The following is a 144,179-nucleotide window of genomic DNA, read 5'->3' as shown; positions in this document are numbered from 1 at the left end:
TGCTCACCTAACTTAGAAGTTATCCTTCTCACACTGTTATATGTTATTAGAATTGTATACTATTAGTATTCAGCATAAGTTATTTAACTTTTCTGAAATGGACTCCTTATCTGTAAAATAAGGATAAATGAAATAACAGCATGATTCTAGACTTCCTAGAATCTGTGTTATAGATGAAGGGAAGAAGTTTTAATGTAAGGAAACAAATGATAATCACACTTGGATCATTATACAACAATTGTTCTTACTGAACATATAAAGAAATCAGCACCACTCCCGGAAAACTACAAACACCATATACATGTGTACGTGTGTGTGTGTATCAGATCAGATCAGTCGCTCAGTTGTGTCCGATTCTTTGCGACCCCATGAATCGCGGCACACCAGGCCTCCCTGTCCATCACCAACTCCCAGAGTTCACTGAGACTCACGTCCATCGAGTCAGTGATGCCACCCAGCCATCTCATTCTCTGTCATCCCCTTCTCCTCCTGCCCCCAATCCCTCCCAGCATCTGACTCTTTTCCAATGAGTCAACTCTTCGCATGAGGTGTCCAAAGTACTGGAGTTTCAGCTTTAGCATCATTCCTTCCAAAGAAATCCCTACACGCATATATACATGTATAAAAGCCATTGTCTCTATTATCATAATTAATATTTTATTATCTTATTATTTTCCCAAGACTATCAACACTAAAAGCTCGACTATACCCATGACAATAATAGCAATTTTAGGTGCCTCTTATTGATACTCTTATATTACTTTACAGTTACCAAGAAAACGAAAATGTCATTGCTATTTAATACACCATTTGCACTCTGACCATTCTCATCTTCAAAAGCTGCAAGGCAGACAACATTCATTGCTATCCATGTACAACCACCTCAACTCAGTTATTAGGTGAGTGTGTAACAGCTATGTATTTCTCCTCATATGTATTCATGCAGCCCTTACTGGGTACATATAAGAGCTTAAAAGGAAACCACATTCCAGGCCCATAGGCCCAGACAGGCCTAGAGTAATCAAGTCTCACAAACAAGCAATCATGGCAGACACAATTTCCAGTTTTCCTCTCTCAAACTATTTGAGGCATCAGTGGTGTGATAGATGGGCTTATTGATATCAAATAAATTATATATGTATATTATGGTGAATTCTTAGTTATATAAATGATATAACCTCTAGGAAAAAGTTCAGAACTTCCATTTCCCCTTCTTTGACACATCACTTAATACTGAAAAAGAAGCTAATTGCTTCTCCACTGCTCAACAACTGCTGTGATGAAGGACACTGAGAAACAATGTATTTAGTTATTTCAGTAAGTGTTACATTTTAAAAAAAGATCCAATGGGCATCATAGAATTCTCAGCTTTAATCATGGGACTGGTTTTTTCCAGGACCTTTCCCAAGAACCTAAGAAAATTAAAACTGAGCTGATGAACAACAACTTCTCTAGCAACAGTGTTTTCAATTTTTTTAAACCACAAGCTCATAACCAGAAAAATCATAAACAGATTTTATCATAGCCAGAAAAATATCATCCTCAAATGGCTTCATTCATACTCTGAATTCATTAACAACAAACCATATCAAATGTCTAATTTTGCTTCATTTATTAAATGAATAGAGGTGGTGATTTTTGAAAGACAATTTTAGTTAGTATTAAAATGAACTATATACCTAATACAGACAATACTCACTAAGGGTACACTCTATAATGATTTAATTTTTAATTTTATCATTTTTCTTTTTATCATAAAATTTTAAAGCTATATAAAGTGAAATATTCAATATGATAAGGAATTAGAATCCTCTCTCATATTTTACCCTTCCTGTTTTTGAAATACTCAAAAATACCTATATTTACTATAGCTTTGTTTCCCTAGATTTAGAAAATATTTTACAGGAAGGAGAGAAAAACTACCATTTTCTTTACACTTAATATTTATCTAAGAACATCCATGTTTACTCATATTCTTTCATTTCATCCTTGCAATTACACTTTCATAGAAGTACATGAGAAGTAAAGTAATTCACCTCCCTAATGAAATACTATACCAAGATTCAAATGATCAAAATCAACTATTCCCAAGACTTCAGAGAAAAGACCAGGGCAAGATGCAAATATGTAGCCAAGAGAGAGAGCTGTCAAGTCTGAACTGTCTATTAATCTCCCTCAAAGCTCTGAATCAAGGTCTGTTCACCAGCACTAGAGCTTCTGAGAAAGCAGCTGTCCATTCTAGGAAAGGACAGGACGCAGCAGATGGGGTCCTCTGATGAGCAGCTACTCCACAGTGACAGTTTGCAGCCATCATCCTAGACAGCTCAGATTACTCAGTCTGTCCACACGCTGGGTCATTGTCAAGTGAAAGAAGACTACAAGGAAGGAAGTATTCAGACATGCTTACCCAAAGAAGGCAGCTCTCCTGTGAAAGTTGGAGCTCAGGCCCCATGAAGACAGGCTCTGATTAGCAGGAGAGAGCCCCAATTTCCTTCCTGAAGAAGGGGTGTTACTCAGATACCATTTTGTTATTTATATTCTCCAGTTTCTTGAGTCTACAAAACCATTTTGATGTGGCTTTTTGCCACATTTATAGCACAGAGCAGGTTGGCTGTCCTCTGTTTCCTCTTTGATGTCCTTTCCTATGTGGCAGTTCCATTTCCTCCTGACTCAAATGTGCTTCCTCTCTCGGGGTAGGAAGGCACAGGATGCCACTGACTCAACCCCAGAAGAATGTGTGCTTTGGGTTGTTTTGCCAGCAGTGGGCAAAGGCCGAGTGAAAGAAGGGAGGAAAGGAAGAGGTAGGGCACTCATTGCTGGCTCAGCTTCTCTACTTCTCTCAGAAGCTACATGACCCTGGGCAAATCATGCTGGTATCTCCAACTCTGCTTTTGTACAAAATGAGAGGGGAGGACATGGTAAGGTTATACCTCCAAAGCAGAGGTGGCTCACATAATGGAATTCCAGAAGTCTCTTACAAACTAAAGTCTAAAACTGTTTCCTGTGTTCCAAGATCCTTGTTGATCATCTTATGTATAGTATCTCTATTCCTCACAAAACCCTACACAATAGGTCTCACTAGCCATGTTGCACAGAGAAAAACTCTCAGAAGAAGTTTGCATAAATTGCGATCATGGAGCTGAAGATTTTAGTCCTTGGTCTACATAAATCCCAACCTTGTGTTCTTTCCTTTGAGCTCTGCTGCTATCAGGTCTATGATTTATACTATGTGTGATCAACACTCCCCCTAATCCTTGCAGGCTGAAAGCAGTCGACCATGTTTCATGAGCAATAGTCTTTGATGGTTGAGTATGCACAAGAGGAATTTTGTGTGCAATTAAAATTACAACAAAGTTAATCAGACACATATTTAATGATATGTATAGCAGCTATTGTGCTACACATCATTAGGCATAAATGGTAAGCTGTTCATATGAACGAAAATAATTAGTTTTACACTGCTGAAGCAAGCATGACTATACTCAGACAGGAATTAAGATGGGATGGAAAATGTTGGAATAAAAATAATTGTTTCCACTTATTAATTTATTACTAATATCCAAGCCCTGTGCTAGGTGTCTTATATGCATTATCCCATTTAATCCTCTTATTAACAATATGAGAAAGATACTGTTAGTAATAAATACAGATGGGAAGACTGAGGCCTAGAGAGGTTAACAAATTGTGCCAGTAGTGACTGGGATGACAGATTACCAGGAGGTAACCTAAAGGTCCTCCTTTATACATGGGTGTCCCACAGCCACTTCAAAATGGAATAACCAATCCTTCCTCTTGCTCATTTTGCTAAATTTGCTCTAACTGTGAAGCACTGTTTTGTTTTCAACTAATTTGGCCTTAGAATAACAGTTAATTATGCCTAAATTACTAACTGTAATATATAAGCAACTCTTCAATGTCCTAGTTCAAAAGACAAAAGTCCATGGACTTTTCATCAGGAGGGAAAACACTGGGAAATGTTATCAGTTAGGACAGGCTAGTTTGTCCTGAGGTTTTGGTAACAAGCCAAACCAAAATTTCAGTGGCTTGAGAATCATGGATTATATTGCCAGTCCATCACCAGATAGAGGCTGAGAGCAGTCTCTAAATAGACCAGTACTGACCATATCAGTAGAAGAAAGAACGGACTGCAAAACCTCTGCTCTTTCCTTCTCTACATTTCACAAATGAAGTGCAGGGTCACCCAAAAGCCATTTTTCCATCAGAGCTCCAGGACTTTAGCAGAAAAAGAAGAGGTTTCTTTAGTGACTAAAATAGAGAACCATAAAGGGAAAGTGCAAAGAAACCTTCACTAGCCTTAAAGATTTACTTGAAATTCACTTTCTCTAACATGAAAGGTAAATTCAGGTATCACAGATCTCTGGTCCATTCCCTCTCCTGTCTCTACCATGTCTTCCCCTCCGCTGCCTAGAACCTTGAGACTAAGCAAACAGAGAATGCTGATATATCCTGCTGATCTATATTTTAGTGCCTTGGGTGGCCTCTAGCATAATAATAGAATCTACAGAAAGCCCCCTACATAAGAAACTTCAAGTTGCAAACTTTCAAAGGCATAAACATACTTTCACCTGCCCAATCATGTAAGTTCATTCATGTGTCTGGTGCACATGGTCACAGGCTTGTGTGCATCACATGCCAGTGGCCGTGGCTTTGTGTACGTTCCTGTGCAGCACTGTAAGAGTTCAGTAGTACAGTATCTCTAGCTCAAGCTCAGGATGTCCCAAGCAAGCGTAAAAGCAGCAGTGATGTAGCTCGTACTGAGAAGCACCAGCTGTTGTGTTGTACTATCGTACTTTTCAAGATACTGTAAGAGTAAAAATGTTTTACTTTTTTAGTTTATTTTAAGTGTTATTTGTGTAGAAAGTATCATAAACCTATTACAGTATAGTGTTATTAAATACATAGCCAATTGTGTTAGTTGGGTATCTAGGCTAACTTTTTTTGTGTACTATGTGCTCAGTCGCTCCAGTCATGTCCAACTCTTTGCAATTCTATGGACTGTAGCCCGCCAGGCTCCTTTGTCCATGGGGATGCTCCAGGCAAGAATGCTGGAGTGGGTTGCCATGCCCTCCTCCAGGGGATCTTCCCAACCCAGGGATCGAACCCATGCCTCTTATGTCTCCTGCACTGGCAGGCGGGTTCTTTACCACTAGTGCCAAATTTTACGTTTATAAACATGCTCTTGGAATGGAACTCATTCATATGTAGGGGACTTAATTTAGTGGTGGAAAATTATCTACAGGTTTGTGAAAACCATGTGTGCCCTGTGATATTTCCAATCACAATGTTTGGCTTAAACCAATGTGGAAAGACAGAGAACTAGACGGTCCATGATAGGTATAAACTCTGACCTGATTAATGTGGTGCATGTGTGTGTGTGCCCAGTTGCTCAGTCATGTCTGACTCTTTTCAACCCCATGGGCTGTATCCCACCAGGCCCCTCTGTCCTCCATGGGATTTTCTAGGCAAGAATATTGGAGTAGGTAGCCATTTCCTCCTCCAGGGGATCTTGCAAACCCAGGGATCGAACCCGTATCTCTTATGTCTCCAGCATCAGCAGGTGGTTCTTTACCACTGCACCCCTTGGGAAGCTCCAGTTGAGTGCATGCATAGATACAAATACCTAAGTACCAAGGGGCCATGAATTTATATGGCAATGTTATTGGACTAATAAAATACTTATTAAGCTTAATACCAAGAAGAATAAGTATCAGGAACCAATTTCCTTTCTGGTCAATCAGCAGTATTTAGAATATGTGTACTGAACACTGCACAACACAGAGGGAGTGGTTCTTAATCCGAAATTTGAGAACTTAAGGTTTCTATCCCCATTAGGTGATATGACATTTCTGAACCTCAGTTTCTTAATAAAACAGTAAGAATAAATGAAGATATCTGAAATCCTTAGTAACCAGAAGCCAGTGTTGTTTCCTCCTCAGGCTTAAGTTACATTGCAAAACCGTCCCTTAATTTTGGTATGTGAAAGCATCCAGGAAGAGGATGAGGAATGGTGGGAGCAGAGAGAAATACTGATGCTCTCATGCTGATACAGAATTTCAGAATTAAATGAGAATATAATGAAGATGGTTTTGTATCACAAAGATCCAACTGACAGAATTCATGTATGCAGAACTGAGTTAAGATGCTTTAAATGTCCCTATAAAAGTTGGGTCAGATGGATGGGTTTGGCTTCAATTTCCTACAAACTGCTTTTCTTTGACCAGGGAGGATGGTTTCAGACTGTAGTTAGAGACAGAGTCGCTGAGACTACTAGGAGCAGGCTCTCCTGACACTGTGGAAGTCTGCCTTCTCTGGTACTGATATATGGGGCCTTTTCTGCTTGAGCCAAGGTCCTTGATATCACGTGGTCTCTCTTTTACCTTCTTCTCCTTGCTTTACTCCAAATTCATGTATTTTCTTTTACCCTCCTGTCCAAATTTCTAGCACAAAGCTCTTTCTGGCCAATTCTGTTTCCATTCCTGTGTACCATCATCCTGACCACTGGCAGTGAAGTGTGACCATACAGATTTCCTTATGGCCAGCTCAAAATATCAATTCTGCTGAGTCAGATTTCCCAGCCCTAAAACGTTCCAAGCTTAGGAGACCTGAAACCATGGTGGCAAGTGAGACTGGGAACAGTTGGACAAGCTGTTCAAGCACTAATCATGTTTATGCATGGAGGAAAACAGATGGAAGGAGAAAGAGTCCTGAAGAGAGTAGTTGGTGGGGCAAGGACCAAGTCTACTGAAATGAGTTGTAGATATGTAGATGGGAAGCTTGGTTCCATGGTCTACTGTGGAATAACTTGCCGAGCTTATGCAAGATGTTTGAGATCAGAATTTCAATTTAATAATCAGAAAAATTAAGATTTAAAAAACTTACTTCTCAGGGTTAAGATTAAAAGATACAATCAATTTGAAATTATCTATCTTTATTGCTACTATAATTACTATTCTCACTGAGCATATATCTCATTGTCTAACTCTTTAAAATGAAAAGAGTAGAATACTTTCAGTCATAGGTAACTTTCAACGTCTGACATTGACAAGAAAAAAGCAAAAAACTTTCCCAAGGAAAAAATGCTCATATTACAAGGCACAGCACACAATTTCAGGAGCACACAGCCCTTTTAAGGCCAATTGTGGATTTCCAGAATGAAATAAAAACAAACAAACAAAAAATACCCAAAGATATAAAAAGTTTAAGTAGGAAACTCCTGGGAAATTCTCTTTAATCACTATGTCTTTATTGCATGATTTATTCCATAGAACATCTACTTATTGCTCATTTCTAACTATTAAAATTTGGAAATCTTCCACAAAATAAATAACAGATAATTAAGTAAGAGTATGGTTGAAGGAAGAATAAGATTTATCTTGATTATTTATTTCTATGGAAATTGTTTGGAAAGCCACATGGCAGAAGCATAGTATTTTTGAAGATACTCCCATCAAGTAAAAATTTATGTGTATGTATGTGTATGTGTGTGTTTGTGTGTGTGTGCATGTAGAAAAAAGATCATTAAGATTATATATAATATATACATATATAAATATATGTATATATGTGTGTGTATTTAGAGAGAGGGATATGAAATGTCTAATATGAAAGTACCTTACTTAGGCTGAACCTAGAGTTCATAAGGAAACTTGGAATTACCATCTTTATATTTATTCCCTCCAGGTATTAAGGAAGCATCATTCGATAGCCAGAAATACTTTTATTTTCACTGTCTAGAGATAATGAATTCTTTCATAAGTTTTCTGCTCTACTGTCAGAATTATGATACTGGAAATATTTATTTAATTCATTAGATATTTGTCAATCATACACTATGCTAGAAACAGATTAATAGAGACAGAGTAAAACATGAGACAAACATGCGAAGGAATGAACTGCATTTGAAAGGTAGAATATAAGAGTAGTACATACCTTTGCTGTACAGAAGTGGGGGTACCTGACACTGCCTGAAAGGGATCAAAGCATTGCTGCCTAAGAAGGTGACCTGGAACACAGACATTTGTTATCCTATAAAGACAGAGCAAAAGGGAAGGAAGTTAAAGTCTTTCACAGGGGGAGATTATGTAATAAACAACAGAATTTGGGAAGTACTAGGAGAAGGCAATGGCAACACACTCCAGTACTCTTGCCTGGAAAATCCCATGGATGGAAGAGCCTGGTAGGCTGCAGTCCATGGGGTCGCTAGGAGTCAGACACGACTGAGTGACTTCACTTTCACTTTTCACTTTCATACATTGGAGAAGGACATGGCAACCCACTCCAGTGTTCTTGTCTGGAGAATCCCAGGGACAGGGGAGCCTGGTGGGCTGCCGTCTATGGGGTCGCACAGAGTCGGACACGACTGAAGCGACTTAGCAGCAGAAGCAGCAGGTGAAATAGGCAGTGCAATGAAGCTTAAAGTTCTTTCACTTCAAAAAGAGAATTGAATGACTAGCTTTTTACCTTTCTTATTGTATAGCTGCAGAAAGAGCACTTGCTTCTTTAGTTCCTCACCTTGTCTCTAATCCTGTTCTAAATGAAATAGAACCTCTTTTCTTATGTATCTCTTTGGGTTTATCTGTTTGCTTCTATAATGAACCTTATTGTTAAGACTGGTAATAAATATCTAGTGATAGTCTCCCAATTAATTCATTTAATGAATATTCATTGAACATCTATTTCATGGTGGTTTCTATCTATAATGGTACTCTTTTCCAAGACCCTTTTATTTTTTCTTCAATGACTACATTTCTTTGTGATTCCAGTTCCTCCATATTCTAGGAAATAATTCTCCGAATACTTCTCTATTACTCTAATATCAATGCCACTATCCTTCCAGCTAAAATCGGTGACACATTGTCTCCTGGTTTCTCCATCTCTACATCAGTACTCCTGTTAAGAACTTACTTCCCTCATCACACTGACATATGCCAAGCTTTGCCTTCATTAAGTCTCACTTTCTTTTCTAACAAGGATGCTCTCCAGAACAACTCAACCAAAAATAACTTTCCCTTTCAAACATACCACCTTGAATCTTAATTACTACTCAAATATTTTCTCATCTTTCCAGCTAGATCTTAGTCATCTTAGGAATTAGAACCCATCTTACAATTCTTTTTGGTAGTCAATGTAGTCAATGGAGAAGGAAATGGCAACCCACTCCAGTGTTCTTGCCTGGAGAATCCCAGGGACAGGGGAGCCTTGTGGGCTGCCGTCTACGGGGTAACACACAGTCAGAGACCACTGAGGCAACTTAGCAGTAGCAGTAGTCAATGTAGTCATGGTAGTCATGACAGCCTCATGGTAGTCAATGTAGTACTTGCACGCTCTACTTCACTTTTAATAAATAAATGGTTTAAATTGTAGACTGAATCTACACATTCATTTCTAGCAGAGTTGCTTTAATGGCATGAATAAATATTGAAATACTTTTCAGATCAGGTCAGATCAGATCAGTCACTCGGTCGTGTCAAACTCTTTGCGACCCCATGAATCGCAGCACGCCAGGCCTCCCAGTCCATCACCAACTCCCGGAGTTCACTCAGACTCATGTCCATCCAGTCAGTGCTGCCATCCAGCCATCTCATCCTCTGTCGTCCCGTTCTCCTCCTGCCCCCAATCCCTCCCAGCATCAGAGTCTTTTCCAATGAGTCAACTCTTTGCATTAGGTGGCCAAAGTACTGGAGTTTCAGCTTTAGCACCATTCCTTCCAAAGAAATCCCAGGGCTGATCTTCTTCAGAATGGACTGGTTGGATGTCCTTGCAGTCCAAGAGACTCTCAAGAGTCTTCTCCAACACCACAGTTCAAAAGTATCAATTCTTCGGTGCTCAGCCTTCTTCACAGTCCAACTCTCACATCCAGACATGACCACAGGAAAAACCACAGCCTTGACTAGATGAACTTTGTTGGCAAAGTAATGTCTCTGCTTTTGAATATGCTATCTAGGTTGGTCATAACTTTCCTTCCAAGGAGTAAACGTCTTTTAATTTCATGGCTGCAGTCACCATCTGCAGTGATTTTGGAGCCCCCCAAAATAAAGTCTGACACTGTTTCCACTGTTTCCCCATCTATTTCTCATGAAGCGATGGGACCAGATGCCATGATCTTCGTTTTCTGAACGTTGAGCTTTAAGCCAACTTTTTCACTCTCCACTTTCACTTTCATCAAGAGGCTTCTTAGTTCCTCTTCACTTTCTGCCATAAGGGTGGTGTCATCTGCACATCTGAGGTTATTGAGATTTCTCCCAGCAATCTTGATTCCAGTTTGTGTTTCTTCCAGTCCAGCGTTTCTCATGATGTACTCTGCATATAAGTTAAATAAACAGGGTGACAATATACAGCCTTGATGAACTCCTTTTCCTATTTGGAACCAGTCTGTTGTTCCATGTCCAGTTCTGACTGTTGCCTCCTGGCCTGCATACAGATTTCTCAAGAGGCAGATCAGGTGGTCTGATATTCCCATCTCTTTCAGAATTTTCCACAGTTTATTGTGATCCACACAGTCAAAGGCTTTGGCATAGTCAGTAAAGCAGAAATAGATGTTTTTCTGGAACTCTCTTGCTTTTTCTATGATCCAACAGATGTTGGCAATTTGATCTCTGGTTCCTCTGCCTTTTCTAAAACCAGCTTGAACATCTGGAAGTTCACAGTTCACGTATTGCTGAAGCCTGGCTTGGAGAATTTTAAGCATTACTTTACTAGCGTGTGAGATGAGTGCAATTGTACGGTAGTTTGAGCATTCGTTGGCATTGTGTTTCTTTGGGATTGGAATGAAAACTGACCTTTCCAGTCCTGTGGCCACTGCTGAGTTTTCCAAATGTGCTGGCATATTGAGTGCAGCACTTTCACAGCATCATCTTTCAGGATTTGAAATAGCTCAACTGGAATTGCATCACTTCCACTAGCTTTGTTCGTAGCAATGCTTTCTAAGGCCCACTTGACTTCACATTCTAGGATGCCTGGCTCTAGGTCAGTGATCACACCATCATGATTATCTGGGTCATGAAGATTTTTTTTATACAGTTCTTCTGTATATTCTTGCCATCTCTTCTTAATATCTTATGCTTCTGTTAGGTCCATACCATTTCTGTCCTTTATCGAGCCCATCTTTGCATGAAATGTTCCTTTGGTATCCCTGATTTTCTTGAAGAGATCTCTAGTCTTTCCCATTCTGTTGTTTTCCTCTATTTCTTTGCATTGATCGCTGAAGAAGGTTTTCTTATCTCTTCTTGCTATTCTTTGGAACTCTGCATTCAGATGTTTATATCTTTCCTTTTCTCCTTTGCTTTTCGCTTCTCTTCTTATCACAGCTATTTGTAAGGCCTCCCCAGACAGCCATTTTGCTTTTTTGCATTTCTTTTCCATGGGGATGGCCTTGATCCCTGTCTCCTGTACAATGTCACAAACCTCATTCCATAGCTCATCAGGCACTCTATCTATCAGATCTAGGCCCTTTAATCTATTTCTCACTTCCACTGTATAATCATAAGGGATTTGATTTAGGTCATACCTGAATGGTCTAGTGGTTTTCCCTACTTTCTTCAATTTCAGTCTGAATTTGGCAATAAGGAGTTCATGGTCTGAGCCACAGTCAGCTCCTGGTCTTGTTTTTGCTGACTGTATAGAGCTTCTCCATCTTTGGCTGCAAAGAATATAATCAATCAGATTTTGGTGTTGACCATCTGGTGATGTCCATGTATAGAGTTTTCTCTTGTGTTGTTGGAAGAGGGTGTTTGTTATGACCAGTGCATTTTCTTGGCAAAACTCTATTAGTCTTTTCCCTGCTTCATTCCGTATTCCAAGGCCAAATTTGCCTGTTACTCCAGGTGTTTCTTGACTTCCTACTTTGCATTCCAGTTCCCTATAATGAAAAGGACATCTTTTTTGGGTGTTAGTTCTAAAAGGTCTTGGAGGTCTTCATAGAACCATTCAACTTCAGCTCCTTCAGCGTTACTGGTTGGGGCATAGACTTGGATTACTGTGATATTGAATGGTTTGCTTTGGAAACGAACAGAGATCATTCTGTCGTTTTTGAGGTTGCATCCAAGTACTGCATTTTGGACTCTTTTGTTGACCATGATGGCCACTCCATTTCTTCTGAGGGATTCCTGTCCACAGTAGTAGATGTAATGGTCATCTGAGTTAAATTCACCCATTCCAGTCCATTTCAGTTCACTGATTCCTAGAATGTCGACATTCACTCTTGCCATCTCTTGTTTGACCACTTCTAATTTGCTTTGATTCATGGACCTGACATTCCAGGTTCCTATGCAGTATTGCTCTTTACAGCATCGGACCTTGCTTCTATCACCAGTCATATCCACAGCTTTAGATTAGACTAAAAAGATATGGAAGGTCAATGCTTAGACCCAGAATGGCTTGATCATTCTTTTACCACTTTTTTCTGAATTATAAGTTTCAAAATGATGTTCAAGATTTCAAGCATGAACCTATCTGAATTTTATTTCTTCTGCATAATTATAGCTTTGCCAGAACCCTTATATTTCCCATTTCTAGACTTCAGCACATTATTACTAATATAAAGAAATTTTCATCTCCAGAGTACACTGCTCCCCTCTGCCCTTGAGAGTGTCTGTTTGCGCTATATAAAAATCAGCAAAGAAGTTCTTACTGTTATGTTTTTCTATCTGCTACAGGAAGAATTGGCACCTAAGGCTATGTCTACATTATTTATACCACTTTGATAGATTAAATCTTAACTGTACCGTAGAGCTTTTAAAGACATGTCTGTAAATGTTTTAGGATTCCACAGGTGTTCATCCTGACTACAAACAAAGACTCCTTTTTGTGGTTGAAAAACAAAATTAAAATGTAACAGTGTCCTGCAAGCCAGGGTTTCTGCTTAAAACAAGTCCTTGACTGGACATGTCAGATAGATTTGTTACTCTTGACACATTTTTGGAGTTCAACAAAGTAACCTACATCAATGGAAACATTTCTGTGATCCTATACTTCTAAAATTAATCTCTCTGATAGTGACATTTCATAAAGGAACTTATAATGTTGGTATTCTACCAATATGACAATATCCTAAAGGACTTTTATCCTGAAATGTCCCCAAGCAATAAAATATTCTTAAAACTGTTCCTTTCTTTTCTCTGTACTGTTACCAACTTTATAGTACAATTCTGACATGTTATTAAAGACAAGAGCTTTAGTTTTAGAAATTATTGTTCACAGGGCCTCTGAGGATTTTTTTCTTCTGTTTATAACTCAAGGGTCTGATTCTATTCTCTGAAATTCAGGACTTGTTAGAGTTTCCTTTCAAAGTAGGTGGTAATTTCATGACTTTTCCCTGAAAATAATTATAATCACCTTTGATTCAGTGAAAGGTAAACATTCTCAGCTAGCTAAGGTCCACATCAGTGCAGAGCACTGATTTACTCAAAATTACAGAAGCTGCGAGATAAGTCACTGAAATACTTAACAAAGGATAAGGAAAAGCATAATGATAATTATAAGGTATAAAGATTGTAATCATGTTTTCCTCAATAAGATAACTGAACTCTAATTGAATTTTAATTTTTCAGGTGCCACATTTTCTAAGTACAAGTTCAGTTATATCCTGAATTCAACCTTTTTCTTTGATCTTCCTTTGTTTTTCAACTTTTCCATCTCTTTTCCTAGGATATTACTATGGAAATCTCCCACCCCAGCGAAGAGAGAAACAAGATGAATGTTTAGGAATGCTTATGAATGCTGAATTTGAAAAATAGGGAGAAAAGACATATCTAAATAAAGACAAGTTTTAAAAATGTTTATCAGTGTTCCTTTTGGATTCATACTAGACCTTCTTCACATTCCTCCATTTTTTCTAAGTGCCATACTTAAGCTTTCTAAATCAGATAATCAGAGCTGTCAAACACAATAGATATTATTTCACTGTATCATCAGAGATCAAAAAATCATCGACTCCATAGTCAGGAGAACAGCCAAGCTAATTTGGGATCAAACAATTTCCATTCTGACTCCAAATCTAACACTCCTATATGGGCTTCAGAGGGTGCTATGCATTCTGCCCCAGATCAGGAGATTTTGAAATATCAGCAGTATCTCATTTTTCAACTATTAATTTCTTTTTAACTATGCTAATGTAGAAATTAGGTTGTTTGATGACCTATTTATGCTGTCTAATAGAGAAAATAGTAGCTACATGTGACTATTTACATTTGATTAATTAAATTTTAGAATAAAAAATTCAGTTTCTCAATTGCACCAGCCAAGTATCAAGTGTTCAAAAGCCACAAATGACTGACAACTACTGGACTAGACATCTCAGATGTGGAACATTAACATCAGAGACTGAAAATTAAAGCTGGAAATTAATAAACTTTAACTGCTATTTATTTAAGAATAATATTGATAATTAGAAAATATTTTTAAATATGTTTAATATGAATGTTAAACATCACAAATAATGAATCAAAATTGTAAATACTCTTAAACAAAGGGAAACATATAGTATTAAGTGAGAGTATCAGAAAGTAATTAAATGAAGAGAATCCAGAAAATTATAAGCATATTAAAAAAAAGAAAAATAGTGTAAAATCAGAAATTCACAAGTAGAAAATAAATCCACAATATAATCAAAGCCAAAAATTGACTCTTTGAAAATATTAATAAAATTGATAACCAGCTAGCATGAGATTAAACAAGAAGAAAGGATAACAAAACAAATGACAATGTCAGGAATAAAAGAGGACATCAGCAGAGATCCTATAGGTATTTTTAAAGGAGATATAATCAAATTTATGCCAAAAAATAACAATTTCAGCTTATAATTTACCAAAAATTGATGGAGACATTATACATCTGAACATTCTACATCTAACAAAGAAACTGAGGTATTTAAAATTTTCTCACAAACAAAAGCCGTGGCCTAAATAGCTTCAACAGCAAACTCTACCAAATTTTAAAAATATCTCTAATGTTTGTCTGAAACAAAAGGAGAGAGAATTTCTCCAACTTTCTATGAGGCTAGCATAATTTTGATACCAAAACCTGACAAAGATATTATAGGGAAGAAAAATTAGAGAACAATTTCTCTCATGGAGACAAAAATACTTTATAAAATATTAACATATGTAATCCAGATGTACATTAAAAGGATAATTTCCAAATTACTACAATCTTATAGATCTAGGTTGGCTTAACATTTGAAAATCAATCTATATGTTTTATCACATAAATAGAAATTAAACTCAAAGTCACAGATCATCTCAATTGATAAAAATTTGTTTGATTAAATTCAACTCTTATTAATGATAAAATTATATTCAACATTTCTTGGAGTTTCTAGCAAGTGTGATACAGAAAAAAAAAATTGGAAAGGAAGAAATAAAAGTGATACTCAGATCAACTGGAACTCTCATTTACTTCTGATCAGAGTAAAAGTTAGTGCAAACCCTTTGAAAAACTCTTTGGAAAAAAGAGAAGTTACAACTGATACCACAGAAATACAAAGGATCATAAGAGACTACTACAAGCAACTATATGCCAACAAAATGGATGATCTGAATAAATGGAAAAATTCTTAGAAAGTTTATAATCTCCTAAGACTGAACCAAGAAGAAACAGAAAATATGAACAGACCAATTACAACTATTGAAATTGAACTGAATTTAAAAATTCCCAACAAACCAAACTCCAATATAAAAGAGATTCACAAGGGAATTCTATCAAACCTCTAGAGAAGAGTTAATACCTATTTGTCTGAAACTATTTCAAAAAATTCCAAAGGCAAGAACACTTCTGTACTCCTTCTATGAGGCCACCACCACCCTGATACCAAACCAGACAGATATCACAAAAAGGAGAATTACAGCCTTGTATCACTGATAAACACAGATACAAAAATCCTCTACAAAAGAATAGCAAAGCAAATCCAAGAAGTTGAATTTATCCCAGGGATGCACGGATTTTTCCACATCCACAAATCAGTGTGATATACATCAACAAAATGAAGAATCCTAAAGAAAATCCTTAAGACACTGCCAGAAAACTACTAGAGCTCAATGAATTTGGTAAAGTTGCTGGATATAAAGTTAATACAGAGAAATCTGTTGCATTTCTATCAATCAGTGGAATAGTATCAAAAGTCCAGAAATACACTCACACACCTATGACAAAGGAGGCAAGAATATACAACGGAGAAAAGATAGTCTCTTCAGTAAGTGGTGCAGGGAAAACTGAACAACTACATGTGAAAGGAATAAAATTAAAATGTTCTCTAATACTCAAAATGGATTAAAGGTCTAACTGTAAGACCAAATACTATAAAACTCTCAAAGGAAAACATAGGCAGAACACTCTTTGACATCAATTGCAGGAGTATTTTTTTTGGATAAATTTCCTAGAGCAATGGAAATAAAAACAAAAATAATCAAATAGAACCTAATTAAACTTAAAGCTTTTGCACAGCAAAGGAAACCATAAACCAAAAGGCAATCTACAGAATGGAAGAAAATATTTGCAAATGATGCAACCAACAAGGTGTTAACTTCCAAAATATATGAACAGCTCATACACTCAATATCTAAAAAAAAATAAATAATCAAAAATGGGCAGAAGATCTCAATAGACACTCTTCAAAGAAGACATACAGATGGCCAAAGGCACACAAAAAGATATTCAATATAGCTCATTATTAGAGAAATGCAAATCAAAACTACAATGAGGTATCATTTCACCATGGACAGAATGACCATCATCAAAACATCTACAAATAATAAATGCTGGAGAAGAGTATGGAGAAAAAGTCACCCACTTACGCTTTGGTGAGAATATAAACTGGTATGGCTACTATGGAGAATAGTATGGAGTTTTCCTTAAAAAACTAAAAATAGAGTGACCATATGATCCACCAAGCCCGCTTCTGGGCATCTATGGAAAGAAAACTAATTCAAAATATACATGCACTCCAGTGTTCATTGCAGCACTATTTACAATAGCCAAGACATGGAAGCAACTTAAATGTCCACTGACAGATGAATTGGTAAAGATGCCGTACATACACATACACACACACACACATATCCACAAAATGTAATACTGCTGCAGCTGCTGCTAAGTCGCTTCAGTCGTGTCTGACTCTGTGCAGCCCCATAGACGGCAGCCCACCAGGCTCCCCCGTCCCTGGGATTCTCCAGGCAACAACACTGGAGTGGGTTGCCATGTCCTTCTCCAATGCATGAAACTGAAAAGTGAAAGTGAAGTCGCTCAGTCGTGTCCGACTCTTAGCAACCCCATGGACTACTCAGCCATAAATAAGAATGCAATCATGCCATTTTCAGCAGAATAGACGGGCCTAGAGATTAACATACTAAGTGACTCAAGCCAGAGACAAATATCATATGATATTGTTTATATGAGGAATTTTTAAAAGATATAAATGAACTTACTTACAAAACAGAAATACACCCATAGACATACAAAACAAACTTAGAGTTATTTGCTATGAGAAAAGCAGGGGAGAGATAAATTAGGGCTTTAGGATTAATATATATACACTACTTTACATAAAATAGATAACCAACAAGGACCTACTGCATACCTCAGAAAACTATACTCAATATTCTGTAATAACCTATAAGGGAAAAGAATCTGAAAAAGCACATACACACATCTATTTCTACCGATATGCCTGAATCAGTTTGATGTACACCAGAAACTAATATATTTTCAATCAACTATAGCTTAATAAAAAATTAATGTAAAAAAATTGAAAATCAATCCATGTTTTAATACATAAATAGAAAACAAGGTGAAAAATCATATCTCCAGTAGATGAAGAAAATTTGTCTGATAAAATTCAACTCTGATTCATGATAAAAAGTTATATTTGACACTTCTCAGTTGTGCTAGAACTCTAGCAAGTGCTATAAAACATGAAAAAAAAATGGAAAGGAAGAAATAAAGGTGATATTATTTCAGATCAACTGGAACTCTCATTTACTTCTGGTCACAATATAAGTTGTTACCATAGAACTCTTTTAAAACTCTTTGGAAATACCCACCAAAACTAAATAACTGGAGACCATGCAACTGAACAATTCTATCCCTTCTAGTTATACTCCCAATAGATTCTCCAAATGACATTTATAAGAATGTTTATAGAATACATGTTTAATAGTAATACCTGGACAATTGCTCAATTGTTCATGAATTGATAAATAAATTGTGGTATAGTCACATAATGGAATACTATATCATAACGAGAACAAACAAATGGCAATGGCATAGCAAGACAGATGGCTCTCAAAACAATGGAAAATGAAAGAATATATACACGAAGGGTACTTACTATATAATTCTAGACACATACGGCTTAAAAACCTGCAAAATTAACCTATTAGAAAACAATATGTTACCATCAGGGTGAAGGTGAATGGACAATTACAAAGGTTAAAGCAAACTTACAAGAGAAACCTCTTAGATGGCACCTTAACTAAATGATCAAAGTTTACCAAATAATAACATTATGTTGCCTCTTGATATGACTTATTAAAAATGAATATATCACTTCTGTATTCTTTCACCAAAAATGCAAAGCCTAAAACTAATGTTAAGGAAACATTAAGTAAACTGTAAGGGATATTCTACAAAATGCTGTAAAAAAAAAAAGTGAATTAGAAAAAAAAAAGGCTGGGTGAGGAAATATTAGATACAGCAAAATGAGAAGAAAGACGACTACTAAATATTATGTACTGAACACTGGATCAGGGGATGATAGAATGGGCTGTAAAGGACATTTTGGGAACAATTAATAATTTATACGTGACTATGGATTAGATAATAATGTATCAAATTAAAATGCTAATTTTTATAATATATTTTTATCTGAGAGAAGGTCCATTTTCCTAAGACATACATACTGAAATATTTAGGGGAAAGTAAATATGTTTCTAACACATATTAGAAAAAATATTCCTGTATGCACATATATTTGCACAAATTTGTACTCGTAGCTCAGTTGGTAAAGAATCTGCCTGCAATGCAGGAGACCCAGGTTCAAAACCTGGGTCAGGAAGATCTCCTGGAGAAGGGAATGGCAACCCACTCCAGTATTCTTGCCTGGAGTACCCCATGGACAGAGGAGCCTGGCAGGCTGCAGTCCATGGGGTTGCAAGAGTTGGACATGATTTAGCAACTAAACCACCACCATACAGAGAAAATGATGAAGAAAATGAGGAAAATATAAATGATTTTTAAATCTGGGTAAAACAATATAGCAGGAGTTTCTTGGATTATTTTCAACTCTCCTGTCAATTTGATACATCAAATAAAAAAGATTGAGGGGTGTAGAGCTTTATTAATCTTCTGCAGGTTCCTGTGGATGGGGAAATCAGGTTTCAGAGAATTTTTAAAGGGCCAGAAAAGTGACCATTCAGGATACAATTATGATAATGTTAAAGAAGGCCAACTCATGTTAACCAAGCTCCTAAGACACTGATACATCAACTAGAATGCCAGTTTATTAACAACAGCAACAACAAATGATACTGCTAAATGGGATGTAAGACTTGCATGAGCATAGCTGTTACATTTTTCTTCTTGGCAGATACAGATGGAAAATCAATTATCAGAGGACTGCTTTGTGAGCACGGTTCAGAGCACGCAGAGTGGATGAGCACATCAGGTGCTTAATATTCAGGTACTGAAAAGTCTGATGCATCTGTTTCTACAAACATTCTTTTTAACAAGGAGACATTTTACTTCTAAACTGCTTTTCTTTTTGCCTAGAGTTAACTACACATTACACTTGATGATACAATTAAACTCAGTGTCAGGACAGTTACTTAAATCTAGCCTACAGAATATATATATATATGGCTCTTGTCCAGTCTGGAAAATCAGGACTTATTTTCATGGTTGCTAAGAATGCCCCCATATTTTTTTTTATTAACACAAGTAGAAGAAACAAAGTCAAATGTGAAAGCTTGAACTGATGAGTTTTTTGGCAGGACATTTTCACTAAATATAGAATTCTGGGCTGACATTTTCTTCCCATACTTTAATGTTGGGGGCCAGAGTGAGGTACTCCGCCCATGACAAAGGTCATGAGGAAGGAGGCTCGACATACGCAAAGGCGGGATCGAGCCTCAGGAGTCCCCCTGGAACTCTTCGAGCATCTACCCCCATAACCAGAGCCTGCCTACTTTACTACTTTGTGCTCACCTACACCTCTGACTTTACGGGGGACTGTCCCCCACCACCTCTTTCGGAGAAGGAGTTGACTTAGAGCTCCAGTTAATAAAAACTCCTGGGTGTGACAAGAGTGTTTTAACCTACAAACTCCTCTGAAGGTTCTCTGGCCTGCCTGACAGGCTTGTCCGGCCACATGTGATCACTCACAGCCTCCCAACCGTGAGAGGCACGAGATGCTTTAAACCTTCTAAAAACAGGTTCCTTAGAAAAGTTAGAAAACTATTAGTATAAGTATAATGGGCTGATTAGAAATTGTATTGGTGAAGGGTTTTTCATTTGTTGAGCCAATGTTTGTTGCTAAGTCTCCATATCCCCTGCCCTTACACACATTAATGAATATATAGAAGAAATAAGTATTAACCTTTGATATTAATCACGTTAGACCTTAGGCTAAGTAAATTCTTTCCTTAACTAAAACCCACTACACCCTCACCCTATAGGAATGTAACTTTATTTGGGTGGTGTCTGTTTTAAGAATAATCACCCCTGGAGAAATAGGTGTCCTGGTTGACTGACCGTTGTCACAAGGAGAGGGTCATAAATTGTCAGCAGGCCCCCCTGGCCAGAAGATGATGTAACACCCCTAAGACCTCTGTATACATTTGTATGAAGCACCTGACTTTGATAAAAGTCAGGACTGCTGACCCCGCATGACTTTTGCATAACATCTCAGTGTATAAAAGTAGACCATGGAAAATAAAGAATTGGGATCAGTTTCTCGAAATACTGGTCTCCCCATGTCGCTCTCTCTCTCACTCTGGTTGAGTCTCCATCTGGAGCACGGAACCCGCCATGCTTACTAATTATGCCTGGGCTTCTAAGATCCGACCGGGGAGGCCTCAGTGTCTCCTCTCCTTCAGGAGAACGGAAGGACACCTGCGGCCTATGTAAGTGGTGCAAACTTCTTGTCTTGAAGTTTTATTGGTCTCCCGCGTAAACCAAGCTACTCAGCCTCTTTTCTCCACTGAATTTTCCTACTGAGCTATCCTTATTCTATTACTCTTTATATCTTTAATTAATATCTAATTGAAGCTATTGTATCCTGATCCTCGCCGACGCCGTCCCCGCTTCGAATACTCTGGATCAGCCGGGGCAGGACCCTGGCACTTTAAAACTTTAGTTTGTCTTCTGATATTCATTGTTTCTGAAGATTTGTCAGCCATCTTTACCATTGGTTTTGCTCTGTATATAAAGTATTGTTCTATGCTCCTTTCAAGATAATCTTTTTATTTAAATCACATCTAGTAATACATTAAGTAAATTGTTCTTGCAACTTACAGTAAATACACTAAGTCAAGAATCTCTCTAAAAATTCCATTAATATGACTCCCATATTTGTATTAGATACAAGTAATTCTAAAAATATTTTAGGTCACCTATATACCAAAGTCACAGAACATTTAAGACATATTCTATATTTAAATAGCCAATATGGTAACAGTATTCCTTTTGTGAGAATGCACAACTGAACTGTTGGTTGTACAAACCTTAGATATGTACCCGATAGACACTGATGCTCATCAGCAGCATACAATCAAATTACAGACTCAGATATCTAGCTGGAATTGTGGAAAATTCAAATATGTAAGTGATATAGGAGACACTACAAATTGCTAACACAATGTTTAGCCTACATGTTACAAACATCAGTACGCATGTGAAGTTGCCAGACAGACAGATACTTATGGTATTGTATTAAAAATCCTGCTGCTTAGTAATATCTGAGTTTCTGCCTATATTTTGAACTGCAAGTAGGATGTAACTGTTCCTAACCAAAAGGGTTTTTTTCTTTCTATTCTATTCCTATTCTATTGATTTACACCAATACCATAATTACTCATTGATGAAATTTGATAGTAACTCTTGAAACTAACCAGTGTAAACTCAAGTTTCTGGCTTTCCTATCTGTAAACAAGGTATACCACTACATTCACTTAGATTTTATTCCATTTCTGTCAGCATGGTCTATTTTTTTTTTTTTCATTGTACAGGTCTTTTAAATATGCCAACACAGAATTCTACATTTAGTGAAAATATTTTGCAAAAAAAAAAAAGAAAACTTATTTCAAACTTTCACCTTTGACTTTGTTAAATAATGTGTTCTCAGGTCTTTCATGTTTTTCTACCAAAAATGGTATGTCATTTCTTGGCTTTTAAGGTTTCTTTGAACTTGTTTAATTTTTACTCAAGTGTAATTTGAACCTTTTAATATCCTACAGAAGCCCTTAATTGACCAAATCTCTTGATTCTATATGATGGAAACTCCCCACTTTGTGTGGCTCTGGAAATTATTTGACTTACAATTCCTCTATATTTGTTGTCTCACAAGGTTTCACACACATCCATCACCATTCAGCAAGAGATTGAAGGCAAGTCTATGAATATTTCAAGAACCTTTTCTTTTCATGGTTTCTAACTCTTTGGACTGCAAGGAGATCCAATCAATCCATCCTAAAGGAAATCAGGAAGGACTGATGTTGAAGCTGACACTCCAATATTTTGGCACCTGATACAAAGAGCTGACTCATTTGAAAAGACCCTGATGCTGGGAAAGATTGAAAGCAGGAGGAGAAGGGGACAACAGAGGATGAGATGGTTGGATGGCATCACTAACTCAATGGACTTGAGTTTGAGTAAACTCCAGGAGTTGGTGATGGACAAGGAGGCCTGGCGTGCTCCAGTCCATGGGGTCACAGAGTAGGACAGGACTGAGTGAATGAACTGAACTTTTTGATACTGTTATGCAAATTCAAGCTGATTCAACCTCTTCAAATTCCTGTCTCTCTACCTCCTGAACTGGCCCCCTTGCTTTGATTCTGAAAGTAATTCCATCTAGAAAGCCAGAAATATCTCACTTTTCCTTCTCTTAGAGCTCACAGTTCTGTATAGTCTGTTGTCCAGCATCAAAAATCAGTTCTTGTGAGTTTTGTCTAATTTTCTAGTTGTTTCTAGTGGTGAGGCAGGACTAATGCTACTTAGCTCATCAGAGCAGAAATAGAATTCTAAAAAATGTTAATATATGTAAAAATGTTAATTCTATATAACCTAGGATCTTTCAAGCTCCAGAGAGATTATAAACTTTTCTCAATTACTCAGCCCCATGGAAAGAAATAATAAATTATATGATTGAATCTTCAACATTTAAGACTTTTTACTTCACTACCAACAGCTGATATTTTTTCCTCACTACCACTTACTTGATTTTCCTGGCCTATTCTTTCTTGATGGTGTCTTTCAAACCTATTAAATTCCTTTTCCACCCTCACTTTAAACATAGTCATCTTGGGCAACTGCCATGATCTCCTAACTGTTGTTCTTAACTCACATTCTGCTTTCACCATATAAAAAGTAATTTCAAAATTGTAATTTTTTTGGTATTCTTCAAATACCACTTTCATCTTAGCATTAGCACATTCAATCTAATCAACAAGCTAGACTGGCTTTGTGGGCTACTATTGGGTTGGCAGAGTACATCATGTAAAATGCTGGTCTGGATGAAGCACAAGCTGGAATCAAGATTCCAGGAGAAATATCAACAACCTTAGATATGCAGATGATACCATATTAATGGCAGAAAGTGAAGAGGAACTAAAGAGCCTCTTGATGAAAGTGAAAGAGGAGAGTGAGAAAGCTGGCTTAAAACTCAACATTCAAAAAACTAAGATCATAGCATCCAGTCCCATCACTTCATGGCAAATAGATGGGGAAACAATGGAAACTGAGAGACTTTATTTTCTTGGGCTCCAAAATCACTGCAGATGGTGAATACAGCCATGAAATTAAAAGACAATTGCTCCTTAGAAGAAAAGCTATGACCAACCTAGACAGCATATTAAAAAGCAGAGACATTACTTTGCCAACAAAGGTCCATCTAGTCAAAGCTATGGTTTTTCCTGTAGTCATGTGTGGATGTGAGAGTTGGACCATAAAGAAAAGTGTTGGAGAAGACTCTTGAGAGTCCCTTGGACTGCAAAGAGATCAAACCAGTCAATCCTAAAGGAAATCAGTCCTGAATATTCATTGGAAGGACTGATGCTGAAGCTGAAACTCCAATACTTTGGCCACTTGATGAGAAGAACTGACTCATTGCAAAAGACCCTGCTGCTGGAAAAGACTGAAGGCAGGAGGAGAAGGGGATGACAGAGGATGACATGGTTGGATGGCATCACTAACCCAATGGACATGAGTTTGAGCAAGCTCCAGGAGTTGGTGATGGACAGGGAAGCCTGGCCTGCTGTAGTCCAAGGGGTTGCAAAGAGTCGGACATGACTGAGCAAGTGAACTGAACTGAACTGACTGGGTTGGCCAAAAGGTTTGTTTGGGTTTTTCTGTAACATCTTATGGAAAACCTCAAGTGAACTTTTTGGCCAACCCAATATTTCAAACATCATCTGCCTATCCCATCACAGAATGTGGATATGTAGAGCATAATTTAGCAAACAGGACTAGCAATCATTTACTCCAGTTATTCATTCAGTGTTCCCAATATACCAAGTACTTTGTTATACACTGGAGATCCAAAACTAAGAATTTGGCAGGGGACCCAAATAAATCAATATTTTATTTGTAGTGATAGTATAAAGATAAAAATATTCAAAGTTTTACCACCCTATATGTAATCTTCTGTGAAAGCTTCCTAGCATTAATGGCTATGCTCAATCTTAAAATATGATTAGTAGTGGAAAGGGCATCACAGGCAGTGAAAATAGCAAGAGAACAGGGACACAGAAGGGAGATAGAGCATGACGTAAGTGGCAACTGCAGACAGTTTATGTATATCATGAGAGTTAAGTCAAAGGCATGGGGCAAAGATATAGCCAGAGTATAGCCAGGAGAATGTTAACAGAACCAATTATTTACTATATTTCAAAGCTTGGATTTTTAACAACCTGCTAAAGGAAGTTTAATCAAGGGAGGGATGTATTCAGAGTTCTGTTTTAGAAAAAGAGATTCTGGATATTTTATTGAAGATTAATTTCATGGAACAAGGGGGGAAGCAGGTCAGTTTTTAAGTGTGAGTCTAAGCAAGTGATGCAAAGTCTGAACTCTACTAGTTGCAATGACGATAAAGAGGAAAGAATGATGGAACACAACACTGTGTAATGATTTGTAGGACATGAGGGGTGAAGGTATAACTGAAGTATCTAGGGTGCCTTCCTTTCTAGATTTAGTAGCAACTGACTGGATAATTGTATCATCTACATCAGATGACACAATTAACACAAAAAGAAGAGCATACTGAAGGGTGGTTTAAAAATTGATTAGTTCAAGTTTGTTTATCTGGACTGCTGAGGCACCTATGAGATACCCAGGTGAAAACGTCTCCAGGGTGATTAGATACAAACCCAAAGTATATTTATAAAAACTTAAAAAAACTATCATCCACAGAGTAGGTGGCTGAAACCATGAGAGAGTAAAATGCCCAAGAGACAATGTGTGAAATGAAAGAGAAAAGCATCAGCATTCAGACATCAGGCAAAGGCGTGGCAGCACAATGTTTCAGTTGAGGTGAAAATATCTTAGCTGTAAAACCTCATTCATTTATCACTGTGCATTCTCCTGAGCTAAGGGATATAAAATATGTACTTAAGGTGGCCCTATATTGGCTTTATCCCACCATGTCACAGGTAGCTGATCCACTGATGCCCTTGAAAACTTGGGGACTTGAGGTGTACTTCTAATTATTTCAATTTTACACTCATTATTCATCCCTAAAACTGCAAAATTCTTGTCTCAGATTCTTACTGCTACTGCTAAGTCGCTTCAGTCGTGTCTGACTCTGTGTGACCCCATAGACGGCAGCCCACCAGGCTCCCCCGTCACTGGGATTCTCCAGGCAAGAACACTGGAGTGGGTTGCCATTTCCTTCTCCAATGCATGAAAGTGAAAAGTGAAAGGGAAGTCGCTCAGTCGTGTCCGACTCTTCACGACACCATGGACTGCAGCCTTCCAGGCTCCTGTGTCCATGGGATTTTCCAGGCAAGAGTACTGGAGTGGGGTGCCATCGCCTTCTCCGCTCAGATTCTTAGTGGTCTGTTTAAATGCCCCCTCTCATGATTTGATGTGGAGTGGGAACACTCCACAGTCTTTCCTCTTGGGAAAAGATGTGACTCAAAACATGGTGAGGACTTGGAGATGTTCAATTGATTCTTGTCCTCCTTTGAAATTGATTCTTACCTCCTTTATCATGTAGTATATAATTTTTCTTAGTACCTGTTGTAACAGCTGCTATAACATCAAAGTACACATCTGTCTTTCCCAGAGAAGCATGAGTTCCTAAATGAGAAGAGTGAATTGTTTTGTTTTGTTTTGTACCCCCAGTTTTTAGCACAAGGTAAGAAAACTGAGAAAACAGTAGTGATAAAATGAGCAACTGATAAATTGAGCATCTAGGAGTGAAGCAATGGCATATGAATAGAGTATGACATCCGGTATCCTGTTTGGTAGATTCAAAACCCCCCATTGGTGAAAAAGCATTTTTATTATTGAGGGCAGAGAGACTGTATCTCTCAAATTCAGAGTTTAAATTGTGTTAATAGATATGTATCTTTTAATTCAATGTTTGAAGCTGAAATGGACGGATCCCTAAGGAAAACCTCAAAATGTAACCAAGCAGGACCCTATGTGGCCTTCCCCCATATCTTCTACTTTAGCTTTTGGGCTTCCCAGGTGGCTTAGTGGTTAAGAATACAGCTGCCAATGCAAGAGACTCGGATTCAATTCCTGGGTCGGGAAGATCCCCTGGAGAGGGAAATGGCAACCTGCTCCAGTATTCTTGTCTGGGAAATCCCATGGACAGAGGAACCTGGTGGGTTACAGTCCATGGGGTTGCAAAGAGTGGGCCATGAATGAGTGACTCGGCACAGAAGTACCCAGACAATAGTATTTGATGCAAATTTCCTGAATTGTTTTGCAGATGTGAAACTCCCTCCCCCATACACACACCAAATGGAAGATATTAACTACTTGATGATCAAGAACATCTAGCCTCAGGCCTCCTGCAAGCCTAAGAACTGATATAATTAACCCCTGTGACATTGTCCTGTTCCCTCATTAGCCAATCAGAGAACTGAGCAGGATCTGATCCTGTACCCTGTGACTCTCCCCCCGCCTCACCTTTTAAAACGCTTTGCCAAAACCCTTCAGTTTGTTTGGCCTCACTGTGAGTCTGGCACACAAACTTGCATTAACAAAAGCTCAGATTTATGAATGGACATTACAAAAAGGGATATGAGCTCAGAGTTGAAAAGGGTGATGGTAGTAATTATACTAGATGAAAAAAATTCATTTGCTTTTCAAGGCATAATTCCAAGAGTCACTCTTGAATATAGGTTTTTGTTTTCCTATAAAAGGAGATCTTTACAGATTCTTGAGTAAAATTTTTTCAAACAAATCCTTATCTAGGTATCTAGAATCTATCTTTAAATAAATGCTTTGAAATACTGGACCATGTCGAGGGAAAAATATTAGGCAGTACAAGCCTTATTTAGTGAACAAGTAAACAAATGTTATTCCTAAATTCAATTCCCTTCTAAACTTCTAGACTACCACAGACAAGAATGCAGTCTGCTTTTTCACAACTAAACCCTGAAATAATGATATCTTATTCAAGAGACCAACATAGTTCATTTTTCATTCTGATGGGTATCTCATTTATTAAGCACAGAATTCGCAGTGCTCCAGTGCCAAGAATTACTAAGCAACAGAACATATGTAGGCGGATGTGGTGTTTGCATATTCACACAATATGACATTTACACCAAGATCAGAAGTATATTATTGCTGAAAGAGGGTAATAGTAACCGAACAAGAGGTAGTAATATTCTTTTATTTTATAAGATACCATTCACAGAAGTTAACTCCATGATCTTAACAAATAACCCTCTCCTAGAGAACACAAGTGAATCCAGAGGCACATTCACATCTCCCCACATTTAGTTTCTCCTAAATGCTAGAAAGGAAAACATACTGTTTGAAGCAATTTTTGTGCCTTCTATAGTATAACACCTAGTACGGTGTGAATATGGGAACTGCCTATCAGCCTGAGCAGAATACTAACTGTTTTACAGCATCAACATTAGGAAATAATTCTGTTCTACTCAAGACATTTCCCTAGGGACCCAAAACTTGGCAACTTTCTCTGATAGGCAGCTAATTCTGTTCCCATGCTGTCTCTCTGCCGAATACAGGAACCAAAGATGAAGAGAAGGTTCAATGTCTGGGTAAAAGTGACTGTTTCCTCACGGGGGGTGGGGGGAAATAAATGCCCAATGCCAGACAATATGTGCATCAGCCCAGTTCAAACTGATGAGTGGTGTAAGGCAGTGACCTCAAAGCCGTGTCCCTTTGAGGCAACCACCCACATGCCCATTTCAGTTTCACAACTTTTAACACAATTAAAATACAGACTAAGTGAATGAGGGAAAGTTTCTAAGGAAAATCCCCAGAGCAGTCAACAAAATGGGTCACTCTGTAAGTATTATCAATAATTGTTAGTGAAACATAATATACAGGTTAAAATTCTAAGTTTAACAATAGGTATGTGTGTGTGCTAATTGGCTTCAGTCATATCCGATTTTTGCAACCCCATGGACTGTAGCCCGCCAGGCTCCTCTATCCATGAATTCTCCAGGCAAGAATACTGGAGTGGGTTGCCATGCCCTCCTCCAGGGAATCTTCCTGAACCTAGGGGTCGAACCCACATTCCTTATGTCTCCAGCATTGGCAGGTAGGTTCTTTACTACTAGCACACACTTGGGAAGCCCAACAATAGGTATACATTTCCTTAAAACATCGAATGTTCCTTCATCTTCTTTTTTAATGTCCTCAGTTGATACTTTTCATGGTTTCTTGATGGACATCATTAGATTTCTAGAGAGAACAGTTTCCCCTTTTTGTGGCAGTATTTTGCTACAATGATTCATCCACTAAACTTGCTTTTAAAAGGTTGTTGGGACTTCCCGGGTTGTCCAGTAGTTAAGAATCCACCCGCCAATCCAGGGACAAGGGTTGGATCCATGGACCAGGAAGATCCCACAGGCCACAGGGCAACTAAACTCACACACCACAACTACTGTGCCCTACCGTTGGTGCTCCACAAGAGAGGACACTGTAATGAGAAGCCCTCACACCACAATGAAGAATAGGCCCCACTCACTGCAACTAGAGAAAGCCCGCACGGAGCAACAAAGACCCACTGAAGCCAAAAAAAAAAAATTTTTAATTAAAAAAAAAAAAGTTAAATGTTCTTGGAAGAAATACAACCCTCCTCCCTACCTACCCAGTGAACAGATTTTTATCATGACTTTATAATTTGCTTAAAGATTTAAATATGCCAGCTACATCTCTTGAGGGATCATTCCCTGTTCATAACCCTCAGAGAAACTGCAGGTAACTATTGAGGGCAGCTAGGAAAGCAAGCTTTTTTTTCCTGTGCAAGGAAGATTTGATGTTCATTATAAGCATGTTACTATCCTGTTAGTACACTAGGCCCTAAACTGCAGTTTACAAAATGAATAAGAAAATAAAAACCTAGCAACAATCTCTGACAATTTTTTTTTCAAAGCTCTGTATGTTTTCAAAGCACAATAGTCTGTTGACAACACCCCTATCTGTAGAGATTTCCATCAGTATGGCAGGAATATGGTAGCTATCATCACATGGAAAGCTGAATAGTTACTGGAATTTGTTAGAATGAAGCTCCTTGTAAATACTTTCACCACGTGCTCCTTGTTATTTGAATTGATTTCTACAGTTGGGAATAGTGGACCTATAGAAGGATCTCTCATCTCTCCAGAATTGAGATGGACTTTACAAAATTTTATCGCTTCCCAGGTGGCACAGTGGTAAAGAATCCTCCTGCCAATGTAGAGCAAGCAGAAGATGTGGGTTCCATACCTGGGTTGGGAAGATCCCCTGGAGTGGAAAATGGCAACCCACTCAAATATTCTTGCCTGGAAAATCCCATGGACAGAAGGAGCCTGGCGGGTTGCAATCCATGGGGTCGCAAAGAGTCAGACACAACTGAGCACATACCACAGTTCTTATCATATAAAAATGTTCACTATATATGAATTTGCTTTTCAGATTATTTTTAAGTAGTAAACGGAACAAATTTCAAATAAAGACCCCCCCCACCCCCAGCTAGAAAGGGAAGAGAGCCAAAGTATAATTAAACTACTCTTAGAAAAATGTTTCTATTTTCCAGTTAAATCTCCAGAAATGTTCAATAAAATGATGATATATAATAATACAGGCCCTCAGTTCCCCTAAATAAAGAGTACAAATAAATAAGTAAAAAGGGCCATTTGCGACAAACTTACCTGGACCGCTTATTTCTGGGAAAGCTTCAGCAGAGATTTCCTTAGTAGAAGTTGCAAAGATGAGGCCTAAGTGTCTGCATTTTTAACAAGCATCATACCAACATCTTGACAACAACAAGCTACCATTTTGGTTCACCTTAAATTTTGGAAAACACTTGCTAAAAACTTGGAAACCAGAAATTAATCTTATCACTTAAATTATTCTAATACTAATCACTTGAATTTAGATTCACTAGCCCTTCTGTATCTTTACCCGATGCAGTAGGGGAGAGAACTTCCTTGTTACTCAGGTCTCCTACTTGGGGAAGAGAAGCCTGATTTTTTTTCCTTCTCCAACCAGCGAAAACCTCATTCAGGAAACTCTCCCCAGGAGCCACCTTTCCTTGAAGCTCTGGCATTGCCAGCTCACTTGCAACTTGTTAGAAATGCAAATTACTGAGCCCCTCTGCTGACCTCCAGAATCAGAAACTGTGGAGCTGGGCCTAACAACCTTTGGTTAAAGGAGTCTTCCAGCTGTTACCAAGTGGGCCGATTTTTGAGAAGCACTGCTACATAAGTACTTAGTAGGAGACAATGTATCTATCTATATTAATTCCCGTGTCATCTCTCACAGACTACCTTTGCATTTTTACAAAGGCCTTCCAAGCTGAAGTAAGCAGTAAACAATTAGAGAGGAGTTCAGGAACCACAGAAACTAAAAGGGAGCTACTCTGGATCTCAGCTTTTAAATGAATTTGTGCTTGAAAGCACCGCCAAGAGAAATAGGCTTCAACCCTTATTTACATTGAAATCACATTGGTGTTCTGACTTTGTTTCTGATTTTACCTTAAAATAATGTAATTTCTGGGGCAGGGAATGCCCCAGGTGAATCTAATAAGGGTCTCCTAAATCCATCCTCTCACACTTTAGCCCACATGAGAATCACATGGAAGGATTGTTACACTGTGAGGACAGCCTCCCTCACCCCACCCCCAGGTTCGGAGTCAATAGGTCTAGGGTAGGGCAGAGAATCTGCATTTCTAAACACTGTTTTGGGGCTGGTTCTAGGAGCAAAATCTGAGAACTGCTGTAGTGACCCCAGCCATCAGTTCTATTTGCATGAAGCAGAACAATAGGTAGTGAGTCTAGGCCAGAATATTTTGAAATGTAGTCAGGGTAATATTTAACTTCACAAATTTGCAAGTTGTCTCATTCACTCCTGCACTCCTGCAACAAATGCGGCTACAGTTTCTCATGGCCTCCACTATCTCTTTTTTTTTACTCTTCAGCCAGATTTTCTATAAGCACAATAAATATTGAGGTCAAAACAAAATTCAATTTAATAGTGTAACATCTCACTTTTTCCAAGGCAACTTTACCTAATACCTTCACCTTAAAAGTAAAAGAGTTCCCTGGAAAGCAAAATAGATCAATAGGGAAAAGGTGTCCAAAATGGCGGTGGCCCCCGAAAATAGAACAAAGGAAGGTCTGAGGACCAGAGTGAAGACCTCAGGTAGAACAAACAGCACTCCTGGCTAAGTCCAATTTGCATAGGGTAGGCCCATGGGGAGGAAAAAACATATAAAAGAAGGAGCCAAAGCGCGCTCGCTAGCTCGCTATAACACTGATTTGTCTAAGAGCTATAACAGGGTTTGTCCAAGACCCGAGAGCTGTGTTGTGCCAAGGGCTTTACCGTCAGTTGCTCCAAATCTTTGTTGTGACAAGACAGAACCGAAGAGAATACTCTCACCTGACACTACGAAGTACAGAATCCATGCAATCAAGAGAATTTGCTTTGCACACAGCCAGAGCACTCAGATTCTTACTCTGAGTCAGAGTACTCATTTCAAATTATAGTTGGATTGATAATCCACTTTATTGGCTTGTAGCAGATTGAAATCAGAAAGTTGCAGGCTGAGCAATTAATACCAGAAGCAAGACATGAAAGCTAATAGTTTAAAATTAGAAACAAAAAAATGATAAAAAGCAAACAGAAGAATTTAAGATGTGAAGAACTTGAGGACACTTCGATTTAAATGATCCTTTAAAGTAGCACTGAATTTGTTATGGGCTTCCCAGGTGGCACGGTGGTAAAGAATCTGCCTGCTAATGCAGGAGACACAAAGAGAAGAGACGTGGGTTTGATCCCTGGTTTGGGAAGATCCCCTGGAATAGGAAATGGCTACCCGCTCCAGTATTCTTGCCTGAAAAATTCCAAGGACAGAGCAGCCAGGCAGGGTACCTGTCCATGGGTTCGTAAAGAGTCAGACACCACTGAGTGACTGAGAGCGCTCACACACACACACACACACACACACACAGTGTAATTGTAGCCCCTGAAGAGGCATGAAACAAGATGAGTATTTAAAACTTCTTTCCACAAACCCTCATTTATTGCTGGTAGGAATGCTTCATTGTGGCTATAATCAAGAAGTTTTTATTAAAACCACAGTGAAAGACATTCCTACCAGAGTGGCTAAAATTAAAAAGACTGACAATACCAGATGAAGGCAAGGTTGTGAAGCTATTGGCATTCTCATATCTGGTGGACATATCATTTGCTATACTCATTTGGAAAACTGGTTAGCCTTCTGTGCTAAGATTTAACATATTTATACTCTGTAATATTATGTGGCTAAAATGTCATTGAGAGAAAATATTCCATGGTTATATGGTGTTGATGGTTGCACAATTCTATGATTATACCAAAAATCACTGAATTATACACTTTAAAAGAGTGAATTTTATGGCATGTGAATTTTATGGTATCTCAAGCTGTTATTAAGAACAAAGAAATAAAGTAATACTGAATTCCTAACAAAAACAGGTGAATTTCATGCAAATATAAGCAGCTGGATGGAAATGTATCAGGAGAGAAGCTGCTTGAGGGCAAGAAGAACACTCTCAATTCATGGGATACATTAACTACTGGTTAGGCACAGTTCTGGTGCTTTTCTGTGAAGTAAAATAATCTAATGTTTATATCACTCCTGTGGAGGAGTCACAATTATCTTTATGCTCACTTCATAGATAATAAGCCATGGAGAGATGAAGTAATGTACTCCGGATCACATGGCTGAAAGTGCAGAGAGGATACATGAACCTCTCTGAGAGGGCCATGCCCCAGAGTCCAGGTACCTGACTGCACACTCCCTACCTCCATCCTATCATAGCAGTTTGCTATTAACTACTCATCATCCTGAATAAGGCAGTAACCATGGACTGTGTTTGGAAAGGGGGTGGGGTGGAGGGGGGTACAGGAGACTGGTTAATTATTTTCTATTTTAAAAAAGTATTATACATTAAAGAAGACAATGACTGATTCAAAGAGGAGCCTTAAACACAACTGGAAGAATACGTGGCCTATCTTACATTCTTTAGCTATTGACCAAATCAGTCTTTACCTTATGATTTTAGCAGTTCTACACACACAAAATGTATCCCAGGAAAAAATCATTTCCAAAAACTTTGTTAATAGTTTTTGAATCTATCTTTTCAGAAACATTGCAAAACAAATTAAAAGATTGCTTTTAAAATTTTCGTTAGAGACATCTAGAGCCAAATAAATACATAGCCATTGTGATTGTCAGCCAACAGCATGCAGACTCCATGGGAAATAAAATAACCATCCAAAGAACACAGGCTTCTGTTTGTTGAATTAAAAGAACAGTTCTATTAGCTCTGTGGCAGAGAAAATTAATAAACATTTGGTCCTGCTCTAACATCCAGCCAGTGGAAAGTCACTTTACAAAGCCTGCAGCATTTCTAACAATATATTTTTAAACTTTTGTTTGGCAAATTAAATGTGAACATTCCAATCGTCAGGACAAATTTCAGTTAGCTTCAAAAAATAAAGTTACAATTAATTAAAAGTTAATTCTGCTGACAATTCTTTAAATTCTTTAAATTTCTAAGAGTGGATGATTTTCAATGAGTATGGGAGGAAAAAAGTCATCTGTGGGGAAACTACTCTTATTTGGAGAAAATGAGATTCCTAATGGACTATCAAGAGAAATGAGAGTTAGATGGCTTAGTTTAACCTATGATTCAGATTTCTCTGAAAGTCCTCATATCTATCCAGTTCATCTTACTGTCCCAAGTGAATGAGACTAATCTTTTGATTATTGCTTAGTGTCATTTATGTAAAAATAAACCCTTGATTTTTCTAGTGAGGCACTTCTTGGAAAATTATTCTGGTCAAAGTTTTCTCTGCCATTCTCCATGCTTAAAGCATTTTTTAAAGTGCTATAGAAAAATCTAAAGACGCTTTCCTGAGGAAAGTTTGTACTATCCCTTTAGTTTACTCTTACTTAAGAATGATTTCCTTCTAGGTGAGAATACTGCTTCGGCTTCTCCTTAACATAATGACAATTCTACCTAATAATTGGTCTTCTAGTCTTCAAAGTGTATGGAACTATAATAAGCCAGTATCACAAGATAATAGAACGTAAGACGTTACAATGATTTTGACTGATAACACGTAAGTTTTAAGCTTTCTAGGGAGAAGATTTCTTATCTTTTAACATATATTATTCATAAGAAGCCTACATATGTGAAGTTCATTGGCTTAATTTCTCATAAAAATTCACCTTCCATAAATTATACCCTTAAATGCTCTTGTATTCATTTAATCCCCTTACTTAAAAAAGTCACAGGACAATCACTTCTATATTTATTTTAAAATGACTACAGAGAGAAGTATTCATTGCATTACTCTGTACCTCCGACATAAAATCCAAAATGATAAGTTTTTTCCTTAAAACCAGTTCTTTATTAAGGAATTTGAATCTTCCCATATTTCTCTTTTTGCCACAGTCATTAGGAAACTAAGAGGCAAAACTAATGTGCAGTAATAGCAAATACATGAGACAAGATGGTTGGAAGGCATCACTGACTCAATGGACATGAGTTTGAGCAACCTCTGGGAGATGGTGAAAGACAGAGAAGCCTGGCCTAGAGTCCAGGGAGTGACAAAGAGTCAGACACGACTGAGCGACTGAACAGAAAATGATCAGAACACTAATTCGTGTCCTTGATATTGACTTAGTTATTGTTACTTACTTTTGGCATTTATGTCTTTAGGTCTTCTCAAAAGGGTTTTAGAAAGTTAGAATCAGTAATTTTTTTTTATCATTTAGGTAAAGTTACATGTACAATGTTTCTAATGTTTTACATGTCAAGTTACTTTAGCTATTATGATGGACCTTGAAAAATGCATTTTTCTTTGTCACATTTCTTTTCATTTTTCCCCCTAAGAGTATAATCAATAAACAAGCCCTCACTATCAATCTGAAAAATATATAGTTATATTTCATCTTCAAAGCTAAACACCTCCTATGATGAATTACAGTCATTAGCAAGATCCTTGTACAGAAACTTCAAACCCCTCGGAAATGACTGAGCAGCTGACAGGAAAGGTGGGCGGGGGCAGAAGAGTTTCTGTTGCCATTACTTTCTGCTTCTCAAATATATATATTTCTGAACCTATGCAGTTCTGCTTGACACCCATCAATGTAAGCTTTTTAAAAGTTTCCAACATTTTTGTGGCTGCTGTTTGATTTCCAAATGAGGCAAGAGGTCAAGACTTCTCTTTCCACCTCCTGCTTTTCCCCAGTACCCAAGGCAGGATACTTCTCCAACACAACCTTATCATCCATGAGTGGAAACTTCTCATCCATGAGAAGTTAACACCATAAGGATGTGTTTTATATTCACATACATATTTTATTTTATGAGAAACTATCTCATCCAAATTTAGGTTTTAATGAAATCAATGGCCAGGGTTTAGAAGGGAAGCAAGATGAAATGCTGGTCTACCACCACACCACAATGGCCATAAGATAAGAAACTCCATATTGGTTCCAATTTTCCACATTGGTTTCAACCAGAGACCTCAAAATTTCTAGCAATAGAAATAGGGTTGGGCAATATACAGAAGCATTAAACTCTGGTTTCCTGATCATCGAATTATCCAAAACTTTTAAGTGCTCTCCTGCTTGGAAAAAAAATCATTCTAATTTCAATCCTTTCTCCATGAAAGAATTTTCCTCTAGCTAACTTATCACCTTTCCCAATCTTTATTTCTAACTCTCTTTCTTTTCATTCAGTCATTTTAAAACATGATGAACATAAGAGTCACAACTGAGGGTTTAGTAAACAGTTTGTTGGGCCCATTCCCAGAACTTTTGATTCAGTAGATCCAATGTGATACCTGAGAATTTCTGATACCACACTTTGAGAATTATTGCTAAGGACTAGAATGACTGGTCATAGCAAACACTCTCTTCCAACACAAGAGACAGCTCTGCACATGGAAATCATCAGATGCTCAATACCGAAATAAGATTGATTATGTTCTTTGCAGCCAAAGATGGAGAAGCTCTATAAAGTCAGCAAAAACAAGACTAGGAGCTGACTGTGGCTCAGATCATGAACTCCTTATTGCCAAATTCAGACTGAAATTGAAGACAGTAGATAAAACCACTAGGCCATTCAGGTATGACATAAATCAAATTTCTTATGATTATACAGTGGAAGTGACACATGGATTAGATCTGATAGACAGAGTGCCTGTAGAAATATGGACAGAGGCTCGTGACATTGTACAGGATGTGGTAACCAAAACCATCCCCAAGAAAAGGAAATGCAAAAAGGCAAAATGGTTGACTGAGGAGGCCTTAAAATAGCTGAGAAAAGAGAAGCAAAAGGCAAAGGAGGAAAGGAAAGATATAGCCATCTGAATGCAGAGTTCCAAAGAATAGCAAGGAGAGATAAGAAAACCTTCCTCAGCGATCAAGGCAAAGAAACAGAGGAAAACAATAGAATGGGAAAGACTAGAGATCTCTTCAAGAAAATTAGAGATACCAAGGGAACATTTCATGCAAAGATGGGTACAATAAAGAACAAAAAGAGTATGGACCTAACAGAAGCAGAAGATATTAAGATGAGGTGGCAAGAATACACTGAAGAATTATACAAAAAATTCTTCATCACCCATATAACCATGAAAGTGTTATCACTCAATTAGAGCCAGATATCCAGGAGTATGACGTCAAGCGGGCCTTAGGAAGCATCACTATCAACAAAGCTAATGGAGGTGATGGCCCTCCAGCTGAGCTATTTCATATCCTAAAAGATGATGCTATGAAGGTATTCCATTCAGTATGCCAGAAATCTGGAAAACTCAGCAGTGGCCACAGGACTGGAAAAGGTCAGTTTTCATCCCAATCCTAAAGGAAGGCCATGCCAAAGAATGTTCAAACTACTGCACAACTGCACTCATCTCACATGCTACAAAGGAATGCTCAAAATTTTCCAAGCTAGGCTTCAACAGTATGTGAACTGAGAACTTCCGGATGTTCAAGATGGATTTAGAAAAGGCAGAGGAACCAGAGATCAAATAGCCAACATCTGGATCATAGAGAAAGCAAGAGAATTTCAGAAAAACATCTACTTCTGCCTCATTGACTACACTAAAGCCTTTGTGTGGATCACAACAGACTGTGGAAAATTCTTAAAGAGAAGAGAATACCAGACCATCTCACCTGCCTCCTGAGAAACCTGTGTACAGTTCAAGAAGCAACATTTAGAACCAGATATGGAAAACATATTGGTTCCAATTTGGGAAAGGATTATGGCAAGGCTGTATATTGTCACCCTGCTTATTTAACTTAAACACAGAGAACATTATGTGAAATACTGGGCTCCATGAAGCACAAGCTGGAATCAAGACTGCTGGGAGAAATATCAATAACTTCAGATATGCAGATGACACCACCCTTATGGCAGAAAGTGAAGAGGAACTAAAGAACCTGTTGATGAGGATGAAAGAGGAGAGTGAAAAAGCTGGCTTAAACTTAATATTCAAAAAACTAAGATCATGGCATCTGGTCCCATCACTTCATGGCAAATAGATGGGGAAACAATGGAAACAGTGACAGATTTTATTTTCTTGGACTCCAAAATCACTGTAGATGATGACTGAACCATGAAACTAAAAGACACTTGCTTCTTGGAAGAAAAGCAATGACAAACCTAGACAGCATATTGAAAAGCACAAACATCACTCTGCCAACAAAGGTCCATATAGTCAAAGCTATGATTTTTCCAGTAGTCAAGTATGGATGTGAGAGTTGGACCATAAAGAAGGCTAAGCACTGAAGAATTATGTGTTTTAACTGTAGTGTTGGAGAAGACTCTTGAGAGTCCCTTGGACTGCAAGGAGATCCAACCAGTCAATCCAAAAGGAAATCAATTCTGAATATTCATTGGAAGAACTGATGCTGAAGCTGAAACTCGAATACTTTGACCACCTGATGCAAAGAACTGACTCACTGGAAAAGACCCTGATGCTGGGAAAGATTGAGGGCAGGAGGAGAAGGGGACGACAGAGGATAACATGGTTGGCTGGCATCACCTCCTTGATGGACATGAGTTTGAGCAAGCTCCAGGAGATGGTGAAGGACAGGGAAGTCTATGCTGCTGCCGTCCATGGAGTCACAAAGAGTCAGACACAGCTGAGCGACTGAACAACAACAGTAACAAAAACAACCCAAATCCATCACAGAGAAGACAAATTCCCACCTGACTTTTAGAGAATCAATTCAGATGACTTTACCTGCAGCAAGAGCTGACAATTCACTGTTTTTCACCCAATTTTGACCAATTTGATCATTTTCAATATATGGCACAGGTTTGCCAGATGGGCAGATCATATCCAAAGACTCTACCAAGTTTTTAGGTCTTGCTATTCTCCTGCCATGTTCAGGCTTCCTTTCCAGCGTTAGTTTCTCCGGTAATTCTTTAGATAAAATTCTTTAACAGGATCTCTCTCTCTCATCTGTCACTAACCAGTATCTTAGTCTCTCTTTCCATAGCTATCTCCCTTGACTCCTTTACCAAACTAAAGGAGGTAACAATATTATTCAATGTCAGAAGAATTTATTTCAAACAAAATGATTCTGCATGAGCTGGTGTCATGTAAGCATATAAAATAGTGAAAGATGGAGCTTCCCTAGTGGTCTAGTGGCTAAGACTCTCTGCTCCCAATGAGGTGGGCCTGGGCTTGATCCCTGATCAGGGAACTAGATCCCACATGCTGCAACTAAAGATCTTGTATGCCACAACTAAAAGATCCTGCATGACACAACTAAGGCTCTATGCACCCAAATAAATTGAAAAAATAATTTTAGTAAAATATTGAAAGGCAAGTGCCACATTTTCCGATATGGGACTGGAAAAGACAAAGGTAAACTTTGTTTATCAATACATCTCTTTTTCCTTATTGGTAAATAAATTTTTGCACTTTTCCTTTTATTCTTTTGAATATTTTATTCACAATTTCAACACTGAGCCCAAATTCAAATCTAGAAGAGTCAAACACAGGTAGAATCTTCTGAAACACATATCTACGGAAGACACATGGTGTATGTTCATGGTATGAAGTATGTTATTGAGTCTGGGGTGAGAGGAAAAGGGGAGCATTTATGGATAGATGTATTATGCAAAAGCAATGATACATGGCGAGGTAAGATAACTGTCATAGAAAGATTAAAAACAAGTGTGCTATGGAAGGCCCAAGAAGAGAAAAATCACTTCTGACTTGAAATGTATTAGGGAGAATATAGTAGTTAGTGCTTGAGATGGTTCTTCCATAGGAGACAGAACAATTCTAAATCTGTAAGGAAGAAACAGAGTCAGAGGGAATGTACTCTCAAACCATCGTTTCAGTGATTCAGTCGCCATTCCTAACATTGTGGACATAGTGTTTTTCAAAGACAGGATTTTGGATCAGACGATTTGAGTCCAAGTCCGTAGAATAATATCAGATCAGATCAGTTGCTCAGTCGTGTCTGACTCCTTGCAACCCCATGAATCGCAGCACGCCAGGCCTCCCTGTCCATCACCAACTCCCGGAGTTCACTCAGACTCACGTCCATCGAGTCAGTGATGCCATCCAGCCATCTCATCCTCTGTCGTCCCCTTCTCCTCCTGCCCCTAATCCCTCCCAGCATCAGAGTCTTTTCCAATGAGTCAACTCTTCGCATGAGGTGGCCAAAGTACTGGAGTTTCAGCTTTAGCGTTATTCCTTCCAAAGAAATCCCAGGGCTGATCTCCTTCAAAATGGACTGGTTGGATCTCCTTGCAGTCCAAGGGACTCTCAAGAGTCTTCTCCAACACCACAGTTCAAAAGCATCAATTCTTCAGTGCTCAGCCTTCTTCACAGTCCAACTCTCACATCCATACATGACCGTGGGAAAAACCATAGCCTTGACTAGCCGGACCTTTGTTGGCAAAGTAATGTCTCTGCTTTTGAATATGCTATCTAGGTTGGTCATAACTTTCCTTCCAAGGAGTAAGCATCTTTTAATTTCATGGCTGCAGTCACCATCTGTAGTGATTTTGGAGCCCAGAAAAATAAAGTCTGACACCGTTTCCACTGTTTCCCCATCTATTTCCCATGAAGTGATGGGACCAGATGCCATGATCTTCGTTTTCTGAATGTTGAGCTTTAATATAGTGTCATTAATAATAAAAATAAGGGACTTTCTTGGTGGTCTGGTGGTTAAGGCTCCACACTTCCACTGCAGGGGACACAGGTTTGATCTGTGTGACTGACCAACAAATGCATAAATGATAAAATACCAGGAACTGACAGTAATAAAAAGTAGACTTAAAAAATAATAATAATTAACTTTCATAGGTGTAATACATATATATGAATGGAGTTTTGCAATCTACAAAGCTCTATACAAAAGTCTTTAAAAGTTGCAGTACATTATTTGGGCTGTCCAGTTTTGACGTGCACTTTCAGAATAGACCACTCATCGTGGTCCTGCAATTAGAATCTATAGGCTCAGTTGTCTTTCAGCTCAAGAATTCATGTGATGAGGATCACACTACACTAAGAACAGACTCTTATCCTCCGGCCATAGCACACAGCAGTTGGCTCTGAGCAATTCATACCTAAGAGGCAACATAAAAGAGGAAATAAAACAAACCACTTCATATTTTTAGGTCTTCTGCTTCTGGCAGCTACCCTAACTTATTCTTTGATCCTCCAAAGTCTTTCTGAACTTTCAACCCTCATGGAATTCATGGGTTGGATTTATTGCTTGCTTGAACAGTCACAGCCACCATTTTCTTTACAGAACTCCCTAACTATCCAGACTGAGTCTAACTTAGCCAGCTATGGCCAACTTCCTTCCACAGGCTTAGATTTCTAGATTTCACTCTTAGTCAACTCTGCTGCATGATAACTTCCTTTATTTCCCATCTTCAAACTGGCAGTTTACGATCATTCTCTTGGGGAAAAAAAAAAATTGATACTTTGTTCTACAAGCTCTAGGTGCAATTACATACATATTTTTACAAGAGAAGGATTATGCAAGCACACTCTCCAAATCTATTATCAGTATACAATTTAAAGTAAAAGGCATCAAGGCAACTCAGATCACAAATGTTAGGTCACTTAAGTGAGGTGAATATTAAGTTATCAAAAAAACAACTGCTCGTTTGGCAATGCCAAATTAACAGGAAATTCAGTCCAAGGCTTCAAAAGCAAGAGCTGTTTAGCAAGTTGGAATAAAATCAACTAAAAACTGGATGGAACGGCTTGAAATTAGAAAAACCAGCTGATACCAAAGACCTGAAAAGGAAGTAGGATCAAGATGATTATGAAAACAGATGATTTTTTGGTGTGGCTCATCTGCTATTAATGAGCTGTTTAAACTCATCTGTCATGTCTCCACTGGATCAATTCAACAGCAGCCCTCCTTGCCTATGATTTTAGCTTTTCTGAACCCTGTAGCCAGAGACATCTTTGTAAATGCAAATCTGATCATGCATTTCCTGGATTAAATCCCTTTAGAGGTACTTTATCACTTTCAGGACTGAAGCCAAGATTCTTAGTTTGGTCCACAAAACTCTTCATGATATGATACCTGCTTCTCTCTTACACCTCATGAGTGTATGTGTCCAATGTGATGATAATCAGCCAGAGATGTTTTGATAATAATTATCTTATTATTATAAGATAATAACAGGTCTAATATCAAATGTTTAATAGATGCCAGTTATTGTTATGCTTTCTAGCCTACAGTCACACAAGATCTGTAATTGTTGAGCCATCCATACACTAACAACATGCACACATCTAAGACCTGTTCTCTGCCTTACTAATACATTTTGACACTTATTCTAGAATTTGTCTTCTTCAGGATGTCTCTTAAGGGAAAGAAGCTGCCCACTCTTGTTCCCACAAGCTCACTCTGTAGAGAACATTCAAAATATTATCTCTGTGGAGGACAATCAAAAGCTGATTTGCATGTATGTTCCTTCATTGAGTCTAGAGCTATTTAAGGTCAGTACCCTTTCCTGCCTCTGCAAAGCCTCAGTGTCTACCAACTGCTGAGTTCTTGGTAAAAGTAATAAATTGAAAATTGGATGAATATGTGGTCAGAGAACTGATAGATGCCAACAGCAATCTAACCTTAAAATAGGAAGGAAATATGAATCCAAATGTCTTTCTCCTCACCCTCTCAGACTTTATTAGTATTTCCATGAGAAATCCCCAAATGTCTTTTTTTTCACAGTTTGAAAGGCATATCAGGTTTATAGTCTATATATGTTGGCAGAAGCCATGACTACTCAAGTTTAAACTGGTCTAGATAGTAGAAATTATAGGTAGACTTTGGGGGACAGGACTCTCAATAATGCAAGGGGAGATAAGTCACATAATGACAATCTCATGGGACCACCTCCTATAAGTCAAGGTATAACTAACATGACACATGAAATGTCTAAGTTTCATACTATTTTTTGCCTTTCCTTATCAGCAAATTAAAATATGAATTTAGTAGCTGCAACAATGACTTAACTGTACTGCATTCATTTTTACAGGCTTACAGTCAAAACCTTTTGACACCAATACTCAAATTTATGGAAATTTAAATCCCCAGAGTACTTTTTTGATCTGCTCTGAGCACCAGCTAGAATTCCAAATTTTGTTGGTATGTCTGAGAAGTACCTAATCTCCTTAGGGGAGGGACTAAGGTTAAACTACGAGGACTGGGAAAATTTGCAAATCATACATTGGCAAGCATTTCCCTATTATTTCTTAGAGGGAAAAAAACACAGAGGAGGACAAAAAAGAGTATAGGTAACACATTTCACATCTGTGTGATGTGATTAGGGGACACTTGCAGAAAAGAGGCCAGTAGCAGCAGCATCACCATTGGCCCAGGAAACAACATGATGGGAACTAACAGAAATCAGCAGCTGGTGAACAGAATGTGTCTGCACGTGGCATGGGACAGGAGATGTCTGACGGACATCATAAAAACAGCATCTGAAAACTCGTTTCTCAATCTTTCTCATTCCAACCAATGAACCAAATTAACAAGACCAGGATGATCAGGCCTGCCACTGCATTAATAGTTGGGAGAAAAAAAAAAATCCATTTGGGTTAAATGATTGGACTGGAACAGCTCTCCGCTTCACTACCAAAAAGCCAATAATATTTCATATGGGAGACTCATACGTTCATTTATCTTAGAAACATTTATTGAGCACTTATTATTTACCAGGCACTATACATGGCAAAAAGCCTCTTGATGAAGGTGAAAGAGGAGAGTGAAAAAGTTGGCTTAAAACTCAACATTCAGAAAACGAAGATCATGGCATCTGGTCCCATCACTTCATGGGAAATAGATGGGGAAACAGTGTCAGACTTTATTTTTTGGGCTCCAAAATCACTGCAGATGGTGACTACAGCCATGAAATGAAAAGACGCTTACTCCTTGGAAGGAAAGTTATGACCAACCTAGACAGCATATTCAAAAGCAGAGACAGTACTTTGCCAACAAAGGTCCGGCTAGTCAAGGCTATGGTTTTTCCCGTGGTCATGTATGGATGTGAGAGTTGGACTGTGAAGAAAGCTGAGCGCCAAAGGATTGATGCTTTTGAACTGTGGTGTTGGAGAAGACTCTTGAGAGTCCCTTGGACTGCAAGGAGATCCGAGCAGTCCATTCTACAGGAGATCAGCCCTGGGATTTCTTTGGAAGGAATGATGCTAAAGCTGAAACTCCAGTTCTTTGGCCACCTCATGCGAAGAGTTGACTCATGGAAAAGACTCTGATGCTGGGAGGGATTGGGGGCAGGAGGAGAAGGGGACGACAGAGGATGAGATGCCTGGATGGCATCACCGACTCGATGGACATGAGTTTGGGTGGACTCCAGGAGTTGGTGATGGACAGGGAGGCCTGGCGTGCTGAGATTCATGGGGTTGAAAAGAGTTGGACACAACTGAGCGACTAAACTGAACTGAACTGATACATAGCAGTAGCTGCAGTCCATGTGGGGCATATTCCCTGGTTGCTCAGATGGTAAAGAGTCCACCTGCAATATGGAAGACCTGAGTTCAATCCCTGGGTTGGGAAGATCCCCCAGAGGAGGGCATGGCCACCCACTCCAGTATTCTTGCCTGGAGAATCTCCATTGACAGAGGAGCCTGGTGGGCTACAGTTCACCAGGGGTCACAAAGAGTTGGACACAGCTGAGACACTAAGCACATATATGGCAGTAAAAACAAAGATGAATAAGATATAATCTTATCTTCTAGTAAGTTAGGCTTGGAGAGGATACTAATATGAAAACACATAAGTGAAATATAGTCTCCCATAAATGATATTATAGAAAGACAAGTGAGTATGGAGCAAAGAAGAAAATGATTATTATAATTGGCTACTGTTGTTGTTGTTTAGTTGCTCAGTCAGGTATGTCTCTTTGAGGCCCCATGGGCTACAGCATGCCATGCTTCCCTGTCCTGATATTGATAGTATTTACATAGACTTTCTTTCTTTTTTTTTTAATTTATTTATTTTAATTGGAGGCTAATTACTTTACAATATTGTAGTGGTTTTTGCCATACATTGACATGAATCAGCCATGGGTGTACATGTGTTCCCCATCCTGAACCCTCCTCCCACCTGCCTCCCCATCCCATCCCTCTGGGTCATCCCAGTGCACCAGCCCTGAGCACCCTGTCTCATGCATCAAACCTGGACTGGCAATGTCTTTCACATATTCAATGCTATTCTCTCAAATCATCCCAGCCTCACCTTCTCCCACAAAGTCCAAAAATCTGTTCTTTGGATCTGTGTCTCTTTTGCTATCTTGCATATAGGGTCATTGTTACCATCTTTCTAAATTCCATATATATGCATTAATATACTGTATTGATGTTTTTCTTTCTGACTTACTTCACTCTGTATAATAGGCTCCAGTTTCATCCACCTCATTAGAACTAATTTAAATGCATTCTTTTTAATAGCTGAGTAATATTCCATTGTGTATATGCACCATGGCTTTCTTATCCATTCATCTGCTGATGGACACCTAGGTTGCTTCCACGTCCTAGCTATTGTAAACAGTGCTGTGATGAACATTGGGGTACACGTGTCTCTTTCAATTCTGGTTTCCTTGGTGTATATGCCCAGAAGTAAGATTGCTGGGTCATATGGCAGTTCTATTTCCAGTTTTTAAGGAATCTCCACACTGTTCTCCATAGTGGCTGTACTAGTTTGCATTCCCACCAACAGTGTAAGAGCGTCCCGTTTTCTCCACACCCTCTCCAGCATTTATTATTTATAGACTTTTTGATAGCAGCCATTCTGACCAGCATGAGATGGTACCTCATTATGGTTTTGATTTGCATTTCTCTGATAATGAGTGATGTTGAGCATCTTTTCATGTGTTTGTTAGCCATCTTTACATAGATTTTCTACAGGAGGCGAGCCTATGAGTCTTGGTAGGTGAGTGACAATCTTTAAATGATATAGAATAAGCCATGAAAGCAAATATCGGGAGATATTAAAAACAAACAAGAAACTGAGTTCAAAACAGCTTCCATTTATCCCACATCTAATTTCCAGTGATTTCTCAAGTTCTCAGACTATTATTAAATCAGTCTCTTTTTCCCACCTAAATTCTGAGGCACAAAAGTCACAACCTTGGCATGAAATATATAAAATAAGCTTTAAAACATTCCAAATAAATCTAATGCTTTTTTGAATTAACACATGTAATGTTTTATATAAGCTTAGATTTCAGTCTCTCTTAGATATTTTATGCTTATTTATGAGGTTGGGCTATTACTTTCTAGCTATTCATGTGATACTATTCTGACCCTTCCAATACCACAGTAAGCCTAGAATATATGAGCCACAGTTTCAGTCACTTTCTAACCCTTCCAAAAGCTTGTTCAGTTCTATGTACACTGTAGAAACTCATTAATGAATGAATGGAGTTTAATGAATGAAAGAACTATGCATAGAATGAATTAATGAACCAAGAAATGTGTAGGGGGAAAATCAAGGTCCAAATAAAGGGAAAGAGGCCCAGGACAGCTTCTTTCTAAACAGTTGGCAGAATGATTAATAAAAAGAACTGTAAATACCTTCAATTTGTCCCCCATGAAAACCAGTCTTGAAAAATTGTCTTCCTGCACATTATAATCTCTATCTTAAAGATCTGCCTTCAGACAAGCAAAGCAGTCGTAATATCTCCCCCATATGCATTTTTAAGAATATATCCACCCCCTGCCTTTAACCATTTTAGGTGTTGTCTGCTTTCTACATGATCACTAGAATGAAAACCTTGATTTCTACATATCCAAATTAAACTGTAACCCAAACTGGCCTGGAGAGAGAGAAAAGAAAACAGGCCAGTCACAACAGAATACTATCCACAAATGATATTCTGGGAAAGATATTCAACTATCTCACATCACAAAGGGTTAGTTTCCTAATACATAAAGAGCTCCCAAGACTCAATACAAAATAAGACTAACATCCTAATAGGAAAATAAACAGGGAAGTCTTGTTCTTCCTTCCTTTTTTCCTATATTTCCTAGCTTTGTCTATTGAGAGGACCTAAAAGCAGTGATCCTGAGTAATAAAGAGGTCAAGTGTCTTCCAGATCTTGGTTTCTAAATGCCATTTTATACTAAAAGAACCAAAGCTCTTTGAAGAAAGGATTCATTCTGGGATTATGACAGGAAAAATGTAAGATGATCCTGCAACATCTTTTTGAATCTAATAGTAATTAAATACCCAAAGAATGTTGGGAAAATGTCAAAAAAAATACAACAGTCAGCATGAAAGGCTTCCACTGGCCAAGTATGGAATGATTTGAGCATCTAAATAAATAACTGTAGTAGTAATCCCTTAATTAAAATGAAAACTCAGGAATTCAAACTGCTATAAACACTATAGTAGACTTGTCTTATATCAACTTGACTAATCTGTGACTACATGTCCCAGAATTCCCTTTCTTCAGAGTTCTGAGTTGTCATGACCTGGAAGTGATATTGTCCTAGATTTGAAAGATGGAAGTAAACGAGCTGCAGTATTCCTTTATGACTAGAAAGTCAGTCGGAGGAACAAGATGCTGTTGCAGCCCACTCTACATTGTTACTTATCTTGTCTTCTTAGGTGGGAGCACCCACTAGATCTTTGGCCTCAGTCCCACTGATGCCTAGCCAGATGCATGTGTAGCTCCATAGTGAAGGACACTGGCCTCTCCTGCAGGACACTCCATAATCCAACTTGGAGGTGATGACTGACAGACTCAAGTGAACTCCATTCTATCTTCACTAGTTCCAGCCCTTGCTTCCCTCACTTCATATCCACTGGCCCTCCATGACTGCCTGCCCAGTGCAAGTCCAAGTGCAACTCTAGACACAGAAACAAAACTCACAAAACTGTGTAATCAGCTCTCATTTCTGCATCTAATGATATCCCTATAATAAGTTCTTTGTTCTTCCTGCTCAAATCCGGATTGATAAAAATACGTGCATGAATGAATGAGAAAAAAGAGCTCTGTGGCTTAGTGAAAATCTCAAATTATCTCCCCACAAGATACTTAATTGTTTATTAATTAATGATCATAAATACTTATCAAATGACTTTACAGTGAACAAGCCTGGATAAAATGTGCTACCCAAGTACAGAAATTGAATATCATCAGTAATGAACCAAATTGACATTGAATATCTTCTGATATGATAAAAGATAAATACAGTAACATCTTGAGGTAATCCTGCTGAAAATGAGAAAATATCAGCAAATTCAAATTAAGGGACATTTTTGCAAGTAGCTAGCCTATAACTTTCAAAAAAGTCAGGTCATGAAAGACAGGGAGACAGAGAAACTGTCCAGCTTGAAATTGATTAAAGAGACATGACAATCAAATACAATTCAGGACACTGTGTGGATATCAGGAATAATTTGAATAGAGTCTGAAGATTAAATGATTATTATGAAATTAAGTTAATTTCTTGATTTTATATTATGACTCAGTAGGAAAATGCCTATTCTCAAATAATTCAACAACATAGTGATATATTGTTGCTGTTGTTTTTTAGATGCAAAGTCATGTCTGACTCTTTTGAGATCCCACGAACTGTAGCCTGCCAGGCTTCTCTGTCCACAGCATTTCCCAGGTAAGGATACTGGGGCGGGTTTCCTTTTCCTTTTCCAGGGAATTTTCCTGACCCAAGGCTTGAACTCAAATCTCCTGGTTGTTAGGTGGGTTCTTTACCAGTGAACCACCAGGGAAGCCCATAGTGATATATATATGTGTGTATATATATATATGTTTGTTTATATTCACACATATCTTATATTTATCAATTAATGTTTACACACACATGGAGAAAGGATGAAGGAGGAAAGGAATGAAAACCTACTATGCTAAAATATTAACCATTTGAAAATATGAGTAAAAAAATACAGGAGCTCTAGTTTTCATACTGTTTTTGCAAATTTTCTATAAATTTAAAATCATTTCAAAATAAAATAGCAATATATATATATATATATATCATAGGAGAAGGTTAGAAATAGATACAGAGGAGCTGGGGCGGCTGCCCTGAGTGGTCTTGGCTTCGGGTCCCGCGGCTCTGCTGCCGGCCACGTCCCCACGCCGGACCGCGGGCGCTTTCCCCCGCCGGAGGGCTGCCGGGCCGCCGCAAGGCCTGCCGCGCCCGGATGCATCTTTTACCAGAGTGGAGCATCTGCCTGGATCCCACCTGCACCATAGAGCATGCCATGGCCTGGGAGTGCCCTGCAAAGCTGCCCTCGCCTCCCGCTTTAAAAAAAAAAAAAAAGAAATAGATACAGAAATAGAAATAAAATTATTCACTTCAAAATATTCATAACCCCACTCATATTTAGAAAAATGCATTAAAATATCTCACCACTCAGATACAATAGGATAAAAAAAGGACTGTCGATCAATTTTTTGGTAAAGATATGGGATAGTAAAATGAGCTAGATATCTCCTGTTTATGATTCTCTACCCTGCTGTATCGGAGAAGGCAATGGCACCCCACTCCAGTACTCTTGCCTGGAAAATCCCATGGACGGAGGAGCCTGGTAGGCTGCAGTCCGTGGGGTCGCTAAGAGTCGGATCCGACTGAGTCACTTCACTTTCACTTTTCACTTTCATGCATTGGAGAAGGAAATGGCAACCCAATCCGGTGTTCTTGCCTGGAGAATCCCAGGGACAGCGGAGCCTGGTGGGCTGCCGTCTATGGGGTCACACAGAGTCGGACACGACTGAAGCGACTTAGCAGCAGCAGCAGCAGCAACCCTGCTCTATCGGAGAAGGAAATGGCAGCCCAGTCCAATACTCTTGCCTGGAAAATCCTATGGATGGAGGAGCCTGGTAGGCTGCAGTCCACGGGGTTGCAAAGAGTCAGACATGACTGAGCGACTTCACTTCACTCACTGCATACTTTATCACTGGAGAAGAAAATGGCAAACCACTCCAGTATTCTTGCCTAGAGAATCCCATGGAGAGGAGCCTGGAGGGCCGTGGTCCATGGGGTCGCAGAGAGTTGGACACGACTGAAGCAACTAGCATGAGCACCCTGCTCTATACCTCAAGAAAATGAGAGAGGGTCTCATTTTCCCTCTGGCCATCTGTCAAGTTTAGACAATGAATATCAACAGCAAGACATGAGAAAGAGGGATGAGAGTGAGGTCTGAATATTCATCCTCCAGACTTCCTCTCCCAGGGTTTGCTTCTGGCTGGCTACTTCCTGAACCAAAGATCACAGGACACTTAAGGAGGTCCTTCTCACATGTCCTCTTCTCTGTCTTTGGTACCAGTAAGTGGGCTCAACTCTTGCCCTTTCAGGTATACCGGCAATAATCCCACTCCTTTATTAGCTCTGAGATATTACAGCATGCCTTGGGAGTTCTCTATATCCTGCTCATATTTTGTAAACAACTTATCTACCCAATTGATCTGTCTATTTCCTGCTGGGATCCTAAGAATACACTGACATCCTCAAGAGTTCTATTTGCACTGATAAGGTACAACTTCGGCTAAGGGAAACTATGTAATACCTATCAAAATTATAAATACACAGATCCATTGGCCCAGCACTTTCACATATACATACTCATTTTATATATATAGCACCACATTATGATATGACAAATACTCATTGTAGCTTGGTTTGTAACATAAGATATTGGAAACTCTCTCTAAATATCCATCATTAGGAGACAGTCCAAATGGAATGTTGTGTAGTCACTTAAAGAATGAGATAACTCTTCATATGTGACAAGGAATGATCTTCAAGAAAAAAAAAAGTTTAGAATTGTATATTAGTATTGCTTACATTTGTGTAAAATATGTGTATAAATGTGTGTGTGATTTATATATGTGCAAGCACAATAGACACAATCACCATATGTACATGTGCTTGCATGTACTACATATGCAGGCATTATCAGGAAGGATGGTAAAGTGACTATCAACAGTGGCTATGACTAGGAAAAACTGAACGGCAGGGGGTGGCATGAGAAGTGCCAAAGGTGAAAAACTATTCAACTTTCTTTGAATCTTTGAGTTTTATATTATGTACACATGTTATCTATTAACAAAACAACTACAATTGAATTTTTCCTGCAGAGTGCCAGGGTGGACTTCTTTTAATTTCCCATTGGCTCAGCAAGTAAAGAACTTGCCTGCAATGCAGGAGTCATAGGAGCTGTAGGTTCAATATCTGGGTCAGGAAGATTCCCTGGAGTAGGAAATGGCAACCCACTCCAGAATTCTTGCCTGAAAAATCCCATGGACAGAGAAGCCAGGTGAGCTAGAGTCCAAAGGGTCACAAAGAGTCAAGACACAAAAGTACAGCGTAGGACAGTGAAAGAAGAAATCACACAATCAGGTGAAGTCACCGTGTGTGCTAAGTCACTTCAGTCATGTCTGGCGCTTTTGCAACTCTGTGGCTGCTGCTGCTACTGCTGCTAAGTTGCTTCAGTCCTGTCTGACTCTGTGTGACCCCATAGACGGCAGCCCACCAGGCTCCCCCGTCCCTGGGATTTTCCAGAAAAGAACACTGGAGTGGGTTGCCATTTCCTTCTCCAATGCATGAAAGTGAAAAGTGAAAGTGAAGTCACTCAGTTGTGTCCGACTCTTCGTGACCCCACGGACTGCAGCCTACCAGGCTCCTCCGTCCATGGGATTTTCCAGGCAAGAGTACTGGAGTGGGGTGCCATTGCCTTCTCTGCAACTCTGTGGACCGTAGCCCAATAGACTCCTCTGTCTGTGGGATTCTCCAAGCAAGAATACTGGAGTGGGTTGCCATGTCCTTCTCCAGGGGATCTTCCTGACCCAGGGATTGAACCTGAGTCTTCTATTTTGCAGGCAGTTTCTTTACCATCTGAGCCACCAGGGAAGCTCCCAACTTCAGTCAGATTGTGAAGTCTTTGACCAACTTCAACTCAGATTGTTTAAAGAAGAGAAATGCTGAGGTCTCAAAAATATGAATCTCTGGATAAGGGGTTGAAGTTGACTACTTGTGATGGGGCTGTGGAAATGAATCAGTCATGAGGCAGGTACCTCTTAGTACAGATTGGTAATACAATGCTGACTTTTTAACATGTGCATTGCATAATTCAAGTATAGCTCAGTATATCTTTGTTTTTGTGGAAGTCACAAGTGAGGTAGGAAAGGAGGGACAAAAAATCTAATATATGGAACACTGAACTAAGAGATATTTAAAGTCTAGAAGATGGTAGTCATAGCGTGGTCTAGGTAAAACCATCCATTCAAGACAGGACACAAACTGATAGCAGGGATTGAGGAAGTAGGAAAGGTATGAGTGGGGAATAGTTAGAAATAAGAGGAAGGTCAGTGTTCTCAGTGGGAGAGGCTGGCATGAGCAAGGCAACGTGGCAGTCCCAGAATTGAGCAGAATGATATTCCAGCAAGGCTTTAACATAGCAGGCAACGGGAGCAGGGGCAGTAGGTAGTGCCTCATAGACACCCAAGTCTAACAAGGAATGCCCTCTAATGGTAGTGTGACCACATTGCAGGCCCCTACTGTCCTCTGTATGTATTGCTTGGTTGAGCAAAAAACAATAACACAAACAAGAAAAATTGGGGCAGGCCTGGGTCCAGTTCTCGCAAAGATGGGCACAATAAAAGACAGAAGTGGTATGGACCTAACAGAAGCAGAAGATATTAAGAAGAGGTGGCAAGAACACAGAAGAACTGTACAAAAAAAGATCTTCATGACCCAGATAATCACAATGGTGTGATTCCCTCACCTAGAGCCAGACATCCTGAAATATGAAGTAAAGTGGGCCTTAGGAAGCATCACGATGAACAAAGTTATTGGAGGTAATGGAATTCCAGTTGAGCTATTTCAAATCCTAAAAGATGATGCTGTTAAAGTGCTACACTCAATATGCAAGAAATCTGGTGAGCTGCAGTCCATGGGGTCACAAAGAGTCTGACATGACTGAGTGACTGAACTGAACTGGGTCCAGAGATTGGTTGCATTGGTAATTCCAGAAAAGGGACTATAAACAAAAACCTATGAAATGTATCTGCAGATGATAACTGGATGGGATGTAAACTGCATCTGGCAGTATGGGTAGAATATTGACAAGGAAGACATGCAGGATATTTTCCAGAACCAACAAGTAGAATGTTTATCATTGCTAACTGCTCTGAAAATGTTCATTCTATGTAGTAAAGAGTTTATATTCTTATTTTTTTTGAAGTTTCTCCTTTCTCTTCCCTGAATTTCTTTTAAACACTTGTTTTTCTACCTTTTGGATACCATCAAAGATCTAACCGATCAGAAAGACATTACTGTAAAACTTTATTATTCTTGTGTCAGAAAACAAAATGATTGTTGCAGTTATGATCAAAACTAGGCATAGTTATGGAAGGATATGGACTTCCCTGGTGGCTCAGATGGTGAAGCGTCTGCCTGCAATACGGGAGACCCAGGTTCGATCCCTGTGTTGGGAAGATCTCCTGGAGAAGGAAATGGCAACCCACTCCAGTATTCCTGATTGGAGAATCCCAAGGACGGAGGAGCCTGGTAGGCTACAGTCCATGGGGTCGCAAAGAGTTGGACACGACTGAGCGACTTCACTTCACTTTATGCAACAAATAGGGACTCTCTAAAAAGAAGCATTTTCCCCTCTGAGTTCTTTCTGTAAATAATTACAAAGTTCATTTAAAGATTGCTTTTATGTTACTTTCTCTAAGTCTTGAGAAGATAAACATAAATATACCTGAAGAAGTACAATATTTAAGTCCACTGATATTTTATGAGTGGCCAAGAAATTAAATGATTTTTTCAGATAAAAGAGAAAACCTACAAAGTAAATTAAAATTACAACTTAATGCCCTGGAAGGTATATTACTTATGTAAAGCCATGTGCATGCATGCATGTGGGCTAAGTCACTCAGTCACGTCTGACTCTTTGCAACCCTGTGAACTGTAGCCCACCAGGCTCCTCTGTCCATGGGATTTTCTCGGCAAGAATACTGGAGTGGGTTGCCATGCCCTCAACAGGGGGATTTTTCCCACTCAGGGATTGAACCCAGGTCTCCTGTAGCTCCTGCATTGCAAGCAGATTCTTTCCCACTGAGCCACCAGGGAAGGCCATGCAAAGCCAGGAGGGAGCCAAATCTACCTGACCACCACAGCCTGCAGATGTCCTTACTACATTTTCTTGTTCCAGACCCTAAAATATGAAACAAATTTAATATTCAGTTTGAACACTTTAAATAAAGAGATAGGGACCTTGTCATCCACACACACACACACACGCCTCTTTTTTTTTTTTCACATATGCACTTTTTTTTTTCACATGCTTTTCCACTCTATTTCCTGATTTCCAAATGGTGCCTTTGTTGGAAATATTGTTATGATTACCTGGAATTCTGGAACCTGCCAGTAGAGTAAAAGCAAACGCTAGGTCTCAGAGGAACTGTACTCAAAGCAGAGGTGTTAAAAATAACCTTGGTGTCTTATCTTAGCTTTCTCCCTTTCATTTATAGCTATATCCTGAAAACCTGCTGCCTAAAAGGATGTAACAGTTCAAAACCTACCAAAGCTTCAGCAAAAACTGCATTTTGATCTGTGAGTGCCACCCTCTTTAAAAAAAAAAAAATTTTTATAGGCTTATTTTCCTCGTGACAGTTTCATTGCATTTGTTGGGTTGTAAACCATGTAAAATTCAGCAATAAAATGACTGCAATCTGTACAAGTAATAGCAAGCATGTCTCATAAACAAGATAAGTTGTGCCTTGCCAATATTGCTACACTTCATAAATATGAACTCAAGTCTGTTTTGTGTTTTCTAGATCAGTAGCATAGTTTTATTTTAATTAAACACAACATATAAAATATTCATTTATGAAACAAACATCATTGTTTTTAAAAGATTATATTAAATTAAATTATACTGCTCTTGCCATAAAGCCATGCACAAAAGAACCATTCTGAATTTTAAGTGGATTGATACAGTTCAAGTGTCCATCAATAAAAACTATATTAGGAACACAGTAATGCTACCATGAATAAATGAGCTATTTATATTTCCTGATAATGTAAGTGCTTATGTGAACTCATTCCAATTTCTAAACACTAGGCATTTCAGCTATGGAGGTAATTAAGAAACTATAATATCTACAAAGGAAAGGTAAATGCTGCCAGTGTCATTTCATACAGCAGATTTTAGCATTTCACTTTATCAATGACATAATTTTCTATTATATTTTATTAGATTAGATCCAGATAACTTTAATAAACCAAATGAAGAGCTCTTGAAGGTGATTCCTATACAAGATCTTGCTGTGTAAGGAAAGAGCATAGACTTAGAAATGAAGAGATTTGAGTTTTGTTCTTACACTGATACTGAATAGCTATGAATTGGCTGTCTCTTTGAAATCAAAGGCAATCATGCATACTAATTTTCTAACTTGCAGATTCCATCATTATCTCCCAAACAGGAATGGAAGCGGGTTTTGTGGGGTCTGATTTATATGAACTAGAAGACCTTTTAAAAGAAAGAGTATATAATTACAAATACAAAAATAGGCATGAAGTTATATGTTTACTTTGAATGAAACAAGAAGTCACAGTAAATAAGAAATCACAGTAAAGATCTCTTTTGAGATACTTCTACATAAGTTAGCAGAAATGCTTATATAGATATGCTTCTTACCCCTACCCCCACGAATTTACTGCAAATTCCTGCGCTTGAAGGGCCAAGGCTTCAGCCTCATTAAACTAACAGTAAACCTGCCATTGCTCCCAAATGATCAGAAAACCTTATCACACATTGTGAGTTACTCAGAAAGAATGTTCCAAATTCTACTTTTAGGATTGTCCTATCTGCTCCATGAAGGTTAACACAACCCATTATTTTCACAGTTCCTTCTCAAAACCCACAGTACTTACAATCTACATCATATAACATATAATCTACAAATGTGTTTTAGAATGTCCACCAGTGTTTCAGACATTATCTTCCCAATGCAAAGTAAATGAGGCTGTAAATTTTCCTGTTATGACCCACTGTAAATAAGAAGGGTAGTTTTTACAACCAAGTACACTGACTTAAAAACTAGTTGATGAATTTTTCAGCTAAAAGAAAATCTGTTATGTATTGATGGTATAGAATATTTTTAACTTAAATCTCATCTTCTCAACTCATACCTTTCAGGTATATTTCAACTTTTCATTTCTATGAAGACAAAAATTGCAAAATGTTATCCTGCATTGAAGTCATAGAAAACTGAAACTGTGGAAATAATGTTTTGCCTTATTATGCTATAATGAATTGAGATGCTTTTAGGTGCTAAGTAAATATTTCCTTTAGAGTACACCACTTTGAGAATAGCTGTTTCAGGCATTCCGTTATGTGTCTCATTTACACAAAAAACAATTAACTCACACTTCATGTGAAAATGTGAAACTTCAGGCTTCCTTGGTGGCTCAGTGGTAAAGAATCCACCTGCCAATGCAGGAGACATGGGTTTGATCCCTGGTCCAGGAAGATCCCACATGCCATAGAGCAATTAAACCCATGTACTACAACTATTGAGCCTGTGCTCTAGAGTCCAGGAATTGCAACTACTGAGCCCATTTGCCACAGCTACTGAAATCTGCACACCCTTGAGACCGTGCTCTGCAACAAGAGAAGCCACTGCAATGAGAAGTCTGCACACAACTAGAGAAGGCCTATAGAACAACAAAGCCCCAGCACAGCCAAATAAATGAATAAACAAAAAAAAATTTTTTTTTAAATGTGAAACTTTGCAGAATCCCTGTTTTGGACCAACAGAAACCTTAGACAAAATAACTGGTTGGTATACATCACTAAATTCTGAGATAATGTTTTACAGAACCATAATATTTCCATTTGGACACTATCACATTTCATCCTTTCTGGTCAGTCTCTTCCTCATCTTCAGAGATACTAGAAATGGAGTTGAATAGAACTGCAAATTGGTACACTGGGAGACATTAGAGAGTTAACATTGCATCTTGAGATGTAAAATATTAATAATGTTAACAAAGTAAGACCTGTAAGCTGTGCAAGCAGTACAAGAGGGGTGGATAGGTGGGAAGGAAGATACAATTTTATCTGTTGATTCAAATAACAAATATTCAACTAAGACAAGGGAAGCAAAAAATAGATTTAATTATCTTTGTTTATCTGGTTCCTCTATGAGGATTAGCTTTCCAGGTAAATGGGAAGAATCCAAAGGAACACATCAATTGGGTTAGCCTAATCATGTTAAAGTATGTGTGTATCCACCTGCATGCACACAAATACACATATACACACACACACAGAGAGAGAGAAGAAAACCTATCAACCTAATGTGCTTGTAAAATACATGAGAAAAAACTGGGAAATTGTTTATAAAAATATGGAAAGGTTAATAATTTTTCTATATAAAGAACATTACATACTAATGAAAAAACCTAGGGAAAAATAACTAAAGGATGTGAATGCATCAGTTCAGTTCAGTTCAGTCGCTTAGTCATGTCTGACTCTTAGCGACCCCATGAATCGCGGCACACCAGGCCTCCCTGTCCATCACCAACTCCCGGAGTTCACTCAAACTCACATTCATTGAGTCGGTGATGCCATCCAGCCATCTCATCCTCTGTTGTCCCCTTCTCCTCCTGCCCCCAATCCCTCCCAGCATCAGTCTTTTCCAATGAGTCAACTCTTTGCATGAGGTGGCCAAAGTACTGGAGTTTCAGCTATAGCATCAGTCCTTCCAATGAACACCCAGGACTGATCTCCTTTAGGATGGACTGGTTGGATCTCCTTGCAGTCCAAGGGACTCTCAGAGTCTTCTCCAACACCACAGTTCAAAAGCATCAATTCTTCGGCACTCAGCTTTCTTCACAGTCCAACTCTCACATCCATACATGACCACTGGAAAAACCATAGCCTTGATTAGATGGACCTGTGTTGGCAAAGTAATGTCTCTGCTTTGGAATATGTTATCTACGTTGATTATAACTTTCCTTCCATGGAGTAAGCGTCTTTTAATTTCATGGCTGCAATAACCATCTGCAGTGATTTTGGAGCCCAAAAAAATAAAGTCTGACACTGTTTTCACTGTTTCCCCATCTATTTCCCATGAAGTGATGGGACCAGATGTCATGATCTTAGTTTTCTGAATGTTGAGCTTTAAGCCAAATTTTTCACTCTCCTCTTTCATTTTCATCAAGAGGCTTTTTAGTTCCTCTTCACTTTCTGCCGTAAGGGTGGTGTCATCTGCATATCTGAGGTTACTGAGATTTCTCCTCGCAATCTTCATTCCAGCTTGTGCTTCTTCCAGCCCAGCGTTTCTCAGGATGTACTCTGCATATATGTTAAATAAGCAGGATGACAATATAGCCTTGATGTATTCCTTTTCCTATTTGGAACCAGTGTGTTGTTCCATGTCCAGTTCTAACTGTTGCTTCCTGACCTGCATATAGCTTTCTCAAGAGGCAGATCAGGTGGTCTGGTATTCCCATCTGTTTCAGAATTTTCCACAGTTTCTTGTGATCCACACAGTCAAAGGCTTTGGCATAGTCAATAAAGCAGAAATAGATGTTTTTCTGGAACTCTCTTGCTTTTTCCATGATCCAGCGGATGTTGGCAATTTGATCTCTGGTTCCTCGGCCTTTTCTAAAACCAGCTTGAACATCTGGAAGTTCACAGTTCATGTATTGCTGAAGCCTGGCTTGGAGAATTTTGAGCATTACTTTACTTTGGCCACCTCATGCAAAGAGTTGACTCATTGGAAAAGACTCTGATGCTGGGAGGGGTTGGAGGCAGGAGGAGAAGGGGACAGCAGAGGATGAGATGGCTGGATGGCATCCCTGACTCGATGGACGTGAGTCTGAGTGAACTCCGGGAGTTGGTGATGGACAGGGAGGCCTGGCGTGCTGGGATTCATGGGGTCGCAAAGAGTCGGACACGACTGAGCAACTGATCTGATCTGATATGATCTGATTACTAGCATGTGAAATGAGTTCAATTGTGTGGTTGTTTGAGCATTCTTTCACATTTCCTTTCTTTGGGATTGGAATGAAAACTTTCCTTTTTCAGTCCTGTGGCCACTGCTGAGTTTTCCAAATTTGCTGGCATATTGAGTGCAGCACTTTCACAGCATCATCTTTCATTCCAAATAGCAAGAACACATATGCACACAAATACACACATATAATTCACCCTCACTAATGAAGGCAAATCAAAATAAAGAGAAGAAAAAAGTAATGCAGTGATGGGGCAGCTCTCTCCTATAATAATGGCAGGAGCAAAAAGGGCTAAATATTTCTAGAAAACCAAGTAATTTGAAAATATTCCTTGAATATGCCTATAACTTTGGGCAAGTGATAACACTTTCAGGAATCAAGATGAAGGTGAAGGAAAAAAGCATTCATTGAAGAATTTATAAGTGTATCCATACTATGTAGAAAGCTGGCAGGGCCAAGGACCTTCCTGCTGGTTTTCCAGGGGCCGTCCTGATGCTCAGGCCACAGCATCAGAGGAGCTGTTCATGTGAGCTGACTGCAAGCAAGGTAGGATGACTAGACTTAGAAATGTGAACACTGGAAGAACAGATATCTTTAAGCCCAACAATTAAATAATGAAGGGATAAAATTCCCCCAATAAATCTTTCTCTTCTCTCCTCTGGGTCCAAAGATTTTGAATATTTTAATGATAATATGAATTTATACCAAAAAGTCCTCCAGTTCAACATCTAAAGAAAGATTTTTTTTCCTTAAGTATCACCCAGGGGGTGAGTGGGAAGATCCAAGGAGACTGCACCCACTCAGATTTGGAAGAATATTGCACTTGAATAAATCTCTTGTCTTTCAAGCACAAGTAAACAGGAAAACATGAACCATAGCAATAGGGACCTCTAAAGCACCAACAAACTGGAGGGAATAGAAAAGCTTTTTTTTTCTTATAAAATAAACTTTTGTATGATAAAATTATAAATTCAGTAAAAAATACTTAGAATATAGATAAATGTAAAAGAAAGTAAACTTCATCATCTGTACCACACCAGAAAATTATCTGTTACCACTTTTAGGAATATCAGAAGCCTTGAACAGATTAACTTTTTAAAAACATATATATACATTGTGGTCTCAAATTCTTTTTAAAAAAGAAAGATTATATAAAAAGTAAACATAATATAAAATATTTATAAATGAAGAGGTAATCAAATATCAGGAGATATAAAAAGTAAAGCTTAAAATAAATTAAAAACCCAAGTAAAAGAAAAGAGAAACTAGTATTTGAAATGGAATTTCAAGCACTAAAATCAGGCTCAAGCATGCATAAACTTTTCTTACAAATATATAGTATTAAATTAAAAACCTTTACATAATACAATGACAAAAAACAAATAAACAAAAAGAATTAATAGACATGACAGAAATAGCTGGCCAAGACGGAGCAAATGGGACCAGATTTACCTTTTCACATGAAGCAACAATAATAAGAAAAAAGCCAAACAACATATATGGCAAGACTCTTTACAATGGAAATGAAAGTGGTGTGATGTCTGGGAAATGGCACTCTCTCAGAGATGAATATCACAATTGCTGTTTGCTGTCCTGACAAAATTTTCAGACTGAAGCACAAAAGGGGAGAATCTAGGCTAAACTCAGCAGGTTCCCTGAGCTGAGAAGGTGAAGCTGAAAGTCCAAGGAGACTGAGATGGGCACAATTCACAAGACAGGGTACTGAAGAGGAGAGCGCTGCACACAGACAAAATTTCAGAGACTTGTGAGTTGTCCTCTATAAGTACCCAACAAAGTTTTGATCAATGTAGCATGTGAAAAAACTACCAAAAGGCTGGGGAGAGAAACACCTAAAATAATTAGAGGGAATAATACCTGTCCAGGAATTGAGCCTATTCCAGTTAATCTGGAAAAGTTCACAATTCACTAGATGCTTGATCATGTACTCACAAGGGTTTTATATCAATAGTGATCAATAGTGGGGATTTAGTTCTTAAGTAACACTGCTCTGACCCTATCTAAATAATGTTAAAAAGCAATATTGGAAAGGATAGAAATATTTTAAGTAGCTTAACTGTATCTAAGAACAGAGTTCAATAATTTTTACAGGAATGCAAAAATACAATGTACCCAAAAGATGAAATTAACAATAAAATCTACTTTGCAAACCAAAACAATGGCATTAAAACAAGTAGGGAAATACACACAATAAAGAGAAAATTTAAGTGAAACAATATAGACTGACACAGATATTAGATTTACCAGACAAGAATAATTTAAAAATTATTATAACTACATTTAATTTGTCTAAAAAGTAGAGAGCTAGAATACAAACACATCAAAAACTACAGTATGTGAGATGAAAACTTTAATATGTGAGATTAAAAATATACTGGATGAGAACTCATTTTATAAGTCTGACATCATCCTAATCCCAAATTCAGAAAAAGACATCATGAAAAAAGAGAGTTACAGGCCTGTATCGCTGATGAACATGGATGTAAGAAACCTTAACAAATATTAGGAAACCAAATTCCACAATACTTTAAAAGAATCATGCACCATGATTAAGTGCGATTTATCCCAGGGATGCAAGAATGGTACAATATCTGCTAACCAATCAATCAGTATGATATACCACATAAACAAGTTGAAGAATAAATATCATATAATCATCTCAATAGATGCAAAACAAGCTTTTGACAAAATGTAACATCTATTTATAATAAAAACTCTCCATAAACATTTGCCATAAAATTGTACATTTAACTGCAATTAGAATAAAGAGAAAACGGTGCTGAAGAAGACTCTTAAGAGTTCCTTGGAAGCAGGGAGATCAAACCAGTCAACCCTAACTAAAGGCAACCCTGAATAATCATTGGAAGGATGGATGCTGAAGCCGAAGCTCCGATACTTTGACCGTCTGAAATGAAGAGCCAACTCACTGGAGAAGAACCTGATGCTGAGAAGGATTGAGGGCAAGAGCAGAAGTGGGTGACAGAGGGTGAGATGGTTAGATGACATCACAGAATCATTGCACATGAGTTTGAGAAAACTCTGGGAGATAGTGAAGGACAGGAAAGCTTGGTGCAGTCCATGGGGTTGCAAAGAGTCAGACATGACTTAGCAACTAAAGAGCAACAAAACAAAATAAAAACACTCATACATTTTGTACAAAGAGAAGAATAGAAAAATGAAAGAATTTATGGCCAACATAGTGGAGGAAAATGAGAAGAAAAAATAGAAAATAGCAAAGAAGCATAAGAACCGTGACATCACTAAACCAAGAAAACAGAAATAAAACATGCACGTCTGATATGGGCAGTAATCAGCAGTAATCATAAGTGAATTCATTTCCCTTAGTGAAAGAGATTCATATTCTCTTTAAAAGTACAGGAGTTAGATTCTACCTATATAGGATGTACATAAAATAAAGTGGTGGTAGTGGTTTAGTCAGTAAGTCCTGTTTGATTCTTGTGACCCCATGGACTGTAGTTTGCTAGGCTTCTCTGTCCATGGGATTCTCCAGGCAAGAATAATGCAGTGGGTTGCCACTTCCTTCTCCATAAAATAAAGTAGCTCAGATTATTTAAAGGAAAGACATGCAATGAAAAAGAAAATTAAATTTTATCATGTGAAATTTGAATTCAGTCACAAAACAGAAATAAATATATAAATGATTGTTTTAATAATAAGGTGTATAATCAGCATCAAAGAAAATTATCAAGTGTTATATATCAAATACCATAGAAAAGATTGTGAGAGTATGAAATAATGATGACACAAGGGAAAAGCAGAATGAGAAGGAAAACAACAACAACAAAAAAGGATAACAAGAAAGAAAAAGGAAACTAAAAACAGAAAAAAAGAGGAAGAAGGAAAAGAATAGGAGGAAAAAGTAAGGCAGACAGAATGAATGTATCAATAGTTGAAAAATACAATAACAACAAATGTCTAAACTATTTCCATCTTCTCCCAACAAGCAGAAAGTGACAGAAACAGGAAAGAGAAAATGAATTATTGATATAATTAATAAAGTTGAATGATTAGATTAAAATTTACCCAAAAAAGAATATGCCTTTTACTTAGCATCATAGAATAATCACAGATATTTTCCTAAGAATAAAGAAGACATTCTTCTCAAAAACAGAATAAAACAGTTCATGTTCTCCCAGCACAATACAATGAGTCTAAAAATCAATAATCATGTTACTATTTTAACATACATTTTTCATTCACAAAATAAATATTCTCTGAGCATCTTCCATGGAGCATCCACTATAAGGACTCTGCTGTTAACAGTATTTAAAACATTCTACACATGGATATCACCAGATGGTCAACACTGAAATCAGATTGATTATATTTTTTGCAGCCAAAGATGGAGAAGCTCTATACAGTCAGCAAAAACAAGACCGGGAGCTGACTGTGGCTCAGATCATGAACTTCTTATTGCCAAATACAGACTTAAATTGAAGAAAGTAGGGAAAACCACTACACCATTCAGGTATGACCTAAATCAAATCCCTTATGATTACACAGTGGAAGTGAGAAATAGTTTTAAGGGACTAGATCTGATAGATAGAGTGCTGAATGAGGTTCGTGACATTGTAGAGGAGACAGGGATCAAGACCATCCCCATGGAAAAGAAATGCACAAAAGCAAAATGGCTGTCTGAGGAGGTCTTACAAATAGCTGTGAAAAGAAGAAAAGTGAAAAGCAAAGGAGAAAAGGAAAGATATAAGCATCTGAATGCAGAGTTCCAAAGAATAGAAAGGAGAGATAAGAAAGCCTTCCTCAGCAATCAATGCAAAGTAATAGAGGAAAACAACAGAATGGGAAAGACTAGAGATCTCTTCAAGAAAATTAGAGATGCCAAGGGAACATTTCATGCAAAGATGGGCTCGATAAAGGACAGAAATGATATGAACCTAACAGAAGTAGAAGATACTAAGAAGAGGTGGCAAGAATACACAGAAGAACTGTAAAAAAAAAGATCTTCACCACCAAGATAATCACGATGGTGTGATCACTCACCTAGAGCCAGACATCCTGGAATGTGAAGTCAAGTGGGCCTTAGAAAGCATCACTACAAACAAAGCTAGCGGAGGTGATGGAATTCCAGTTGAGCTATTTCACATCCTGAAAGATGATGCTGTGAAAGTGCTACACTCAATAGGCCAGCAAATTTGGAAAACTCAGCAGTGGCCACAGGACTGGAAAATGTCAGTTTTCATCCCAATCCCAAAGAAAGGCAATGCCAAAGAATGCTCAAACAACCACACAATTACACTCATCTCACATGCTAGTAAGTTAATGCTCAAAATTCTCCAAGCCAGGCTTCAGCAATACATGAACCATGAAGTTCCAGATGTTCAAGCTGGTTTTAGAAAAGGCAGAGGAACCAGAGATCAAATTGCCAACATCCGCTGGATCATGGAAAAAGCAAGAAAGTTCCAGAAAAACATCTATTTCTGCTTTATTGACTATGCCAAAGCCTTTGACTGTGTGGATCACAAGAAACTGTGGAAAATTCTGAAAGAGATGGGAATACCAGACCACCTGACCTGTCTCTTGAGAAACCTACATGCAGGTCAGGAAGCGACAGTTAGAACTGGACATGGAACAGGCTGGTTCCAAATAGGAAAAGGAGTACGTCAAGGCTATATTGTCACCCGGCTTATTTAACTTATATGCAGAGTACATCATGAGAAGCACTGGTCTGGAAGAAGCACAGGCTGGAATCAAAATTGCTGGGAGAAATACCAATAACCTCAGATATGCAGATGATACCACCCTTATGGCAGAAAGTGAAGAGGAACTGAAAAGCCTCTTGATGAAAGTGAAAGAGGAGAGTGAAAAAGTTAGCTTAAAGCTCAACATTCAGAAAACTAAGATCATGGCATCTGGTCCCATCACTTCATGGGAAATAGATGGGGAACCAGTGGAAACAGCAGCAGAGTTTATTTTTGGGGGCTCCAAAATCACTGCAGATGGAGATTGCAGCCATGAAATTAAAAGACGCTTACTCCTTGGAAGGAAAGTTATGACCAACCTAGATAGCATATTCAAAAGCAGAGACATTACTTTGCCAATAAAGGTCCGTCTAGTCAAGGCTGTGGTTTTTCCAGTGGTCATGTATGGATGTGAGAGTTGGACTGTGAAGAAAGCTGAGCGCTGAAGAATTGATGCTTTTGAACTGTGGTGATGGAGAAGACTCTGAGAGTCTCTTGGACTGCAAGGAGATCTAACCAGTCCATCCTAAAGGAGATCAGTCCTGGGTGTTCATTGGAAGGACTGATGCTAAAGCTGAAATCCAGTACTTTAGCCACCTAATGCGAAGAGTTGACTCATTCGAAAAGACTCTGATGCTGGGAGGGAATGGGGACAGGAGGAAAAGGGGACGACAGAGGATGAGATGGTTGGATGGCATAACCAACTCGATGGACATGAGTTTGAGTGAACTCCAGGAGTTGGTGATGGACAGGGAGGCCTGGTGTGCTGCAATTCATGGGGTCACAAAGAGTCGGACATGACTGAACGACTGAACTGAACTGAACAGGGAAGAAGAAAACAATACACACACAAATAAATATGTATAATTATTGAATTTTCTCTTTTGCTTTTCTGAATATGTGGCCCTTGCCCAGACTGCACCCCTCAAAAAACAATCAACCTTCAGGCTCCACTGGTTGCCTTGAATGTCATTTAATTGTTTCTATTCTTTTATCCCTTCTGCAGGTGTCCCAACCCTGCAGCAGTTTAACAACTCGGCTTGTGGAAATCAGTTCACAGATTTCACCTGAAATAATAGAATTTATTTCTTTCTATCATAAGGTTTTGATGGAGACAAAAGAAGGTACATTTAGGGCAAGAAAAATAAAAACTATGCACTCTATTTCCAGAAATGGAAACTGAGAGCTTACAAAGGAACTCCAAGTTGGGCTCTTGTGTAAATATTCTTTTTTCTGGGTTTTGGTCTAGAGAAAAGGAGGTTAGCATGGTGCACACCAAGGGCAGTGGAAGCTCTTACTCCAACTTGTTCTATTTCACTCTGGGAAGAGACTGTAACAGTCTGGCCACAGATATGTCATCATGTGCCCAGCGAGGTCAAAAAGAAGATGCTCCTGAGGTTCAGCTCTTCCTGGTGGCCCTCTGTTCCTATGTGCTATAAAGAAAACTCAGATCACGGCTTGAGGATCTTATCAAAGAGGCTGCTATACAGTGCGCAAGGTAACTCTGAGTAAAGACTGTCAAATGATGACCCAAGCTTGACATGGAAGTCATAGGCCAACTGGAAAGTACCCAGCATCATCAAGTAGACCAACTCAAACAGGCAGTGGTCCTGGGAGCATTGCCTGAACTAAAATTATAGTGCATGAGATACAATTCCTAGCCTTCAGTAGGAGTTTTAATTAGGACCTACCCCCTCAAATTCATCGCTAGAGAAATTCACACAAAATTTCTTTTCTTTTTTTTTTTTTAATTTCAGAGATCCGTATGAGCAAGTGTGTGGGCATACTCAGTCGTGTCCAACTCTTTGCGACCTCATGGACTGTAGTCCACCAGGCTCCTCTCTCCATGGAATTTTCTAGGCAAGAGGACTAAAGTGGGTTGCCATTTCCTTCTTCAGGGGATCTTCCTGACCCAGGGATCAAACCTGCATCTCCTGCATTGGCAGGTGGATTCTTTATTGCTGAGCCATCTGGGAAGTCCAGGAGCAAAAGTCTCTACAAACAATCCCTTCCTTTTGGTCTACACAGCTGTTTTCTATAGGCAGATACTGCACTGGAGAGAGGTTATTTGGTATTGCCTGAAAAGAGTGAAAAAATCCAAATTGACTGGTAATGTGACTGTGCAAAGCTAAAACAAGTGAGTGAACACTATAGCAAGAGTGAGAGAGAACTCATGTTAACAATGTTAGTCACCGCTTTCAATTGAATGTGTTAATGTTCTTAGATACAAAAATTATGGTGCATGGTTGGAGACTGGTTTTGCAATTGAAATCAAAGAATAAATTTATTCTGAAAATCTGGCAAGTAGAACTATGGTTGTTATACTATCTTTTGGTTATAAATGACTCCATAAAGTTTCTCCAACACGTAACATGTTTATACGATCACAAAATTATCCAGTGAACTAGTTATATGAGCTTACCAAAAAGAAAGAATAACAAAGAAAAATAAACAAAGAAAGGTATTTGCCTGAGTATCAGTGCAATAGCATGGAGGTAAGCCATAGACATAAACTGCAAGCATTCACAATTCATATTAAAATGACTTATGGTCTCACTAATAATTTTTATTATTACTTATTTCCATAATTATAATGCAGCTAGATCATATAATAACATTGTCAATAAACCATCACTAAAGACCAAAGGGAGATGAACTCCTCTATTAGATAATATCAAATGGTAAAATATATTGGATTTAAATTGTTTTTCTTTCACTAAATTAATGAATCTCTATCAGTGAATGAAAATGCTTATCCATTTCTAAAATGTATAATCGTGGTTGAATGGTTAAAATAATAAACCTATAATATCATTTGGGATTTCCTAGTATCAATTTAAATCATGCTGATTACAAGGTTTATCAGTATCCAGCACACACTAGGTACTCTAATAAAGAAAATTAATATCTTGTAATTGCATAGTTTTTTAAAAATTATAAAGCACTTTCACATATCACATTTCCCTAGATCTTTCTAACAACCTTATGCTGTTGTAAAATGAAATGAGCCCTTCACACTGCAAGCATGTGAAGGTTTAAGTTAAAAAATCAGTCTATAAAAAATGCCATTTATGATAGAAATGTAAACAGGTTCTGCAAATTGGTAATTGTTCTAGGTGGCTGATGACTCTGACACATAAACTAACATACACATGACTCTCCTAAAATGAGAGGTTAAATTGAAGTAGCTGAGCATATGAATAAATAAATAAATCATACTGAATTTTCATACTGAAGTTTTAATGAATCTAAACACAGAACTTCTCTCTCATAATAAAGATCATTGATATTCCATATACTCTATCATTTCATGGTCACAGCCCATATGACCAAATTACATGCAAGAATGAATGAGCTGGATCATACTCACCATAATTACAATTTAACACACTTGGAAGACTGTACAGGACAACTCATATAGAATTAAAGTAGTTACAGAGTAACTGTATATTTTAGTAGAGAAAATGCATATGGTATGAGCTAAAAAAAGAAATGCCCAATCACAATCAGAAATTTGAATTTGATACTTGGGGCTGGTGCAGTGGGATGACCCAGAGGGAAGGTACGGAGAGGGAGGTGGGAGTGGGGTTCAGAAAGGGGAACACATGTACACCCATGGCGGATTCATGTTGATGTATGGCAAAACCAATACAATATTGTAAAGTAATTAGCCTCCAATTAAAATAAATAAATTTATATTAAAAATAAAATAAAATAACAGTTCCTCTTGTTCTGTGGTTCTCATGTTATTGGTGAATTATTTGGCCTCAAAGCATGGTTGAATGCGATCCTGAGGATAAATTTTCCTGACTCCAAGCCCTTTGACCTTCTCACTGACCCATCCCTACTTCTCATAAGATGTATTAAATCCCATTTTGGATGCAGTATTCATCTTCAACTCTCTTATGTTTTTAGTCAGACAGCTAAGGTCTGATAATGTTTTGAATTCTGTTTCCTATAACCTTCTGACAATGTTGTGTAGTCCATTGATTTTTTTTCTTCTTTTGGAAGTGGGAGAGCTTTTAAAATGCCATTTAGATAACAAAAATGATACTATGTTTACAAAGTTTACCTTATAGAACTCATTTCTTCAGATTGTGAAAGAATGCAACTTAGATTTGAAATATCTCTATTACCATCTCATTTCAGCATTAGCATTCTATGATTTTAAAGCATTTTAAATTGCTTTATCTAAATTAATACTCACTAAAATATGACTTCAATTTTAAAAACATATTTTAAAGAAAGGTTAAAAAATTGAAGTCATTTCACTAGTGCATAAAATATTAGTAAATATCTAATTTCTGTCTTTTTTTCATGAAACAATTTTAGAAAGAAGTGTCTGTTCCCCCACACCCTCACTGGAAGAATGGAAGGATAAAGGCAATGCAGTGAGGAGTGAACAGAATATTAGATTTAGCTTATTTTAAAATTACATGATAGAAATTGTACGACCTTTCAATGTTAATTTCTTTAAACATGACTATCCAAATAGCAATTACAAAGTCTTTACTCTTATGCCAGACTATGTCAATTATTGTGGTAGACTCAGATACGGCCTTTCCTTCAAAGACTTCATCAGCTAACACAAAAAATATTAATAGATATGTTAACAAATGTGATTATTCCACGGGATAGGAACATTTTTAAGGAAAATATGTGACATGTAACACAGTATGAATATACCAGAGCTATCTGTTAACTCATCTTCAGTTCAGAAGACAATTTTCACTGAGGAGCTAACTTTGAATCTTGAAGAAGGCACAGCACAGGGAGCTCAGCTGGTGCTCTGTGGTGACCTAGATAGGTGGGATGGTGGGGAGGGTGGGCGCAAAGTCCAAGAGGGAGGAGATGTATGTATGCATACAGCTGGTTCACTACACTGTACAGCAGAAACTAACACAACATTGTAAAGCAACTGTATCTCAATTAGAAAAAACAATTCACCAAACAGAATAAAGCCTAAGAGTACTTAAATATAATTATACAGGTTTATGATTCAAGACAGAAAAGTTGTGTCTTGAAGACACATAGTTGTGTAAATCAGCAGCCATAGGGCTTGATATAATGTTATTTTCCCCCCAAGAATCTCATGGAAAAAAAAACTCAGATGCTGTTCCTAGCTTGAAGCCCTCCAACATGTTCTCTTTATGATTTGTACTTTGGTTTGATTTTTAAACAATAATAATAATACCTAAAACAGAAAAAAGCTCCCTGAGTAGTATATAAATTAGTCATTAATTCTTTTGTAGTGACTACTTAATTCTATTCAAAACACAGGCATATTGCTTTTGAAAACAATAATATTCCTAAAAACACACAGTTTAAATAACAAAATATATAAATAAATGAAATCTATTGGAGTTTCTCTAATTTTTAAAGGTCAATGTTCTAAAGGTAGGTTAAAAATAAACTTATCAACTTCAGAAATCTTAAATACTATCTCCCATAATCAACCCTTGTTGATGTGTTCATTATGAAGTATCAGTTGACAGTGAATTGATAGCAGTGAATATTATCATACTGAAAAGTTATAAGCTCTACTTTTTTAAAATAACATTTCCTGTTGGATCTATTAATTTTTCAATCAACACATTGATATTTCATTGTACAGTAGGTAGTGATCTACTGTATTAGTAAATTATTATAATTTTGATGGTTTGATTAAGTTTATATTTCTTGTTAATAAGAGGTATGAGTATGACCAACAAAGTAAATATCTAAATGACTCTATAATCTAGTGACCAATGGGTTAAATAAGCAGTTTTTATAAAGACACACTAACCAGTCAACCATTATGTTTAGAAACAAGAAACAGAAAGTAATGAGATTATTAAAGGTATCTATTTGTTTTAGACTTAGCCCATGCAAAAGAAATGTGAAATGAATGGCTGGCAGAGGTAATGAGGTTGCCTATCTTGAGAAACCTATATGCAGGTCAGGAAGCAACAGTTAGAACTGGACATGGAACAACAGACTGGTTCCAAATAGGAAAAGGAGTACGTCAAGGCTGTATATTGTCACCCTGCTTATTTAACTTATATGCAGAGTACATCATGAGAAACGCTGGAAGAAGCACAAGCTGGAATCAAGAATACCAGGAGAAATATCAATAAGCTCAGATATGCAGATGACACCACCCTTATGGCAGAAAGTGAAGAGGGACTAAAGAGCCTCTTGATGAAAGTGAAAGAGGAGAGTGAAAAAGTTGGCTTAAAGCTCAACATTCAGAAAACTTAGATCATGGCATCTGGTCCCATCACTTCATGGGAAATAGATGGGGAAACAGCGAAAACAGTGGCAGACTTTATTTTGGGGGGCTCCAAAATCACTGCAGATGGTGACTGAAGACATGAAATTAAAAGACACTTAGTCCTTGGAAGGAAAGTTATAATCAACGTAGATAACATATTCCATAGCAGAGACATTACTTTGCCAACAAAGGTCCATCTAGTCAAGGCTATGGTTTTTCCAGTGGTCATGTATGGATGTGAGAGTTGGACTGTGAAGAAAGCTGAGAGCCGAAGAATTGATGCTTTTGAACTGTGGTGTTGGAGAAGACTCTCGAGAGTCCCTTGGACTGCAAGGAGATCCAAGCAGTCCATTCTAAAGGAGATCAGCCCTGGGTGTTCTTTGGAAGGAATAATGCTAAAACTGAAACTCCAATACTTTGGCCACCTCAGGCGAAGAGTTGACTCATTGGAAAAGACTCTGATGCTGGGAGGGATTGGGGGCAGGAGGAAAAGGGGACGACGGAGGATGAGATGGCTGGATGGCATCACCGACTTGATGGATATGAGTTTGAGTGAACTCCGGGAGTTGGTGATGGACAGGGAGGCCTGGCGTGCTGCGATTCATGGGGTCGCAAAGAGTCGGACACGACTGAGCGACTGAACTGAACTGATGACTGAGGATATTAAGACTGGACAAGACAATAGTCTTGCTAAAGTCAAAGACCAAATCAATCTATAATTCAACAATAAAAGATCATATGTCAAAATATTACAGGTGGCAAAAGCTTTGTGTTCCTCTATAAGTAATATCAGTTTTCCCTTTTCTGCCAGCTTTGAAGATTTCCTTTTCTTCACTGGATTTGGGCACTTGATTATCATGTGTCTTGGTGTAGTTGTCTTTATGTTTTGTACCCTTAGAGTTTATTCATCTTCTTGGATCTGTGAGTTTATTATTTTTACCAAATTAGAAAAAAATGACTATTATACATTCAAATATTTTCTCTGCCTCCTTCCCTCCATCAGAGACTCTAATTCCATATATATCAGGCTTGATATATACTTGAAACTGTCCACAGCTCACTGATGATCTGCTCATGTATTTGTTGTGGTTGTACCTTTTAATTTCCTCTCTGTGTTCCTTTGTTGATCACTTCTATTGCCACAATTTCAAGTTCACTCATCTTTTCTTCCTCAATGTCTAATCAACTGTTAATCCTACTCAGTGTATTTCCTATCTTATACATTGTATTTTTCCATCTCTAGATGTTTGATTTGGGTGCTTTTTCACATCTACCATGTCTCTACATATTTTTAAATATACAGAATAGTTATAACAGTGTTCCATGTCCTTTTCTGCTAATTCTATCATCTGTGTCAGTTCAGGGTTCACTGTGATGTGTTAATTCTCCTTATTTAGGCATCTTATATTTCTGCAGCTTTGTGTATCTGGTACACATCTTGCTGGATGATGAACAGAGAGGTCACAGAAGATACTTGGAGAAATATAGAGCACTTTGCTCTATAAGCTTATTGGTTATCTTAGATAAGTATTCTCAATGGAATTCAATAGACATATACCTCAGATATATTAATAAGAAGATAATGGCAACAACATGCCCTTGTGTTCAATCCATATTTTATGTGTTCAATCATAATTTATCTAACAAATACTTTCAAACACATATTTTATTTATATCCCTTTTTCACTATTAACAAATAACATAATTCTGAACTTCCTTGTGCATCTTGATGATTTCCCTAAATTCATAGTTGAGGTAGTTTAAATTCAAAGATAATGAACATTATAAAGGCTTTGAATACATGTTGCCAATCTCTCCTCTTCCCATGCAGATTAATTTAGAATATTTTGAAAATATTTATGTAGTGATAAGATTTAAATGAAATAAAAATTATTTTCTTGAATTTTTAGTTAACCTGGGGGTATCCATCTAAACAATCCATTTCTATATAGTCATTTGAAACAATAATTCCTATTTAAAACACTTATACACTGGAATAGAATCATATTTTTTTCAATTTTTGTGTGGAAAAAGTATTGGGAAAAAATGATGATTTAATCACATTGTTTGTTATTTTAATTGAGTCGATTTACCATGCATCCCTTACTGAATGAGAGTAAGCTCTAAGCAAAACATATGCATTCTGAATTATCCAAGTTACTAGATAAACCCGCAATTAAAACTACTTGACTAGAGAAGAATATAATATAGTATTATCATGGTAAAAACATCTTTTGTGTTTATTTACATCTCACAGTACATATAACAATCAAAGTTATAGCCAAAAAGCCTCAGTGCCTAACACACTGCTTGGCACTTAATGGGTATTCAATAAATATTTGTTGAATGAATTAACCTGTTCAGGAGAAAATAAAATAGATCACCATCACATTCCCTCTTGTGGATGAAGAGCCTGTTTTGCAAGCTAGTCCAAAAATAAATAGTAAAATAATTACCTTAGGATTTTAATAAATTTGAAAATAAACTTTAAAAGTCTAAATTAGGTTTTGTATCAGTTTCTTTGACTCTAAAGTGTAATACTTTGCTTTCTAAAATGAACCTAAAAAAACATTTTTTTTTTTCACCAGAAAAGCCAAGTATTCTTTAGACACCAGGTGTGTGTGTGCTCTGTCACTAAGTTGTGTCCAACTGTTTTGCAACCCCAAGGACTGTAGCCCTCTAGGTTCCTCTGTCCATGGGATTTTCCAGGCAAGAATACTAGAGTGGGTTGCCATTCCCTTCTCCTAGACACCATAGTATATCTTTAATGCATAGTTACAGAATAAATGTGGTTCCCAGTAATACCCACAATTTCATCTCACCTATTACAAATGTTCATCCAACATAAGCATTTTTTAGACTGGTCAAAATCAACACCTCTATTAAACAGCATTTTCCTTCAGTCAATATTTTTTCTCATTCAAACATTTACTTTCAGCAATTCTAAAACTCCAGAGATCTAAATATAGGCAACCTCAACTTGAAAAAATTCACAGCTAAAACTAACATATACTCTATGCCAATCTGTGCACCAGCTGTGGATTAAAATGTGCTGAAAAGCAGAACATTTTGTCTCTCTTCAATGATCAAATAGTCGCCTGCAGCATATACAGCTCTCCATTTAATGGGAAGAGGGTGGTGTGGCAGGAGAGGGAAAAGAATCTAGATAATTTTGTTTAGAGGTGTCCAGAGGTGCTGAAAACTACTTAATTTATTGTTATCACCTGGATCTTTAAACAAAAACCTCTGAGTGCAGGGAGAGCAGGCTAGACGAGTTAGATTCTTGGAAGGAGAGTATCCTTCTGACTTCTTTGAATTACTTTCAGATTTGCTTCCTGTTTATTTTCTGGCAAACACTAAAAAATATGTGCCCAAGTGAGGTAGTAACTGCACATTTCCAAGTTAAAATGACAGATTTATTACAGGGACAAGCATTAGCCAAAGAGTTTATTTATTATTTTAAGTCTCTTGAAAAATGTGCATGCATTTTTATATGAACATAGTATTTACCAATGTGAATTCTTCTAATATTTGCAGCATAAAATTGCTCAATCTTTTTTTCTAGAATCCCATAGATACCAAATTCTTTACTTATTCATTCATTTTAAATGACCTCCAAAACTGTACAGGGATTATCTAGCGTGGGATGTCTTACTTAAAGAGACTGGATGTTAACATGACCTGCTTAATAGATCAACTGAAGCATAGTATCAAAAAGAAAAGGAAAAAATTCTTAGAATTTTTATAAATTCATGCTGAATATTTATCCAGTATTTTTCAGAATGGTCATAGTCTACTAGAGACTTTTGTCTGGTGGCAGAACAATTTGTTTTACTTATTTAGCTCTTAAAATGTAAGCTCTGCTGTCTTCTAACTACTTGGCAAAACAGAATATTTGCAATCCTAATCAGAATTTGTTTCATCCCATGTTAATGAACTATAACTTAAATGCTTCACCATAATTTTATAAAGACAAAGTACACGAATCTTAATTAGATTGCTAAATTTGGAATAATTATTCACCGAGAGTCAAAATGAAAATCTTACACTAAATGAAAAACATATTTAAGGAAAAATATTTGTACATATGTGTGTCAAATTAAAACATGTAGAATTTTTATCTTTAGATAATGTATATTTTTAAAAATAGAACTATTGAAAAACAAAGCAATATAAGTTACATCTTTATTATTATTATTTTAACAGGATTTTATATTTTAAAAATACTCAGTTTTACTATCTCATTTTGAACTTTACAACTACACTTTGAGATACAAAAGACAGATACTATTATACTTAATTTCTAGATAAGAGGACAGATATAGAAATGAAGTGATTTTACAAGTCTTAAAGCCAATTTTATTGTATTCTTTTTCATTTTTTTTTTACTTCAAAATGATATACGCATGCATACTCACATCCACTGAATTACAAAAGATAGTCAAATAAAAATTAGACTCAAATTTTGCATGTTTCTTAAAGGGATAAGAAAGCAAAAATTGCTATATGCATTAAAATAAAATAACATAGGCAATCAGTTCAACTAAAGTCATAGCATGGGGAAAAAGTGGGAAGAATTCATAGATGATTAGAATTTTAAAAGTGGTTGTTGTCTTTCTTTCCTCCCAGTACACACACACACAGCCCTAATCAGGAATCTAAATGTGAATTTCACTAAAACAAGGCCACAACAAGGAAGTTAAAAGCAATATGGTATAGGTTAAGAACCACTTCATTATAATCAGCCCATTTCAGTTGACCTTTTAGGCATGATCAGAGGTTTTATCACAGAATTTCATAGTGTCCCCCTTACCCACACCAGGCAATTTATATTCTCTATCCTTGACTAATTTACAAAAGGATACATTATTAAATATGCCATGTCACAGCTACCATTTATGCTTCCATTTAGGCTAGTCTTTTGTTGAAGCCAGTACATAACACTCATCTTAATGGAATCATATCCAAAAAAGATCAGACTTTCTTTTAAATTCAACATCAAAACCCCTCTGGAATAACTAGTTACAATGTTTTCTTCATTTGAGTTTCAAGTATCACCTAATCAGAAATCAGAGATAAACATTACTCACCCCAGAGAATTTGCTCTGAAAATAAAAGTGGCCAAGTGTTGAGCTCAGTTAAATAGTAGCCTATATTACCTAGGGTTATGAATGTCCCAGGTGCCCTCACATTTTTTGTCTAACAACACCTCATGGCGTCTTAAATGCCCAGTAGATCTAAGATTCTAAAGGTCACTGAAGAAATGCCAATGTTATCCGCATACACATTAACATATCTAACGCATCCAGTGTTTATCAGCTATCAACACCTCAACTTGGATTCAAGTAATCAGTTAAATCAGTCACCTAGCAGGGGACCTGAGAGAACAAAATATAGGACTTGTACATTTTAGTTAAGAGGAAAAACGTGACAAACCAGAGTTAGGAAAGGTAGGTATAATTTGGAAAATAAGGTGAAGGGCAACCAGAGGTTTCAGGGAGGGACTACACCCTGGGGGAATAAATCACTCTCTTTGCTTTCTCCAGCTTCATGAAAAACTGCAGGTCTACATTCATCCTTGGTTCTAAGCCAGCCATTGCAATTTATGCAATAAACCGATAGATTCAATATTTGGTTTCTCAAATGTTCATGAAATCCCAGCATCTAGTCCACCATATATATGCACAGGAGCCTACGGAGCTGCCATGGAGCTGTTTCCACATCAAGGTTTCCAACACGTGGTGTATCGGGGGAGGGAGGAGCATTGCCAAAATGTGATACCTGCCTTAGTTTTCCTGCAAATTCTTTTGTCTTTGAACAAAGCTGAAGCTCAGGTGTATTATGTCCACCACCACTGAATGCTGGGTAAAGAGAAAACAGGAGAGGAACACCTTCATCATTACATACTGTGAGAAGCAAGAAGTTTGACCTGAGAGGGGAAAGGTAGAGTCTTGAGCAAGAAGTGGGTAATTGGTGCCTTCCAGCCAGAGGAGGCACCAGTCTATAGTTCAAAGAAGATCCAGGAAATTTACTCCCCTGAACGAAAAACAGAAATATGAGATGAGTTACCTGCACAGCCTGATTTATTTAGATTTATTCTTCCTGGAGGAGTCTTTTTTTTTTCTTCCCAATATATATATTTTTTCTTTTCTATAAGTAATTCATGTTAACTAGAGATGACTTGGAAAACATACAGATGAAACTATACATCACCTGAGATTCTACCACCTGGAGATAATCACTAATAACATCTTCGTGTATTTCTTCACAATCTGTTCCTTTCCTCTGCATATATAGGTGTAGATAAAAATACAAAAATAGAGATATTTTGCCTCATAAGGTACATATGGTTGTTTAACCATTTTTTATCCCTCAATTATTTTCTATGAATATTTTCCTAGTCACTCAGATTCTGTAACATGATTTAAAGGCTACTGGGGTCAGGTATGGTGTATAGTGAGCTGCCTATGGGTGCTCATGACCCAAGAAACTCATGGGCAAATTGATATTGCCCAATCCTCACCACTCTCCTCCTTTGAATATTGGAACACTCAGAGTCTTGACTCTTAGCCAAGATGAGCTGCCCTGAGCCAAGTCCCCAGTGTGACACCACCTGACGCTGTATTACACAGCCTACACTTCCCTCAAGCCTACAACACTGAACCTACCTGGTAAAAAAGGAAACATTTGCTCCACTGAACACAATCTCTGAATGCTTGCCTTGGACTGCCTGACCAGCTGTGCCAGAGTCAAGAACTTTGGCAGCCCCATTTCTTCAGCCCCACCTGGTCCTGTTTTCCACCCTGCCTGTCCTCATGGGTGAAATACCAGCACATCCTCTTTCCAAGTCTGTTTTTATGATGAGAAGTGTACAGAGGGAGTGTATATAAAAATGAGCTGTCATGCATTATATTATCTTGTCTGGTGATCTCTGTACTGTTAAGTGGGTTTTAGTCTGGCAGTACCTGATGTAGATCTCACAAAGAGAGGGAATCTTCTTTGGCCTTTTTGAATATTCATTCAATATTCATTATTAATATTATTTTTAATTTTGCTGCTCCAGCAGGCCCTTGCCTCAGGGATCAAGGTTCACTGCCCTGACTCTCCTACTCCTGTACACACAGAGTCCAGCATCCAATGTCCTTGGAGTGATCCTCTATGAGTGGTTTTGAACTAGGTTTTCTCAACATGTGATAGACATGCCTGGGTGATGGGCAAGGGGATGCCTGTTTCCTGGGAGGAGAGGATCTCTGTGCATACCTGGAGTTAGGCATGCCCTGCTGGGCTAGCATGATAGCCTCCTGGTGGGACTGCTGGGGACTGGCTAGGAGAGGCTTTGCAGCACCACCCAGTCAAATATTTTTTGAAGTATAGTTGATTTACAATGTTGTGTTGGGCTTCCCTGGTGGAACAGTGGTAAAGATTCCACGTGCAATGCAGGAGACACAGGTTTGAGCCCTGGGTCAGGAAGATCCCCTGGAGGAGGGCATGGTAACCCACTCCAGTATTCTTGCTTGGAGAATCCCATGAACAGAGGAGCCTGTTGGGCTACAGTCCATAGGGTTGCAAAGAGACACAGCTGAAGCGACTGAGCATGCATGCACATCCTGTTAGTTGCAGGTGTACAGCACAGTGATTCATGTTTGTATATGGCTTCCCAGTGGCTCAGCTGGTAAAGAACCCACCTATCAATGCAGGACACAAAGAGATGCAGGTTTGATCCCTGGATTGGGAAGATCCCCTGGAGAAGGAAATAGCAACCTACTCCAGGATTCTTATCTGGAAAATTCCATGGACAGAGGAGCCTGGCAGGCTACAGTCCATGGAGTCCCAAAGAGCTAGACAGGACTAAGCATGCACACACGTGCACACACACATATGATGTATGTACATTATATATATACACACACTTTTCAGCTTACAGGGAATACTTCCTTTCCTTGAATCTCAAAGATTTAAATTCTTCTCCTTCCATTTTCTGCAGCACCTGACACATTACAGGCTAGGATCCTTAGGATTTTACCATTTCTGTCCCACATGCCCTTCAGCCCCACCAATGTCCAGTGTATATTCCTTCTCATTAAAATATGTCTATTGCCACCTACCTCAAAATACTTAAATTTTTGCAGTGAATGAGTTAAAGGATGAAACATGATAAAATGCAAATTTTTTCCAGTCTGCAGCAGTTCAATACATAAATTATGTCTTTGATCCTGGCAACTCTTCAGCAACTAAAAAGATGTTTGAAATAGGAAAACAGGAAATGCCACAGAGAAATGTGTCTCTTTGTTTTTTTGGAAAAAAACCTTCCCAGCAGAGGCAGCACAGTAGTGAAATATGCCAGTTTAAGAGTCACCAAACCTTGGAACTGAATTCCTGCTTCTGCCACTTGCTTGGTATAGCAAAGTACTTAACCACACTAAGCCTCAATTTCCTCATCATGAAATGAGAGTACAGGACATCATTCAGTATAACTAAGAATTAGAAATAACATAAGTAAAGCATTTAGCACAGTGCCCTCACACAGTGACACTGGGTTACAGGGCTATTGTTATCAGTACTTCACAACTTTGTGTTGTATGAATTTTCATCCCGATTGTATCTATACATTATCCTCATATTATGCTCACCATACTAAGAGAAGTTAAATAACTTGTCCAGATTAGAATCAAGGTGAGAGCTTAACTCCAAAACTGTTCTTGACTGTGTTCTGGAGCCCTGGGAGGACTCAAATACAGAATAGCATCTTAGCAGTTTCCACAAACAATGTAAGGCCATCCAAAGGGACACTTGGCAGATGGAACAATATTTGGTACCAGGATGTGGCTCAAAAGGAAGAACCAAGGCAAAGTGAGGGCTGGGAGCACTGACACAGCTACAACTGCAGTAACTCAGGGACGTGTAAGCTTAAGGAGCCACAGGCAAGAGAGTAGGAAGGATAAGGAAGGTGGGCGGAACCCAGCAGATTAGGGGCTTGTGAGAAGAAATTACTATAGGAGATCCCAAAAGAGGATCCATATGCAGCAAATACTGATGAAGGGACCTAATTCAGACCACATTTCAAAAATATTTTACTTTTTTATGTTGGGAAAGACATTTTATTTTATTAAACATTTATTTATTTGACACAGGTCAGGAATCTTTTCCTGGATGGAAAGGATTGGCACAAGAGAAAATTATAGCGCTCCAACCGGGAGATTGAGCTCCAGCCAGAAGTAAACAGCAGGATGCACAGCAAACCCAAGCTTTTGGATCAAGCCAGCATGGGGGCAGGAAAGAGAAGAGAAGGAAGGTTAGGATGTACAGCCTCACAGGGAAGGCTCCTGCAGCTTTGGTCATAGGTTTCTTTGTAGCAAAGAAATTGAGGAGCAGCAGGGAAGCCTGACAAATGGGACTAGATCAATCCTTTGCTGAGAGTCTTAATTCTAAGCCTCTTCAGGTAGAGGGAGTGAGGCAATTGGTATGTTTTCTAATGTAGTCAAGAATCCTTCAGGAACAGGCAGGAGATGGAGTCTGCATTTGAAGACTTAATTGCATATCTCCGGAAGTGTTGCAGAAAACAACAGTAGGGAAAATGAGGCCCAGATTGGATGCCCAACCTCATTCAGCATAAGTAGAAATGCTTTAAAATAGATTTTCAAATAAGGACGTAGACAACACAGTACCTCTAGCCCTAAATAGAGAGATGATCTCTGGAAAGGTCTTTTAGCCTAAGATGAATATTCACAAGTGATGTTAGCAGAGGGTCCATTCCCCATAGCACAAGGTACTGAACCCCAAGAGAGTAAGAAACAAATGGAAGACACTACATGTTAGAGCTTAAATTCTAGATCAGGAGTTATGAGGCATATACATTCATCTTGAGTATTCAGACTTTAGATGTTAGTATAATTATTATAGGAAGTCAGTTAGAGCAAGAATATGAAGAATCCTGCACTAACTTACTGCTGAGACTTCAAGGTACTCAGCTGACTTCAGCATGGATTCGTCTCCTGACAGAGACAATACTCTGAAGACAGAGCAAAACACAGAGGATAGGAGGTGGGTATCCTTGGCGGGGTGAAGAATTACACGTCCAATAAAGATTTATAAATAAATTGTGGAAAAAGAATTGCATGTCTAGGTGTGCAGGGTGACCAAGAGTGGAACCAAGTGTCTCTATATAATGTTTAGTAAGAGAGTGGGATCACTGGATGACAATATCATGGATGTTTTAGGGTATTAAATTACCTTAGATATTGAGGTTTTCCATCCATATGGTTGTTCCTGCCTCTCATCCTCTTGCCTGCTACTCCCTTTTCCATGATGGATTATGGTTATTGAAGACTTTGACATAGCAGACTACCCACCTCAGCTCTCCCAAGAGGGTCCATAATGATTATGATAATAATGCCATCTATGCCAACAATAGCCTCTGTTACTAATAGTGAAGCATCTATTTCTACTACCACTACTTGCCATTATTATTCCTAATGTCATTAACAACACTACTATGTGTCACTACTACTCATACTGTTATTATGATTACTACTATTATTATTAACAGTACGACTGTTAACCACTATTATTCTCTACTATGATTAGCTTGAAGTAAGTATCTTTTATGTGCCAGACAATATTTATAGTCTATTTAAATATAATCCTCTCCATTTATTTAATGGCATTATAATATAAATAATATCATCAACATTTAACATTTAAGGTGGTTAAGTGGCTTGGCCGAAACCATCCAGCTATTAAACATTTGAAACAGATTCCAATCCAGATCTTAGAGATTTCAAAATTTACTCTGTATCTACTCCACCATGGCCATCTCCCATCTCTCCCATGGGAGAGCATCTTAAATTGTGCATTTTAACTGTGTTTACATTTTAATATGATACTTCTATGAAAGCTCATTTACAATTATTTATATTTTAAAATATTTAGAAAATTACAGGAAGCACAGGACAAAAACTTCTTTTTTCTGAGTCACTTGAGAATAATTTGTCCTCCTGATGCTCCAATATCCTTTCTATGAATCCTTTCAAACTAGTTTCTGGATCTTCTTGACATGATCCAATGATTCCGTGACCTTGGTTTGACACTTAAGGGTATTTTTCCTCATAACCAATACAATGATCAAAATAAGAAAGCTAACATTGATATGTTACAATCATTTAATCCTTAAATCCCATTCACGTTCTGCTAATTGTTCCTATAATGTCCTTTATAAAAAAAATAAATTAGCTCAGAATTACATGTTGCATTTAGCTATCATATCTATTTATTCTTCTTCACACTAGAATTGCTCCTCAGTTCTTCCTTAATTTTTATGACCTTGATGCTTTTAAAAAGCAGTTATTTTGTAAAATATCCCTTAGTTGAGGTTTGTCTGATGTTTCCTCATGATCAGACTCAGGTTGTATTTTTTTGATGGGAATATCACAAGTGTGATGCTCTGGTTTCCTAATTGCCTCTTATTAGGTGGCCCACAACTTATATTTATCCTATGACTGATGATGTTCACTTTGATCACTGACTGAAGTAGTATATACCAGGATTTTCCTTAATAAAGTAAATTTTCCTAGCCCCTCTTGTAATTAATAAACACTTTACAGGGAGATATTTTAAAATCATGTAAATTTCCTTTTTTTCATCAAACTTTTATTTATGATTTCCTAACATACTGAATGGGAGAAGGCAATGGCACCCCACTCCAGTACTCTTGCCTGGAAAATCCCATGGACGGAGGAGCCTGGTAGGCTGCAGTCCGTGGGGTCGCTAAGAGTCGGACACGACTGAGCGACTTCACTTTCACTTTTCACTTTCATGCATTGGAGGAGGAAATGGCAACCCACTCCAGTGTTCTTGCCTGGAGAATCCCAGGGATGGCGGGGCCTGGGGGGCTGCCGTCTATGGGGTCGCACAGAGTCGGACACGACTGAAGCGACTTAGCAGCAGCAACATACTGAATAAGTTCCATTCTGTTACTGTCATTATCCATTTTGATGCTGAAATTAATCCCAATTTGTCTAGTGGGAATCCTTTCAAACTAGTTTCTGGATCTTCTTGACATGATCCAATTATTCTGTGACCTTTGGTTTGTTTGTTCCTGGAACAAGTAAGATTTTTCCAAGCTGATGTATTCTCTGCCTCAGTTCTTAAATCAAATACTTATCTAACAAGGCTTGGTTTCTTTCACTGGAGAAGGACAGTAAGAATCCATGATCTGAGCACTAGGTCCATTCATTGATGATAAAGTTTTGCTGCTCCCAGGCCTCTCAGTAGAGAGAGCTAGTGAAGGTATGTATGAGTGTGTGTATGCTTGTGTGTATGTACTTAATTTACATTTATATCTATTTCCTTATGTATCTGTATGCATTAAAACTTCAGGCCCCTTTCTAGTTTTATTCCTTTCCACATTTGTAGTTCTCTTTTGATACCTGGATGGCTTTATCCTTAACATAGTTACTTATTTGATCAACCCCCTCAATATAACCAGTCTTCCATCTCCAGTCTTACACTGATGCCCTCCTCACCTTACTTAGACTCTGACTCATACTAGGCTGCTCCCATGATCTGTGCAAAAGACACCCTTCCTCTCTCAATCTCTGATATTCCCAGTGAAACAACTTATTCAAGTATGAATAAACACATCTATAACTTTAAATAATTATGATCTACATTTTTCAGTACTTTAGAAATAGTTGACTTCAGCAGTTTTATATTTAGCTTCCATTAAAGAATGATTCTTCACTGTGATACATATTCAATTATGTTTGCTTGGGGAAGGGCTTGGCCCTGAGGCCTAAATTCTGCCTGTAGCCTCTTGGTGTAGAGCCCAGCAAGCTAAGAATGGTGATTTTTTTCCTCACATTTTTCAAGAGATGGAACATATATTAGATATATATGTCCATGTCTATATCTATGTTGTTCACTCACTCAGTTGTGTCTGACTCTTTGCGACCCCATAGACTGCAGCACACCAGGCTTTCCTGTCCTTCATTATCTTCCTGAGTTTGCTCAAACTCATGTCCATTGAGTTGGTGATACCATCCAACCATCTTGTGCTCTGTAATTCCCTTCTCCTCCTGCCTTCAATCTTTCCCAGTATCAGGGTCTTTTCTAATGAGCCAGCTCTTCCAATCAGGTTTCCAAAGTATTGGAGCTTCAGCTTCAGCATCAGTCCTTCCAATGAAGATTCAGGGTTGATTTCCTTTAGGATGGACTGGTTTGATCTCTATCTCTATTTATCTACCTAGCTACCTATCTGTCTATATTTCCATACGTGACCTGGAAATCCATAAGTATTTACTATCTGGTTCTTTACCAAAAAATGTTTGCCAACCCAGACCTGGGATTTCTGAGTGCTCTGTCCACTTGGCCAACTCATTTACCTGGTGGTAGTGACATACCACTTCCCAGATAGTGCTAGTGGTAAAAACCTGCCTGCCAATACAGGAGATGTAAGAGACACAGGTTTGATCCCTGGGTCAGGAAGATCCCTGGGAGAAGGAAATGGCGATCCACTCCAGTATTCTTGCCTGGATAATCCCACAGACAGAGGAGCCTGGCAGGCTATAGTCGATAGAGTCACAAAGAGTTCTGTAGATAGAAGTCTTACTGGGCTAACATCAAGGTGTCAGCAGAGCTACACTCTTTCTGGAACTCTAGGGGATTAACTATTTTCTCAGTGACATAAAATGAAATGTTTCTGAACTGCTTAAAAACTCAAGGACTCTAAGTAAGTTGCAAAGAACCACTGAAATTGCTCTCTCACCAAAAAAGAGATAATGAACAACTTAAAAAATCATCAGTGAGAAAAGGATAGTTCTAAGGATAAAATCTAAGTCACCCTACTCCTTGTCTTAGATTAAACTTGCTAAGCTCCATTAGCCCCTGATTTGCATGGCCATTAACAGAAGGCTGGCCTCCAACACTATTTATTTCAATCAACATCCTCTTATGTAAACTCCTAATGCTTGATTATATGAGTTTGTACAAGTACTGAATTAATTGAGTATAACCCATAATTCAAATTCAACATTAAGTCCATTTTGAACTAAAATATGATTGATTGTGAGAATTGTGGAACCCTGGAACTAGAGTATATCAACAGAACAGGGTCATTATTTTTGAGTTACATGCCAAATATTAACAGAGTGGGAGGATCAAATTGCCACCTTTGGCCTAATACATATGGTATCCACTTATTTATAAACCTTGTGTATTTGGTTTACTGCTTTTTATTAGAAACCCATAAGCCTGGTTTCTTAAAGGCAAAACTGTATTGTCTGGATGGAGAAAAGGAAATCTTATTTGTATTCAAACAAAAATAAAGAGGAAGGTACAGAAACAGTTCCACAGTCCTGCTAACAAAGGCATGCTTCACACACTGTCCTTTCTTCACTGACACAAGACAAAGAAAAGCTGTGCTCAGCATTTTGTTTATCAATTTAAGTGCATCAATTCTATTTTTCACATATTGGGACCTCCTTGCCTTAAAAAAAGGAAAAGAAGAAATCTCTCCTTTCAAAAAAAGGTTTTAAATAGCTGCAGTCTGTTTGTTTGTTTGTTTGTTTTTTTAAATTTCCAATTTCCTTTCCTACCCAAGCAGTGCCCCAGACAGAGGTACATAAAGAAAAGATAACATGAGCAGGGGAAAGGAACAACAAAATATAGACAATTTTCACGGTGCCACGAATTCATATTCTACTATTAGTTTATATCCTCACTTAACAGTTTGGGCTAAAATGTGAGTTCCGGTGTGATGCTGGTACTAATTGCCTTGAATAATTCATGCTTTATCACTCTCCGGGGCCTTTCTGGAGCCAGGCTTCTGGAAGCCATATTTGGTACTTCAGAACACACAACTGATGATTCTCAAGGCTACAAACTATACATTGAGATGCAGGTTTTTGATTCAGTAAGCTGGGAATGCCAGGACAGAGGAGAAACTGGAGAACAGTACCCAGTCTAAGAAACTGGCTGGTGCTCAGTGCATCTCATACTCTAAGACTGGAATCTTACCTGGATTGGTGGATTGTGGCTGTTCATGCTCTTTAACAAGGCTAAAGAAAGCCCTCATTGCAATTTTTGCTTTCTTTGGCCCAGGAGAAAAATTCTGAAGTTGCTGATGACTTGAAATAGGTCCTGGAGAGAATAAAGAAAGAAAATTAGAAATATATATGTATATTTTAAAAATACCTCACTCAACTGCCTTGTCTGCGTAATAACAGTGAACATGACTGTCACTCTGAAGACATATTAGCTCATTTAGGTAATTAGTGTGAGCAGCATGTTTCCCTACTTATTACATTCAATTATAGGGTTCTCACTTTGTCATTACTGGAGTGTCTTAATGTGACTTGTAATTAGTGTAATTACAATCCAATGTTAATTATATCTGCCACTTAGACATAATTTTATATAGTAATGGTCTCTAATCTCAATAACCTTATTATGTTGTTTATTCAAACAGGAATTAAGTCTTCTTTCATGCGTCAAATATGGAGATTACAAAAAAGTACTGCTTGTGTCATTTTGGTAGTTATGACAAGGGAATCTCTGAAATAGCAAAATCATATTTGAGACAATGTCTGCATGTGCAAACAATTACAGCAGTTCCTCCCTGTTTCCAGAAATATGCCTATGTATCTCCAAATAACTGTGTGCAGAGGCAGTTTGAGCCTTGACTTGAATTCTGGGAAGAACTAATGTGTATACATTTAGAAGCCTATTGCAGTGGTTTGGTTTATTAGTATACCAAATACACCCATGGCTGACCATTTCATGGACCATTGCTCTGAGTAACTAGCCATTGTATATAATATAATAATATCACCTCACATTTGAAGAGCATATTATCTTTTAAAGTGCTTTTAAATACATCATTTTAGTCAATCTCAAAAACAACTTTGTGGGAGTAGCAATGGTAGGTATCAGATTATTTCAATAGATTGGGAAAAAAAATAAAGATCATGTTTACTTAGTAAGAGTAGAGCTGCTAATCAAAAGGCAATTTAGCAAAGCAGCTAATAGCATGAACTCCAGAGTTAGTTTTCTAGGTTTTAAATCCCAGCAACTCCACTTAGAAGTTCAACACCCTTGAGCTACTTAGCTCCTCAATCCCTCAGTTTCCTCCTCTATATAACAGAAATAACAACAGTCTCTCCTCTAGAGGGTGGTTACAAGGATTAAATGGGCAAAATAGAAAAAACCTAAAACGGTTCTTGGCACAAACTAAAAACTAAGTAAACATAGGCTGGTATTATTGTTATTCTCATGAGCACTCTCATCTCTAGATTTGTGACCTACAGTTTTTTCCCCATAAACCACATCATTTCATTATAGATTTTCTTATGCTAACTACTAATTAAAGGTTTGATCTACACACTGTACGGTTTTGTGTACATACAGTATATTCATTGAGAAATAGATAACCCTGACCTGGGCTTCCCTGGTGCCTTAAACAGTAAAGAATTCGCCTGCAATGCAGGAGACCTGAGTTCGATACCTGGGTTGGGAGGATCCCCTGAAAGAGGGCATGGTAACCCACTTCAGTATTCTTGCCTGGAGAATCCCCAGAGACAGAGGAGCCTGGCGGGCTACAGCCCATGGGGCCACAAAGAGCTGGCCATGACTGAGCAACTAAGCATACACACATACAGCCCTGACGCAGTACTATTTAATAAAGCTGAAATAAGAATCCTTCAGCTAACTCAGCTGTTATAAGAATACAATATTATGAAATTCCTTGGGGAAGATTCAGTAGTTTTATTGCTCTATACAAGTATCAACTTCATATCTCTGACATGCTCAGAGTGGTACTTCTTATGACTCTAGAATTTTATGAATCTTCAAAAACTTAACAGGGTCAAATGCAATAGCAACTGTGAAGTATTCTTTACATGAACACCTACAAAAATGTTAGCTTTATTTATTTAATAAACCTAGTATCTGTATTTTTAAAAGAAATATTCACTCAGAATATTACAAGTTACAAATTTGCCTGTGGAGTGCTTTCATTTCCCTTAAGCTCAGGTTATTTTCCTAATTTTCCAGAAACAAATAGCTTGCATGCCAAGTTTTGAAATGATTTGGCCTCTTTGGATGTATGATCCCTTCTCTGACAAAGCTGGCGAAAAAAGGATATTCCCATAATCTTTGCAGTAATAAACAAGATGGTTTTGCTGCTAACGTCTCTCAATTGACAACATCAAAGCACCAATATACAATATATGGCTATGATTTTTTAGACCATTTTCAAAGCTCTCAGGTAGGGGAAATATTAGCTCTTGAAGTGTGCTCTGAGTTCAGAGAAAGCTAGGCCTGCTGGAGTTTATAGCAATATAAACACAACCAGTTGGGAAATCTTTGGAATGTGCACTGCTGCCAGAGAACTAGTCATTAAATATTAACTAGCAATTCTTCTGACTTTTTGTTTTATTTATAATTATTTACATGCAGTGTTGGGACATTTTCTCTGAATAGACAAAGAACACAGAAAGATGTCAATTTCTCCATCTTTCAATTCTTGCAGTAAATACAATGACCCAGGTTTAAGCTTCAGTTAAATCTGTGGATGAATTCCCTCTTCTAGACCAAGCTTTTGCAATGAGGCATGTGGTTTTAATGTTCTCAACTGCACAAAGATGGCAGCTATTTCAAGCTGCACTTGGGTTACAGCTCTCAAGCCCTCCAGCTGCTGGCCATGCTCCAAATTGGACAATGATATCCTTCAGACTGCTTCTCCTACGGTCCCAGTTCCCTCCACTGTTGTCTGGAAGCATTTTTTCAGAATATTGCTGGGGAGTGGCAAAAGATATGGCAGCAGCAATCCCATCAGGAAACTCCCACACTGAGGGTGGGAGGCCAAGGTAGGAAATGCTAGTGGTCAGAAGTTAGTTCAGTTCAGTTCAGTTCAGTCACTCAGTCATGTCCAACTCTTTGTGACCCCATGAATCACAGCATGCCAGGCCTTCCTGTCCATCACCAACTCCCGGAGTTCACTCAAACTCACGTCCATCGAGTCGGTGATGCCATCCAGCCATCTCATCCTCTGTCGTCCCCTTTTCTTCCTGTCCCCAATCCCTCCCAGCATCAGAGTCTTTTCCAATGAGTCAACTCTTCGCATGAGGTGGCCAAAGTACTGGAGTTTCAGCTTTAGCATCAGTCCTTCCAAAGAACACCCAGGGCTGATCTCCTTTAGAATGGACTGGTTGGATCTCCTTGCAGTCCAAGGAACTCTCAAGAATCTTCTCCAACACCACAGTTCAAAAGCATCAATTCTTCAGCGCTCAGCTTTCTTCACAGTCCAACTCTCACATCCATACATCATACTTCAATTCTTGATCCCAGAATTAGCTAACTTTGTTACTTTAACTGGTCACTTGACCACCTTACATCTTATTTTTCCCATCTGAAATTAGTACCCCACCCAATAATTTTCCTGATAGTCTATGAGGATAAAACACATAATTACATCATATTTATTGAACACAGTATGTTCCTAGAAATAAATATGAATTACTAATAATGATGATGATTTCATAGGTGAAGGAGCTATCTAAGAAGCCAAAACAATGTTTGTTTAAACTGAGGGCAAGTTTTTACATCAATAGACATTTTAAGAACAGGTACCATAGGGCTTTGGGATTGAAAAGTACTGGGTTCAAATCCAGACCCCACTACTTCCCAGCTGTATGACCTTGGGCTAGTTACTCAACCTCATTAAGACATAATCTCTTTATCTGTAAAGTAGTGACAGTAAGCATTTGTGAGGGTTATTGTGAGGATTGTATGAAGTAATGAATGTAATGCATCATCAGGTTCTGGACTCAAAGCATGGCAACTGTTATTACTAGAGTAGGCCATGATGAAGAGCATCAGTTTTATGTTACTTGCAACAGGAAACAACTGGAAGGTTTTAAAATACGATATGTTTTATGTTTTCAGAAGATCACTCTGCTTTGAAGAAAATGGAGTATAGAATGGTAAGAGGCTACCCAGGGAAAACCACTGGAGGACTATTGTCCAGATAAAGGAAAACAATACATAATGTGGATTTTTGCACTGGAAATGGTGATAGGTAAAATAATTCAGGTCATCAAACCAACTCTCTGATGGACTGGATGTGGGATGTGAGAGGAAAGAATCCAGGTTTTGAGCCTGAAGGTTGAGTAGATGATGGTATGTTGGAGCAGATACTGTGGTGTGCTGCCCAAATCTTCTCCCCCTTCATTCAGGAAAGGCACTCATTCCTTTAGCCTCTAGAAGTATTAACTGCTGGTTGTTCATAGCCAAGTCCTTCCCCAGAAATCACTTTCTAATGAAAGTAATAGCTTTGTCCAAAATTGAAAATCCTCTTTAGAGACAGCCCCTATCCAAAACATGGTTGATAATGGCCTAACAAGACCAGGCCCCATTAAAATATGGGATAAAATTCAGAACAATTCTAAAATGTTGCCCCAGCTATAGTGCTCCCTATAGACACATTTGGAGCCTTTGTCTAATGCACTCAGCTTCTCTCACTGCTCCATCTTACTTCTTACTCCTTTACTGGTGTTGTTCCAGAAAGTTCTCCCAACACAAATCTCTGCCTCAGAGTCTGTTTTAAGTATCCAATCTAAGATAATTTGGGTTTGTTGTGGTCCTTACAAGCAAAATCTAAAATGGGATTTTGGATCTGAATCATTTACTAGCAGGCTGGGGATGAGAACCCTGACACTGATAGACGTTGATAGCTAATGTGGCATACTATAGTGGTGCAACTGTTAAAATTATTACAGATGATAACTGGGATGAAATACTGGTAGAAGGAAGTGCACTGGTTGGTACACTAGCTCATGTAACTGAGAGGTTCCGGACTGTGGCTTTGGATGGCTCTTTCTGGAAATTGTCAATTAACTGAACAAGCTAATGAAAGTTTGAGGTTGACTGATTACCAACTTAAACACACACACACACACACACACACACACACAATTTAGGAGACATTTTTGGCAGAATGTAAAGAGAAAATCAACTAAAGTTGAAAGGCAGAAAGGGTGAGTATTAAACCCATAACTAGCGTGGAAGATTAGCAGAGCTCCAGAGAAGATGAAAATCTGGTCACCATAATCTAAGTTCTGATCTGAGAGTTAGGAGGAAACTATCCTGGTTAATGTACTCAAAAATCTTGAATTCCCAGGCTTCCCTGCAAAAGTGGTCTCTCCTTGCTGTTAAAGCAATGTGTTCCTTCTTGCTTAAGAATCATACAAAGGTATTTATCTTGCAAGACAAGGGAGGAGAAGGCAAGGAAAAAGGAGAGGGAGAGAGGACAAGGGGGAAGAAGAAAGTAGTGCATGATAAAAGACCTCTAGGACCTAACCAGCATATCCCAGCAAAAATGGAGAAAGTATACATAGAAATAGACTCTGAGAAGGCTGGGGGGCAGGGGATACGGAGAGCTGCAGGATATAAAACCGGAAAAGGAAAATTTATTGATACGGAAGCACTATCCTATGATGATAAGATTTAATACCATATTCATATTATTCAAGGTTCAATGAGAAACAGAAGCAATAGAAATGCCTATCTACTACACACATACATATTCACATCTATATCTATATCTATATATACCAAGATATAGATACAGATGTTGATGTCTTTTTTATTTTTTAAAAAAAGAATTGCCTTACACAATGATTGGGGCTGGTAACATGTATCTGAATTCATAGGGGAGGCAATCAGGAAGGGAAGCTGCGGCTGCTGCTGTCGCTTCAGTCATGTCCGACTCTGTGTGACCCCATAGACGGCAGCCCGCCATGCTCCCCCGTCCCTGGGATTCTCCAGGCAAGAACACTGGAGTGAGTTGCCATTTCCTTCTGCAATGCATGAAAGTGAAAAGTGAAAGTGAAGTCGCTCAGCCATGTCTGACTCGTAACGACCGCAAGGACTGCAGTCTACCAGGCTCCTTCGTCCGTGGGATTTTCCAGGCAACAGTATTGGAGTGGGTTGCCATTGCCTTCTCTGCAGGAAAGGAAGAGTAAGAACAAAATGAAACTCTACCAGCACAGGTCCAAACTGTCATCCATAATTATTTCTCTCTATGGAAGCTTCAGCCCTGCTTTACAGGTCTTCCAAGTGAATAGTTTCCCTTACTTAAAGCTTCAGTTCAGTTCAGTTCAGTTGCTCAGTCGTGTCCGACTCTTTGCGACCCCATGAATTGCAGCATGCCAGGCCTCCCTGTCCATCACCAACTCCCGGAGTTCACTCAAACTCACGTCCATTGAGTCAGTGATGCCATCCAGCCATCTCATCCTTTGTCGTCATCCCCTTCTCCTCCTGCCCCCAATCCCTCCCAGTATCAGAGTCTTTTCCAATGAGTCAACTCTTCACATGAGGTAGCCAAAGTATTGGAGTTTCAGCTTTAGCATTATTTCTTCCAATGAATACCCAGGACTGATCTCCTTTAGAATGGACTGGTTGAATCTCCTTGCAGTCCAAGGGACTCTCAAGAGTCTTCTCCAACACCACAGTTCAAAAGCATCAATTCTTCGGCTCTCAGCTTTCTTCACAGTCCAACTCTCACATCCATACAGGACCACTGGAAAAACCATAGCCTTGACTAGATGCACCTTTGTTGGCAAAGTAATGTCTCTGCTTTTGAATATGTTATCTAGGTTGGTCATTACTTTCCTTCCAAGGAATAAGCGTCTTTTAATTTTATGGCTGCAATCACCATCTGAACTTTAATTGCATCAGCAAAATGACTTCACAGTAACATCTAGACTAGTGTTAACTGAATAACAGGGAACTATAGCACAACCAGTTTACACATCAGAAAACTCATAACCAATTGGTTTCTTAGATATGACACCAAAAACACAAGCAATGAAATAAAAAGTGAGAAAAATTCAACCTCATTAAAATGAATAACTATAGTGCTTCAAATGATGCCAGCAAATATGCAAAAGACAACCCACAAAATGAAAGAAAAATCACAAATCAAATATTGCAAAAGCAACTTGTATCAAGAATCTGTAAAGAATTCTTAAAATTTAACAATAAAAGAAAACCCAATCTCAAATAGCTCAATCTCTAGTCAGGGAACTAAGATCCCACATGCCTCATGGCATGACCAAAATAAATAAATAAAAAGTTTAAAATGGGCAAAATACCTAATATTTTGAGTATTTTTGAGGATGATATACAAAGATTGAAGCAATTGTACAATATGTTTATTTTACCCATTAGTATCCTAATTCATTGTCATCATTGTTTTCTTCATTGTAGTCTTTTGCTATAAGAAAAACTTTCACTTTCCCCTGGATACTTATTGCCCATCCTCAGTTTGTGAGGGGTTCACCCTGCTCCTCATTCCAACTATCTCAGCCAGAAACATCAAAGAGCACCATGAAATTTTACCATTCTTAGATTAGCTAGCTAGGATGTTATACACTTTGGAAATAACCAATGATCAGAAATGTCAACTCATCAGTATCTTGCAAACCTTGAATCTCACCTTGTTTCTGTGAAATTCTTCTCTTCCCCATTCAGGTCAGAAATATTAAAAAACAAAACAAAACAAAACAGAAAGAACCCCACATCACATTTCATGACATCATTCTCTTCCTTTGTGATCTTTTCTCCTAGTCCAATGAGAGTTTTTGTCTTTCTACCCTGCTCAATCAATCATTCTTCTAGTAAACTTCCTCTTTCAGGTAAATTAAAGTGTTGTCTTCTCTTTCTAGATGCTGATTTTTTTCCAAATGTCCTGCTTATCTCTCTTTTTTTGTGTGTGCTTATCTCTTAAATAAATACGAATATATATAAAATATAAATAATTGACAAGGACCTACTGTATAGTCAGGGAGCTCTATTCAGTATTCTGCAATACTCTAAATGGGAAAAGAATCTGAAAAAAAAATGGATATGTGTGTGTGTGTGTGTATATATATCTGAATCACTTTGCTGTACACCTGAAACTAAAACAACATTGTAAATCAACTATACTCCAGTATAAAATAAAACTTAAAAAAAAAAAAGTCAAAAGCACTATGTCTTAGTCTGCACTTAGAAACTTAAGCAAGTCACATAATCCTTTTTTTTTCCTGCACACTAACATTAGAGACCATATCTACCCAGACTACCTCACAGAAGGAATTAAGATAATTTGTGTGTAATTGCTTTGAAATGTAAAGTACCATATAGGGTGAGGCATTAAGTCAAATAACAGTATGACACACCTTATCACAAAATGCCCATCATTGAAAAAGACAAGTGTTTAAGAATTCAGGGTCAGAGAAGGTTACAGAGGATGTGGTACTGCTAGAAATGTAGTATTTAGATGGGCAGTGGTTGGGCATTGGACAGGGATAGGAAGTGGGGTAAAAACCTGCTGTATAAAATGCCCTCTCCCCACACACATGCTCTTACTTAGTAGTACAGAAGAATTGTAAACAGAAGAAGCATAAATCACAGTTGCAAATGAGGATGAGGATCAAATGTGGATAGCAAAGTCATACAAGTCACATAAGGAACACACACACATAACACACAGAAATATATATCATAGTACAAACTTGAGAATAGACAAGCAAAATGAGAAGAACCATCGTCCATAATCTTACCTTGCAGAGTAAACCTAAGATAATTTTGTCTTACATCCTTCTGGACATGCTTGTTTATATGAAAGACTTTCTTCATAACCTTTGATTTACTGTATATATCTTCATATGTTGTGGTATCAGGTAGATAGACAGTAGAGACAGAATAAATGTTTACTGAACTGAGTGGAAATTTTCTGACTCATTTCTGTATGAACTTTGGTAAAATGTTTTGACTTTTCTCTCTTTAAATTGAAGTTTGAAATGATTTGGATTTTCTCTTAGGGTTTATTTTGCTAAGCTAAATCATTGAAGTAACATCTACTTTGCATTGTATCAACTCTCCTTCTGATTATATTGATGCTGTGGTTGAAATCCAGTCATTTGTATTGACTTTAAATAATTATATATTGTTCCATTCAAATTTCTCTAGAGTACAGATTACTTCATGATTAATCTAGGGAATTAGGCAGCTACAGGTCAATTCCTTGTGTGGGTAGAAATCTAATGGGTGTTTTCTTATTTTTTTCTTACTTAATAAGCAAATATGTAGCTAAGACTTTTGGAAAACTTATAAAGTTTAATAAAAAAGTTAAAAACTTTTATAATTATAACATGAATCAAGGCAAATTGGAATTGGTCAAACAAGAGATGGCAAGAATGAACGTTGACATTTTAGGAATCAGCAAACTAAGATGGACTGGAATGGGTGAATTTAACTCAGATGACCATTATAAATACTACTATGGACAAGAATCCCTTGGAAGAAATGGAATAGCCATCATTGTCAACAAAAGTCTGAAATGCAGTGCTTGGATGCAATCTCAAAAATGACAGAATGATCTCTGTTCATTTCCAAGGCAAACCATTCAATATCATGGTAATCCAAGTCTATGACCCAACCAATAATGCTGAAAAAGCTGAAGCTGAAGGGTTCTATGAAGACCTACAAGACCTTTTAGAACTAACACCCAAAAAAGATATCCTTTTCATTAAAGGGGAATGGAATGCAAAAGTAGGAAGTCAAGAAACATCTGGAGTAACAGGCAAATATGGCCTTGGAGTACAGAATGAAGCAGAACAAATGTTCATAGAATTTTGCCAAGAGAATACACTGGTCATAGCAAACACTCTCTCCCAAAAACACAAGAGAAGACTCTACACATGGACATCACCAGATGGTCAACACCAAAATCAGACTGATTGTATTCTTTGCAGCCAAAGATGGAGAAGTTCTATACATTCAATGAAAACAAGACCAGGAGCTGACTGTGGCTCAGATCATAAACTCCTTATTGCCAAATTCAGACTTAAATTGAAGAAAGTAGGGAAAACCACCGGAGCAGGCGATGGCACCCCACTCCACTACTCTTGCCCGGAAAATCCCATGGGTGGAGGAGCCTGGTAGGCTACAGTCCATGGGATCACGAAGAGTCGGACATGACTGAGCGACTTCACTTTCACTTTTCACTTTCATGCACTGGAGAAGGAAATGGCAACCCACTCCAGTGTTCTTGCCTGGAGAATCCCAGGGACAGGGGAGCCCGTTGGGCTGCCGTCCATGGGGTCACACAGAGTCGGACACAAATGAAGGGACTTAGCAGCAGGGAAAACCACTGCACCATTCAGGTATAACCTAAATCAAATCCCTTATGATTATACAGTGGAAGTGGGAAATAGATTTAAGGGACTATATCTGATAGATAGAGTGCCTGAAGAACTATGGATGGAGGTTTGTGACATTGTACAGGAGACAGGGATCAAGACCATCCTCAAGAAAAAGAAATGCAAAAAAGCAAAATGGCTGTCTGAGAGAGGCCTTACAAATAGCTGAGAAAAGAAGAGAAGCAAAAAGCAAAAGAGAAAAGGAAAGACATACCCATTTCAATGCAGAGTTCCAAAGAATAGCAAGGACAGATAAGAAAGTCTTCCTCAGTGATCAGTGCAAACAATAGAGGAAAACAATAGAATGGCAAAGACCAGACATTACTTCAAGAAAATTAGAGATACCAAGGAAACAGTTCATGCAAAGATGGGCACAATAAAGGACAGAAATGATATGGACCTAACAGAAGCAGAAAATATTAAGAAGAGGTGGCAACAATACACAGAAGAACTGCACAAAAATGGTCTTCATGGCCCAGATAATCACAATGGTGTGATCACTTACCTAGAGACAGACATCCTAGAATGTGAAGTCCAGTGACTTTAGGAAGCATCACTATGAACAAAGCTAGTGGAGGTGATGGAATTCCAGTTGAGCTATTTCAAATCCTAAAAGACGATGCTGAAAGTTCTGCACACAATTGCCAGCAAATTTGGAAAACGCAGCAGTGGCTACAGGACTGGAAAATCTTAGTTTTCATCCCAATCCCAAAGAAAGGCAATGCCAAAGAATGCTCAAACTACCTCATAATTGCAATCATTTCACACGCTAGCAAAATGATGCTCAAAATTCTACAAGCCAGTCTTCAACAAAAGGTGAACCATGAACTTCCAGAAGTTCAAGTTGGTTTTAGAAAAGGCAGAAGACACAGAGATCAAATATCCAACATTCGCTGGGTCATCAAAAAGCAAGAGAATTCCAGAAAAACATCTATTCCTGCTTTATTGACTATGCCAAAGCCTTTGACTGTGTGGATCACAACAAACTCTGGAAAATTCGAAAAGAGATGGGAATACCAGACCACCTGACCTGCCTCTTGAGAAATCTGTATGCAGGTCAAAAAGCAACAGTTAGAACTGGACATGGAACAACAGACTGGTTCCAAATAGGGAAAGGGGTACATCAAGGCTGTATACTGTCACCCTGCTTATTTAACATCTATGCAGAGTACATCATGAGAAATGCTGGGCTGGAAGCACAAGCTGAAATCAGAATTGCTGGGAGAAATATCAATAACCTCAGATATGCAGATGACACCACCCTTATGGCAGAAAGTGAAGAAGATCTAAAGAGCCTCTTGATGAAAATGAAAGAAGAGAGTGAAAAAGTTGGCTTAAAGCTCAATATTCAGAAAACTAAGATCATGGCATCTGGTCCCATCACTTCATGGCAAATAGATGGAGAGACAGTGGAAACAGTAGCTGATTTATTGGGGGGATCCAAAATTACTGCAGATGGTGACCGCAATCATGAAATTAAAAGACATTTACTCCTTGGAAGAAAAGTTATGAGCAACCTAGACAGCATATTCAAAAGTAGATACATTACTTTGCCAACAAAGGTCCATCTAGTCAAGGTTATGGTTTTTCCAGTAGTCATGTATGGATGTGAGAGTTGGACTATAAAGAAAGCTGAGCACTGAAGAATTGATGCTTTTGAACTGTGGTGTTTGCAAAGACTTTTGAGAGTCTCTTGGACTGCAAGGAGATCCAACCGGTCCATCATAAGGGAGATCAGTCCTGGGTGTTCATTGGAAGGACTGATGTTGAATCTGAAACTCCAATGCTTTGGCCACATGACGCAAAGAACTGAGTCATTTGAAAAGACCCTGTGCTGGGAAAGATTGAAGGTGGGAGGAGAAGGGGATGACAGAATGAGATGATTGGATGGCATCACTGACTCAATGGACATGAGTTTGGGTAAACTCTGGGAGTTGTTGATGGACAGGGAGGCCTGGCGTGCTGCAGTCCATGGGGTCAAAAAAAGTTGGACACAACTGAGCAACTGAACTGAACTGAACTGAACTCAAAAGAAGGACTTCTCTGGTGGCTCAGATGGTAAACCGTCTGCCTACAATGCGGGAGACCTGGGTTGATCCCTGGGTCAGGAAGATCCTCTGGAAAAGGAAATGGCAACCCACTCCAGTACTCTTGCCTGGAAAATCCCATCGATGGAGTAGCCTGGAAGGCTGCAGTCCATGAGGTCACATAGAGTCGGACACAACTGAGCGACTTCACTTTCACTTTTCACTTTCAACTCCAAAACAATCATATTAACAGATATAAGTGGAATAAAATGCATTTTAGACTTGAAAAAGTACAAATTTCTGTAAAACATGTTTTCCTCTCAAGGCAGTAACAGAATAGTCAGTGGGTTCAAAATTAAAACATTAGGTTGAATTAACTTATTTTCATACCTGGCATTTGAATTAACTTATTTTCATATCTGGCATTGGCATTTAGATACATACATACATATATATATATATATATACATATATATATATATATACATACACACACACACATATAGACAGATAGATAAATACAGATATGATATAGATATCTGTCTATGTATATTTAACAACTTCATTTCATTAAGTCCCTCTCCTAGAGTACCAAATATGGGCTTCTGAAAGTCATAGGTCTTCACCTGTTTGTTTGACTGGTATATTCAGATTAGCCTTTATATTAGAAAATAATAGGAAAGCAACTACTTCAAAAAGATAATAAATAAGAATGGCTTATTCTTTCCACAGTGCTTGAATTTCTTGGAGTCACGTGTGAAAAATGCAAAGATTTACCCACCCAAAATAGACCTCTAATTCAGATTATGAAGAGATACTGAGAAATGGTACTTCTGGGACCTTCTGAAATCTCAGCATTGAGGCAGCTGCCTCTTCTTTCAACCACAAAACTGACCACAAAAAATTGCATTTCATTTCAGATAGACTCCAGAATAATCAAGCATCACTAGAACAAATTAAGAATTCTGCTTTCATTTTTCTACTTAGGCAGAATCAATCCTACAGTGGCTGAAGGCACAGTTCCATGAGTATCACATTTCACAAATCTTTTTATAAGCTTAAACAAAGTTAAAATGAATATCAAGACCATCCTAGAAGGGGAAAGAAAAAACATATAAAACAAAATTTTAGGAATATTTAGTGGGGAAAAACAACTGTCTCAGTTCAGTTCAGTCGCTCAGTCGTGTCCGACTTTTTGCGACCCCATGAATCGCAGCACGCCAGGCCTCCCAGTCCATCACCAACTCCTGGAGTTCACTCAAACTCACATCCATCGAGTCGGTGATGACATCCAGCCATCTCATCCTCTGTCATCCCCTTCTCCTCCTGCCCCTAATCCCTCTCAGCATCAGAGTCTTTTCGAATGAGTCAACTCTTCGCATGAGGTAGCCAAAGTACTGGAGTTTCAGCTTTAGCATCAGTCCTTCCAAAGAACATCCAGGACTGATCCTTTTTAGGATGGACTGGTTGAATCTCCTTGCAGTCCAAGGGACACGAAAGAGTCTTCTCCAACACCACAATTCAAAAGCATCAATTCTTTGGCGCTCAGCTTTCTTCACAGTCCAACTCTCATATCCATACATGACCACTGGAAAAACCATAGCCTTGACTAGACGAACCTTTGTTGGCAAAGTAATGTCTCTGCTTTTGAATATGCTATCTAGTTTGGTCATAACTTTTCTTCCAAGGAGTAATCGTCTTTTAATTTCATGGCTGCAATCACCATCTACAGTGATTTTGAAGCCCCCCAAAATAAAGTCTGCCACTGTTTCCACTGTTTCCCAATCTATTTCCCATGAAGTGATGGGACCAGATGCCATGATCGTAGTTTTCTGAATGTTGAGCTTTAAGCCAACTTTTTCACTCTCCTCTTTCACTTTCATCAAGAGGCTTTTTAGTTCCTCTTCACTTTCTGCCATAAGGGTGGTGTCATCTGCATATCTGAGGTTATTGATATTTCTCCCTGCAATCTTGATTCCAGCTTGTGCTTCTTCCAGCCCAGTGTTTCTCATGATGTACTCTGCATATAAGTTAAATAAGCAGGGGGACAATATACAGCCTTGACGTACTCCTTTTCCTATTTGGAAACAGTCTGTTGTTCCATGTCCAGTTCTAACTGTTGCTTCCTGACCTGCATATAGGTTTCTCAAGAGGCAGGTCAGGTGGTCTGGTATTCCCATCTCTTTCAGAATTTTCCACAGTTTATTGTGATCCACACAATCAAAGGCTTTGGCATAGTCAATAAAGCAGAAATAGATGTTTTTCTGGAACTCTCTTCCTTTTTCCATGATCCAGCGGATGTTGGCAATTTGATCTCTGGTTCCTCTGCCTTTTCTAAAACCAGCTTGAACATCTGGAAGTTCACGGTTCATGTACTGCTGAAGCCTGGCTGGGAGATTTTTGAGCATTAAGTTGCTAGCATGTGAGATGAGTGCAATTGTGCGGTAGTTTGAGCATTCTTTGGCATTGCCTTTCTTTGGGATTGGGATGAAAACTGATCTTTTCCAGTCCTGTGGCCACTGCTTTTTCCAAATTTGCTGGCATATTGAGTGCAGCACTTTCACAGCATCATCTTTCAGGATTTGAAATAGCTCAACTGGAATTCCATCACCTCCACTAGCTTTGTTCATAGTGATGCTTTCTAAGGCCCACTTGACTTCACATTCCAGGATGTATGGCTCTAGGTGAGTGATCACACCATCGTGATTATCTTGGTGGTGAAGATCTTTTTTTTTTTTACAGTTCTTTTGTGTATCCTGCCACATCTTCTTATTATCTTCTGCTTCTGTTAGGTCCATATCATTTCTGTCTTTTATCGAGCCCATCTTTGCATGAAATGTTCCCTTGGCATCTCTAATTTTCTTGTAGAGATCTCTAGTCTTTCCCATTCTGTTGTTTTCCTCTATTTCTTTGCATTGATCACTAAGGATGGCTTTCTTATCTGTCCTTGCTATTCTTTGGAACTCTGCATTCAAATGGGTATGTCTTTCCTTTTCTCCTTTGCTTTTTGCTTCTCTTCTTTTCACAGCTATTTGTAAGGCCTCCTCAGACAGCCATTTTGCTTTTTTGCATTTCTTTTCCATGGGGATGGTCTTGATCCCTGTCTCCTGTACAATGTCACGAACCTCCGTCCATAGTTCATCAGGCACTCTATCTATCAGATCTAGGCCCTTAAATCTATTTCCCACTTCCACTGTATAATCATAAGGGATTTGATTTAGGTCATACCTGAATGGTCTAGTGGTTTTCCCTACTTTCTTCAATTTCAGTCTGAATTTGGCAATAAGGAGTTCATGATCTGAGCTACAGTCAACTCCCAGTCTTGTTTTTGCTGACTATATAGAGCTTCTCCATCTTTGGCTTCAAAGAATATAATCAATGTGATTTCGGTGTTGACCATCTGGTGATATCCATGTGTAGAGTCTTCTCTTGTGTTGTTGGAAGAGGGTGTTTGCTATGACCAGTGCATTCTCTTGGCAAAACTCTGCTAGCCTTTTCCCTGCTTCATTCCATATTCCAAGGCCAAATTTGCCTGTACCCCAGGTGTTTCTTGACTTCCTACTTTTGCATTCCAGTCCCCTATAATGAAAAGGATATCTTTTTTGGGTGTTAGTTCTAAAAGGTCTTGTAGGTCTTCATAGAACCACTCAACTTCAGCCTCTTCAGCGTTACTAGTTGGAGCACAGCATAATTTCCTGAGGTTACTAAGCCAGTTATGCACATATGTATATAAGAGTACATGCAGATGCATAAGGGTAGAAGTGATACACATAACAGCTTAAACTCTGTTTCATCACAAAGTGATAGGCAGGTTTCTTTTTCACACTGTAACTGCCTATTGTAGTCCTTACTAATCCATAGCAATCAAAGTATACATTATCTTTCCATCCCTGAAAAGCAGTAGGTCAGTGAAAATATTCCAATTCACTGCACTATGAGGAAGCTCCACTTCCCAAGAGAGGAAACAGTATTGATAATAATGATATCTAGTGTCTTCTTGCACTGTGAAAAGTGAAATTGAAGTCACTCAGTCGTGTCCAACTCTTTGAGAGCCCATGGACTGTAGCCTACCACCTCCTTCCATCGATGGGGTTTTCCAGGCAAGAGTACTGAAGTGGGTTGCCATTTCCTTCTTCAGAGGATCTTCCTGACCCAGGGATTGAACCCAGGTCTCCCGCATTGTAGGCAGATGCTTTACAAGTGTTTAATAGATGACATCTCTTTTCATTCTCCCAGTAATGCTATGCAACAGATAATAATATCATCCTCACTTTACAGATGGCAAGACTATGGACCAGACCATTTAAATAACATGGACAGGGTCACAAAGCTAGAAATGGTAGAAATAAGACCAAAACCAAGCTTTTAAGTGCTATGCAGAATTGTCTCTGTTGACAAGAGAAGGTAAACAAATCTCTGTTATGAAATATCCTTGAGGAACATGGATGGCCTCACCTTAAAAATAATCAAAATACTTTTTAAAATTCTGAGCAAAAAATGAACCACATTATGATGGAAAGTACTGCATTTTGCTCACCACCAGTGTATTAATTTTGTCAGCTAAATTCAAGAACTGGAGTTATACATATGAAAAGTGCTAAATGAGTATCTCCAAATACTTTTGAATCAATGGTTTCCAAATTAAAAACCGTAAGGATTATGGCTTAATATGAACTTTAACTGTTTCCCCTTTCTTCCTTCCTTCAGCCAAAAAAGAAAAAAAAAAAAATTTATCAGATATCTTTTAAATTCAGACACTGTTACTTACCTGGGCTGCTTCAATAAGCAAATCAAGATGTCTGATCTTTAAGATTATAACCCAGTGGAAAGACAAGAGAATAAAAAGCAATTTCAATTGTGTATAAAAAGATTTGATAAGCTCTAAATATGGATAAATAAGCCCAGTGTTTAGGAGTCATTTCCTCATCCAAGCTTTTTGTAGGGGAGACCACAGGAAAATTTATGTTGAAGGTTATTTCCAACTTGAGACCCAACAATAATGACAAGTTAACTAACTGATGTGAAAATATGAGGATGGCTAAAAAAATCAGAGATCTATGACATAAAAATCAGTTAGAGAAAGCAAACTCTCAATGGAAAACCAGCAATACATATAAACAGGTAGTCTTCAGAATAAGTGTAAATAGACAATAAATATATAACACAAATGCATATCCTGGCTCATAATTAAAGAAATGAAAATAAAAACAAATGTACAACCATATTTCAAACATCAGATCAGCAAAATGTACAGTTTGATGATGATGCTTGCAAACCCCACATATTTTGAGCAAGAATATGAAATTTTAAGGAATACAATAAGGCAATACTTATGAAAACTATAAATTAAAAATGAAGGCACCCTACCCTTTCACTCCTAAGAAATTAATGCACAAGCTACACTTACAGAATTTATTCAAATGTGTATTCAAAAACGTCATTAAAATATGTTTGTAATGGCTAAACCTAAAAATAATAAAAGTACATATCAATATTCTGCTTTAATAAGTGTTGACAAGTCTACTTTTTATGGGTTGAATTGTGTCCTCCTCTAAAATTCACATATTGAAGCCTTAACCACCAGTACCTCAGAATGTGACAATAGGAAATTTTAAGGGCTACTTAAGCTAAAATGAGATCGTTAGGGTGGGCCCTAAACCAATATAACTGGTGTCCTTATTAAAAGGGGTTAGGACACAGACAACACAGATAGAGGAACCAACGTGAAGACATAGCAAAAGCGTAGTTATCTGTAAGCCAACAGTGGAGATCTCTGCCAACAGAGGTCAGAATTCTTAAAACAAATTGGAGGAAGGGCATCCATGGAGCTGAGACTTAGAGCTCTGAGGAGGAAGCCCCTTTAGGTTGATACTGGTGCTTCTAAGCTATGAGGAAGAACCTTGTAGATCTGAGACACAGAACCACGGTCACATTTGCATTAGGCAATGTAGGCACAGTGCCTAGACCCAAAATACTTTCAGGGAACCATGAAAATGTTTCGATTTGTTTTAAAATAAGAGTGAATTTTTAGGTTAATGGAAATATTTTTTATAGATAACAGTAATATATTTTTATGAATGCCATCAGAAAATACAGTTTTAAAAAGTTGTTAACGTTAAAAGCGATCTCCAAAGGCATAAAGGCATAAGGGCCCAGAGCCCACAAAATTATAATGCGATCCTTCCTGAATTTCTAAGAAGTACCTGCCTGAGGTTGTACTTGTGTGTCTAAGTGGGTAGAAATGCGTCAGTTTTGGGCGTGCTGGCAAACTGAAAATTGTGAACTCAACTGCTGCAACTGAAATTAACTGTTACTATCAAAAGACAGAAGTGATGCTGGAGAGAGAGACAGGACAGAAAGCAAACAGGAATAGGAATCGAAGGAAATAGCAATAGAAAGAAAACAACACACTTCATCCTCCAGGTTTCTGTTCTCCTTCTACTACCCCCATTGGCAGAGTCAGGGAAAGAGGTGGGGCAGCACATGGAAAAGAAAACATGGTTTGTGGAGTTCTAGGCCTAGCATCATTCGATGCACGATACTGGATGCTTGGGGCTAGTGCACTGGAACGACCCAGAGGGATGGTATGGGGAGGGAGGAGGGAGGAGGGTTCAGGATGGGGAACACATGTGTACCTGTGGTGGATTCATTTTGATATTTGGCAAAACTAATACAATTACGTAAAGTTTAAAAATTAAATAAAAAAAAAAAAAAGTATAGAAGAATAGGTCTGAAATGGAGAGGCAATAAATTATTGGCACATTCATATGATGGAGTAATATACAACCTGTTAACAAGAATTAGATGATTCTGAGTGTTAATATAGGCAACAGAGATTTGGGAGAATAGCAGTGAAACATGTATAATATCATGTATGAAACGAGTAAAAATATATATATATATATTATAACATACTAAATATAAATGCACACTAGTATTGAGAATAGGATAATCTATAATGGTAAATATAGATAGATAATTAGATAAATATTTCAATTCCTCACCCTGGAAGAAACTCAAAACTTTAAGTGGTGTTTAAATTTAGGGAGTTTGAATAAATTGAGAATGGAAGCTGTCATTTTTTATTGTTTTTGTATCATGTGAAATTTTCTTTATAGACACTTGTAGCTTCATTAGTTCTCTTTAATATCAACAGATGTTATTTGGATAGTTGGATTACACCCCTTTCTAGCTCTTTTTAAAATCATGTGCATCAAAAATTAATAATTACTGCTTAATGATGATAAAGTTCTAAAAAACATTTTTTAGGAATCTTTCAGAGAGATATCTCTATTTGGTCTTCTCTTTGATTTCATCTCCCATCATTCTCTTTATATTATGCACCAAATAAACTGAATTCCTTTCTGTTTAAAAAAAAAATGTCTCTATCTCCTCCTACCAGTCCCTTCTTATAGCTAACTCCAGCTATTCCCATTATTTAAGTTAATACTATTTCCCTGGTGGCTCAGACGGTAAAGTGTCTGCCTGCAATGTGGGAGACCCGGGTTCAATCCCTGGGCTGGGAAGATCCCCTGGAGAAGGAAATGGCAACCCACTCCAGTACTCTTGCCTGGAAAATTCCATGGACTGAGGAGCCTGGCAGGCTACAGTCCATGGGGTCACAAAGAGTCAGACATGACTGAGCGACTTCACTTTCTTTTCTCAAGAAAACTTCCATGAGTTCTTGTTTAATTCATTTATCTAATATGTGTTTTCAATGTCCCTGAACTTTTTCTTGTAACAGTCACTAGGCTTCTATTTTTTTAATAACAGTTTTCTTTATTAGACTTCAAGAAGCACTGTGAGGGCAGGGCTGTAAATTCTTGGTTCACCTAGAAAATTTACTGGCTCTCAATAAATAATGGAGTGGGTTTTAGATAGAAGAATGGATGTATGGAAGCCTGAATATATAACTGCAAGTTGTTTATCACTTAGTTAAGAACTTATGTAGCTTTTTAAGGACTAAAGGAAAATGTCTGCAAAACTATAAAATAATGTTAGCTGTAGGGCTAAGTTAATTATAGTAAATATAAATGGATAAGAGTAATTAACTATCTTGAAATCAACTTAGGGAAAGGGAAACTACATAAAAACTGAGTTTTAATGAAAATCAAATAAAACCAGTGTATAAACTCTAAAAGATTTACAAATACACTGCAGATTTTTTAAACTTGTAATGTATCCAAGGAAAGAATGAATTTAAGTTTAAAAGATGGTCTCCAAGGATTTTAGAGGGAAAAAAATGAGTGAGTTGAAAAGAAAGGGTATCTATATTCACCCAGAACTGTCCAAAGGAGAACATGTAGGGAATATACTTGAGTTCAGATCACACCAGGTTGAGGGGTAGGGATGATTCATAAGACTTTTCACCTTAAATTAATTATCTTTAATATATATCCAACTTTATTTCACTATAGTAAACAATATTTTGATTATATTTATGACCCAGACCCATAACACCAGAAATTATATACTCTGTAAAGAAGACTTTGATTACATATATTAATCATTAGAAAGGTATATTATATTATTATATTTTAACAAATAGTAAACTTTAATTTCTGCATTAATTTATAATGATAAATTGGATAGCATAAATCAGTTCTCCAAACTTTGCTAACTTTAGGTATATTAACCAAATGTAGTTTCTGTATTACAAAACTGAGGCCCAAACCCCAGTTCTTGATTTTCTGTGTGTTCTACCTGAATAATGAACCAAACAATCTTCCTGAACTACATTTAATTAAGCCAACATTTACTGAATATGTACTGTTTTTCAATTACTGTGCTGGAATTGAGAGGAATATAGATGAAAAAGACAGTGCTATTGTCCTTGAATAGTTTACAATCTAATTGATTACATGGACACATACAAGCACTATTTTAATTTCATATAATGTATAAAAAAGAGGGGAACATAACTCAACCCACTTAGGTTTAGGGAAGTCTTCTTGAAGAAAAGAACAGTTAACCCTAGACCTATGTGGTTAAATTATTCAACAAAGACTTTAAAGTGGCTTTTTATTTTTTTTTAATTTTATTTTTAAACTTTACATAATTGTATTAGTTTTGCCAAATATCAAAATGAATCCATCACAGGCATACATGTGTTCCCCATCCTGAACCCTCCTCCCTCCTCCCTCCCCATACCATCCCTCTGGGTCATCCCAGTGCACTAGCCCCAAGCATCCAGTATCGTGCATCGAACCTGGACTGGCATCTCGTTTCATACATGATATTTTACATGTTTCAATGCCATTCTCCCAAATCTTCCCACCCTCTCCCTCTCCCACAGAGTCCATAAGACTGTTCTATACATCAGTGTCTCTTTTGCTGTCTCGTACACAGGGTTATTGTTATCATCTTTAAATGATGCTCAATGAAGTAAAGAAAAATATGCTCATAATGAGTAAATAGATAAGAAACATCTACAAAGAAATAGGAAATATGAAAAAGAACCAAATGGAAAACTTAGAACCAAAACATACACTATCTGAAATAAAAGATTCAATCAATCGGCTTAGTAACAGGTTAGAGACTGCAGAGTAAAGAGTTAGTGAAACTTGAATACAGATCAAGATATGTGATCTGAATAAGAGAACAAATTTTTAAAAGAGTATAATTTAACAGAATGAGAAATTAAGGAAACAATTCCATTCACCATTGCAACAGAAAGAATAAAATACTTAGGAATATATCTACCTAAAGAAACTAAAGACCTATATATATAAAACTATAAAACACTGGTGAAAGAAATCAAAGAGGACACTAATAGATGGAGAAATATACCATGTTCATGAATTGGAAGAATCAATATAGTGAAAATGAGTATACTACCCAAAGCAATTTATAGAATCAATGCAATCCCTGTCAAGCTATCAACAGTATTCTTCACAGAGCTAGAAGAAATAATTTCACAGTTTGTATGGAAATGCAAAAAACTTCTAATAGCCAAAGCTATCTTGAGAAAGAAGAATGGAACTGGAGGAATCAACCTACCTGACTTCAGGCTCTACTACAAAGCCACAGTTATCAAGACAGTATGGTACTGGCACAAAGACAGAAATATAGATCAATGGAACAAAATAGAAAGCCCAGAGATAAATCCACGCACATATGGACACCTTATCTTTGACAAAGGAGGCAAGAATATACAATGGATTAAAGACAATCTCTTTAACAAGTGGTGCTGGGAAAACTGGTTAACCACTTGTAAAAGAATGAAACTAGAACACTTTCTAACACCATACACAAAAATAAACTCAAAATGGATTAAAGCTCTAAACGTAAGACCAGAAACTATAAAACTCCTAGAGGAGAACATAGGCAAAACACTCTCCGACATACATCACAGCAGGATCCTCTATGACCCACCTCCCAGAATATTGGAAATAAAAGCAAAAATAAACAAATTGGACCTAATTAAACTTAAAAGCTTCTGCACAACAAAGGAAACTATTAGCAAGGTGAAAAGGCAGCCTTCAGAATGGGAGAAATTAATAGCAAATGAAGCAACTGACAAACAACTAATCTCAAAAATATACAAGCAACTCCTACAGCTCAACTCCAGGAAAATAAATGACCCAATCAATAAATGGGCCAAAGAACTAAACAGACATTTCTCCAAAGAAGACATACAGATGGCTAACAAACACATGAAAAGATGCTCAACATCACTCATTATCAGAGAAATGCAAATCAAAACCACTATGAGGTACCATTTCACGCCAGTCAGAATGGCTGCGATCCAAAAGTCTACAAGCAATAAATGCTGGAGAGGGTGTGGAGAAAAGGGAACCCTCTTACACTGTTGGTGAGAATGCAAACTAGTACAGCCACTATGGAGAACAGTGTGGAGATTCCTTCAAAAACTGGAAATAGAACTGCCTTATGATCCAGCAATCCCACTGCTGGGCATACACACTGAGGAAACCAGAAGGGAAAGAGACACGTGTACCCCAATGTTCATCGCAGCACTGTTTATAATAGCCAGGACATGGAAGCAACCTAGATGTCCATCAGCAGATGAATGGATAAGAAAGCAGTGGTACATATACACAATGGAGTATTACTCAGCCATTAAAAAGAATACATATGAATCAGTTCTAATGAGGTGGATGAAACTGGAGCCTATTATACAGAGTGAAGTAAGCCAGAAAGAAAAACACCAATACAGTATACTAACACATATATATGGAATTTAGAAAGATGGTAACAATAACCCTGTGTACGAGACAGCAAAAGAGACACTGATGTAGAGAACAGTCTTATGGACTCTGTGGGAGAGGGAGAGGGTGGGGAGATTTGGGATAATGGCATTGAAACATGTATAATATCATGTATGAAACGAGTCACCAGTCCAGGTTCTATGCACGATACTGGATGCTTGGGGCTGGTGCACTGGGACGACCCAGAGGGATGGTATGGGGAGGGAGGAGGGAGGAGGATTCAGGATGGGGAACACATGTATACCTGTGGCAGATTCATTTCAATATTTGGCAAAACGAATACAATATTTTAAAGTTTAAAAATAAAATAAAAATTAAAAAAAGAGTATAATTTAATTACCTATGGAACAAAATCAAATAGTCTGACACTGTAAGCAATTTCTCAAAAAAGATGAGAAAGAAAATGACAGAAAAATTCTTGAAGAAATAAAGGTGCAATACTCTCCAAACTTGGTAAGAAAGCAAAGTTATAAATTCAAACACAATAAATTTGAAGTAAGTCTCCCTCAGTTCAGTTCAGTTGCTCAGTCGTGTCCGACTCTTTGCGACTCCATGAATTACAGCATGCCAGGCCTCCCTGTCCATCACCAACTCCCGGAGTTCACTCAAACTCATGTCCATTGAGTCGGTGATGCCATGCAGCCATCTCATCCTCTGTCATCCCCTTCTCTTCCTGCCCTCAATCCCTCCCAGCATCAGAGTCTTTTCCAATGAGTCAACTCTTCCCGTGAGGTGGCCAAAGTATTGGAGTTTCAGCTTTAGCATCAGTCCTTCCAAAGAACACCCAGGACTGATCCCCTTTAGGATGGACTGGTTGGATCTCCTTGCAGTCCAAGGGACTCTCAAGAGTCTTCTCCAACACCACAGTTCAAAAGCATCAATTCTTCGGTGCTCAGCTTTCTTCACAGTCCAGCTCTTACATCCATACATGACCACTGGAAAGATCATAGCCTTGACTAGACAGACCTTTGCTGGCAAAGTAATGTCTCTGCTTTTCAATATGCTATCTAGGTTGGTCATCACTTTCCTTCCAAGGAGTGTCTTTTAATTTCATGGCTGCAATCACCATCTACAGTGATTTTGGAGCCCCCCAAAATAAAGTCTGACACTGTTTCCCCATCTATTTCCCATGAAGTGATGGGACCAGGTGCCATGATCTTCATTTTCTGAATATTGACCTTTAAGCCAACTTTTTAACTCTGCTCTTTCACTTTCATCAAGAGGCTTTTTAGTTCCTCTTCAGTTTCTGCCATAAGGGTGGTATCATCTGCATATCTGAGGTTATTGATATTTCTCCCAGCAATCTTGATTCCAGCTTGTGCTTCATCCAGCCCAGCATTTCTCATGATGTACTCTGCATAGAAGTTAAATAAGCAGGGTGACAATATACAGCCTTGACGTACTCCCTAGGCACATAATAATATAATTTCTGAAACCTAACAGTAAATGAATGAATTAATATAAATATTATACATATATGTATATTTTAAAGCTGCCAGATAGAAATGACTTATTATGTACAGAAGAACAATGATTAAACTGACTGGTAACTTCTCCAAAGTGTAGGACCATAATTAAGGCAAGAGCTAAAAAGTCCCCTTTGAAACTGGTAACATGAGATTCAAGAGAGGCTTCACTGAAAAAAATTTCATGTCACAGTAGCACTAAGAAGTTAAAGTATAGTTAATTAAACATTGCTTGTTTCTTTTAAAAGATATACATACAGTAATTGAAAACAGAATTATGTAAGTACCATAATTTGAAACTTGAAAGAGACTGAAGAAAGGCTATTTAAAACCTTTCAACATTTTCAACACTTATTCACTTTCAACACTCTTCTATTTCTTCCATATAAACAATTATATTACTGAAGTTCAATAGCCACAACTGCCACATAAATGCGACTTCCATTACCTAGACTCTAACAAAGATACAACTACTAATCTTACTTGTCAGTTGCTAAAAAGTGACCAGCTGGACTAAGTAATTCAGTGTGATGTATTACCCCAAAACTGCATTAGAAAAAGCAGATAAAGTTCTTCTGGTGTAGTGAGAGACATTATGAAGAAATTAGCAGTGAAGAGGAAACTCTTATCCCTTATTATTGTTGAAATGGCTCAGGATTTTTCCTATCCAACAATTGTCAATGAATTCACACTTATTTACCTAACCTTTATATTAACGAAAATGTTTTGTAGGAGGGTGATAAGGGGAGATCAAATAGCTAGAGATCTAAGTTTTACATTTTTTAGCTGGCATTTTCATTTGTGCTGTAATGAAAATCCTATTTGGAGGTTTAAACAGAAATAGAGATCCACCATTTCCTTTTTATTGTTTTATACCAAAAGATAATAACACATTAAATATATTTTGAGAAACCAAAGATTTATTAAAAAAAAACTTATTATACAAGATTAAGCTAATTATTTAGCTATAGAATATAATACTATGGAAGATAGTGATAGGCATAGGATAGCTAATATTTCAATTAATGTGTAGCATATATTATTGTGTTTAATGATGGAACAATTAAAATAAATGCCAATACCAAAGCTATATTGAAAATGTTAAATTGTCAAAACTTCCATTGGCTCAGTTACTTTAGAAGTTGTGAGTTACAGAAGAGTTGATGGTTTTGTTACTATTTATACTTTGACTTTTCACTTTCATGGATTGGAGAACGAAATGGCAACCCACTCCAATGTTCTTGCCTGGAGAATCCCAGGGATGGGGGAGCCTGGTGGGGTCGCACAGAGTTGGCCATGACTGAAGCAACTTAGCAGCAGCAGCAGCAGCAGCAGAATAGCATCTCAGATATACTAATATTTACTGCTTTCCTTGGCCATTTAAAGATTTTGCACTTCCAAATATTCTTCATAGGATGACCACATATTTTTAATCTAACAAACTATTATTTATATTTCAAAATGAGAAAAACTGAAATATAACAAAGTTGAAGAAACTATCCTTCATCAGAAAGAAAATACACAAACATATAGCAAAGATGAATTAGAAAGCAAATCTAAAAGTGATTACATGCAACCACTGTATTATAGAACTACACAATGGTAAACTAAAATCACTTTATTAAAAGCATGAATTGAGTACGGATATTTTTGTTTTTTAGAAAAGTAGGATGGAGAATGGTATTTTGTATTTTTAATTAGAGCTCTTTCATGACATTTTATTTACTAAACAACGCATACTTTTGGGATCACATAAAACAAAACCAAATTTTAATCCATATAACCATTTTCTAAATGTTAATGGTGATGTATGCTTGTGGATAAAAATCAACCCATAAAATTACAAATGATTTGTTCATTGATTGGTCCTAATACATTCAAAGTAACGTCTGTTTAGCAATAGAAAAGTTAAATAATAACCTTAATAACTATGATACTTTTTAAAAACCTAGATGGCCTTATTGAAACAGCATCCAAATTAGTTCTCAATTATTTTAATAGTTATCAGTAATTTAAAATTTTTTTAATATAATTTTTATTTTATTTGGGATATAGTTGATTTACAATGTTGTACTAGTTTCAGGAGTACAGGAAAGTGATTCAATGTGTACTCTCCAAGAGTTGAGTCTCTTATTTCCCCTAGTACTGTTCTATTCAGTTCAGTTCAGGCGCTCAGTCATGTCTGACTCTTTGCAACCCCATGAAACTCAGCACGCCAGCCCTCTTTGTCCATCACCAACTCCTGGAGTTTAACCAAACTCACGTCCATTGAGTCGGTGATGCCATCCAGCCATCTCATCCTCTGTCATCCCCTTCTCTTCCTGCCCTCAATCTTTCCCAGCATCAGGGTCTTTTCAAATGATTCACCTCTGCATCAGGTGGCCAAAGTATTGGAGTTTCAGCTTCAACGTCAGTCCTTCCAATGAACACCCAGGACTCATGCCTTTAGGATGGACTGGTTGGATCTCCTTGAAGTCCAAGGGACTCTCTAGAATCTTCTCCAACACCACAGTTCAAAAGCATCAACTCTTCAGTGCTCAGGTTTCTTTATAGTCCAACTGTCACATCCATACATGACTATTGGGAAAACCATAGCCTCAACTAGATGGACCTTTGTTGACAAAGTAATGTCTCTGCTTTTTAATATGCTGTCTAGGTTGCTCATAACTTTCCTTCCAAGGAGTAAGCGTCTTTGAATTTCATGCCTGCAATCACCATCTGCAGTGATTTTGGAACCCCAAAAGATAAAGTCAGCCACTGTTTCCCCATCTATTTCCCATGAAGTGATGGGACCAGATGCCATGATCTTACTTTTCTGAATGTTGAGCTTTAAGCCAACATTTTTACTCTCCTCTTTCACTTTCATCAAGATGCTGTTTAGTGTTTCACTTTCTGCCATAAGGGTGGTGTCATCTCATATCTGAGGTTATTGATATTTCTCCCGGTAATCCTGATTCCAGCTTGTGCTTCTTCCAGCCCAGCGTTTCTCATGATGTACTCCGCATATAAGTTAAATAAGCAGGGTGACAATATACAGCCTTGACGTACTCCTTTTCCTATTTGAAACCAGTCTGTTGTTCCACGTCCAGTTCTAACTGTTGCTTCCTCACCTGCATACAGGTTTCTCAGGAGGCAGGTCAGGTGGTCTGGTATTCCCATCTCTGTCAGAATTTTCCAGAGTTTGTTGTGATCCACACAGTCAAAGACTTTGGCATAGTCAATAAAGCAGAAATAGATGTTTTTCTGGAACGCTCTTGCTTTTTCGATGATCCAGCGGATGCTGGCAATTTGATCTCTGCCTTTTCTAAATCCAGCTTGAACATCTGGAAGTTCATGGTTCATGTATTGCTGAAGACTGGCTTGGAGAATTTTGATCGTTACTTTACTACCATGTGAGATGAGTGCAATTGTACAGTAGTTTGAGCATTCTTTGGCATTGCCTTTCTTTGGGATTGGAATGAAAACTGACCTTTTCCAGTCCTGTGGCCACTGCTGAGTTTTCCAAATTTGCTGACATATTGAGTGCAGCACTTTCACAGCAGTGAAAGTTGGGCTCCTGTAAGCAAACCTGTCTGGCCTTCAAAGCCATATGCTCTGGGGTTGCTCCTCCCACTGCCAGGTGCTGAGGCTTGGGGGCCTGACTTAGGGCTTGGAACTCTTGTGGGAGAACCTCTGCAACATAATCACTTTCTAGCTTGTGGGTCATCCACCCAGTGGGTATGGGATTTGATTTATATTGTGGAAGTGCCCTCCTATCACCTATGCCTTCTTTGTCGCTGGGTGTAGGATATATTTATTAGTAGGTTCCAGTCTTTTTTGTCAATGATCATTCAGCAGTTAGTTGTGATTCTAGTGTTTTCATGTCAAGTCCTCTACTCTTCCATCTTTTCCCTTCCAAGTATATTTAAATTACCTTTTAACAGAGATGTAACTAATCACAAATTCATGTGCCTAATGCACAGTGAGGCCAACAATTCTGAAACATCTGTGTTTGGAGCAGAGAAATAGATTATCAGTAAATTTAAAAATACTTAAATTTGTTGTGATTCTTAATTATATTTACCTATCCTTGTAAGATTTCAGGAGGCCTATTGATACCCAATAATGGTTTAAATCAGAGAGAAGGCAAAGTAAAAGTTTTATTATACCTGATTCAATCAGAAAATAGAATCAAACAGAAATTTGAACAGAGAAATTTAAAATAAAGAATTATTAACAGGAGATTAGAAGAATAAAGAATTGTCTAGAAAGAGTTAAAGAGAAATATAAAGAATACAGGAATAATAGATATAGGTAACAGCCACTACTCTTAGTCCTAGGGCTGAGACAGAATGACCAAGTGGCTCCTGCCTAAATGACTCCATGCCTGCCTGACTAGAGATGAGGTCAAGACCTTTCTGGAATGGGCATGGCTGTTGGGACCTTGCTGGTGGAGCTTGCTGGAAACTTGCCCTCTAAATCGGAGAGGAAGCCATCCTCAGGGTGGTACTGCATTTCAGAACTCAGTGTGAAGTCGTGTAAGAGTTAATCAGTTAAGGGACAACTTTATTAACAATCTTGTGGTGATTTAAATGACAAAAGAAAATAAATGTGAATGTCAGTAAGCGCAATTAAAAGTGTGCTATATTTACTAAGCATTAGTGTGACTGGCATGTCTACCATGTAGTAATTGACCTAATTCATCATCTCATTTTGACTTGACACTCAGGTTCTAACCTCTGCAAATTTTCATTCTAAGCAGAAGAGGCAGAACCAGACTAGTGAAGAGTGATGTCAGAGTTCACTATCTAGGACCTCTTAGCCTTGTTCAATCAGTGTTTACCCGTGGATCCAGCCTGACACCCCTTAAATCATCTTATAAGGTTATATTCCATCAGTGCTCCCATAATTCCAGGGCAAGAGAGTTCCCTACTAAAATTAGGGACAAATGCTTGGTGTATTTGAGCTAACAAGGTACTGACTTTTAGCCTGTGACAATTGACCATCATAATGTACCTATTGGAATGCCCTGAGCACAACATTTTAGAGGAAGCCAGGGTAAATTGGATTCTTAATGGTGCATTTAACAAAAGTCAGTCAATAGAGGTTAACATAATTCTCAGTGTGCACTTTTAAATTGCAAACAGTTTTAGAGTGACCATTTCTATAACAGACTGGACTGACACGCCACAAAATGAGCTTTTGGCCTTCCTAGCAGATGGGCCTCCTTTGGTTTTGATCCTGAATACAGCATTAGCTGAAAATGCATTCAGTTCAGAATAGAATGGCAGGGTTTTTTTTTTTTTTTTTTTTTTTTTTTTGTGGAAGAGCTGGCTTATTGTTTGATTCAAACAAAGAAGCTTTTATCTGGTGAGTGACTTGTCATCTTATGTCGATGTAAGCTATGTAAAGAATGACTTTTCATTAAAGCAAGTTTAGCATATTTGCAATTGTCTTGGTCAGATGGGAAAGTTTCTGGCTGAAATAGTGGAATTATATCCTGCGGTTTATGCAATCCACAAATTGATTCTATGTGGGAAAGCAAAAATAATAATAACAACAAAAGGAGCTTTTTCCACTTGGCTCCACAGAAAAACTCTGCCAAGCAGCAATTTTGGGGCACACCGAAGAAAATCCATTCCCTGTACAAGTGGCAGAATTTGCCAAGTTATATGGAGACTGTATACATATAGAGTCTCAAATTCCTGAATCTGGCTCACTCTGGATTAAAAATATAATTGTTAAGTCATCCAGCCTTTTGTACTTTCTTATATAGTATTATATGTATAATCCTCGTTAAATCTTCCAGTGCTGCTTCCATCACCCCACTCTGAAGATACTCCTTGCAAATAAATTTTATACCATTTTCCCAAGCTTCAAACTATCTTGTATGCACAGTTTCTATGGTGCCTAACTCTCCTATGGTTTGTGTGCATGTGTGTTCAGTCACTCAGTCGTGTCTGACTCTTTGTGACCCCACAGACTATATAGCTCACTACACCAAGCTCCTCTGTCCATGGAATTTTCCAGAAGAAGAATACTGGAATGGGTTGCCATTTCCTACACCAACTCTCCTGCTTATTACTAACAATATATCCTTCTTTTGGCCAAGAACTTCTAAGCTGAACAAATAAATTGGAGAGGGTCTTACATGTGGTAGTACAGCCCAGTGGACAAAAGTTAGAACTTTCTCAGACACAGCAGTAATACCCTTCCTTGACCATCTGAGAATTCTACAAAATTCTCAGTATTTCTTGTCCTGTATGTACTTCTTCACCATTGGTGACAGTGAGAAATGAGGGAAGCTGTTACAAAGATCATTCCAACTTGACCAATGTTACCATTTTGTATTATTCTAACATGTCAAACAGTTCTCCTAAGGGCTGTGGGGATACAGAGAGGACCCACCAGAACCATCCTAAAAAAAATGCATCTCCTTTATTGTTAGCCTATGAGGACTAGGGGCCCAGAGATAACCTGATTCTTGCCTGGGACCTCAAGAACCTCCATCCTCTCAAGCAGCTCAATCAGCCACAGATATATGTTTATTGGGTGCCACACATTTCACTTACACTTGATTTTGAACAGCAGAACACCAGGAGTCATGAGGTGAAAAACAGAAAGATGGTTGGAGGAATATGGTCAACTATGATGTGGTTTTTCCATGAAATTATCTTCAAGATCTAACTTTGTTTTCTGAGCCGCTCTTAAAAAATTTATACTTTTTACAATGTTATAGAACACAAGAATGTTGTACCCATTATATAATTTATTTCTTTTATATTTCCTATTTTATATTATTTCAGTTCCAATTTTTTTCCTTCCTCAGATCCAAACACTGTGTTTGGAATTTATGATGAAAGACACATATTTTCATTTCCCTGATGCCAGGAAAGATCAAGGGGAGGAAAAGAGGGCATCAGAGGATGAAATGTCTGGACGGCATCACTGATGCAATGAACATGAACTCCGGCAAACTCCAGGAGATGGTGAAGGACAGGGAGGCCTGGTGCACTGCAGTCCATAGGGTCACAAAGAGTCAACATGACCGGGAAACTAAACAACAACGTCAGTTCAGTTCAGTTCAGTCGCTCAGTCATGTCCGCCTCTTTGCAATCCCATGAATCACAGCATGCCAGGCCTCCCTGTCCATCACCAACTCCCAGAGTTCACTCAGACTCATGTGCATCGAGTCAGTGATGCCATCCAGCCATCTCATCCTCCGTCGTCCCCTTCTCCTCCTGCCCCTAATCCCTCCCAGCATCAGAGTCTTTTCCAATGAGTCAACTCTTTGCATGAGGTGGCCAAAGTACTGGAGTTTCAGCTTTAGCATCATTCCTTCCAAAGAAATCCCAGGGCTGATCTCCTTCAGAATGCACTGGTTGGATCCCCCTGCAGTCGAGGGACTCTCAAGAGTCTTCTCCAACTCCACAGTTCAAGAGCATCAGTTCTTCAAGGCTCAGCTTTCTTCACAGTCCAACTCTCACATCCCTACATGACCACTGGAAAAACCATAGCCTTGACTAGATGGACCTTTGTTGGCAAAGTAATATCTCTGCTTTTGAATATGCTATCTAGGTTGGTCATAACTTTCCTTCCAAGGAGTAAGTATCTTTTAATTTCATGGCTGCATCACCATCTGCAGTGATTTTGGAGCCCAAAAAATAAAGTCTGACACTGTTTCCACTGTTTTCCCATGTATTTCCCATGAAGTGATGGGACCAGATGCCATGATCTTAGTTTTCTGAATGTTGAGCTTTAAGCCAACTTTCTCACTCTCCACTTTCACTTTCATCAAGAGGCTTTTTAGTTCACTTTCTGCCATAAGGGTGGTGTCATCTGCATATCTGAGGTTATTGATATTTCTTCCAGCAATCTTTATTCCAGATTGTGCTTCATCCAGCCCAGCGTTTCTCATGATGTACTCTGCACATAAGTTAAATAAGCAGGGTGATAATATATGGCTTTGATGTACTCCTTTCCCTATTTGGAACCAGTCGGTTGTTCCATGCCCAGTTCTAACTATTGCTTCCTGACTTGCATATAGGTTTCTCAACAGGCAGGTCAGGTGGTCTGGTATTCCCATCTCTTTCAGTATTTTCCACAGTTTATTATGATCCACACAGTCAAAGGCTTTGGCATAGTCAGTACAGAAGAAATAGATGTTTTTCTGGAACTGTCTTGCTTTTTCCATGATCCAGCAGATGTTGGCAATTTGATCTCTGGTTCCTCTGCCTTTTCTAAAACCAGCTTGAACATCTGGAAGTTCACGGTTCATGTACTGCTGAAGCCTGGCTGGGAGAATTTTGAGCGTTACTTTACTAGCATGTGAGATGAGTGCAATTGTGTGGTAGTTTGAACATTCTTTCACATTGCTTTTCTTTGGGATTGGGATGAAAACTGACCTTTTCCAGTCCTGTGGCCACTGCTGAATTTTCCAAATTTGCTGGCATATTGAGTGCAGCACCTTCACAGCATCATCTTAAAGGATTTGAAGTAGCTCAACTGGAATTCCATCTCCTCCACTAGCTTTGTTCATAGTGATGCTTTCTAAGGCCCACTTGACTTCACATTCTAGGATGTCTGGCTGTAGGTGAATGATCACACCATCGTGATTATCTTGGTCGTGAAGATCTTCTTGTATAGTTCTTCTGTGTATTCTTTCCACCTCTTCTTAATATCTTCTACTTTTGTTAGGTCCATACCATTTCTGTTCTTTATCGAGCCCATCTTTGCATGAAATGTTCCCTTCGCATCTCTAATTTTCTTGAAGAGATCTCTAGTCTTTCCCATTCTGTCATTTTCCTCTACTTCTTTGCATTGATCGCGGAGGAAGGCTTTCTTATCTCTTCTTGCTATCCTTTGGAACTGTGCATTGAAATGGGTATGTCTTTCCTTTACTTTTTTGCTTTTCACTTCTCTTCTTTTCACAGCTATTTGTAAGGCCTCATCAGACAGCCATTTTGCTTTTTTGCATTTCTTTTCCATGGGGATGGTCTTGATCCCTGTCTCCTGTACAATGTCACGAACCTCCGTCCATAGTTCATCAGGCACTCTATCAAATCTAGTCCCTTAAATATATGTCTCACTTCCACTGTATAATCATAAGGGATTTGATTTAGGTCATACCTGAATGGTCTAGTGGTTTTCCCTACTTTCTTCAATTTCAGTCTGAATTTGGCAATAAGGAGTTCATGATTTGAGCCACAGTCAGCTCCTGGTCTTGTTTTTGTTGACTATATAGAGCTTCTCAATCTTTGGCTGCAAAGAATATAATCAATCTGATTTTGGTGTTGACCATCTGGTGATCTCCATGTGTAGAGTCTTCTCTTGTGTTGTTGGAAGAGGGTGTTTGCTATGACCAGTGCGTTTTCTCGGCAAAACTCTGCTAGCCTTTTCCCTGCTTCATTCCGTATTCCAAGGCCAAATTTGCCTGTTACTCCAGGTGTTTCTTGACTTCCTACTTTTGCATTCCAGTCCCCTATAATGAAAAGGACATCTTTTTTGGGTGTTAGTTCTAAAAGGTCTTGGAGGTCTTCATAGAACCGTTCAACTTCAGCTTCTTCAGCGTTACTGGTTGAGGCATAGACTTGGATTACTGTAATATTGAATGGTTTGCCTTGGAAACGAACAGAGATCATTCTGTCGTTTTTGAGATTGCATCCAAGTACTGCATTTCAGACTCTTTTGTTGACCATGATGGCCACTCCATTTCTTCTAAGGGATTCCTGCCCGCAGTAGTAGATATAATGGTCATCTGAGTTAAATTTACCCATTCCAGTCCATTTTAGCTCGCTGACTCCTAGAATGTCGACATTCACTCTTGCCATCTCTTGTTTGACCACTTCCAATTTGCCTTGATTCATGGACACAACATTCCAGGTTCCTATGCAATATTGCTCTTTACAGCATTGGACCTTGCTTCTAAAACCAGTCACATCCAGAACTGTGCATTTTTTTTGCTTTGGCTCCATCCCTTTATTCTTTCTGGAGTTATTTCTCCACTAATCTCCAGTAGCATATTGGGCACCTACTGACCTGGGAAGTTTCTCTTTCAGTATCCTATCATTTTGCCTTTTCATACTGTTCATGGGGTTCTCAAGGCAAGAATACTGAAGTCGTTTGCCATTCCCTTCTCCAGTGGACCACATTCTGTCAGACCTCTCCACCATGACCCGCCCGTCTTGGGTGGCCCCACAGAACATGGCTTAGTTTCATTGAGTTAGACCAGGCTGTGGTCCTAGTGTAATTAGATTGACTAGTTTTCCCTGATTGTGGTTTCATTGTTCTGCCCTCTGATGCCCTCTTGCAACACCTACCATCTTACTTGGGTTTCTCTTACCTTGGACTTGGGGTATCTCTTCACGGCTGCTCCAGCAAAGCACAGCTGCTGCTCCTTACCTTGGATGAGAGCTATCTCCACACTGCTGCCCCTCCTGACCTTGAACGTGGAATAGCTCCTGTAGGCCCTCCTGCGCCCGCGCAGCCACCACTCCTTGGACATAGGGTTGTTCCTTTCCGGCCGCCTCCCCTGGCCTTGGGCGTGGGGTTGCTCCTCTCTGCCGTTCCTGCACCGTCGCAGCCTTGCACTTTCAGCCGCTACCCCTGACCTTGGACGTGGGGTAGCTCCTCTCGCTCGCACTTGTGCACCATCAACAACGGATTATACAACAAATAATACAACATACTATATAACAAATTATATAAGAACAACAAGTTATAATATGGAATGATCACATTTACCTTGCATCTTTCTTTTCCTCATGTTAAGCTACTAGCCTGAATAGATGTCTTGTCCCAGAAATAGAAAGATTCTCTGAAAGAGACAAGTTCTAGACATTTCCCTCTACTCCTTTTAATATTTATCTGTAATCATGTCTCATTCTCACATTGTGATCATAAACTCAGTATACTAATTCATTCCCTCAAACTATTTTTCTAACCTAAAGTGTTTTAATGTAATTAAAACATACCTAGATTCATAATATTCATCAAAGAAGTAGATTTTTGAGGTGAACATCAGCAGCTATTAACAACAGCTGGAAACTGAAGAGAGTTGAAGTAAAGGGAGTTTCTTAGACTTAAAACACTGGATTATACAACATACTACAAATCTATTAATACCTGCACTGCTGTATAACTAATGCATATTTATTTTTATCTTTCATAAATTACTTTGACCTCTATGGTAAGAATATCTTTTTCTAGGATAGATCCACAAAAATCAAAGTCCTTTAACCAGGACAGAGTGAATTACTATACACATTTTAAACTCTGTTTCTTCTAGATCAATGGTTCTCATATTTAGGATTCATCAGAATCACTGGGACAGATTGTTAAAACACAGATTTCTGGATTCTATTCCTAGAGTTTCTAATTAAGTAGATCTGGGATAGAACCTCAGAATTTACAGTTCTAACTAGTTCCCAGATGATGATCATGCTGGTTTAAGGTTCAAAGTTTGAAAACTACTCATCTTGTATGTAAGCCAAAAACAAAAGGGATTATGAGCAAAACATTTAATGATATTATATTTGGTATGTTCAAATTCTAATGACTGTGATAAAATTTTGCATAGTTTAGTGATTTGTGTACTTGAATGACAAACAGAAACTTAAACCACATAATAGATTCAAATTTCATTGTTAACTAAAATTATAAATTGTTCTGGGTAGTCTTAGATCTCTGCACACAATTTCCCAGGAAAATCATCAGAGATTTCTCCCTATTTTTCTATAGAGTACTCTCTATAAGGTGATTATTTATTAAATATTTTCTAATGCCTTGTGTTCTGTTTGAATTTGCCAACATAAGCCTTTTTTATTAGAAAGAATCCTGGTTACATGAGTGATTGTGAAATCACTTGTAAATGATGACCTGTTTTTATGCTAGCTGTCAGCTATAATACTCTTAAGATAACACAGGCCCCTAAAAGGGAAAGAGACTGAAGGCAATTGGGCAATCAGTTACTCATCCTTGCATACCCTCGTCCCACTCTGAAATTGTACATCCGAGACATACTCCTCTAACACAGATCTCAAATGGTAGGTCTCTTACTTGTCAGTTCAATGCCTTCTTGAGGTTTTATAAAATTCTTATCCCAATCTTTGTAATCATGCCTCCCAAATATGATCCTCAGAACTCATAAGGTAATTGCTACAGAGGTCCCCATTGTTCAATCTAAGGAGAGTAGAATTAGAGGTTCCAAATACTTTACTCTTTTGTGAGAGCAGTCTCTAAATTTGCAAAGGGAAATTTCAACCAGAATGATTTTCATTCTATATAAAATTGAGGAAAAATAAATCTCATCCCATTTTCCAATTACTAATTATAATACTTTTAAAATATATCATTGATCAAATAACATGCCACATTAGGATAATATTAAAACTTTTTTAAAAGTATGAGATAATTCATGTGATTGTGTCAGATGAATAGGTAAAGTTATCACATATAGTGAGGAACTGCTAATATCTGCCTTTGTGCAAGTGAATGTAAAATATGCAGCACTCATGTTAATTATCTTTATTTGGGGGATATTTAAAGATAGATATTTATTTGAGGAAAACTTGAAAAATGTAGAAAAGCATAGGGAGGAAAAACAAATTGTCCACCAGTTCCATTTAGAGATGAATATGCACTTTATACAAAGATATAAAAAGAACTAGGTTAAAGAGTCTAGAAGAGAATATTTTATTGGAGAAAGTTGCTGAGTTCTAGGTTATCTTCCTCCTAAAGGAAAGGAAAAGAGGTGCCCCTTCTATCATAATAAGTGAGAGGCCTTTGGAAGGACCTTGGAACATTTGACACGTATTTCCTGAAATATGAATGAACTCAGGAACTGTTGTTTGAACCTCACCTAAGAAAAGTAAATGCAGAAGTTTGTGTCCAGAGGTAAAAAAAGGTAACAGTGGGAGCAACAATATTCTACATGATATGGTAAGGATACACAGTGGCCCAAGTGGATACTGCAGGAAAGAACTGGGCTAGAGATATCTTGGTGGAATCTCCACAGTAAGAAGCTATGAGAGGTACCATTGGGGTAGGAGCTGGGAGGATACTACTGTGTCCATATCTGAGAACTACACTACCCAGAGATCCCCAGGGTCAACATCCAGTGAACACCAAACAAGTTACAAAAAAGAGACTGCTTTGAACATCGACTAATCTCAAAGTATGTCAATGCCAAATCATAAAAATCTCTATAAAGTAATTTTTGCTCCTCATTTCTCCCTTCCCCAAATCCTAGATGGATTTGAGAAGTCTTGGCTTAGGAGATGGGAAGAGGAATGTTGAAGGAGAGAGCAGATCACTGTTTCCCACCAGAAATCTCTAGAGTCAGCATGTCAGAAGAGATGCATCTTTAAATGTAGTTCAGAGTTTTGACTGTGGAAATGGTTATTTCAATTATTAAAATTAAATTGCAACTAAAAAGTGAAAAAAGGATATTTTATTATCAGAATGTGACCATAAAAATTATGAACTACTCCTGGATTTCATCCAAGGGATAGGGGAAAACTAGCTTACATAGAGAAAAAGGAAAATGTTGCTTTCTTTTAATCCCTTTGGAGTCTTGCTCTTTTAGTATAATGATAACATACTATATTCCAGTATACAGTTGTACAAAAATATACTTAACTAACCTCCTAATTTGTTTCTATTGCATCATCCTTTCTTGAAAATCACTATAACTCAGACCCTATTTCCTTTCTCTTCTTAATTTCAATGTCTTATCACATTGATAGCCAAGAAATTCTTTCTTGTTTAAAAAAAAAAAGACTAAAAATTTTATTCAAATAGTGCCTGAAACATAAATGTAATAGCTGATCAGTAAAGACATGTATGAGTAAATGAATGGACAAGAGCCCATTTCTTCATGCTTTCTCATCATAGGATAGAACTAACAAAGATAAACAAAATCTTTTCATTATTGCCTAATTTTTAAATTATCACTCAGTTATTCTTCATTTTAGAACCCTTTCACTCAAATATACAAAAAATTAAAGTATGAGCTATTTTCTAGGGATTCTAGAAGTATAATCAGTACTCTGCCTTAGCTATGTGATGAGATAGCACAGGAAGAAGCTTTCATTACTAAAAGATAATTTTAAAAAATCTAAAACAGGAGTGGAGGAGGGGGGTTAAACTTAAAAAAAGTAAGAACAGGTTAACTGTACTAGTTTCTAGACTAAAACAGATGAGGGGTCATGGCCACAGTGAGACACTTAGGTAGGTGCCATGAAAAGGCACAGCTGAACAAAGAAAGTACTTAAAGTCTTAGGTTATCCTAGAGTCAAAGAGCCAATCGGTATGAAGGAAGAGATGAGGCATGGGAACTAGAGTGAATAAGGGTTATGTTTAGGTGTATGTGTGTGAACACAATCATGTTTGACTCTGCGACACCCTGGACTGTAGCCCGCCAGGCTCCTCTGTCCGTGGGATTTTTCAGGCAAGAATACTGTTATGGGGTGGGGTGCTACTTCCTTCTCCAGGAGATCTTCCCAGCCCAGGGATCAAACCCAACTCTCTTGAGTCTCTTGCACTGGCAGGCAGATTCTTTACCACTGCACCACCCGGGAAGCCCATGGCTAGGGGTATTATGAATCAATTCTCTTTGAGGATCCAGGACTGAACTCTCATGACAATGACATTGGCAATCTCAAATTCTATAAGAATGGTTGTCTGACACTCCAGCCTTTTCTGAGGATGCCAAGAAGCAAGCATATAAGTTATGTGGGGATTCAGTCCTCCCTTTGTCCCTATACATTTGCAAAATCTGTTTAAAAATAAGTTCAGCATAGACAGCAAGTAGGGACTGAAGCAGAGGGAGATGACAGCCCCAAGTGTGAAAGCGTAATAGCAAGAACAGGGAGGAGGTAAATAGTCACACACCAGGAACAAACTGCCTTGGCAGTACCTTTTCCTTAGCCTTCCAGGCCAGAACATCCTTAAGCTCTACTCCCACCACTCTTCACACAGAGCCAGATATTCCCAAACTGAAGAATTTGCCTGATTGTCCAGTCCAGGTGATCAATTTACAATTCCTAAGAGAAAACTGTTGCTACAAAACCATGCCAATCTGGAAAGAGTCACTGATAACCCTTTAGGATATATGAATAGAAAGTTATTCAGCCAAATCTGAATCATTTCCAACAGTTTGACTTTGTTTCTTGAATTACAAAGGGAATTTTATGACACTGGCAGGCACAGAGCTTTCTCTAGCATTCTAAGCTTCTTCCTGTCTTTCTTGTTCCCACACGTTAAATCAGCAGTGCATGACTTACAATTTGACTTGCTTCCTTTTTTGCAAAGTCGTCAGAACTTGACTCCATTCATGAGTGACCTTTCTCCTCCCTCTCAGATGCTGATTTGGGCAACATTCAGATCAGTTTTATTTCATCTTGAGAGATAAAAATTTGGTTGCCTCAGGAGTGGGAGAACTTAATGACTGTTTCAGTAAAGCATTTACCAAGTCAGTATTCAAAGTCATCTGAAATAGTTGGCACAATTTAAAAATAAGTGGCATTACTTTAATAAATTGGGAGAGAATAAGACTGTCCCATTGTGCCTAGCAACTGTTCAACATTATATTCTCTTAGAAACTAACAATATAATGTTTGTTTTATTCAGCATTATGTATTGTTTCTTAAAAACAGATCTTGAGTTGAATTGTACAAGTAAATTGAGAAAATCTCTATTCATATATTTATGCACACACACTTATATGTAAATTTACATGAAAAATTATATTTAAAAAATAGATGCTGCTTTTTAGATTTAATCATCTGGCCAACCTGTAAATAAATAACCATGCCTCAAAATAACCAGGTTTCATATGCCTGTGAGGGCTTTCCTGGTGGCTCAGTTGATAAAGAATTTGCCTGCAATGCAGGAAACTCAAGAGATGTGGGTTCAATCCCTGATTCAGGAAGATCCCCTGGAGAAGGAAATGGCAACCCACTCCAGTATTCTTACCTGGAGAATCCCATGGAAAGAAGAGCCTGGTGGACTACAGTCAATTGTGTCTCAAGAGTCAAACAGAATTTAGCAACTAAACCACCACTACCACCATATATCTGTAATGAGTATACAAAACAAAACAATAGAAGAAAATTAAAAAAAAAAAATGACTCAGAAGAAACAGGATAGTAGATTGTTAAGAGCTTAGTTTTGGATTCAAAGGAAACTCTGCCTCATACAAATAAGTTTCTAACTTCTCTAATTTTCAGATGTAAAATATATCCTCTAGATGTAAAATCAAAATGATAATAGCAGGGTTAACCAGTGTGACAATTAAATGAAGGCTTCCAAAATGTTTAGCAAGTAACTGGCAATTAGTGAATACTTAATAAATGTTAGTTTTCACTAACTAACTGATGGACTGATCAAGGTTATAACTCTACTAAGATTTAGACTTTGAAAAGTTAAATTAGGCCATACGTTAGAGTTCTGAACACAGGCTACTTACTCATCTATATATCCAATATAGATCAGTCTTTATTTGGTCTATAGTTTCTAAGTTACTCATTTTTCTTCTTGGTTATGTTTATTGGACATCAGTATTTCCATGAGCTTCTGCAACTCAGATAGGATGCTATCTTTGACATACACAAGTCACACTGCACAAAAGAGGAATAGTATTATACAGAAAGCATCGTCTTCGTCATGTAAGTAAGTATGTGTGTGTGCACATCTGCACACACATGTAAGCACACAATAAAGACAGGGGAGGTCCACAAGGAGTGATACTGATTGCTAGAATTTTATTTGTCACTGCAATACTGTAACGTGTTTTACAATTAACAATGGCTTAAATGACTAACATATCTGATGCCATAATGCATACGTTATTTGGTTCCTTGTACTGAGAGAAGATACAAAATAGGTTAGGGGATAGTGATCAGCCAAGAGAAGTGAGAGGAGTGAGGAGCTGTTCTCCTCTGAATATCTCTGTCTTTGGAAGCTTGTCAACAGTGGGGTAAATTTTCTTGAATATTTTGTTTGTGTAATACAGATTTTAAGGTCAGCACACTCTCAAGAACCCACATCAATGGCATTGCTTATATGTTACATCAGAATTTTCAAAGACTTTTAGTTGTCCTGAAGAACAGGTAACATAGACCAAGATTATCCCTTAAACCTGCTAGCATGATAAGACAAACAGTAGGTAAATCAGAGAGAACTACCACTTCCAATTTTTCCATGGAGGTCTGGGCATTGCCTGCTCTTCTACTTGCGTCTATCACTGGCCCCTGCTCCAAAAAGAAAAACCCGATAATCTGGTTGGTAGACATCTGAGGCAGTGCTTGGGCTACATTTTACGAATATGTAAGATTACTCTGCCTTAGAGTCAATAATCCATGTTCCTGCTGTCTTTGGATTCCTATGTCCAGTGCAGTATACATGAACATATGGGTGGTTACAGGGGCAGAAATACTGTTTTATTCCTTCTTGTTCATCTTTAAGCTGATGAGTAAATGGACTCAGGTGTGTCCAATCATAGGTATCTCTCTTTCTACAGACAGTCTTGAATATAAGAATCCCAAAATTGAGAACAAGAAAAAGTCTCTATTAAGGTTTTTGAACCCAAGCGACATTCTGTTAAAGTTAGCAGAAAGCCTTGCCTTGGACAAGATGAAGGGGAAGGTAGAATGGGGATAAAGAGAGTGTATAACACACTTCCTTAGTCATTGCTGAAACAGTAATTTGCTTTCCATGCAACTATTGTCCTTTAATTATGCAGTTTCCTTTATAAAAATTTTAAAAAGAGACAGGATGAATAGTAGGGTTAGAATAAATTTTACCTTGGTCCTTTAACATGGGTAAAGATATCCAGAAAGTTCTCTAAAAATGTGATGATATAGACTGAAGCTGAACTTCATAATTAATAGAATGCTAGGGTTGCAAACATATATAAACACACATCAGATCAGATCAGTCGCTCAGTCGTGTCCGACTCTTTGCGACCCCATGAATCGCAGCACGCCAGGCCTCCCTGTCCATCACCAACTCCCGGAGTTCACCCAGACTCACGTCCATCGAGTCAGTGATGCCATCCAGCCATCTCATCCTCTGTCGTCCCCTTCTCCTCCTGCCCCCAATCCCTCCCAGCATCAGAGTCTTTTCCAATGAGTCAACTCTTCACATGAGGTGGCCAAAGTACTGGAGTTTCAGCTTTAGCATCATTCCTTCCAAAGAAATCCCAGGGCTGATCTTCTTCAGAATGGACTGGTTGGATCTCCTTGCAGTCCAAGGGACTCTCAAGAGTCTTCTCCAACACCACAGTTCAAAAGCATCAATTCTTCGGCTCTCAGCTTTCTTCAGAGTCCAACTCTCACATCCATACATGACCACAGGAAAAACCATAGCCTTGACTAGACGAACTTTTGTTGGCAAAGTAATGTCTCTGCTTTTGAATATGCTATCTAGGTTGGTCATAACTTTCCTTCCAAGGAGTAAGCGTCTTTTAATTTCATGGCTGCAGTCATCATCATGCACTACACCATCATGTAGTGATTTTGGAGCCCAGAAAAATAAAGTCTGACACTGTTTCCACTGTTTCCCCATCTATTTCCCATAAAGTGGTGGGACCAGATGCCATGATCTTCGTTTTCTGAATGTTGAGCTTTAAGCCATAAAATGCTATGAATATATATTCATACACACATATATGCATATACATATAGTGTTCTGTGTATATATGCATATAAATGAATATTATTTATAACTGAGATTAACTATAGGTCAATTAAAGTAATGTTACATATAGAAATTAAGGACAATAAAGTTAAAATCCCTGCAATATTGACAGTTATTTTGTGATCATCTATTGATTTTAGACATTGTGTGTAACTTGCAACCATCATTTACATTTCAGAAATTCTCAACAATACATTGTGAAAAAATAAGCAGTGTGGATTTTCCCAAATATTTATTCAGTTCTCATCCATTGTTCTAGCTTCATGTGGATATACTCATTGAATTATTAGGCTTTCCTTCAAGAACCATTTTTTATATTTATTCATACTTTGCATTATTCCAAAAAGGATATGAAGAAACAGAATATCATGACTAGAATACCATTCAAGAGGAAGTTGCTGGTCCTGAGATTGATTAATTTGCCTTTCTCTAAAATAAATGTATTTTAGAAGATTAGAGATTTAAAAATATGTCCATCTACTAAAATTAGAAGAAAATGGAATTGAACAGTGATACTTTCACTTAATCACTTAATAGTCATTCAATTAACTTTTATTTAATTCTGACCATGTAGATACATGGCATTATAAAATTGATGTGATGTCTAAAATATTTCATTTAATGTCTCACTTGGTCCTCCAAACTTTGAGTGCATTATCTGAAGAAAATGATCACTCTCCCCCATTTGATATTAGCAAAACTCCAAGCTTAAAAAATAACTGACTAATTTGTGAAATCACAAACTCTTGTTCAGCAGTATAGATTTTTTCCAATCTCCATCTCATATTCTCTCAAAACTATAGGAACTGCCCCTACTATGTTCTCTCTCCCATATGAGATCTATTTATAAAAAATATTTTCCTATCATACTTGATCAACAGTGGAAAATAATTTACTTTGCAAAAATTTGTTTAATTTTCTATCACCTAAACCCCTAGGTTGCTAGGGTGATGGCCTCTTCCAAGAAACTTTTCACAAATTTCACATGACTCTGCTTTTTTCAAGATGTCTCAGTTCAACTATCATCAGATTTGGTAGAATGGAATGACCTTCAGCAAGTAAAATAGCTCACTAGTTATTGTAACCTTCAGTGCTTTTTGCCTATCTCAGCCTTAAACCTTTCTTGGAAGGTAAGATTTTTCTCAGTTTGGCAACATGCAAACTTCTAAAAAGAAAGCAATTGACAGAACTTGTGAAGAAAAGAAACAATGCCTGAAGTTCTTTAAGGATGGGAGCCTGTGTCTCAATTACTCCCTTTCTCTCTCTGAGAAACAGAAATATAAACCCCCCCCCCAAAAAATCTACCTCTTCACCAAGCCAAACAGCAGTGAAAAAGAATTGTTTGGGAAAAGTTAAACTAATAGTTAAAACAATTGATAGGTAAAGATATTTTTTTAGAGAACATCTGATTGATAAAAATTGTGAGGTTGGGAGATCAAAAAATTAGGATCGGCCATACAATGGAGCAGTCACATAAAGCTGCCGAAGAGAGACAAAAAACTACTTAGAATTAGCCACAGTTAGGGTAATTGCATGCCCCAGTTTTCCTGGAACAGTACTAGTTTAAACCTTAAAATTGGCATAATTAATAATTATACACTGTTTACCCTCAACGTTGCCCTTGCTCAGGTAAAATATTATATATGTGGCCACCCTCATCAAACAGGATGAAGCAATTTTATTCCAAAGTGTTGCAAAAGAAAAAAAAGAAAGAACAGAGGGCAAACAAAGCGAGTGTCTCCAAAGATGAGGGACATGCCATTCTCTTTATAATAGTTCATTACAAAAAGGCACAGGCAATGGCCTCAACCAATGTATGTTTATTTATAAAATTGAGTAACAACCCACAAAACCGTTTTGAATTACTTAGTGGAAATCAAAATCTTTCATCACAGAAATAAAAAAAAGCAGAGAAGGGGAGATAAAATTGGCAACGTCCTCTGAAACTCAAGCTGAAAACCATGTTTCAGCAAAGGAAACACAGAATCCTTAACCAATGCCATGGCACACGAGAGCCTTTCCACATGCCAGACAAACCATTCTAGCAAGAATCCTAGTCCAAACTGGGATTGTGAGTATATTTGTATTTTCTCTACTTTAAGAGAAGACTAGCAGAATTTTTCTTGTAAATGTAGGGATGCATAATCACATGTTGTTTTACATAAACATGTATTCCAATTTACATAAATTTGCATCACATTTTCTCCCCAAACTAGCTCTGAATATGTAAGACAAATTAATCTGTGCTCTCTAATATAATTGTATTCAAATATGAGAACCAGGGGCTACCACAGGAGGTAGGCTTACCAGACATGGCAATGGCATGTCTCCAAAACTCTTTACTGAAAAGAGATGATGGTTATAGGTTAGGTAAAACTTGGGTATTTCCAGAAATTAATTAGAAACATTGAACAAACTGTTGATGAAATAATCCCAAATTGGAACAAGTAGATGGAATACTTGGTATGACTTATTAAGGATTAACATTAGTTCGCTTATTTGACAACTTCTTCATGGCCCTGTTCAGTTCCAGTTCTTCAAGTTTGTTGTTCAAGAATGAGAGGTTTTAAAATAAAAAGAAAGAATTGTTTTCAATTTGTATTTTAACAAAAGGATACAGAAAATAATAAAGAAGTGGCATTGTTTAATTTCTGACTACCAATAAAATATTTCAGGACTGGTTCTTTTTTCTTATTATTCAATGTAAATAACAAAAAGAGAGAAGTAATCTTTTCCTTCCTGTCTTTCATAAACTACTGCTATTTGGTAAACAATTATTTCTCTGCTTAAGATAGTCCAAGAGTGTGGCTTGTTTTCTAAGTGTGTTTTAAAAATGGGATTTCTTTTCATGAACATGAGATGCACAGTGAAGTCTTCTGTAACCCTCAACTGAAAACCTTTCATGTTCCACACAGGCGCAGGCTTCCTAGTTCCTTAGATTAGATCCATAGTTGGAAACAAAGGTATCTTAATACATAAAAGAAACTTCCTTCAGGAGAAAGAAAAAGTGAGAAAATGATGAGGCTGAAGTTTGTGAACCACTCCAAAGGCGGCAGAGTTTATAAAGTATCTCATTAACACATAAATCATATTGTTTAGTCAATAGCTTCCAATAGTTCCTCATTACCTCAAAATAAAACCCAAACTTATTAGGACCTACAAGAGTCTACACACTCTGGCCTCTAGTTTCAGCCCTGGTCTCATTGCAGTCTTCCTATCTTTTATTCCACTTCCTCACCTGCAGCCTTCTTGCTGGGCTTTAAACTTTCCAAGCAGGTTTCTTTGTGCCTCAGGACCTTTGCTCTGGTTTTCAATGCTACCACGCATTTGGGACGAGCAAGACTGGATGGTTCAAGGTAAAAGAACATTAAGCTCTCTATTCTTACCAAGGTTTAGCCATTTTCCTTGAATGAATCATTCTGACTGTCTGCCTTTGGTTAATTTTCAGAGTTCTGAGAAAGTTTATTTGACAATTTGTTTCAGTGTTCTTGTTGCTCTATGGAAAAATAATTATTTTTTTTGGAAATCCTTACTTTGCCATTTTGGAAATGCTTTTCTAGATATTCTTCTTTAGAATTCATTAAAAATTAGTAAGTAACAAAGTGTGGCCATGTCTAACTCTTTGCAGCCCCATGTCCTGTAGCCCTCCAGGCTCCTCTGTCCATAGGACTCTCAGGCAAGAAAACTGGAGTGGGTTTGCCATTCCCTTCTCCAGGGGATCTTTCCAACCCAGACATTGAACCTGGGTCTCCTACATTGCAGGTAGATTCTTTACCATCTGAGCCACCAGGGAAGTCCAATAAATGATAGGTTGTTAACAATTTTTAATATTAAACTGTAAAATTTAAGTTTCTCTAGATAGATTAGGTTAAATTTATTTATTTGACAAATACATATTGGGTCACTGTCATGTTTAAGTCACATTCTAGGCACTGGAGATCTGTCAGGAAAAAGGGAGTGAAGTCCTAGTGGAATGGGCAGTAAACTCACATGAGAAAAGGTAATTCCAGACTGTCTATGACAGACACGTTTTAGATTTCGGTAACACAAATAGGCTGAAAGTAGAAAGATAGGAAATTGTATACTATGTAAACAGTATCCAAAAGACAGTTGTAGTGGTTATACTAACATGAGATTAATTAGACTTTAAGGCAAAAAACTAGAGACAAAGAAGGACTTTTTGTTCCTGATAAAAGGGTCAATCTATCTGGAATACTTAATATTTTTGAAGATATGTATATGTCCATACATATATATATATATCAGATCAGATCAGATCAGATCAGTCACTCAGTCGTGTCCTACTCTTTGCGACCCCATGAATCGCAGCATGCCAGGCCTCCCTGTCCATCACCAACTCCCGGAGTTCACCCAGACTCACGACCATCGAGTCAGTGATGCCATCCAGCCATCTCATCCTCTGTCGTCCTCTTCTCCTCTTGCCCCCAATCCCTCCCAGCATCAGAGTCTTTTCCAGTGAGTCAACTCTTCGCATGAGGTGGCCAAAGTACTGGAGTTTCAGCTTTAGCATCATTCCTTCCAAAGAAATCCCAGGGCTGATCTCCTTCAAAATGGACTGGTTGGATCTCCTTGCAGTCCAAGGGACTCTCAAGAGTCTTCTCCAACACCACAGTTCAAAAGCATCAATTTTATATATATATATATATATATATATATATATATATATATGCTGCTAAGTCGTTTCAGTCATGTCCGATTCTGTGCGACCCCATAGATGGCAGCCCACCAGGCTCCCCCATCCCTGGGATTCTCCAGGCAAGAACACGAGTGGGTTGCCATTTCCTTCTCCAATACATGAAAGTGGAGTTGCTCAGTCGTGTCCGACTCATAGCGACCCCATGGACTGCAGCCTACCAGGCTCCTCCGTCTATGGGATTTTCCAAACAGAGCTAACAGAGCTCCAAAATATATCAACAGAGCTCCAAAATATATGAAGAAAATCTCACATAACTGAAGGGAGAAATAGGCCATTCAAAAATGATAGTTGGAGGCTCCATTATCTTACTTTTAATAATGGGTAGAAACATTAGGGAGAAAATCAACAAAATGTCAGAAATCTTGAATGACACTATAAATCAACAGGACCTGATGGACATTGATAGTACAGATATTCTCACCCACCAACAACAGAATATTTATTCCTTTAAGTCATGAGATATTCCCCAGGATAGGACATATAATAGGCAAAAAAGTAAGCCTCAAAAATTTAATAGTATTAGAATAGTACAATTTATAACAGAAGAAAGTCTGGAGAATTACTGTTTAGAAAATTGGTATTTTTTTTGTTTGTTTCAGAACATTTGTTATACTATGTTATTTATGTTAACAGGTAATAGATTTGTTATTGTTAGTTTAAAATGAATTAATAAATATACATTTTAAATTATTCTGTTTTAATTATTATATTATTATATAATAATTATTCTGTTTGAATTATTCTGTTTTAATTTCTAATACAGTGACTATTAATATCTATCAGTAGCACTTAAATAAAAGTTCTTTGGGAGTCCTCAAGAATTTTAAAGAGGTTTCTGTTATCACAAAGTTTGATAAGCCTTGCTTTAGACTGATAATTTGATAGATATGTTCAGGATCCAACACAATGATCACTACACTACAACATTCAAGCAACTAATTACAGAGGTTACCTTGGAGGGAAGAGAGAGGGTCCTGGCAGAAAGAGCTTCATCATTCTCTATACTTCTACTCCTCTACAATTATAGAAGTGAGAGATAACAATTTATGTTACGGAGTTAAAAGGAGTACATTGCCTTGGAACATAGAGAATGTATGTGATGGAGAGAAGGAAAATAAGGAAAAAGATGTATGCTGAAAGCATCTGTCTTTCAGGAAAGATAGGGCATATTCAAAAATCTATAATAGAAGGGAATAATAAGTGCATAAAAAAGTTGTCAACTAAGTGCTATTCAGAGAGAGAGAGATCACTTTATTGTCAGCTGGAAGTCAAACTCATTACAACATTCCCTCTTGAGATGCACAACTGATCCCACTGAAATATTATTAACAATTTCAGCAGTTTCAAAATATGTACCCTCTCATGTAATCTGTGGATATTATTCAGCTCTTTCAAAATGAAAACTCTAAGGCTGAAGGTATTTTTAGTCTCGGCAAGTGAACAGAATTTATGAATGTGCAGTTCTATACCCAGAAAGCAATTGCCATGAGTTAGAAAAGGAAAAAAAAAAAAAAAAAAAACTTCAAATAAAGCAATGCATTTCCCCCAACTCCCATTTCCAACTCTTTGGGTTTAGGAATACCTAACCCTTACCATTTTCTAATCTTCAGCAGGGATCTCATACCTAACAGCTGCTATTTAGGTAACCCCTTATGCTATGAAATTCAAACCCTCATTTTATCTCCTTTCCCTACAGCAAAAATTGCAATATCTCACACCCAAGCTCCAGCTGTCAGATTCAAACACCATTTCTATTTCAATGGCTAGAATAATCCCTTGCTCCCTTGTTTTCATTGAACAAGAATGTGCCAGCTTCAAAAAAAAGGAACAGGGAAAAGGCATTTGTCTAAACTCAAATACTCAAAGGGACAAAACAGCTTGAAGAAATATGATGCTTTGTAACAGGCATTTTGCATTTGAAGCACACTTTTTCTTTTCTTTCTTTTTAAAGTACATATATACACTCACAAATGTATAAATATAGATAGAAGGACATGAGACTCTGTAGACTTTTCTTTTTCAGAAAGCACTATATAAGTCAGAGAAGATATACACACATATCAATGCCAAGAAACTAGACAATGTGAGCATATCTATGGCAACTATTCTTAAGTAAAATTTTCTTTTTAAATGAGAGAGAAAAAAAATGGTAAGTTCTCAGTCTTTCTTATCTTTTGTGATACTGGCAACCTCTATCATGGTAGTTGTTGTTTAATATTTACAGTTAGAAACCCAAATTCCAAAGCAGCCTTGAAACCAAGGTGCCCGTAGTGTTAGTTAAAATAAGCAACCCCTGAAGGCATCATTTCAAAATGGACACACAGATGCAATCTCAGCTGTCCCTAGCCTGAATGAGCAGAGTCAAATGATCTTTGCTGGTAGAACAGAAACTCTGAAAGAGTTTGAAGTCTGATTCTGCATGAAGGAATACATGAAGAGAAAGGTACGTGTTTCCTAGGATCTGTGGTCCTGATATAACTGTCTGAAATCAACAATGACCTGCCAGTAGTGATAAAGCACAGAAAGCTGAAGGAAAAAATTAAGAATTCTTAGACTTAAAAAGCAGAATTTTCAAATTAAGCAAACAACATGAAAACCATAGTTATCTAATAAGTTCTTCTCTCAAGATGACTTTTATCAACTTCATTTCTCAATTTCCTACTGTCTCTGGCCTTATTCATTCCTGGTCATGGAACCATTCCCTTCTGGCACTCTGACTGGCCTGACTTAAATGTCCCAGTCCACTGAACAACCTTTGTTTTCTCTTCCCACCACTTCTTTGTTCTAAAAGCTTTCCCTGGCTTCCTGTTACTTCAATCCAATCATTAGTCTTTCATAACTGAGTTGTTTTAGCTAAACCAAACTCAGGTTTTAAAAGCTCTCGAAAAACTGAGGCTGTCTCCTCACCCACCATTCCTCCCCAAGGCATTCTCTCACTGTGATCCCAGCACACCAAGCTCATCCTCAGCTGAGCATGTTAAGAACTCCACTCAATACTCTATGCATGTGTGTCTGTGTGCACGCCCTCAGTTGCATCTGACGTCCATGGACTGTAGCTCACCAGGCTCCTCTGTTCATGGAATTTTCCAGGCAAGAGTACTACAGTGGGTTGACATTTCCTACCCTAGGGGATCTTCCCGACCCAGGGATTAAATCCGCATCTCTTAAGTCTCCTGCCTTGGCAGGCGAAACTCAGTCCTCTGTGGTGACCCAAATGGGAAGGAAATCCAAAAAAGAGGGGATATATGTGTATATAAAGGTGATTCACTTGGTATAGCAGAAACACAACATAATAAAGCAACTATACTGGAGTAAAATTTTTTAAAAATAAATAAAGTGAAACAAAAAAGAAGCTAGAGTCATTTTCCTTCACTAAATTCTGCTCTCTTTCCATCAAGCCAAATCATGCCCAGCTTCCAAGTTCTATTCAATGGCCATGAGGCACATCCTGATAGCATCAATCCTCGTTTATTTCCCTGACATCTGGAGGGATATTTCATTATCTTATAGATAAGAACAAATCAGCTTCAGTACCAAATAATTAGGTTAATAATAAGGAACTGTTTTCTAAATGTAATATCTTAGATATTGAATTAAGACATGAAGGAGTCTGAATCATTCAAAAAGCAATTATCACATTACTCTTAAAAACAAAGTGGTAACAAACACAGGAAAAAATGTATCTAAAAGATAATAATAATCATCTCTGCCATTCCAAGTACCAAATAAACATTACATTATCTCTCCTTCCCCTGAAAAATGTTGTCCTCTTATAAAAAATATTTACTAACTAGAAACTTCTTTAAAAAATGAGGAAAGAACTACATTAGGCTCTGTAATTTCTTTCCTTTACAATGGAAAACTTTACCTTCATTAGAACACAGAATGAATCTTAACTTCTAAAACTTAAAACTTTAAGCTAAATGAAAAACAGCTAATGTTTTTGCTCTAAGGTAGCTTGCCAACTTTAGAAAAATATTTTCAATTCTTCAAACAGATGGCAAAGCCACCTTTAAAATATATTAAGCATGCTAAAATAGATACAAACTGATAGCTCTACTCCTGATAAATGCTGCTGTGGACAACCGAATGCCTCCCTTTCTGTTTTAGTAATAAATCACTTTCCTGACTTGAGTTAGTAATGAGATTTTTAATCATGTGGATTGAACATATCCTCCAGTTAATAAAAAACGTATCACCTCCTTTTTATCTTTAATAAAAGATTTGTACACTGCTCAAATGATTGGTATTACATTTTTAAAGAACCTGAGATTGATGTTTTTCAATTCTCCTTTCCATTTTTCTGGGCTTTTATAATTCAAAGGTAATATGCTCTGCAATTAATAATTCATAAGGTAATTTTAAGGCTTTTATTCAGAAATCTCTTCCCTATTGACTTTAGAATGTGTCATAAAAATGCAGGTATTAATATCTTGGCAATTCTCAGCCCTAAACAGATGAGGTCCTTGAATTTAAACAACTCAAGATTGCTGCTTCAAAAATCAGGAGATGTAATTTTGAACCTTAAAGTACAGAAAAGACAAATATCTTTTTAAAGTGCTATTTACACCATTATATTTCTTGCAACTGACAATTAACCATGACACATTTGTCTTATTCATATAATTGTCAGGATTTATTTATTTATTTATTTTTTAGCATGAGGATTATTTTGAGGAATAAATCAAGGGCAAACAGTTCTGTTTCAAAAATTTTTTTTTTCCTAGCTACAGCTTTAAATGTGCATTTAAGCATCTGGAATCTCTAAAAGATTCATTCAAAGACACTTTTTACCTGAAGGTAAAGCTTTGTCTCTCTCATTATTTTTCAGCCAGAACAAAGTAATATGTAAGAGGAAAGGAACACAGGAAAACAATCTAATTTTTTTTTTTTCCTTTTCTAAACATTTCCCTGCATACTGTTTTGGAAATTTATTTGGTGAGGGGGTATAAGGGTGTCACTTATCCCACATTAGGAAGTGATTCTTACAAGGACACACATGACAGTCTGCCAGCATTTCCCAGCCAGTAAATTTCAGTCTATTTTCATAAAACTGCCGGGCATCAAATAAGGATGATTATGCATGGCAAAGTGCACTGCGAATATAAAGCAGCACAGAAATGTGGGGTTATCATCATCTGCCAAATACCTCACAGTAGCCTCATGGAAGCTTGGCTGGGTAACAGATGGAAAATTATGAACCCATCACTACTGATTAAAGAACAATTCAATGTACAACGGACACTGAATAAGCAATGACCCAATTGTCTTTTAAAAAAATCACGGCGACAAATAAGTAACACATTACTATCTCTTCACTAGTTTGTTAACAAGATCAGTTGTGAACTCACCCCTGTGTTTCTTGAGCAATACCCAAGACTTGGAATACATAAGGCTCGACTGGTGTTGGTTTTAAAAAAATAGTATCTGAGATAGAGAAAGCAAGAGCTGACCCACTAGAAGATGCTAAGAAAATATTTGGAGTCTGTTCATACAAAAGAAAACAGACCCTATCCCCTCCTAATCCAGATACAGTGAAAATAGTTTAGATAAAACCCATAAATCTGAGTCATTCTTCTACTGTTACAAAATATGGCTAGTAATCAGTTTCTTTCCTTAAACAAAGCTTGAAACCAGTGTAAATCAAAATTTATATGCAAGGAGGAAGTTGAGGAGCTGAAAAAGTCTTTTTCTGCCCAAAACTGAAGATCTAAGATGTATGATACTTAGATCAAGGAACTTAATTAGAGACTTAACTGTTTAAGGTACATGACTAACCTTGAAATATTATACATCCAACGGAGGCACCATTCTTTACTTTTGATTTAGACTTGGTATGATAGGACAAGCAAATAAAAATTATGTGCTACAGCAAATTACAGGATATTAAAAAATCCATGTCACAAAACTTTCAGCTACATTTCTTGAAGAGTCATTTTTATTCTCATTCATTCATTCAAGATGGCATAGACTGTGATCGAATTTCCCATACACAGCAAAATAAGCTCTATGTCTTCAGGAGATTTGCAGACACATTCAAGTGAGACACACAGGTGAAGACATATGTGTCCTAGGGGGTAACACATGATAGAAACATATAATAAAGGCCACCAAGAAAAGAGGTCCCTTCTTGGGGAAATGAGATGGTATGTTGGGTGTTCAGGAAATTTTACAGTAATGTGAGCATTTAACGATGAGCAGGCATTCATTGAGTGGCTATGAACATGAAGAAAGCCATTTTAGGCATATGGAGGAGTATGAACAAAGGCAGCAGAGTGAAAAGTATGGTTGAGTGATGGCTGAAGTGTAGGGAGTTGGCAGGTTGGAGGAGGTTTTGTAAGGAGGAAAAATTCTGGAGAGGTCACCAGATCATGAGTTAAAGTTAACATTTTCATAAATCTTGAATTTTGTTTGTGAGCAATTTTGAGTCATTAAGGAGTTCAGCAGGGAAGTTTCATGACTGGTTTTCCATTTTAGCAAGATTGCCTGGAAACAGCATGTAGTTGACTGGGGAGGCAGATTCTCGGAAACAATGAGAAGATTCTGGAAATAGTCAAAGTGGTGGTTAACAAAGCCAACCTAAAGCACAAGCAATAGTGAAGAATACACAAGGAGGTAATACATAAAACAATACTAGACTTGTGGTGGAATTAAGGAAAAGGTGTGATTTTAGGATAAATTTCTAATTCATTATTTTGTAACTAGAGGTTACCAAATGATGCTGTTCACAGAAATGGGAATATAGGAAGAAGTGTAGTTTTGGATTTTAGGGATAATTTCAATTTTGCTTTTATATATAATATTTGACTTCCTCAGGCCAAGGTGTAAAAGTCCAGGAGACAGTTTGAATTGACAGGTCTGGAGCCCAGGGGTTGAGCTTAATGGATCAGGACTCATGTGAGAAACAGCTGATGCCTTAAGAATGAATGAGATACCGATGGAGAGTATTCTTTGCATCAGAATCAGCTAAATTTATAATTAAAGTATAAAATTAAAAGATGCTTACTCCTTGGAAGGAAAGTTATGACCAACCTACACAGCATATTAAAAATCAGAGATATTACTTTGCCAACAAAGGTCTGTCTAGTCAAGGATATGGTTTTTCCAGTAGTCATGTATTGGATGTGAGAGTTGGACTATAAAGAAAGCTGAGTGCTGAAAAATTGATGCTTTCAAACTGTGGTGTTGGAGAAGACTCTTGAGAGTCCCTTGGACTGCAAGGAGCTCCAACCAGTCCATCCTAGGAGAGATCAGTCCTGCGTGTTTATTGGAAGGACTGGTGTTGAAGGTGAAACTCCAATACTTTGGCCACCTGATGTGAAGAGCTGAATCATTTGAAAAGACCCTGATGCTGGGAAAGATTGAGGGCAGGAGGAAAAGGGGATGGCAGAGGATGAGATGGTTGGATAGCATCACCAACTCAATGGACATGAGTTTGGGTAAACTCTGGGAGTTGTTGATGGACAGGGAGGCCTGGCGTGCTGAGGTTCATGGGTTCACAAAGAGTCAGACACGACTGAGTGACTGAACTGAACTGAAGACAGCATATTAAAAAGAAGAGGCATTAATTTGCCAACAAAGGTCCATCTAGTCAAAGCTATGGTTTTTCCAGTAGTCATGTATGGATGTGAGAGTTGGACTATAAAGAAACCTAAGCACCTAAGAATTGATGCTTTTGAACTGCGATGTTGAAGACTCTTGGACTGTTGGATGTTGAGTCCTTTGGACTGAAAGGATATCCAACCAGTCTATCCTAAAGGAAATCATTCCTTAATATTCATTGGAAGGACTGATGCTGAAGCTGAAACTCCAATATTTTGGCCACTTGATGCGAAGAACTAACTCACTGAAGCCTCTGATGCTTGGAAAGATGAAGGCGGGAGGAGAAGGGGATGACAAAGGATGAGATGGTTGGATGGCATCAGTGACTCAATGGACATGAGTTTGAGTAAATTCCAGGAGTTGGTGATGGACAGGGAGGCCTGGCATGATGCGGTCCGTGGGGTTGCAAAGAGTCAGACAGGACTGAGTGACTGAACTGAACTGAACTGATAGATTTCTAGGCCTTTTCTCAAATTTACTGGATCAGAATCTTGGGTTTGGGTCCTCAACTCTGTATTGCAACAAAATTTTCAGGATATTCTCTTGACTAATGAAAGTTGAAAGTGGAGACTTTACTTCTTTTCTTTTGTTCACTGCTGAATCTCCAATTCCTTTAAAGAATGCCTGATCCATAGCAGTTTCTCATAAATACTTGCTCAGTGAAAGAAAAAAGAAAAGAGCTAAGAATATTTCAAAGACTTCTTACTTCCTACTTATTTCTTAAATAAATAATTTATCTTTTTCATTGTAGAAATATATTTCTAAAGGCTTAGGAATTTTGTTCCATGTACCCTATTCTCTAAAAATGTAAGCATTGTTTTTTCATCTTTCTCTAATATTATATGTGGAAATTGGAATGGTGGAAAACCCCTTCATGGAGCTATTTAAAGTTAATGCACTATTTTTACTTCTTAATGGCTTAATACTTGAAGATACAAAAATGATCATTAAAGCTTAAAATTCCTTTTAAGGTTATAGTTATCATTTGCATAATTTTTTCTGTTCTGTATCTTATATTCACTCTTCATCCTCTATGTGTGTGCGTGTGCACTCAGTTGTGTTTGACTCTTTGTGACCCCACAGACTGTAGCACACCAGGCTCCTCTGTCCATGGAATTTTCCAGGCAAGAATACTGGAGTGGGTTGCCATTTTCTCCTTCAGGGGGTCTTCCCAACTCAAAGATTGAACCTGTGTCTCTTTCATCTCCTGCATTGACAGATGGATTTTTTTTTAAACCACTGCTCCATCTGGAGAGGCCTGCATCCTCTATGTCCTATATTAAAAAAAAAATCACCTACATTATTTCTTAAAACTTCAGTTGCTAACCTCATTGCCCCTAACTGCAGTCTCCAAATTTCAACTCCATTTTTTCTCTTCTTATAACATCGCTTTTCATCTGATTCCTTTTCTCTGGCTGATTTTCTTTTCTTCTTGTTTCAAATGCCCACCTGCTTTTTCTGCTCTTGAACTCAAATGGGTTGTTAGCAAAGAGATGAGAGACCTTTGTAGCTGCTGGAGGAGAGTTCTGAAGCGGTGTGGATTGTCTGGCTTCAGTCTACAGGTCACCTCAGACCAGCAGGAGAAGAAATTAGATCTTCTATCTCATGCATAGAGGCATTTTGTCTGCAAGCCAGCACCCCAGTGATAGCATAGACACAGACTAGGGACATGCTGAAAACTCTCAATGTTCCTACTTCATGTTCAGTGGACACAAAGAGAAAAGAGACTCACTTTTGAAAGATAACATAACCTTCTGGAAAAGTAAATCAAACTCAGAATCCTCCCAGGCCCCAGGTAACTCATTTTC

Source organism: Bos indicus, chromosome 2, assembly GCF_029378745.1.
Source record: "Bos indicus isolate NIAB-ARS_2022 breed Sahiwal x Tharparkar chromosome 2, NIAB-ARS_B.indTharparkar_mat_pri_1.0, whole genome shotgun sequence".
Lineage (NCBI taxonomy): Eukaryota > Metazoa > Chordata > Mammalia > Artiodactyla > Bovidae > Bos > Bos indicus.
The sequence above is the reverse complement of the archived record's forward strand: the minus strand, read 5'-3'. Positions refer to the sequence as shown.